Source organism: Camelus ferus, chromosome 1, assembly GCF_009834535.1.
Source record: "Camelus ferus isolate YT-003-E chromosome 1, BCGSAC_Cfer_1.0, whole genome shotgun sequence".
In the NCBI taxonomy this organism is placed as follows: Eukaryota; Metazoa; Chordata; class Mammalia; order Artiodactyla; family Camelidae; genus Camelus; species Camelus ferus.
In genome coordinates, this window is record NC_045696.1 from 94,155,698 (window position 1) to 94,299,876 (window position 144,179).

General features: G+C 37.1%; 1 long non-coding RNA gene across 1 annotated transcript; it reads right to left on the minus strand.

Annotated features, from left to right (window-relative positions):
- Positions 1 to 22,877: 22,877 nt before the first annotated feature.
- Positions 22,878 to 114,979, minus strand: LOC116665688. Its single transcript, XR_004322321.1, has 5 exons — positions 114,741 to 114,979; positions 95,669 to 95,724; positions 30,502 to 30,620; positions 29,539 to 29,638; positions 22,878 to 22,972 (listed from the first exon to the last, which is right to left on the minus strand). It is a non-coding gene; the product is annotated as an uncharacterized LOC116665688 (long non-coding RNA).
- Positions 114,980 to 144,179: the final 29,200 nt, after the last annotated feature.

Sequence of the window (144,179 nt, forward strand, 5' to 3'; positions counted from 1 at the left end):
GCCGTTGGGGGAACTGAGGGCCATTAATTTTGCACTTTGCTCACAGCTTTAGCAGTCAGAGAGTCAACAGAATGAACTGGATGGTGGCAGTTTCAAAGCAGAAAAGCTTTCAGGAAAGGATAGGAAAACAAACTTAATGCCTAGAATCTGCAGCAGGCGAGGAAGGAAAATTTGGGAAATCGGGTCTGGAAGATGAACAGAAGGAAGGCCTGAGGGAACTCCCCGACAACAATGTAGGATTCAGCGATTTATTGAATTAAAAGCATGAATTTTATCTATTATAAAAATGCAGTATATATTTGCGAATGCATATTGTGTCTGTTTGTGTCAGTAGCTGTTTGATCTTCTCAAAAAAACAAAACAAAACTATTGTGTGTATTATTACTCTCATTTGAGAGATGAGGAAACTTGCTGCACAGAGATGTTAAATGCTTGCCTAAGGTCACATATTTTGTAAGCAGCAGAGCCAGACTTAGCATCTAAAGCTTATTTCTTAACACTTTTCCACATGGAGAGTGAAAGGGACTGAGCTAGCCAAGTCTTGTTCTGGTGTACAAAGTGTTTACGTGGAGCCTCCAGAATGTCCTGAAATGTACTTTTTAGCATGCTGATTTTTCACTGGCACACATGTATCTTATGCTATGATACACTTAAAATCAGACGCGTCATCTATGAACTTTTCCTGAAGTTACCAAGGGCTGGGTTTCTCCCTTAGCTAACATTTCATCTGCTTCTTAATCACAAATCTTTCCAACACGAACTGGTAAGACTCCTCTAACTATCCACAGGCTTCTCCAAATTACCTGCTCAGCCTCACTTAGAGCTGGATGTGTGAGCTAGTAGTGCATGAAGAAGTTCATTAGAGGAAGGAATTGGGTTTGATTAATTTTTTTCTAAACACTGATTGACTACGACAGTCCATTTTGCTAACATTTACATTGCAGTAAAGTTTAATTACGGATTATTTGGCCATAAGGCAAACTAGACTGACATGAACCAGAGAGTGAAAATTTACAGTGCTGTATAAGTATCTGTATCTAATTTTCTGCTAATTGCTTTTCATTTTTATTTGTGACTTTAAGCACACACTTTTATAAGTACACACAATTGTGTTCTTAAAATTAAAAATTCAGAAAAATTGTCAAAGACAAAGAAATAAATCATAAGAAATACAGATCAGTATCCAAAATGACAACTTCTATATGTACATATTAATTTTTCCCTATTGGCTTGACATTCATGGTAAAATCAGTCAAAAAATAGATAAACCAATGTGCCACCTGATGTGGCTGCTTCAGAATAATGATTTTGTTCTTGCGTATCATTGGGGTGTGTGGATGGTAGAAATCGTTTCTAACTGCAGGACACTAGCCTAATACATTCTGTCACCAGAGCTTTTTTCCCCCCCAAATGCCTGTCTATTGGTTTACTTCTTAAAGTGATTAAAGGATTATAGATACTGCTTTGGAATTAGTCAGGCTCATCCAAGATATTTCTCATTAGTCAGAAGGAAAAGAAATTAGCTTGGAAAGGAGCTTAGAATAAAACAGAAAGGAGATGGTAAGAGGGGTATTTATACATTCAGGGGCAAAAGTCCAAGTTTTAATTGTGTGTCCAAGTTCATATTGGTAATTGCTCTTCATGTTGGCTTCTGACACATGAAAATTTGGATAGATGTGCCAATCAGACAAGCACCGAAAGGGAAGTGTATGGACATTAATTTCAGGTCCCAAAGCAATTCTGTTTTACTGACCTACTGAACAATACAGGATATAAAATAATGAGTAAGAACATTAAATTATAAATCTGAAGTTCTCAAGTTTAAGTCAGATCTTCTCCTCATTTGATTACCAAGACCCTCAAAAAAAACAAATGACTTTCTGGTTTGTATCAGCACAATAGGCATTTGAGGAGAGTCAACAGATTTAGTGTATCACTGTAATTAGCATTTGGGTTGAGAGCTTCAGCCATAAAAATTCTGGTTTAAAAGACAGAACAAGGAACTAAACTACTCAGTCTTGTTCAAAAGAGAAAGTGCACATCTTTCACTGTTTTCTTCTGAAGATGAATATTTGTGCCAGCTTCTTTTTTTTTAATTGGAGTTTAATTGATTTCCAGTGTTGTGTTATTTTCAGGTGTACAGCAAGGTGATTCACTTACATATATATATTCTTTTTCAGATTTTTTCCATTATAGGTTATTACAAGATATTGAATATAGTTCCCTGTGCTATACAGTAGGACCTTGTTTGTTTATTTTATATACAGTAGTGCATATATGTCAATCCCAAATTCCCCCTAATTTATCCCTTTCCCCTTTGGTAACCATAATTTGTTTTCTATGTCTGTGAGTCTCTTTCTGGTTTATAAGTTCTTTGGATCTTTTTTTTTTTAGATTCCACATACAAGTGATACCATACGAAATTTATCTTTCTTTGACTTACTTCACTTAATATGATAATCTCTAGGTCCATCTGTGTTGCTGCAAATGGTTATTACTTCGTTTTTTTATGGCTGAGTAATATTCCATTCTACATATTTTATACACACACACCCCTCATCTTCTTTATTCAGTCATCTGTGATGGACATTTAGGTTGCCTCCATGTCTTGGCTATTGTAAATTATTTTGCCACCTTATTTCCAACCCTTCACATGAACACCTGGACAACTGTACACTGATGTTTTAATCACTTTTGTTCAATTTTTTTTTATTGTCCAAAAAATATCAGTGTGCTCTAAAATAAATTAACTAAATAATTAAGATCAAAGTAAAGAAGAAAATGCCTGTAATCCTTTCTCCTGCCTTTATTATACCTAAACTACCCACTAAATATTCGAGCCTGTATCCTCCCAAATATATATATAAGTGTATAGTGTTTCCAAATATATACACACATTTCTGATGCAAAATATTCAACACCCACATTTCAGAAACAAATTCAGAAAGTTGCATCTTTTAGATCTTGAATAGAATTTCTGATTTCCTTCTCATTCTTTCCTCATCACTCATCATTTAAGCTTGCATCAGACAAATGTACAATTAAGCTAATGATTATTAACTAGCTAACTGCTAGTTAAACATCTTTTTTGGAGAGTCAGACATGTTTCAACTTCCTCCTAACTTTCCTGAGTTTAAATTAATACATTCAAGTATATTCATTGAAGTTTTATAACACATCCAGGAATAATTTAGGGGCTGGGAGCAATAACAAAGTGTAAGAAACGATCGTTCTCTTTAATTTCAATGTGCTCAGGGCTACAAAACCAATAGGTGGGAAAAGATTGGAGAGCAGTTGATGAAACACAGGAGAGAAAAGGAACCAACACAGAATTAAAGACACCTCTGAGAAGGCTTCAAGGGCTGGAAGGAGGCTGCTAGCCATGAGAGATTTCAACCTTAGGAAGGAAGGGAAAACTATTCCAGGCAGAGGAAGCAGCATGAGCCAAATCACGGAACTGATCACGAACTCAGCATGACAGGCCTTTATACAGTGGGAAAAAGTAGTAGTGAAGTTTGATATGGGAGGTTACAAAAAAAGTCATCATTATTAGTTTACAACATTTGGGTCTGAACCCATCTGAATGATGGGATTTTGATGTACTGAAAGCCTTATCAAATATCATCTTTATCATCTGTTTAGCTCTCTATGCAAATATTCAATTGCCTGCTAATGCTCCACAGATCTTTCAAATCAAGTACTTCCCACACTGCACTCCTCATATTCCTTCTATTGAATGCCCCAAATTATCACCAGGGAGTCTGCTAAAAAAGCAAAACTTAACTGGTACTTGTTGCAGCAAGAAAGAAACATGACTCTGATGGAGTCTGAGCAGTGTCTCAGAAGAGGAATATTTACAGAATTTTGGCATGTGGTCTAAGGTGGTTCCCCCAAGATAAGACTAATCAGGGCTACACGAAATCTCCTGAAGAAAGTCTTGATAAGCAAACGTGTGTTTGGTAAGTGGGCTGTTTGCTCAGGTAAAGACTCTTATCTTTAATAAATTTATCTGCAGGAATTTCCTGAAACAATTGGTGGAGTTATTTTTTGCTTTATGGTCTTATCTTTCTGTGGAAAAGTTTTCCTGGAACAGAGAACTATATCATGGTCACGGAGGTGGTCTGCAGACTTGTCTACATCACGTGGACACAGATGGTCTCAGTTCTCACCTCCCTAAACCAGGTCCTTCTAAGATTTTTCCTGCCTGAGTCACTGTAACACCCACCACCCTCTTGCTCTCTGGGGAGATAACTTGGTGGTGTTTTTACATCCTCCTCCTCTAACGCAGGCTCTCACTCTCAACCTGTACCTCCCAAATGCCCCCAAAATGCTCTTCCAGCATCTCTCCTGACTCCACTCTTTCTTTCATACAAAGGTTAAAATAATGAATGTGTAATTTCTCTCCTAAATGATGTGCAATAATTTTACATTGTATATGAAACCACCAAGTATCATGGGTACAGGCTAAATATATACAATTATCAGTCAATTATACCTCAATAAAGCTGGGAAAAAAGTTTCCCAATGCTAAGGAATAAAACCTGAACCTAACAGCACTGACTTTAAGATACTCCCTGAACTGGTCTCAACCTCTTAATTTACTTCATACTATATCTATATTTTTTAATGTGTGGATAGATTCCTTAACACAGCATAGAATTTTCAGACTTTTGTTCTACTGAATACACTCTTTGCCCCTTTCTCCACTCAAAGGCCAATATTCTGGTCCCCTTTATTCTGTGATATTATCTCTATTTACTTCCTATTTCTCTCTGCCTTCCTTCTAGTCTCCTCAATTACCAATTGATTCGATTAGTGGCCTGGGGTTATGTCCTTGGCTCACTACTGTTTGTACTGTCAGTCTTCTTTTCAAATGCTCTCAGCTATTTTAGTACATCTCTCTCCACATATTTCATGAGTCTCCAATTCACAGCACTCTTCCTTAACTCTCCCCTGAGCTCTGGAGGAGATGCAAATTCACCTGTGCTCCAGTTATCCTCTTGGGATTCCTACAGGCATCTCAGATTCAATCTGTTCAAAATCAAACCCCTTCCTCCTCCTGTCATCATTATCACAGGATCATTACCCGGGAAACAGATCTGGGTGCTCCTCCCTCCCTCCTCATATCCCATCACTTTCACTCATATTCCCATCACTTTCACTCATATCCCATCAATTTTACTTCCTTGGAATTTTTCAGATCTTTCCCATCACCTCCAACCCTCTACAGTTGCTTGAGCTCTTGCCTCATCATCTCTTGCCTGAGATTTTGTGACTACCTCCTAACTGCTCTCTCTGACACCTTGCCATTTTCAAATAAAACTTCCATTGAGCCACCTGTGTTTCTAAAATGTAAAAATGCTACCTTAAAACCTTTCAGTGACTCCTAAGAGCCTACAGAGTACAGCTCAGCATCCTTAATATGCAATATAAAACCTTCTGTAAAACCTGGTCCCTCTGAACCTATCCTACGTTACGTGCCTTGTGTTTTGCATTTCGGCAATTAACGATTTTTTATTTTTTGCCTTTGAGATTACGTTTATGATGTTTCCTTTACCTGGAGTTTATGTATTCCCCAAATCTCCTGAATAATTCTGTTATTCTTTAAGATTCCATTAAACATGTTTCTAAGGGAAATTTCTCCTGGGATAAGGCAGCTTACTCTTTGTATTCTCATGGCACCAGTGACGTATGATTGAACACACTGTAATATTATTTGTTATAGGCAGCCCCTGGTGGAATCTTTAGGACTTGGACCATGTCTTTATTTTGTCTATTTCAGTTAATCTTCACAAACATACAACAAAATAGGTATTTTAATTATCATCACTTTACACTTAGAGAATTTGACGTTTATGGAAGTTTAGTGACTTTCCCAAGGTTATATAGGTAGCAGGTGACAAAGCCTGAATTGGAGCTCAGATCTGTTTGACTTCTAACTACTATGCTATAGTGAGATGGTGTTACAGTGCAATCAGTGTCTGCACACGGTGTATACTCAATACATGTTATTTATTATTAACAAAAGACATATTATTTATTATTGTATTTCTAGTACATAACTTATCGGTGCTCAATAAATGTTTGTTTCCTTGAAATAATAGATGGTTCTTGTCTTATCCTCTGGGTTGAATTAAAATTTCTTATATGTGCTCCAAAAGCACTCTGCCTTTAGTGTGTACAGCGCTAGTCTCAGTTTCGCTTTTGTGAGTTGTTTAAATGTTTGTCCCTCATATGATCATAAACTTAAGGTCACAGTATGTATGTATTTCAGATTATTTATCCACATACCTTCCAAGTGCTCTCTGCACATAAAGGTATTTTTAAAATCTTGGTAGAATTAGATGATCAAAGTATAAATAATTTACAGAGATGTACAGATCTTAAGTGTACAGTGAATGATAACAAATGCAGGCATCTACCCCATTAAGATATAGAACATTTTCATCAACCCAAAGAGTTTTTTTTTAATGCCCCTTTCTAATCAATTAATTCCCACTCACCATGGAACACTTTTTTCCCCTTGGCTGCTTTAAGGATTTCTCTTTATTATTCAGTGCCAGCGATTTGATTTATGCTGTGCCTTGGTGTGATTTTCGTTATGTTTAATCTGCTTTTGGTTTGTGAGTTTCTAGGGTCTGTGTTTATATTTTAAATCAAATTCTGAAAATTCTTGGCCATTGTCCCTTCAAATATTTTTGGGCCCCATCCCGTCTGTCCTTTTCTGAGGCTCCAATTACTTATTTGTTAGACTGTTTGATATTGTCTCAGAGATCACTGAGGCTCTGTTCATTTTTTAAGTCTTTTTTTTTTCTTTTTGTGCTTCAGTTTGCATTGTTTCTATTGCCTGATATAGAAATTCACTATTTTTTTGCTTGTGTTGTATCTAATCTTATGTTAAGCCCATGCGGTGAATTTTCCATTTCATTATATTTTTAGCTGTAGAATTTCCTTTGGTTCTTTGTATGGTTTCCATTTATTCATTGAAAGTCCATTATACTTATGTTTTATTTTAAACCTTTGAACATGAACATAGTTATAACGTTGTTTTTCAGGGTCTTTGTTAATTGAATCACCTCTTTATTTTATGGTTCTATTTTTATTTACTGATTCTTCTCCTGATTATGGGTCATGTTCTGCTTCCTTGCAATTTACAAAGGTTTTATTAGATCCTATACATTGTCACTGCTGTGTCTGTGAAGGTCTAGATGTTCATTCCGTTCTCGGACTGTGTTGGGTTTTATGCCAGATGCTTAACGTAGCTGAAGATCAGTTTGATCCTGCTGAGGTTTTTTCAAGCTCTGTTATGACAAGTTTAAAGTCAAGTTTGCTGAACTAGCCCTACTCTTCAGCAGTTGTCTTTCTGAAGTCTCTTCTGAATACCCGAGGTATTTAAAAAGGGCTCTCCACTCCGGTGGATCAGAACTCAAATGTCTCTCAGCCCTGGTGGGGGTGATTCTGGTTCTAGCTCTAGGTTGCTGTTTACTCCCCAACAGCTCTTCTTTGTCTGGTTTTGTGTAATTTCACCCTAGACATGTGTAATTTAGTCTTCAACTGAAGATCCAAGGGGACTCAGATTGATTTCTGGAATTCTTTCTCTGCGTGGCTCTCTTTGCCCCTCAAATTCCAGGTGTCTTCACCTCTCTCACCTCTGATCTCTGTCTCCTAATCTCAGTGGGACCACTCTGCTTCATTTCTGACTTGTCCTCTTCTGTTCCAGAAGTGACTTCATGCAGCAATCTAGGTCAATTGTGGGGTTCCTCTTATTTATTTCCTTTTTTCATGGACCAAAACCCTGTAATGCCTGTTGCTTAGCATCTATAAACTTTTTTTCTTGTATATTTTAACCAGTTTTCTAGTTATTATAGCAGGAGATATCTTCCACGGTCAGTTAACTCCATCATGGCTAAAGTTGAGAGTCTTGTTAAAATTAGATTAAATCATAAAAAGTAGCTGCTAATGTTATAAATTTATGGGCTAAATAGACATTTGTGGCCAGTTAGGGAATTAAAGTAGTACATATCAAAGCATGTTTTAGGGCTTATATTGATCACTTCTTCATTCTTATTAAGGGGACAGTTTTTTTTCTGTACTCTTACTAAATACTTCAACTCGTATAATGTCTTTCTTTGCTTGTGTAAGTGAGTTGTTATTTAACAACAAAGCTGCTGAGGAATAGTGCTCATTGGTGAGTCAGTGGCTTTCCTCAGGTTTTATTTGTGCTACAGCTATTCCTCATTAATCATGAAAAAAGTAGCCTGTGCATTAAAAAAAACAACCAAAGAGAGTAGATCTGGGGGATACTGATGGACAGGCTGCATCTTGCTAAACTCATCCAGCCCACTGAGCTGTGATGAGCATCTCTCTTTATCTGGATGAGTGAGTGCATGGTGTGTCTCATTTAAAAACCAAAACAGTTCTCAGAAATTTATAGTAGCATGAAGCCATAGATCAATATGTCTTTTTGACAATAAGCATTTCTGTAAGAAAGGGCTTGAGTTGACTAAGGGAGGACCTTTGAGGAAGATTTCAAAATGTTGATGTTGCAATGACACTGGCCTCAGTGAGCAGGTTATTTTCAACTTTTCTGCCTCTCATGAAGAGCTGAGCAGAAGGCAGCTATAAAACCCAGAGAAATGAACAACCTGAAATACCTACTCTAGACTCTGACCCTTATCAAGTGTTTTAAGACTGAGGTAAAAAAAAACCCAAACTTTTTGACTCAGGGTAAAAATACAGAGTAGCAAACATTTTGGAAATATAATGTATAGGGTTGGTTTTATGGCCTGAAGTTACTTGAAGATTAGAAACCTTGCAGGAATAAACTATTAGTCTTACTCAATGGGCTTTGGAGAGTGAATGGTGGACATTATGAGAAGGCAGATGTGTGCTTTCAAAGCCTTTGCTTAGCACAACACAGAGGTGGGATATTGAAACTCAAACCACGGGTCAACTTGTACTTTTGTTCAAATGTATCTACGACCCTTTTCAAGTGCCCATTTTAACAGACTCTTGAGGAGACAGATTATTCTGAACCATTTAAACCAAAGTGAAAGTGGAATAACAGTTGAAATTTTTTGCTATATCCAGTGGTGTGCTGGGGTTGGGGAGAAGCCATTATTTGTAGTGTTTGTTGATTTCCAGGGATGCAAATATTTCCACCATGACCAAGTTCAAATTACCAAATTTTAACAACTGGCTTGTCAAATTGCTGGATATTTAACAGCTGACATAGGCCCACCCGGGCAGCTCCAGTACACCAATGGCTACATGATATTATACAGGGCAAGAAAGGGGTTTTCTGGTGATCTTCGTTTAGAATTCTGTCCTCATTTTTTGTGAATTATGACTTTGGGAGAATAACCTTTCTGTATGTCTCCAATAATTTGTGATTTATTAATACTACAAACGGTTGTTCTGAAAATTGAATGAGATAATGATTGAGTGCTTAACACAATTCCTGGAACGTAACAAGCATTCAATAAATGGTAGCTATTATTGACTATACATAGTTTTGAGATATTCCAATGCAGTTACAGGAGAGTAACTGCTTTTTTACATCTGAGGATTGAGAAAGTAAATTTAAAAACTACTATGAATTCTGTAATTTTCTTGAAAATATTTTAATTTTAATCATAGCAAGTTTATCTACATTTGAAAAATTATTTGTATGACCACTTAATTATTCTAACTACAGAAAAATGCTTGGATGCATATGGATTTTTAGATGTTTTAATAAATACGGCTTCCTTAGGGTCAAAGAATCCTAAGTTTGGAATCACTACACCGATAATTTTGCAGTAGAAAGTTGAGTGAGAGAGCTCAGTCACCACCTACAGAGGTGGGTCAATAAATGAATTGGTAAAAGTCCCTGGAGTCACTCCTGCTTTCACAAATGCAGCTATCCAATCCAAACATCTAAGCACTTTTGTGTTAACTTAATAATGGAATTTCAAGAGACCAAGAGTTTGTAAGACCAAACTTTATGCAAAATGAGTGGAACTGATTTTGTTTTTCTAAGGTTGTATTGTGTTTTCCTGGAGAATAGGGCTTTTACTTCTATTTTTCAGAACCCTATTCTTCTGAGGCGAATATCAATATATCGTAACATATGAAGAAAATATAAATGAAAAGGGCTCACACAGTCATTTTCTTAGGATGGAAATGTATTTTTGTCAGAATGTTTCTAGAGCTTTTGGGTTTTAAAATTCACTTGATTATTATCATTAGATATTCTGTTCATGTAAGATTCAAAAAGAATTCCCTGAATTTTTAACTCTTAGTTAATGTTTTGTTCTTTTAATAATGAAAACTTTATAAAAATATTTCAAAAGGTAGCATGAAAATATTTCTAGTGTTCTTTTTTTGGTAGAAATAACAAGATCCCCTTTTTATTTCAGACTTTCTGATGGGCTGTTGTGCCAAACCTATCACAATATAAATACTATAGTGTTATTCATATTTAACAAATGGCTCTGATTATATTTGAATTCAGGCCTATCAGAGGTAATAAGACTGCAGCTACAATAATTCAACATAATATAGACAGCATCTCTATATGTCTCTAGCCTTCCACTCCTGTGTAATCGTAAAGCTTCCCAATTACACTGCTGGAAAAATCACTGAAAAAATGCAAATGGATAAGAGGTTGTCAAGCAGTCGTGTGAACTGGCAAGAATAATAACGTTGGCAGTTCTGTAATCACTGAGCATACAAAAGCTGACAGGACAAATACTTTCTTTCCACCAATTGACTAAATGTATATTACTGCTGCATGCTTTAAAAATACAGGTGAAAACACACCATTCTCTAAGCTGGACTTAGAGGCATTTTCAGACTCATCATGGCTTGCTGACTTGCACAAAGAAAGAATGCTGTTTAATACTGAATTAGCTATTCCGTAATCAGCTGTGCTGAATGCATTACAAGGGCACATTTCTTTTGCAGCTAAGAAGCAAGCAATGGCCAAAATATCCTACTAAAACTGCCCTTGTGAGAGGCAGTCCAACCTTCTCCATCGATCAGACATTATCCAAGGAGCCACCAGGACCACTGTCCCATACAGAAAGCTCTGGCTGCTTGGTGAGGCACATGCAGGACCCGCAGGGCTCCACAGCTGGCTCCTTTATCAGTGAGTCTCATGTATAACGGGGCAAAAAAGAAAGAAAGATCACTGAGGGGCAGAGATGATTCTGCTGTCTGTCCACTTGCCTGGGGTCTCAGTTTATCTGCCTCTAAATTACTTTTTTTCCCTTAAAGGACATATATTAGTCTACTAGGGCTGTGGAAACAAGGTACTATAAACTAGGGGGCTTAAAACAACATAAATTTTTTTTTCCCCACAGCTCTGGAGGCCAGAATTCAAAGTGTTGGCAGCACTATGCTCCCTCCAAAGTCCTCAGTGGAGTACCCTCTCCTGCCTCTCCCAGCTTCGGGTAGCCTCAGGTGTCCCTTGGCTTGAGACAACATAGCTCTAATTTCTGCCTCTGCCCTCACATGGTCATTTTCCCTGAATGTGTGTGTGTACACACAGTGTTCTCCTCTGCGTGTGTGTGTGTGTGTGTGTGTGTGTGTGTGTGTGTGTGTGTGTGTGTCCTGTCCAACTTTCCCTCTTATAAGGACACCAGTTATGTTGGATTAGGGCCCACTCTAATGATCTCATCTTAAACTTGATTATATTTGCAAATATCCTATTTCCAAATAAGTTCACATTCACAGGTCCCAGGGCTTAGGACTTTGACATTTCTTTTTAGGGGACACAATTCAATCCATAAGACCCCAGGATTCAGATTACTTCTTCTGGTGCTTCCCAACAGGGTTAAGTCCGTTATAGCAATAGGTGATAAGTGCTCCAAGATGTCCGACACAAAAATAAACTAACAGAGTGTGATTCATTCACTCATTAATTCACTTGGCATTACAGCATACTATGAAAGTACTCGGTGCTGAGACGTGGCTAGACTTGCCTATACAGTGATGAACAGGACAATGTGGTACTTGCCTTCATGAGCTTGGAGTTTTGTAGGGGATTATGCAAATATCCAATTAATCATAGTTAAGTTAAATCTACTAAAGGAAAAGTCTGGTATATTATGACAGCATATACTGAGAGGATTTGATACAGTGTGGGGAGTCAGAGAAGGTCTTCCTAAAGCAAGATAATTATGGCAATGATAAAAGCAATGATAAAAATAATGATGCTAACATATATTGAGCATTTAATGTATTCCAGGCACTACTGTAACTGTTTTACTTGCACTCACTCTCCCTATCTTCACAGCTACCTCTACCCAACTTTACAGATAAAGAAAATGAGGCAAAGAGAGGTTAGGTCAATTGCTGAAGGTTGTAAAGGAGGTAAGATTTCTGCTGAGACCTGATTAGGAATGAGAGGTAAGGAGGTGGGGACAGAGAGCGATACATGGAAGCAGTGGCACGTGCAAAGACCCTGAGGCAGGGTGGTCTCCTCTGTGGCCAAAGCGAGGTCAGCACGGGAGAAGGTGGTATATAAAGGAAGAGAAAGGCAGTCAGGGGTTAGATCCTGACGGGCCTTGTCAGCCAGATTAAGATATTTGTCTTTACCCTGAAAGTAATGTGAAGCTATTGATGGGTTGATACAGGACAATGTCTTAAAGAAATTTGTATTGTAAAAGAAAAAAAGGTTTAGTTTCAATATGAAGAAAGGATTGGAGGGGGACAAGAGTCTCTAAAAGGTTAATAAGAAGCTTCAGGAAGAAGATAATGGTGACTTGGACTAACCTGGTGACAGTAAAGATGAACAGACATGAACACATCTGCAGTTATTAAGAGGCAGGATTAAGAAGACAGGGCTAACACCTAGAACACTGTCAGGATCAGCTGGGTGGGTGGTGGTGCCACCTACTTCAGTGAAGGGGTACTGGATGAAGAACAGGTTTTGGAGGGAAAATTGTAGCTTTGGTTTGGACATATTGAATTTGAGGGCCTATGTGGCATCCAAAAAGCTATGCCAGTACACCAAAAGGCAACAGGAAATACAGTTCCGTAGTTCACAGAGAGGTCAGGATAGAAACAGAATTTCCGAGGTCATTGATATAGCGACAGCATTTGAAACTGTGGGAGGGAGAGAGTTTGACTGGGCAGAGAGAGGAGGATGAGGAGACTACGGGCTTCAGACTGGGTTCCAAGGATCTCCAGTATTTAAAGATCAGGCAGGAAAGGAAAGCGAAGTCTGGCTGAGAGGTAGGAGGAGGTCAATCAGAAGATGGGACATGATGTGACAGAAGCCAAGGGAAGAGAGGATTTCAAGGCAGTAAGCACATCTAACACTTCTGAGTAAGATGACAAATGAGAAGTCTTAATTAGAATTAGTAGCAGAAAAGTCATCAAAGAGCTTATCAAAAATAATTTTAGTGATGTGAAGAGGGCAATGAGTTTATTGGAAGGAGTGGACGGGTGAAATAAGGAATCAGAAAAGTAAGAATTTTGTACCTTCTTAAAGAAGTTTGGCTTTAGGGGAAGACAGGGAGTGGCTGAAGGTAACGTGGGATCTTGGTGTGCACGTGTACGTGCGTGTATGTGTGATTTTAAATAGGGAATTTTAGTTTAGATCAAACATAAATATTCACGGTAAGGATTCAGGGAAGAGAGAGAGAGTTATTTAGGACACAGGATAAAGAGGGAAATCAGCAGCCTAAGACTCTCGGAAATTTAAAAGTGGTGGGATTTGTAACAGGCAGGGAGGGCGGGAGGGTGCAGGAACAGATCTGGTACCAGGAAGCTGAGGAAGTTTATATTTCATGGCTTCTGATTGTTGTGAGGGATAGGAGGTGAGGTCATGGGCCCAGGTGAGAGCAAGAGGGGCTTGGCAATTTGAGGAGGTTGAAACAATCATTGCAGAGAGGGAAGGCTGTTGGAGAAATCCAGGTGAGAAGGCATTCTGGTTCAGAGATCTCTGTCACTGTTTTCCAGACGTGTTTCAAATGTCTGGGATGAGGCTGATGCACGGTCAACACTTAGCATATTTGCTGAAAGAATATTTTATGAATTTGAGGTTGCAAGGTGATCATTGCCTAAATGCCAAAGCACAGAAACATAGTTTCCTCTCTGTTTATATGTGACCTCGAGTCCCTTCACACAATTGAAGGCAGTTCTTAGCAGGCTTAAAAGGAAATTCCAGTTTAGGGATTTGAAACTCTGTGAAGAAATGTAGCTTCTTTTGAATTACAACTTACATCCGTGAGAAAAGATTATGCATTTTCACCTTAGTCCCTTTAGAAAGTTAGTTCATTTTCTGTTAAGTCCTTGCCTCCTTTCAGACAATTTCTTCTTTCCTTTAAGGCACCTTTGCCAAGGACACATCCACACTTAGGAAGCTTTTGTCAAAGGATTACCACTTCTTTTTAAGAAATGTGTCCATGTTAGAAAGAGATTTGTCATAGAATGGGTGGCAATTACTCCATGTCCAGAATGGAAGGGATAATGGCATACTTCTTACACGCCTCCCCTGTGTCACTTCTGTCTTTACTATGCACCAAATGGCTTGAGTCAGTTTTGACGTTTGCCACTTCTTATGGAAATTTTATAAGTGATTTGACAATACCTATTTTTATCAATGTCGATTAAGTTCAGCAACCCAGCTTTCAATTCTGCAGTGAATATTCGTGTATCTCCTCACATTCTACTGGTATCATTTAGGCTTCTCTTTCACTGCTTATATTTTATTTTGGAATTGAAATTAGCATAACTTTTTAGTAATCGTCATTCTTGATAATGATTTAGTAGCTTTGGATTCACAGAGAGAAAATCTGCTTAAATTATCCCAGGAGCGTATATATGAATAGAGATGATTTCTTGATTAAATCCTGCATTCTTCCTGTTCCTTTGTCCGGCTTGATTGTGTCCCTTCTTTCTAATAGTAATTGAGAACCATCCTGTGACAATATGTTTATAAACGATAGCACTTTATTTTCTAATGATAGCATTATTAGAAAAGAATTTTTAAACCATTTCATATTTTAAAAGGTGATATTTGTTCATTCCACAGAACCAGGAAATTTTCAAAAAGATGTAACATACCATCAATGATAAAATACTCCGACGGTCACAGACATTTAATTATGCGAGTCATGTTAGCAGCCTCAGAATAGCTTTTATTTGTTAGTTTAGAAAAATGCTACTCATCATCTAGAATCATCAGCTTTCAGAAATGTTTTTCAATGCAGTTTGTTTTCCGCAAGGAATAACTTGTATATGAAATATATTCCAGAATAAAGCCTAATTCCCCCTGAATGGCTTGCGTATGAGTGACTCATTATGGGCTAAGTGACAATTAATTCATTTTCATCATTCATCGATTCATTTCAACTTTGGTTAGGCAAATTAATCACCTGAGGTGCACCCTGTTTGAATCCATGTGTTAGGTCTGCATATAAAGTAACTACAGGAGAAAACAACAACAACAAAAAAGCCTGTTTCTGCCTCCTCAGGACCAAGCAGAGTGCACTGCAAGTGGTAAACGCTTGATAAACAATTACTGAAAAAAACAAAAATTTGCTCAAATTCTCACTATTACTCATTTTAGGTGACATGCATATCTCTACTGTATATATATATATATATATATATATATATATATATATATATATATATATATATATATTTTTTTTTTTTTTTTTTTTTTAGATTTACTTCCACGCTATCAAAATAACTGCTGGCATTGCGACAACTATTACTGAAATTGTCTTCCATTAAGTGTCTACTGTGTATCTAGAGTAGGCAAAATGTTCAAGTATTTCACCTAACTGCAAGAAATGTGGAACCTTTAGCCACAGAGGAAACAGTTTTAAAATTCCAATGACCTTAGTGCATAAGGCTGGCCATGATCTGGCCTCAAACTGCTGTGTCTCCAAATGGTAGGGGCTTTGAATTGTTTTGAAAACATATGACCTTTTTGAAAAGAGCATCAGAATCGCTATTGCAGATACTCCATCGATACAGGATGGGTCACATCCAAAATCTAGTTTGATGTCAAGACTGATGATGCCACACACACACCCGCACAGTACGTGAAAAGATTTACTGCTAACCTCCCAGGCAAGTCTGAAATGACTCAGAGAGCAGGAAGGGGAGTCTTGGCGTCTTTGTGGCGGTTACAAGCTAGGATCACAAAGAAGGTTCCTGCGTGCTTTGAATCTTCTCACTGGTGCCAAAGGAAGGAGCACCTGGGCTCTCTTAGCTGGGGGCAGAAGGGATGAGGGACGGGTGAAACCTAAAAGATGCTTGTACTCAGGCATCAAAGACAGAGTCAGATTCTTTATTCCAGAAGCCATCAGGGGAAAAGTCAGAATTTCGTGGAGAGAAGTGTAAATTCTCATCTTTGTATTGTTCTCAATAATCTGTTTCATGGCAGGCAAGGAATCACTTCCTTTGGAGTGCTTAAGGCCTCAAAGGCTGTGATTGGCCCTGGGCCACAACTTAACCTTTCTAACCTTCTCTTCTACTATCTTCCTTTTTGGAACCAACTGTTAGCCACAGGGAATCATGGTCCAGCTTGACCCCCTGTCTTTGCTCATGTTCTTCTCTAGTCCTGGAAGCCTTTCCCTCCTCATTTGCAGGTGTGAGTCTTCAAGTCCAGTTTAGAGGTTTGAACCTTCTCATGGTTCTGCCTCTTAGAAGAAACTGCTGCTGCTTCTAAAGCCCCAAAGCATATTCTGTTTTTCTGACAGCACTTGCTGTTCTCCAGAGAGTCTCTGAAAGTGCCTGGAGAACAGAATCTGAGATTGATATTTATATCTTCCACACTGTCTTTCTCATAGGATATCAGCTCTAAGAGGGCAGGAACTTTTTTTTATTGAAGTATAGTTGATTTACAATGTTGTGTTAGTTTCTGGTGTACAGCAAAGTGATTCAGATATATATATATATAGATAGAGAGATATAGATACACACACACACACACACACACACACACATATATATATATATATATATATATATATATATATATTCTTTTTCATTACAGTTACTACAAGCCATTGAATATAGTTCCCAGGAACTTTGTTTTGCTCATTGTTATTCCTTTAACTCTTGGAACAGTGCCTGGCACAGGTGTTCACTGTATACTATCTTGTAAATAAATAACAAATATTTATTGAATAAATAAAAGCTAAATTCATACAGGGTCTCTGACTCAAACTTGAATTAGTCTCAATTTGCTTCTTCATGCATTGCTTAAATAAAAGGAAAATGCATACTTTATGTCAAGTTTAGCATTTCAACTGGCTGAGTTGGCAGTCGAACTAATTTAAAGGGAAAATCAATATTGAACCAGGCATCCACAACTGGGTGTCTCTGATACGGTTCTGTAACAGAGAATCTAGCATTTTCAGAAATGGAGACAGACTTTGATTGAAACAGAGTGTTAAATAACCTGTGATCATTGAGAAGGTATTTGGGAAGCACAGACATTTTGCTTTTGCCCAATTTTCAGAGACCTATGCTAAATCTGTTCCTTTTACTCACAGCTGTGGGCAAAATTAGCAGATGCTTAGAGGCTGGCTTCCTCAGGCTGTGCACAAACTTTCCTGAGCTGTACCCGTAGGCACCACATTTATTGGAGGCCAATCTAAGTCAGATTATAAGATAAGAAGAGATTTCAAATACTGGTCTTGTGAACACAGAATGATATCAGGTGGGTTGGTCTGAGTGAAAGACATCTAATGAGGAAAGAGAAATCAGGAGTGAATAATTCCAAAGAAGTTTGGCCTCAATGCTCAAGGCCTAACTCTTTTCTAGGCAAATATAAACCACAGTCTGCAGAAGGTTACAGCTTCTGCACTCAGATATGTACTCCCCAAATTAAGGGTGTCAAATTCCAACATCAAGAATTCCTAGCTAAATTGGATTTCAACTGATAGCTGTTTGTTTTAAAGAAGTTTTCTTGCCTTTCTATTTCTCTGTATCTCTTCATATTCAAGAACTTGCCTGTTTTTTATTCTTAGGTTACAGATGCCACACTGGAAAAGACAAAAGGAAAAAGAGGATATCTGATTTAAGAAGAGGATAATCATTAGGAATAGGAGGACTGGTAAGCTGATTACAAAGGAGCCTGGGGGAGGCTGTATTTTCCACTCCTTGAATCTGCACTGGTCTTATGATTTGCTTTGAGGAAACACTGTATGTAGTTCAGAGCCCAGGCTTTAAGAGGTCTTGCAACTTCTGCCCTCCTAGATGCTGCCCTGAAGGTTCCATGTAAGAAGCTAGCCTTGCTTCCTGGAAAGTGAGAGGCCACATGGAGATGCATCAAGGCACCTCAGCCAAGAGTCAACCAACCACCAGATGTTTGAGAGAGGTCACATTAGACGTTTTATTTCAGCTGAGCCCCCAACTGAATGCAGTTGTGTGAGTGAGCTCAGGTGAACCCAGCAGAGAAACCACCCAGCCAACTCACAGATTTGTGAGAAATATAAATCATCTTGTTTTTAGCCACTAAGCTTCGGGATGATTTTGTTACACGGCTAAAGGTAACTGATGCACAGCCTGATGGTGAGTTTTACCTTTAATTAGTCTACCTGGCAAGTCTTAGTCAATTCTTTCCACTTTCCAACTTCTTAGATTTTTTACAACAATAAAACTCTACATCTTTAAATATTATATATCTCTGAAGGGTCATTAATTTGTTCATTCATTCACTGATTCACTCAGTTTGGTGTTGCTCAAGTATCATAAATGTGTTAGGAAGTAGCAAAATGAGACTTTACAGGTAGGCTGACACTAGACCCCGGCTTTTCAATTCAATATGGGCTGACAGTTAAAAATGAAATAGAATAGATGTCAACATCACACATAGTAAAGCTAAGCATGGTTTCGTTTATTAAAACATATGAGTATGGTGATTCATAATATAAATGTTTCTCTTACCTTAGTAAAAACAGTTTGAAAGTCACTGGACAAGATCATGGAAAGCACCACACAGTATCCTGAAAAACCTGGATTTTCCCCTATAGTCAGAGGTGTCATTGAAGAGTTTTAGGCAGGGTTGTACATGGGTTTTAAACTGACTGACCTGGTGGCTGTGTGATAGATCTATATGAAGGAGGATGGCAGAAGTAGGGAGAGGAGTTAGAAGTCTAGGCTGAAACAGGGATAAACAGGGAGGCTTTCTTTTAACAAGGATTTACTAGGTTTGGAGAGAAAGAAGCCTACTTGAGAAGTGTTCGGCATTTAGATCAGAAAAACTCTGAGATTGGATATGGAGGTGAAGGGAAGGAAGGAATCAAGGAAATGACTGATATTAGTAGGACAGATTTTATTTGGAAAATAATGTTAGGAAAGGCATCGTGGATGATAGAGATTTCTATCTTGTATGAACAGCATGGCCACGAGCAGGGATAAATAATGTAGGTATAAGAGTAGCATTTGTATTGGGGGCTTTATTTATTTTATCTTATTTTAAATTTTTTTTATCAGGGGCTTTATTTATTAATTTAGTTTGGGGCATGGCAAATATCCATGCTGTTTGTAGGACATTCAAATAGCAGGTAGCTAGATACATGAGTTTGAAGCTGGAGAAACAGATGTGAGCATCATTAGATGGTGATTGAAACCAAGATGGTAGGTGTGTGAAGACACTCTAAAGAGAGAGAAATGGGGTCAAGAAAAGAACTTTTAAGTGTTGGGGAAGCCCTTCAGTGGTCAAAGTAAAAGGAGGCCAGAATGATGGCAGAGGAGGAAGGCCAGGACCTGCATTGCACCAGAAATCAAAGGAAAGGACATTGCCAAGGAGGCTGGGTTTAATAGTGTCAAGTGAAACAGAGAGATCTAGGGAGATGAAAACTAAAATTGGTCAGATAAGATTGGTAAAATAGGATCAGGCAATTGGGAGGTTATTTATAAGCACATCAGCGGAGTGTTGGGGGCAATAGCCAGATGGCAGTGGTTTAAATGAGTAGAAAGAGAAAGGATGTCTGGATAAGATTGAAAGGCAAGCTTCTTCCCCCACCTCCCTTGCATGAGTTCCTTCTACTTGCTGCTTCTGCGTTATCATAATTCAGGCCTCCACTGCCTCTTGCCTGGACCACTGCCTCCACACTGTTTACTGTACAGACTCTGGGATTTAAAGAATCACAAGAATTGTGACAAGTAGAAAAAAACCTGACACATGAATTGTCCTTACAGCACTAGGTGACAGGTACTCTGCCCACCTGAATACAAAGCCAACGATAACATGGCGGCAGGAGTATTTAAACTTTCCTGGGAAGTTTAGAAAATGTCCCAGAGAATATGGCATTTGAACTGAATCTTGAAAGATGAGTGGGTTTTCCCAGAGGACTAGGCCATTTGCAGTAGAGGGATGGCACGTACAAGCCAAACAACAGGACACGTGGCCAGAAGGTAGGTGGGTGTCAGTCTACTTGGCTGCCACAACAAATGCCACAGACAGGGTGCCTCAAACAAAAGAAACTTATCTCTCACGGTCCTGGAGGATGGAAGTCCAAGGTCAGGGTGCCTGCACAATCAGACCCTGGTGAGTTCTCTTTTCCTGCCTTACAGATGGCTCCCCTCTTGCTGTGTCCTTACTTGGTGGAGAGAGAGAAAGAGCCCTTCTCTTATTAGAGCACCAACCCCATCATGAGGGCACCACCCTCATGACATCATCCAAACCCAATTATCTCCCAAAGGCCCATCCCCAAATACCAAGGGTTAGGGCTTCAACACAGGAATCTTGGAAGGACACAATTTTACCTACAACACTCTGCCTATAGCCCCCTAAAATTCATGTCCTTTTTGAATACAAGGTACATTCACTCCATCTCAATAGCTCCAAAGGTCCTAACTCAATTCCCTATCAACTCTAAAGCCCAAGGTCTAAAGTCTCATTTAAATATCATCTAAAGCAAGCATGAGTGAGATTCAGGGCATGATTCAGACTGAGGCAAAATTTCTCTCCAGCTGTGAACCTTTGTAAATAGGTGTTCTGAGATCTAATTTCCAAGTGTGTGTGTGTGTGTGTGTGTGTGTGTGTGTGTGTGTGTATGGTGCGGGGGTGTGGCGGGTAGTTTAAAGGTTCAATCCTACGAGACTGCCCCCTTCAGAAGCCAATCACAAGCCCAGGTTATTACCTGTAATTTTGACTGACTGGCTACAGATTGGAGGTTCCCATGATCCCCTCCTTGGACTTCAGATGCAATTCACAAGTTCAAGTTGCTACCTGAACTTATGACTGACTGACTATAAATCAGAGGTTTCACAATCCCCTCTCCTTTGGTTTAATTCATTTGCTAGAGGGGCTCCCAAAACTCAGAAAAACATTTTACTCACTAGATTACTAGTTTATCATAAAAGGATATAATAGGAATTGCCAGATGGGAGAGGTGTTCAGGGCAAGGCACATGAAAAAGGGTGTGGAGCTGCCATGCCCTCACCAGGTGTGTCACTTTCCCCAGATCTCCATGTGTTCACCAACACAGGAGCTCTATGAACTCTGTCCTTTTAAGTTTTTATGGCTTCATAACAGAAGCATGACTGATTAAATCATTGGCCACTGGTGACTGACTTAACCTCCAGCCCTTCTTCCCTCCCTGGAAATCAGAGGGTGGGACTGAAAGTTCTAACCCTCTTTCCTAGGTTGGTTCCCCTGGCAACCAGCCTCAATCCTTAGGTATAGTCCAGAAGTCACCTGATTAACATAGCAAGAGACACCTCTATCACTCTCATCAGACAACCCCGAATGACTTCAGTAGCCCTGTGCCAGAAACAAGGATGAAGACCACATATATATATTTCTTAGGATAAATCACAATCATCACACTGTGGAACCAGACAAATTTTGTGTTTCCAAAGTACAATGGTGGGACAGGCATAGGATAAACATCTCCAGTCCAAAAGGTTGAAATCAAAAGGAAGAAAGGGGTAACAAGTCCCAGGCAAATTCAGTACCCAGCAAGGTAAACTCCATCAGATCCCCAGAATCAAGATTAACCCTTTTGGTTCAATGACCCACCTTCCAGATCCACTTGGGCAACAGCCCCTTTCCCATGACTCTGCTGGCCAAGGGTTTGTCCCCAAGGTTCTGCTGGGCATGGACATTATCCCGAAGGCTCCAGGGAGCTCTCCCCCCAGGGCTCTGGGTGACCCCACCCTTGCGGTATTGATTAGAAGGCCCTGTCTATCCCCTTCAGTCCAATCTGGCAAGGTCCCTGCTCATACAATCCCATCATCTCTTTATTGAGTGATAATCCAACCCCTGGTGTTCCCTTTTGAACATGCTTTCTCACTTTTCTGCAATATAGACAGGATGAGAAGTATCTAAATCTTCACGTTTTGGATCCTTTTTGCTGAACAATTCCTTCTTTATTTCATCTCTCTCTTCCTGCATTTTACTACAAGCAGTCAGGAGGAACCGATTTTAATACGTTGCTTAGAAATCTCCTCCACTAAATATCCAATTTTATCACTTGCAAGTTCTACCTTCCACACAGCACTGGAACATGAACACAATTCAGCCCAAGTTCCTTGCTACTTCATAACAAGAATAGCCCTTCCTCCAATTTCCAGCAACATGTTTCCACCTGAGACGTCACCAGAAATGGCCCCCCATTTCTATGTTTCTATAATATTCTGTTAATGATTATTTGTGTATTTTCTAAGATGGAAAGTTTCCCTCTCTTCTTCTGAGCTCTCTAAAGAATTACCTTTAAAATTTCCTTCATGGCAATGTTGGCTTCTTCTAGCATGCACTTCAAAACTCTTCCAGACTCTCCTCATGACCCAGTTCCAAAGCCACTGCCACATTTGTAGGCATTTCTTATAGCAGCACCCACTTCTCAGTACCAAAATCTGTCTTAGTCTGGGAACCAATAATATAAGAAGTGATTTACTATAAGGAAATTGACTTACGGAGTTACTGAGGCTGAGAAGTCCCAGGATCTGCAGTCAGCAAGCTGAAGACCAAGGAGCATCTGTGGTATGGTTCCAGTCCGAGTCCAAAGGCCTGGGAACCAAGAGAGCCAATGATTTAATTCCAGTCCAAGTCCAAAGCCACAGGCAGGAGAACACCAAAAGTGCCAACTCAAGGACACTGAGAAAGAGCAAATTCTCTCTTATTCTGCCTTCTCCTATTCAGGCCTTCAGTGGACTGGCCGCAGCTCACCCACACTGAGAAGAGCCATCTGCTTCATTCAGTCTTCTGGTTCAGATGTTAATCTCATCCAGAACCATCCTCACAGACACACTCAGAATACTGTTTAACCAAGTATCTGGGTATCCCATGACCCAGTCAAACTGACCCATAACATTAACCAGCACAGTGTGTACAGAGGGGCTTGCAGGGACTGAGGTTATACGGGCAGGGCTGGAGCCATTTAAGAGCACACGCGTCAGCCTTCTAAGGCTTTTTGTTCGCTCTTAGCTAATAAGGAAGCATTTAAATGTCCTAGCAGCAAGGACACAGGATCAGAATTGTGCTTTAGTTTCTTATTAACATTAACGGTGGTGATTGAAATTTCTTCAGAAATTCACCCCAAAGACCCCAGAACAATATTTAGAGGCACTCCCATCTAGATTCACAGCCTGGCTTCAGCACTTACTATTTATGTGAATTTGGCAAGTTACTTAACCTCTTTCTGAGTCTCAAGTTTTTCCATCGGCAATACAGAAATTTCAGAAGGTCACATGGATTAAATGCCATCATGTTGGAAATAAATGGAAAAAAGGATCTTTCCCTGAATGGTAGCTCTCCTGCCCTCTCTGTGGACAGTCAGCCTAGATATGCAGCCTACATCAGCATATTTTCACCAGTATAGGGACCAAGTGATAAGAAATCACATTTCTGTATGAGAAATTTCATTTTACTATTTGTAAAAAAGGGAGCTGATTGATAGAAGTGGACTGATTTTTACGCTCTATTATGAAAAATTTCAAACATGCACAAGAGAGAATATAGTTAATGAACTTTCATATACACATCACCCATTATCAAGATTTTGCACATGTGCTTTATCGATGCCTTTCTGTGAGGTATTTTAAAGCACCCAATATCACAGACAACCCAGAGTACCCTAAAAATGTAGGTATGTGGCTGCATACCTAAAATGCATTGTCACACCTAACAACACGAAGTAAATATTCAAGTGTTCTCAACAATGATAGGTCTCTGCATTTTTAGAACTATTCACATCATAGGGACTTCGTTAGTAAGTGCATAGAAATTAGTGGATAAAAACAGTTAATTTTTTACTTCCAAACATATGTGTAATTTTAACAGTCCAAAAAAAGTGTTCACTAGTTAGGTTGACTTATGATTTGAAATACAGAATTTATTTACTTTTGTTGGTTTTGGGGGGGAGTAATTAGGTTTATTTATGTATTATTTGGACAGGGGTACTGGGGGTTGAACCTAGGACCTCATGCATGCTAGGTGCACACTCTACCACTGAGCTATGCCTTCCCCCGCCGTGAAATACAGAATATAGTGAGTTAATTATATTCATACAAAGGCTTGTGCCATTGATGATGATGATAGTTTAAACCTGGCAAATCAATACTAATGCAAAAATAGAAGCCACAAGGGAAGGCTTCAGGACATTATCAACAGGCTAGCTTTGCTTGTATTCTCTGTAAAAACTTGTGTTTTATCAGAATTAAAAAGCCATTGTGATGGGATTCAACTCAGTGATGGATGTGTGTGTGTGTGTGTGTGTGTCTGAGAGAGAGAGAGCGAGAGAGACAGACAGAAAGAGGAGAGAGAAAATTTATATACCATCTTTTTAAGTAAAATTATTGGAGAGCAATGACTTTCTTCATAAATTAGACACAATAACAAAGCCTTATTGTTGAAATTGCTTTTATGCAAGTGTAACCAAGTACTCAAATCAAAAACGTCTTTATCCTTGAAACTGACCTTATCCTAGTCATGGATTGCTGGCATTTAATATTCAAGCTTCCTAACTCATTTTTGAAAGGCTGTCGCAGGAGAATTGCATGTAGAATATAAAATGATTTATTTAGTCCCACAGTCCCTTATACGTGGGAACCAAAGAAAAGAGAAAGAAGACAAGCTGACTCTCTCATATTAATGGAAATTATCGCCTACAAATTAATTTAAGCAATTGATAGTACAAAATTAAAAATAGTAATATAAGAATCTGGTTTTTAAAAGTGCTTCTGCTATTCATGCCATCCATTCATATTTGAAACATCTGTACTGTAAGTGTGTCAAGGTAAGATATTTTAGCCTTGTGCTGTTTCCATGAAATCAGATCCCCCCAATTGGAGTGCTAAACTAATTAGAGTTCATTCATCTCCACAGTGCATTTCCATGAGTTTATCTCGGGAAACAAACATTCACAAACCCAGACGACTGTTGTGAAATAAAAGGATGATGATGGCACAAGGCTTGTTGATCATTTTCTCCCGTGTTAAGTCTAATAAAACAAAACCAAAAAATAAGCTGCATCAGCACATTTAAATGTTTGGAAAAAAAATCTGCCAGACAACTGGTTATCTTTAACAAGAAAGGAAAAAAGAAAGATTTAATTCAAGTAGGTTATTAGCTAAATTCTACTTCATTTTCCCCAGTGTTTGTGGTTAAAGAGGTCACGTACAGGATGTGCCCTCTGGTATGGGTAGTATAAACAAGCTGATGGAAGAAGGTCAGCCACATGCCCTTGTTTCTGAACACAGACTTCGTGCCTTGGAAGTCCTTTCTGAACTTCCAGGGGTTACATGTAAGCCAGTTAACTTTGCAGCGGTGTCCATTGGAAGATGCAGTTGCAAAGAGCCAGGCCTATCTTTAATACGGTGTGAGAAGACTGTGGCTTCAAAAAGATAAGAAGCCACTTGACAATTCCATTGGGATGTCTAATAGTTGTCTCAGACTCAACCAGCTCCAAACTCATCTCCTGTCATGGCTTCCCCTACCTCCACTGCTCAGGCTGAGTCATCCTTGACTCCTCTCTCTCTCACAGCCCATTTCCAGGGTTCAGGGAATCCTGCAGGCTCTGCCTTTAAACTGTATTCAGAACCCAACCACTTCATCATCACCACTGGAGTCTAAGCCACTCCATGTCTTGCCTGGATAATTGTAGTAGCTGCCTAACTAGTGTCCATGTTCCCTCTGGTGTCTCTACAGTCTTGTCGCAACACAGCAGCCAAGAGAATCTCTTTTAACTTTCAGATTCCCTACCTGAACGTCTCTGAAGACTTTTATCGCTGAGTAAAATCCGAAGTCTGCCTTATGACCTATCAGGTTCTACTTGACCTGATTTACAGGTTACTCTGCTCCCCTTTGTTCATTTCTCCTCCAACACACCAGACACACCCATGCCCCAGGGCTTTTGCACTTGTTTGTTTCTCATCTGAGAACACTACCACCCCCTCACCCCAAATATCCACACAACTAGCTCTCTTACCTCCTTCCAACCTTTACTTAAATATCACCTTTCCTGGCCTCTTCATCTAAAGGCACAATCACTCTGAATGTTCATTATTCTTTTCTCTAGTTTTCTTTGCCTCTGTAGCATTTATCACCACCTAAGTCATGCCTTATTTTATTTATTTATTTACTTTTTATCATCTGCCTCCTCAACTAGAATATAAGCTCTCTGAGGACAGAGTTTTTTAGATTACTAAACCCCTTGTGCTTAGAAGAGTATCTGACACTTAGTAGGTGATAAATATGTGTTGAATAAATAAAGGTACCCATGCAACTACATTTAGTAGTATTTTGTGTTAGGTGTTTTTAAAACATGCTATCATATTGTGTATATAACTCTTTCCATACCCAACAATTTGGCATAGAACTCTTTACACATTAAAACGTTGCTCAACCTCATTTGATGGAATTGTGGTATGTCTAGTATGGCTATAGCTCAGGTCTTAAGGGGTTTCCAATTTTTAATACAGACAATGTAACATGCATGTTTTATGCCTGCCTCCTGGGGCATATGAGAGTGTATTTCTGTAGGCTGAGCAGATCTGTGTTTTTTCACCTTTGCAAAACTGGAACTATGTTTCTGGGAATTCTCTCTTACATAGTCCCTACACAGTGTGGGCTCTAAGGAGGATTTTTCATGGGCTTTGGAAGGTGGAAGTTAGCAGGCGCCATATTGTTTTTATCCTGGAAGGTCGGTGATGCCTCAGCTCATGTACCCTATGGCTTTCTACTGGCTCCTGTCACTGCACCGGGGTAGAAGCTGGGTCACGCTAGGCCAGCCCAGTGGGGTCTCCTGCTTCAGCTTCTCTGTCTCCTGGGATAGGTGCGTGTTTAGTCCATGGGGGCATGGGTAGGCTCCTCCTGTAGGATGCCCTGATCAACCAAGTGAGAAGTTCGGTGGTGCTGAGAGTCTAACGCAGATTCTCATCCTTCCTGGTGGCTTCAGCCTCAGTCTCCAAGATTCCAGTTCGTTCTTCCTTCCCCCACATTACTTCCATTTTCCCTTCCTGACCGCCGGCCCTGTGGATTTCAAGCTCCTGCACCAGACACAGAAACAACGGCCACATATTGACTATGCAGCCAGCTCCCACAAAAGCATAAGGTCCAACCCCAAATATATGTATTTATATCCTGGCGGTCTGCTTCTCTGACAACATGCTGACTGGTGCAGGTAGATATCAAGAAACAAATTTGCGGGGCCATAGGATTTGTACATTTTTTCATCTTAATAGATTACAAGTTTGATCTCTCGTCTATGAAACACTGGAAGCATTTCCCTGCCAGGGATCTATGAATTATGAATCAGTTTCATTTGTTTGCACCTTAGCAACCTGAGTAGACAGTGTGTTTTCATGTTGCAGGGGTGCCTATGGAGGAAACCAGGGAAGGGAAACAAGACCAAATAAGAGACCAAATGATGTCTAGTCCTCCTCTGCACAGCTGGCCTCAGTTAACAGGACCACTGTGAATCAATTTACATTTTAAATGCTCCTTTTGTAATGCCAGAAATCAAAAACATAATTTCAATAAAATAAAAGCTTAGATTTTTTTTTTTGTCGACTGTCACTGAAGGTTTGCTATTCGTGAGCGAAAGCAATTTTCCTCAGTGTGTGAATTCTTACTCTTGGCAGATGTTGGACAGATGTTTTTACTATAGACATGTGGGGACTTTCAGGAAAAACACCCTTCTAATTACTCAAGGCAGCCAAAAACTGTTTTATAACTTAGTGATGGAATTACAAACATGTCTCACGGCTTAGAACATTCATATTAAGATGCCATAATAGTTTGTTGTTCCTTTGATCACGTCTGTGTTCTAAGAGTAAGTTCCTTAGACCTCTGTCCTCTGGGAGGCCTGGGGAGATGTTTTAATCTCCTGCCCCTTTGTTATTACTGACTGAAATGAGTTTTGGAAGACAGAGTCCTCATTAGATTGCCTAGTACCCCTCTAATCTAAAGAGTTTCTATTAAGCAGTCGTCCCTACAGGTGTCAATAACAAAAGGCCATTTAAAAAACAGGAAGTAGCTTTCCTCTTTGTAAGAATGTGTGGGTGGAGCGGGGCCTGCCTGCCTCTGACGCTGAGCATCACAGGCTGCCAAGGGCAGATCAAGCTTCACGATACAAAGTGACTGCGGCTGACCCACAGAGTCCCAGAAGTGGGTTCCCATGTGCCTTTGACAGAATCAACATTCCTAGATGGCATTAGGCTCACCAACTGGCAAAAGCAAATTCGTGCGTGATTTATATTTTGTTTTGCAAAAACTAGTCAAGCTCAGACACTAATCCGAAGATTAACAGTTACCTCTTTCTTAAAAGCTGAGCTTTCTTCAGCAAAGACCTGCAATGACCCTGTGGGTCTCTGGGAAGCTCTGCCTCTTACCCCTGCTGGCAGCCGAGGGCCTGGCACAGCTGGGAAAGAGAGCAGTTGCAGCTGCTCCGCAGTGGGATGCTCCACTGAACAGTCCTGCTCGTATTCCAGAGGCGTCTATTAAGTACTCCCAAGTCACTCTCCAGGGAGTCTTCAAACACGGGCCAGCCTCCTCAGGTGAAGGCTGGGATGCATTCAAGCTTTGCAACCGCTTTACTGATAAGGTATAAAATCCGAACAGAGTGGTGGAAGAAGAGGAAGAGAGACTGCCCTGCTCTGATCTCTAATAAGCAAGTTCCTGGGAATAGGTGTTTTCACTTCTTGAGAATTCTTTTTTATTTTTAAAACGCCACTAAGGTTCACTACAGTTGAGAAGTGCCCCTTTTCAGAGCACTTCTGGCCTAGGGTTCTGCTTGGTCCTCTCGTCATACAGATTTTCTGGGAGTGGGGCACATTCAGCAGGGTCATTCCTGGTTGGCCTAGAGCGCTCTGTGCCTTTGCAGACCTTATGGTTTAGTTTTCCGACTCGTGAGGAGAAAACAATGCACTTCCTAGTCCTGACTCTGATGTCCTTTCCTTTCCTCTTCATAGCACAGAGGGTCACCCTCCTGGGAAGTGGCATTTAGGCATCTGGGAGGAGTTCTATGGGAAGGTCTGGCGTATGTCTTTCATAAGTAACTATGGGTCCAGGGTAGGCACTTGGCACAACCGTAACCTCAAATGCCATCTGACAGCAAACAGCTCATGCTCACTCACCTCCTCTGTCTACGGGAGAGTACCTCCAACCTGGCAGGCATTCCCTGATGCGCAGAGTTCCACACCCACCTTCCCCAGCCTAGCTTCTCCTCTTGGTGTCCTGCATAGGAAGATAAAGCACAAAATGAGTCCATCTTGCTGACTCTCAGTGCAAAGGGTTCCTTGGGTCTTGAAATCTTTGATGGTCCCAATGGTGTGTCCCCTAATGCATATCAATGCTTGTAACATAACATCGAAGGCTTTCTTCACGAAACGGCAACAACCACACAGAAGTAAGAGTAGCTACTTACCACGGACTGGACCTTGAGATAGGTATATAAACCTACAGTCTGTCTCTTTGCAAACTGAATCTTACCTTTTAGAAACATGTTGGTAAATACCAGACAAAACCGCTGAAAGAGTAGAAGTGATGTCCTCTGGGAAGGGGAGATGGGGGAAGAATGGGTGGGCGGGGACTGCCGCTGTTTGTAGATGTTCACTTCGTGGAATGATTTGACTTTTACCTATTTCTCCTGGTATTTATCATCATTATCAACAAAAATGCTTATATTTCCATTTCTTGATTTTTTTTCAGTTTTATGTAATATTTTATGGTTTCCTATTATTGGGAGGTGAGGATTTAGCTCCCTTATAGCCCTCCTCCCATCATCTCAATATATTTTGTTCTCTCAATACTGTATTTAGACTGTATACCGACTGTAAATATTATTCATAGCTGAGCCACGTGGTCTACTTTTCTTTTGTTGTACAAGGTTGAGTATCCTGGAGTTAATAGCTACTATTTCTATGTCTCAATCACTTATTCATGCCCTCTTGATATCTTCAAACACACTGGGTAATTGATCAGATTTGGTTTTGTTAGTGGTACCTTTCCTTCAGCCCTCCATCTTCCTGCTCTAACCCAGTAATTAGTAGTTAGTAATTAGTAGTTAGTAGTTTGTAGTTAGTAGTAGTTCTCCTCACCATGACCAGAAGACAAGGGGTGTGATTTCTTCTACTCCTCTCCTGTGTTGCATCTCTAGTTTCTTGAATCTCATGTCTTCCTTTTATTGGTTGAGTGAAGCACATCTTCCACCAGTCCCCTGAGAAAGGGCACAGAGGAGATAAATTTGTTGAGGCTTTCCACATGTGCATATCTATGATCACTTACACTTACAACCACCTGCAAGGTAGTAATTATACTTACTTATTGATAAATGTTTCAGAGGCTTAAAAAATCTGCCCAAGCTCACATACCTATAATGAAGTAGAACTGAGAAAGAAATTGATAGAGTTGTATATACACACACAGACACACACACACAAACACACGATACAGAACTGGCTAGTACCACTTATCATTAATTCATTTTACTTTCACAGAAACAAATTTTAGAGAATTAATTTGAAGAGTATAAATTTTTCTCTCCATTTAATTTTTTTCCCTTTCTAGTTCTGCCTAGACCATTAATCCCTTACTCTTTTTGAATGATATTCCTAGATAAACATTTCATTTTCTGTAATTAGAATGTCAGCTTGAATACTAAAAGAAAATAATCAATGGAGAAATTTTGCAGATACAGCAAATTGAATTTGACTGTACTATATCCTATAAATGTTAGCTTGGATACTTAATATTTTTTTCATGGGATAATATAAATAGCAATAGGACTACAAGGATTTATAATTAGTGAATAATTAGACAACTTATCTTAGAAATACCAACTACAGTTTTTATTAGAGAAAAAATCCTTCACGCCTCATTCTTTATTGAATTATTTGACTACAGAACTTGAAGTTTAGGCAATGACCTAGATGAACTTTAGTTCTTTCCTTTAGTTCTATGTTAAAACCACTTCACATAAAAACAAGGAACTAGTATAAAAAATGATACCAATATTTAATTTCTCCACAGCTGTTATGAACTGAATGTTTGTGTCCCCTCAAAATTCATATGTTGAAGCCCTAACCCACAATGTGATGGAATTTGGATAACCGGGTTTAGATGAGGTAACGGGGGTGGGGTCCCTGAGGTGGATGAGTGTCCTTTTACGAAGAGGAAGAGAGACTGGAGTTCACTCTGTCTCTCCACCAGGTAAGGACACTGAGAGAAGGCTGCTATTTACAAGCCAAGAATAGGGCTCTCACCAGGAACCCAATGGGCCAGCACATTGACTTTCCAGCCTCCAAAACTATGAGAAATAAATGTTTGCTGTTAAAACCACCCCGTCTATAGTATTTTGTTATAGCAGCCAAAGCATACTAATACAACAGTCCATTTATTAAAATTTGGGATATTTCAAGACCTAGGATATTATAATATGAGAAGGAACACTTTATATTTTAAAAGAACATTTTAAATCTTAGTCTAAGATACATGTAATTTGGAGGGCTGTATAGTGAGTGTTTTTGCAAAATCAGAGCTCTGCAGTGGGAAACACTGCCACCACTGGCTGTGTGAATCTGAGCAAGTTTCTGCATCTATGACATAGTATTAAATAAGGCACACTCTGCAGGGTACTGTGAGAGTGAAGAGACTAGTGTCCATCAGGGGCTTAGCATCATGCCCTGTATGTAATAAGAATTCAATATAGGTTAGATTGCTTTTTTAAATGACTTACATTTATTCTCTCTCTCTTTATCTCTATGTGTTGCCCAAACAAAGGACCAAATCAAGAGTAGTTTCTGACTAAGATGTCTGTATCAGTCAGGGTCAAGTCATGAGACAAAAAACCATAAAGTGTTTAGAAAAAGTAAAGTTTAATATAAAGAATTATTAACAGTAGAATAAAGTAACAGAATTAACTTGTGAGAAGTAAAGAGAACTGTAGAGGATACAAGGGTAGCAGATATAAGGAGCAGCCACCACCTCTGGGGTGAAATATCATCTCCAAGGAAGGAAGCTTCCCCACCCAGGTTGATTCAGGCTTCCCTGGAGGGGGCTGGCATGGTTCACTAGATGGCAGGAAGTCACGGAGGAAGTGTACTGGTAGAACTTGCCAGAGATCTTCCCTCTGGGTGTTAGAGAAGGCTGTCCATAGGGAATTACCAAGCCTCAGAAACTTGTGAGGTGCTGGGGATACCTGGTGACCACTGGGAGGCAGAGGAGACTGCCCTCTGCAGGTGCTGCAGGTGTCTAGTCCACTTCTGTGTGTAGTTTGGACCAGGGCATTTCCAGGTCATTTGCAAGAAATTAAGGTCAGCTGCCGGGCTGCTAGGTGACCAGACTTGCAGGATCCTGGGCATATGTATACACGAGGCTGGGCACAGTGATCTAGGCTGGGGCACCAGCTTGCACTGTCTGTAGCCCCTGGCTATGCCATTGATGCTTGAGTTGAAAGCTAGAAAGAGCGTGCTGCAGCCAGATATTGGAGAAAGGCACATGCTTCTGGAACTCAGCATAGGAGGGCAAGCAATGGAGAAGAAGCACTCTGTGCTGGAGCCTGGAAAGAGATCCACCCGGGAACCAAGAGGAGGAAACTCTTCTCCCCCTAAGACTCTCTATAAACAAGGCTTAATATCTTGCTAGGTGGCAAAGGGGAAATATTTGCAAAGCCCAATTCTGTTATCACAGAGCGTGCAAAAAGGGTGAATGTGCAGCTGAGCTGTAATAACTTCAATAACCTGTACCAAGTCACAATCAGAAACACATATACAAGAAATTATCAAATCAGGACAACGTTTACAGTATGCCTGGCACTGTGTGGTTTAGAGAGATCAAGAACATTAATCCTTAATAGGGTGATAAATGTGGCACGTACCATTCTAGGTGTATGACATCCAACAAAGAAATTTAAAATCTTGTCTTCTCAGAGAACTTAAAGAAGAAGCAAGAATATAATGCAAGAAACAATTAGAAACAAATAATAGACTGCCCAATGTTAAGTAGGGTTATACAAACTTTGCCAAGCAATTATAGAGGTGACAGATTTTATTTTACTGTTGTTTTTGTGTAGCTATGTCTTTTTAATCTTCCACAGACATATTCAAACTGCTTTCTATTTAAGTATTTATTAAATTCCATAATAAATTCTGTTTCTCTACAAGTTTTACTGATCACAAATAAGCACTGTTTTAAAATCATACAAAATCATATCACAATGTTCAAAATGCGCCAATTCTGAATTTCCCAAAAGCTAAAAAAAAAAAGCATTACTTTGTAGGTCAGCTAGAACTTTTTTTTTGGTTAAATAAATATTCTTGTCTTAACATTGTGACTTCTTATTTGTTGCCAATTTGTCACACTTGTTTTTCTTAATATTGCTTCTCTTAGGAAATGCATCTTGGGAGTTAAAAGAAAATGTTGGAATCCAACAGAACTGGCTTAAATCCCAGATCTTTCACTTTTTTTTTTTAACTTAAGATAGTCAGTTACAATGTGTCAATTTCTGGTGTACAGCACAATGTCCCAGTCTTGCATATATACACATATATTCATTTTCATATTTTTTTCACTAAAGGTTATTACAAGATATTGAATATAGTTCCCTGTGCTACACAGGAGAAATTTGTTTTTTTATCTATTTTTATATATAGTGGTTAACATTTGCAAATCTCAAACTCCCAAATTTATCCGTTTCCATCCCCCTTCTCCCAGTAACCATAAGATTGTTTACTATGTCTGCAGGTCTATTTCTGTTTTGTAGATGAGTTCATTAGTGTCCTCTTTTTTCTTTTTTTTAGGTTCCTCATATGGTAATTTTCTTCCTTTTTCTGGCTTATTTCACTTAAAATGATGATCTCCAGGGCCATCCATGTTGCTGCAAATGGCATTATTCTATTCCTTTTTATGGCTGTGTAGTATTTCATTGTATAAACATACCACAACTTTCATCCAGTCGTCTGTTGATGGACATTTAGGTTGCTTCCATGCCTTGGCTACTGTATATAGTGCTGCTATGAACATTGGGGTGCATGGATCTTTTCAAATTAGAGTTCCCTCTGGATATATGCCAAGAAGTGGGACTGTTGGATCATATGGTAAGTCTATCTTAGTTTTTTGAGGAGTCTCCATACTGTTTTCCACCAGTTCTTTCACTTTTTAGCTCTGTGGGCTTGATAACTTAACTATCACTATCCCAGGTATTTCAGTTTCTTCACCTTTTCAAAGGGAAATATATGTAAAAATCAAATTCATGTAAGGATTAAACAGTTGTATCACTTACATACAGACACACTTATGCATCTATGATATTTAGCAGACTGCTGATACACTATAAATATTTGTTACCTTTTAGGGTTTAATTCGCATAAGAAAGGGGAGAACAAAAACGAATCAGTCTATTTTCTGCTTGATAATATCTGTGATAGTGGAAGTAAAGGGAGGAAATTTTGAAACGCATGGATAAACACAGTTTGGCCATCATCCATCAGTGGATATCAGTTTGATGCACAGTCTCTCTACTGACAGAGGCACAAAATTGGCCCTACCAACCAAAAAGTCTTAACAAATCAAGTTGTGAGTTTGCGGTGATGACAAGTCCATTTATTCATCTCTTTCTTTCTCCTAGGAATATGAATCCTTTGGTACCCTCAGGAAATGATATAATGTTAGAGTTAGATTAGATATTCTCTGTAGACTTGCTTCCTGGACATTAACATCCTGAGAGCACGCAGAGTATTTATACGTTCTGGCTTCTTCATTAAAGAGCCAAGACCAAATGGGACAGTCTATGTTGCTGAGATGGTATCATGATAAGCTCACAGCCACCAGATGTTCTGTTTTCTGCTCTCTCCCACATGGAAGTAAGTGAAATCGTCTGCCAGCCCCTTGGAACCAATCTTCATCTTCTGTCCCATCCAAAATGCCAGCTTCATAAATTATCTGCTCCACCCTTTCTCTGCCTTACAATCCCGTGACAACATCACATACCTCACACTCCACAAGATACCAGGAAACAAATGTTAACAAATTTCCAAGGGAAAGCAGAATTCCTTGAAGGAAACAAAACTCACTTGTTCTGCTTTCATTTTCCTTATTAATTAACTTTAAAACTGTACCTCATATAAAAACCAGAACCCACAGGAAGATATTGAGGCCCAAGATATATGAGGAGCTAGAAACTGAGCAAATATCTGTGTAGAACAACTTCAGATCTCAGCCACAAGCCCATTTTTTTTTCCCAGTGGAAAGCTGGAAGAAGTTAATAGAGGATCACAAAATTATTTTGAAAAATTATGGGAAATGGTGATTGAAGACCCAGTTTTTGAAACAATGAAGAAGCTGGGTTCCACAAATTTGGAACAGAAGCTTCACCATGATCATGAGAAAGATGCTGCAACGGATTATTAAATGGTAGTTTGTGAGCTCTTAGAAAGGAGGCAGAGCTCTCTAGAGACCAGTATTGTTTTTCCATGATCGAATCATGTCAGATTAATCACATTTCCTTTATTGACAAGGCTTTTGAACTGGATAGGGCCACAAAATGCTTTAGAAATAGTATATGTTAATTTCAGAAAGGCATTCACCAAAATATCTCTTCATGTGCTTTGGGCAATTTGTTACTATATTTAAGACATGTTTATTAAACCCATATTATATGCCATAGATTATACTAGCACTAGGCAAGACAGAAGAATATAGCCTGGATGATGGTAAAATTGGGTAGACTGAAAGCTTTCTAAACTCTGTACCCCCAAAGTATGCATTATCATGTAAAAGAAGGCTGACTGCCTTAGTCAGCAAGACTATAATAAGAGTCCTAGCTGCCCTACATTTTTGTGAAGATTGCTAACTAACCAGAATTGCTTGAGGTTAAGTGACATATTTGAAAACAGAATCAAGGCTGAGAGAGATCTTGACAGGCTGAAGTAATGGGCCAAAACAGACAAGGCAAAATTAATTGGAAATGACACAATATTTTGTACTTGGTTTCAAGAAATCAACTGCACAGGTAAAAGAGAGTCTTCATTAAAACAGATGCTCATAAGAAAACATCTCAGCCACTGCATTTCACTGGAGGGTCACTCTTACTTATTAAGTATGACCTCTCATACTTAATGACCAAAAAGTTAATAGAATTTGAGCTACCTGTCACAGGCTTAGAGTCAGAATAAGAGTCCATCATAAGGTACTAACCCATACTTGTTAGACTATTTCTACCACGTTAGGTTCATTCTTAGGTACTGAATTTTAAGAGGGACAGTCCATGTCTACCAGCATGCTAAGCTGAAGGCAAAAAGAATAGTGTATATTTTTGCAATCTTGTCATGGAAAGTCAACTGAACTAATTGAAGGATGTCTGCACAAAGAAAACTCTCAAGGGAGATACAGTAATTAGCTCCAAATGTTGAAGAGCTATAATGTGGAAGACAGATTTAACTAAGTTTATGAGTTTATGATCTTCAGAGCCTTTGGATACACAAGGGACTGATAGGTCTTATTTGCTGGGTGGGGTATTGGGGATTTGAAATGAATGGAGAAGAGGTAGTAGAAGGGGTTTGCTTGAAGGAAAACCAATATAATAAAGAGGAGGAGTAAAGACTGTCTCGGGAGTAGACCAAAGCCTTTGAGATCAGATACATCTGGATTCAAATCCTGGCTTTGACCTGTGTAATCTTGGGAAAGTTGTCTAACCTCTCTAAATTCAGCTTTATCATCTGTGAATTTGAAATAATGATAATCTAATTCAGAGGACTGATAGGAGAGTGAAAATATATGATGTATATACGGAGAGATGCTCATGGCATGTGATCGATTACTATTAGCTTGTTTTTCTTCTTTTTCTGTAATGTAGTGGAGGAAAGCTATGATTAGTATTTGAAGATTTAAATTGAGTCAGTTTTTGGCTTTCTAATATGAGAAACTTCTGACCTGTTGGAACTTCCCAATAATACTTTTTGAGTGATAATGAGCTCTCCCTCACCGGAATGTCCAGACAGGTCTGGGGAGGAGTTTTATACCATAGAAGACATTGTTCTAGAATGACCCCATTAGTTCCTAGCTTTTATAAGTCTAAGGATATATATTTAGTGTCAAATATTTCTCATAATTTTCCATATGATAGTATTTGTATTTTTATTATTCAATTGAAATAAGCATAACAAAAACTCCCGTGGAAAATATGAGTGACAGCTACAGCATATTGAGTTCTTATTGTGTGGTAGGCATTTGACAATAACTCTACAATAAACTCTTTGCAATAAACTCTGTGAGGCAAATGAGCAAACTGAGTCTTCTAAGACTTAAAAACATTGGACTAAGGTTACAGAATTTAAGAAGGATACTATAAGCTTTAAAATATTTTTAAAATCCCTAATTCTCATACAAGTAAATAGTAAACATTTGCCAAACTGGTATTTAACTTACTAATGATGAAATTAAAAAGATGACAAAATTGGTTCAATGGAAGATATTGGAAACTAATCATATTATATAAAGTCCATGAAAGAAAGAACACTGGGATGAAACTGCTAAATCAGATATAAAACTGGTTAATTCCATGAAGGCAATAAAAACATAATCTTTGGAGCTAACATCTCTCCTGGACAGGAATCTCTTTTGTCATCATTGGACAAAGTCATTGTTGGGCTGTTCAAGGAACAGCCTCTAGTACTAAAATTGATGTGTAGAATATCTATTGGAAAATGCTTTGAGGACCAACACCTAAGGAAGAGAGGATAAGAAAACACGACTGGGCAGAAAGAGAAGTTGAGTTGTTATCCTCTCCCAGAGAGGACTCAGCTGATCCAGCTCTGTGTTCTTGAGCTGGGAGGAGGAAATTAGACTTTTATGTCCCTTTCTTTACATGACTTGACCATTCATGAGAAGTTGATTACTCTTAGGAGGAGGCATGACCTTGGGCAAGCCAGTTTTTTTCAATAAGGCAGTTCCTAAAGAAGATTGATAAATGAGGGCTATCTTTTCAAAGTATTTCCAGCAGCTGGGGGAAATAAGACCTTCATTTCTGGAGGGAGATCTGGGGAATACCTATGGGGTCTACCACAAATAAAAATAATTTATATCTTACACATTGAAATCTAACTTTAAAGTATTATTAAATGACTGGGCCATAATGAGTAGTAAATAGTACGCCCAACAAACTTACACTTCCCCAGGTCCTAGAGAGTCATAATGGGTTTGCTAGATATTATGCTAGTCATCAGCATAATAACCAAGGATGTGCAGTCACCTCATGCATCATTTAAAATTTTTCTTAGCTAGTAGGGGAAGATGACTCTAAAGAAAGCTCTCATCCATTAAGACAGTATCATGAAGTAGCTAAGAACTTAACATCTTTAAATGAACTCATAATTTGTAAAATATTAGCACAAATGAGCTTAAAATGCATTATTGCTCCAAACTATAGACATTTCTTGGTAAAATATGAATGTGAGACGCTCTTCCAAAGGATTTGCAACCCACAAGTTGCAAATACAAGCATTAGATAATTTTAGGGTGATATCTACCTCACATTTTCTGAAGTGCTCATCTTCCTCAGATGCATGTTTACTTTTAAAGAACATCAGGCAAAATCTCTTTCCTAAATTTGCTTTTTCTCCTTCCTCACTAGTGACTGAAATTCTTTTAACAGGAACAAAATCTTGCATTTCATCACTAGTATTAATGCCTAAATTTAAATGACTTTATGAGCAGTAACATTATGCAGTGGACATTATTATTGCTGACCACGATTTTTAGAAATGCTTTCCCTGCAGGCATGCTTTGAAGTAAGATGTGACTTGTGACTTGATTTAGTCAATGAAGTTTGAGTGCAATTATCATTTCCAGGCAGAAGCATTTATGAACTGGTGCACGATTCTCTCTGGTCTCTTTCTCTGTTGCAGCAATTGTAGAAGCATTCATTGATGTGGCAGTGCCAACAGTTCTAAGAGCTCTGGAATGCAGAGTCACCACATGGAGGCTGGTTGCCCTGGAGCGCTGCCCAAACCCTGCAGCAGACTTTGTGGGACTGAGAAAGAAACTGTGTCAAGTCACTGAGATTTTGCCTTTTAACCTAGCATGACTGAGCTTAACTTACAAACAGATATGAAGACTTATGATATGCTAAGATATGACAGACTCAGACCATCTCCTTTCCTTTTCATAGGTTTTGGCAGAAAGGAATGGCAAAGAGAAGCCACGAAGACACTTATGAAGACACACAGTCAAGGGAAAGGAAACTAGCAGGTAGGACAAGGAAATCTTTAAAACTTTTATAAGTTTTTCCTGTGACAAACTTTTATTGATGCAGTTTGTTATAAGTATTTTTGTAGTTTATTGAAAGTATTAAAAATACTTTTGTAAAACTATTTTTGTAATATTAAAAGTTTCTTCCTCTCTCTCTCTCCCTGTCCCTTCTTTCAGATTTGATACCAGAGAAAGTGGAGCAGGGAAACCTTGAAGATTTAGCTGGAAGTCTTAAAAAATTATATAAAGACTTTCTTACAGTTTACAGAATATTATGGGATTTCTAATAGAAATATCATTGTTTGACTTACAACTATTGAAAAGTGGTTCACGATTCAGAAATCCTTCCAATAACAAACAGCACATACCTAGGCCACTTGAAGGTTTATTAGTTACCAACTCCACTACTGGGAGAGCACTTTTAAAATGTAAGTTGAAATCTATATAGTTTCTAAAAATGTAATCTTCATTTTTATTAGAGAGCTACAGGCTTATAACAACAAGAACAAAACCACAGTCCTATATTTACTCTGCCCTTCCCATCTCTAATTTCTACTTTCCAGAGTCAAACACGTTTAACTCTCTTAATAGTTCTTTAGAACATTTGCCTTAGGACTACATGTTCTCCTTATATATTATATATTGACTTACTGCTAAGAATAATAAAGATTTAGCTCCATTAACTTGGTAACTGCCCCAATTACTAGCCCCTGCTACATACCACTCTCCTCTAATTTTAAATCTTATAATATGGGTGAAATCAATAATCATTGACAATACTGTGATTATACATATTTATAACTTATCCATTTAGTATATTATGAGATATTTCATTTTGTATATAAATTTTATTTTCTCTGGATGTTATAATTATCTATCATTATTTAAATTAGATTTGTTTTCTAGTTACTTAGCTCTAAGTCAATTCTCCAACAGAATTATAAAACTACAAAACTCCCAGTGATACATGCAAACATATTTGCTGGTTTCATTTTTTTTTTTATTCTTGACACATTGCTCCTGGAGTCCTCTAACCTCTTGAAATTATTAGGATCATTCACTCTCTAGGCCTGCTGCCTCGGTGTCAAAATGCAATCTCCCTTTACTATGACTGTGTACTCTGTGTAATCATGAATATGCTTAAAATGAGTGGAAATTGGAAAGCCTCAGCAAAGAAATGGAAACTCTCAACAAAGAAATAGAAGATATAAAGAAGAAGCCAATGGAAATTTTAGAGTGGAAAAATGCAGTAACCAAAATAAAAAGTTCAGTGGAGGGACTGAAGAGCAGAATGGAGGGGACAGAGGAAAGAATCAGTGAACTAGAAGACAGAACAATAGAAATTACCTAATTTGAGAAACAGAGAAAAATATGACTGAAAAAATTATGAACAGAGCCTCCTTGGAGACCTGTGGGATGGTAATAAAAGTCCTAACATTAATAGCATCAGATTCTCGGAAGAAGAGAAAAAACAAGGGTGCCCTGAAGGAGTACTCAGAGAAATAATGTCTGAAAACTTCCTAAATCTGGGAAGAGACAAAAACCTACAGATTTAAGAAACATAGTGAGTCTCAAACAGGGTAAATCCAAACAAATCTATGCCAAGACACATCATAATTAAACATCTGAAGATTAAAGACAAATAAAAAATTAGCAGAGAGAAAAAAATGACACCTTACCTAAAAGGGAAAAGCAATTCCAATGACCGTGGATTTCTCATCAGAAATCATGGAGGCCAGAGGAATTGGCAAAATATTTTTCCAATGCTGAAGGAAATAACTATCAACCTGAATCCCCTGCTCAGTGAAAATATTCACCAGTAATGGAGAAAAAATAGAGACATTCTCAGATGAAAGAAAACTAAGGAACCTGTTATTAGCAGACCTAATGTAAAAGAATGGCTAAAGAAAATTCTTTAAACAGAAGTCAACAAAGTTGAAAAAAGAAAAACAATAAACAAAATAGATGAGACAAAGAGCTGGTCCTTTGAAAAGATCTAAGTGGACAAACCTGTAGGAAGACTGACAAAGAAAAGAAGTTGAGAACACAAATGACCAGTATTAGGAATGAAACAGTACAGTACAGAGATGCTGCAGATGTCAAAAGGAAAATAAAGGAATGCTTTCAAACAACTTTATACACATGAATTGTACAATTTAGACAAAAAGGGCCAACTCCTTGAGAAACCCAAAGTACCACAACTCACTCAATAGGATATAGACAATTTGAATAGCCCTCTAAATATTAAGGAAATCGAATTTGTAAGTTAAACACTTCTCACAGAAATCTCCAAACCTACATGGTTACACTAAAGAATTTTATCAAATATTTAAAAAAGAACTGACAACAATTCTATAGAATTTCTTTCAGAAAATAAAAGATGATGGAACATATCCTAATATGTTTTGTGATGCTTACTATACAGCTACAGTAACCAAAACTGTGTAATGCTGGCATTGGGATAACCATATAGATCAATGGAACAGAACAAAGAACCCAGAAATAGAATTAACATGCCCAACTGATTTTTGACAAAGGTGCAAAAGCAATTAAATGGAGGAAAGAACCATTTCAATAAATGGTCTTGATCCAATTATGCAGAGCGGAAAAAAATCAGAAACAGAAATTCAACCTAATTCTCACAACTTATACAAAAATTAACTGGAAATGGGTCACAGACTTAATTGCAAAATGTAAACTATAAAAATTTAAGAAAAAACATAAAGTAAAATCTTTCAGATCTAGGGCTAAGTGAAATGTTCTTAGACTTAACACCAAAAGAATAATCCATGAAAAGAAAAGCTGATAAATAAGATTTCATTAAAAGAAATTGCTCTTTGAAAGAAGTTAGTGACTGGAAGAAAATATTTACAAACTGTCTCTCTGAGAAAGAACTGGCATCTCCACTATATAAAGAAGTCTCAAAACTTAGTAAAAATACAAACAATCCAATAGAAAATGAGCAAAGGCATGAACAGACATCTGACTGCAGAGAACATACATATGGCAAATAAGCCATAAAAAGATGTTAAACATCATTAGCCAATTAGACAGCACCACACATTTAACAGAGTGGTTAAAATGAAAAGTTTTTTTTTTAAATAAAAAGTGCTGGTGAGGATATGGGAAAACTGGATCACTCATATATTGCTGGTGGGAATGTAAAATGTTAAGTCATTCTGGCAATATTTTAGCAGGTTCTTAAAAACTAAACCTGCAATTTTTGATCCAGCAATTGCTCTCATGGGTATTCTTATCATAAAGAAATTAAGATTTATGTTCACATAAAACCTAAACATAAATATTTATAATCTCTCAAAAACAACTCTGATGTCTTTCAATGGATGATTAAACTGCCATACATCCATGCTATTGAATATTACTCAACAATAAAAAGGAATAAATTACTGATATATGCAATAACCTAGATAAATCTCTAGAAAATTATAGTGAATTAGAAAGCCAATCCCAAAAGTTTACCTGGTATATAATTCCATTTATATAAGATTCTTGAAATAACAAGAGTATAGAAATGGAGAACAGATTAGTGCTTGCCAGAGATTAAGTAGAGACTGTGGGTGGGAAGAAACTATGTTTGGTTATAGAAGTGCAATATGAAGGATCTTCTGGGGATAGAAATGTCCTTATCTGGATTGCATCAATGTCAGTATTCCAGTTATGGTATTGTACTATAGTTCTGCAAGATGTTTCCACTGAGTAAAACTGGGTAAAGGGTACAGAGATTGCTCTCTATTATTTTTTTTTAACAACTGCATGTGAATCTACAATGATCTCAAAATACATTTTATTTTAAAATATTGTGACATAATATGAGAAAACAGAATTTTGAAACACTTGAAAATTGACAGATAAGCCAATACATTTACATTATACTTGTGTATGTAAGTAGTATACAAATTTATACATATTTCAATGTACATATATTTGTGTGTATATGAATAAACCTATATTTACTATTTGGCTGTTTACAAAAAGCATTTGTCAATCCATCATACACACACACACACACACACACACAGAATTGATATTTGAAGATTCAACATTCAAAGTTTAGGATTTAAGAATTCCAGGGCATATAAGAATTTATAATTTTGCCAATTCATGGATTTTATTGGCATATTGCAATTCTTGTGTGTCTGTTAGCAAGCTGTTTAGCCAGCCAGTCAGCAATCAGAATACAATTTTATGCTTTACTTGTCATTCCCTATTCTTTACATTACCCTACATGATACAGACTTTTTTCCCCTGAAAAACAGCCACTAAATAAGGGAAAGATGATAGTAAATATGTAGTTAATTTTTATTGTTTGATATGCAGGGGAAAGACAAAGTGCTAATAAAGGAGCAAGTCAGTTATAATATACTTTTGTGTTCTTAAAATTTGAGGGATTTATCGAAGTACTGACATAACATCCCTTGAGAATGTCAATGGCTCAGAAATACATATAAAAGATCATGTTATTGAAGAAATTTAAGTAGAAAGTAAAATAACTTTAATAGCAGAACACAGTATATAAGGATTTTTGGTAAATTCAGAAGGATTCTTACAACATAACTAAGGATAAGCCAATGATGTTGAAATCATATGAACACAGAGTTGATACTTCTTAAATACTACATTGCTTGGGAAGAGTGTCTGAAATATTATTTCTGTACAGATTTTTTTTTGCATTTTCTTCCTTTCTTCTAACTCCTTTGAGTAGTTTTTTTTTTTTTTTTTAGGGTTATACTTAGTACAGACCAAGTAATTTCTCTTTCAGTTGGATCCAACCATCACAATTTTAAACATGTATTCACTGTCAGAAGATTTCCCTCACCTCAATTCATAGTAAACAGTGTTCTAACCATGCGGTTGCAATTGGAGGAGGTAGTGTTGATATATTAGTAAATAACACTAGTAAAAATACTCAATATGCTTTTCTGTCCTTTAAATCCAGGCATATACAGGGTGCTTTAAACAATCATACAAATGATCAAAGAATACTACTACACATTATTATATTTTGTTTTACTTTTTAGTGTATTTAGTACTATCTCCCTCTTCAAACATCTATAGCTTCCAGTTTCACTGAATTTTGCTATTATAAACATATCATTTGGAACCATTTTTTTCAGAATGATTTTTTGCTTGCATAAAAGTTTTATATAATTTTCATGTAAAATTTAGTCTACTTTTATCAACTCACATGAAACTTACACTTCAATAATTTTGTTTCACATGCATTTTTAATAGCTTACTGTGGTGCTTGAGTGAATGCTGACATCAGCTATAAAATGACTGTGGGCGTATCAACATAGTCTCATACTCATATATAAATCATGTAAAATTTATTCTTAACCCTGACAGAACTTTGGCATAACTTTTTTATTCTCATTATCTGAGGACATATGAAATTGGGGAAAGCAAGAGAATGGTTCCTGGAACTTTCCAGTTCCTTCAGGAAATGACTGAGTGTTGATTTAATTTAGGATTCCAGAGTAAATTTCCCTGACCACCATCAACTTTTTACAATGTCTGTAAGTGGTAATTCCTTTTTCTTCAAAGTTTCTTTAACTAACTTTATACTTAATCAGGGAAGTATTACAGTTTTTGAGGAGAGTTAAGAGAGAGTAAGGGGGGAGGATTAATTATAGAGCCTACAGCATCTATTTTACATACATTGTTTAAGTCTCAGAAAACTGGGCTAAAATTTTTAATCATGTGTTTTGCAGAAACATAGAGGTCTTACAAAATCCTGTAAAGTGATAAATTTGTGTGCCTTTCTGATATCCACCATGTAGTAGAGTGGAAAACCTACAATATTTGAAGTTAAAACACACACACACACATATCCTAGATTTAAGTTGTGGTTCTAGGTAGTGTTCTTATGCTCAGACAAAAATGGAAAATCTTGTTAGTTGCAAAGCAGAAAGACATGGATATTCCCTATATAGCATGTTTATAAATATTTAATATTGGTGTTATGTCAGTAGAGCTAGGAGACAGCCTAAGTTTCATTCCTTTTTCTTTACAGATTACCAAGCTTTTTAAAGAATATTGTACAAATTTTCCCCAGTTTTATTTATTTCATCTAACTTTATCAGTTCTTGTGAAAACTATGTGATACTTTTTTCCTTTATATATTGAGTTTAAATTGTTAGTTGCATATAGGTTCACAATTATTATATCATCAAGTAATGTCCATACTTATACATAATAATGCTTTCAACTGAATTCTATTTGTTCTAATGGTACTAATTTTGCTATATTATCTTTCTCTTGGTTAGTATCACTTTCTGTTCCTCCATTTAAAAACTTCCTATGTCATTAAGTTCTAAATGTAAATTTGTAAATAGCTGAGTTTTCTTGCCTTTTATTCAAGCTGAGAATATCTGCCATTTAAATAAGTTTATTTTGCTTACATTGATAATGATTACATTTCCATCATTTTATTTCTTTATCATGTAAGTCCTTCACTTCTTTGGATTCATTCCTTCTTTGCATAACATGTTTATTTTGCCTTTTCTACTATTGGTTTCTAAGTTATATTTTCTGTTCTATTTATTTGAGCCAGTTTTCCAACAACAGTACACATGACTTTTGGGGCTGGATAATTCTTTGCTGTGAGAGCATGTGCTGCGCATTGCAAAATGCTTCTTAGCATGCCTGACCTCTATCCCCTCTTAGAGTTATGGCAACCAAAAATGTCTCCAATCATTGCCGAATGTCCCTTGGGAGAAAACTCACTCCCATTCGAGAACCGTTGTTTTAAAGGCTGTCTGTAAATTGTCATGTACACATATGTTTTAACAAAACTTAGTATTAAGATACACTGTATTTTCTGCCCAGAGAAGATAAGGACCTTAAAATACTGTGTGTGTCTGAACTCCTTCCTTGTAAATTCAATTTCCTTTCTGGTAAAGTACTTGCTTCTGAAATGGTACTTTCAGTAAGTATAAAGTCTCTTACTCAATTTGTTTATGAAAATATATTTATTTTATCCTTATTTTCAAATGATAGTTGAGATTGGGTTACAAGAATAATGTTACTCTTCCTCAGCAATTAGGAAATATTACCCCATTTGGGTTGGGCATGTATCATTACTCGTGAGAATTCTACTGATCATTACTTGGAAGTGATCTGTATTCTCTAAGTTTTATTTTTGTTGTTCTGTAGCTTCCTTATGATATGTTATTTTATATGTGGATTTGTTTTTAAATTATCATACTTAAGATTTGAGAAGTGTTTTTAAACTGATTATTCATGCTTTCTTCAACTCTAGAATATTCTCCAACATCATTTCTTCAAATATTGCTTTACCCTCATTTACCCTAGAATTAAAGTACAAATAAGTTGGAATATTTCATTCTTTGTTTGTATCTCAACTTTCACATTTCCATCCCTTTATCTGGCTGTGCTTTATTTAGTCTCAGTGATTTCTTTATATTTATCTATCATTTTATCAATTTTCTCTTTAGCACTGTCCAACATAACGGCTTAAATATTTGAGTTTTCACTATTAATATACTATATTATTTAATTCTAGAATTTATATCTGACTCCTCTCTTTTCCCCATGATGTTTGTTCCTGAATTTGTTATATTATTTTCATTTCTGAATATTTTAAACCTGTTTTATAATATCTCTTTTAGATTTGTCTAAAGGGATTGATGGAATGTGAAATTTCCCTTTTTTATAGCTGCTATTTCTAACTTTGGCAATCTACTTTCTTTGTGTATGCTGAAATTTGTACAAATGAGCTCCTTGAGAGTGGGACTTATTTTCCTTTCGGAGGACTGAGTGATGTAAGTTGTGGGGGTGTCCTTTCAGTTATTAGGGAAATGTCTTGGCTCTGTGCTTCCCTCTGTGCACTGAGTAAATACGTAAATTCTGACATCACATCCACAAGCTTGGATTACAATTCCCTTCCAGTATCTATGGTGATTAGATGCCATCTGCCATATTCCAAGGCCATTGGGTTGTCTCTTTGGTCCTTTAGAATAGGTAAGACCACTCATGCAGATTCTTCTATTTACTTAGGAAGCTCAGTAGACACCGTCTCCTAGACACCAGGCCCATGGCCACCATAAGCATCTTGGTGAAGCTGTGTTAACAATCCAGACATTTAGACAGATACTCAATCCAGATACTCTACGAGGCACTTTAGTTCTCACTCATTCCTTAAGTTTACTCTCATTTTCTGGTGTGAAGGATTTCTCATTTTTACTTTAAAGCTTGGTCTTGAATTTAAATTTTATTGGCTATATTTTATCAATATAATGTAAATATGGAATTTCTATGTTTGATGTTTTCCACTTCAGTTGAGTTTTCTGTATTGCCTAGAACTCATTTGATTTTCTAACGTATCAATATTTCCTATTACTACTTTTGCTACTGAATCTTTAATTTTAAAAAAAATAAATCATTATTTTATCCAGTTTTACTTAGATCTTAATCTGTTCTCTCCTAATAAGCCTTCTGCCTCTATTTTATAGAGATTGCTTCTTTTCATATCTGACTGAGAATGCTATACCTATTTTAAAGAACTCTGCTAGTTCATATAGTTTCATATACTTCATACACTTGTCAGATGTCTGCACTTTGTTTTTGCTTTAGAATGAAGTTCTTTCTCCCTTCATCTGCAGTTAAGTTTTTCATAAGTTCTACACTGGGGTTTTTTCCTAGTTAACCCTCTAAATCCACCCTTCACCCTTCTTCACCGTGTGGGCACTCATTGTGAAGCCAGTATGTATGGACTCCCCAGCAACAGACTGGAGAATCTTTACGCTTCCAGTTGAGTTCAACCAACGGGAGAACCTGCAGGAGACTGGAGGATGGAAAGAGAATGAGACTGGAATATTTATTTCGCTAACTTCATTCATTCCAGGTTACTGAGACTGGACACAGCACCTGGGAGGGACTCTGTCCATGTAGCTATCCTCTCTAGATTCCAAGAACTGTTCTCTGACCTTATCCCTTCAGACTTGGGGGTAGAAATGGCTCCCTGTGGTTGCTAACCCCAGGGATCTGCACCCTCCTTTCTTGTATCTCTAAGCCCTGCCCACACTATGGTAAAACACTCCCTTTATTAAATTCTTTTCTTGTATTAAGTTTTTATTTGTTTGTTTGCTCTTTTCTGAGTCCTTATTAATAAGGATTTCAGTGCAGATTTTATTTTTTGCTCTTTTTTCCTCATTCTTTATAGGGAGGTGATCTGGAGTAGCCAAAGGATATGTGGCGTTTCCTTGGCCATAGCCTTAAAATGTGTAAGTTAGTTCTGTTTTCCATATTTATAGCTTGAATTTATTGCTTTCATATTGTTTGGCTTTGTTAGAATCAAATAGGAATTTCTCCTATCCCGTTGCTTATCTCTCCAATATTCTTCTCTGCAATACTCACTGCTGGCTGTGACACACATATTTAACTGGCCAAGTTGCTTTTTGTGCAGGAAGGCAATAGAATATCATTTTCTGGTATACATAGGTTCAGAAAAGGCTCTTTGTCTCTATGTATATGTCATGAAAATGATTACTTAAAGGGGTACTTCATCTGACTGAGAGGTGAAAATAAAGAGGAAGACAATATCGAAAAAGTTGGGCTATACAGAGACTGGCAGAAGCATTCTGCTTCCCCTGGGCCAAGAGGCTCTTATCAGACTAGCCCTCCTGGAACTGATAAAAACTATCAACTCTTGAAAAACATAAATAAAACAACTACTTGATGGCACTGAAGAGTAAACAAAAACAGGTAGAAATTGGAGGAAAGATGATACTTGGAAGAAGGGAAAGGAATCTGGTGAGTTTCCTGTTTATAAAACATTTAGCCTGGGGGGCAAGCCCCGGTAGACATCTCCAGGGATAGCTAAAACTGATGGAAAACCCACAATTTTACTTGTTTGAAGAATCAGAAGACAGGGTTCAGCGAGCAACTGCAGCCACTGGAATATGATGAGGAAAAAAGAAGAAAAGGAGCAAGGTGGAGAGAGGGAGCTCCAGATTTTGTGTACAAAGCTGTCCAAATCTCTGGCAGCTCAGCTAAGGCTGAAAGAACTGAACTGAGACTTGAGATGCTGCCCACAGCAGGGAAGCAGAGTTTCATACTTTGTTGTCAACCAAACTAAGTGCTTGCTTTAAAAAAAAAAAAAACAAAGACTTGCAGGTATTTCCTTACTGAACTTATCAGTCCACAGCAAAGCTTGTCTGTATAGGGAGGGTTTCCTTCCCTTCAGTTCTGTTCCTTTTCCTTCTTTGTCTCCCTGCTCCCCACCCCGTGCCCTCTGCCAATTCCTTGAGATGTTTTCTTGAAACTCCATCCATCTTCCTACAAACCAGACAGAATCTCTTACCCCTTTTCTTACCTTGTCATTCAGTCATTACTTGCAAGGAACAAAAACACACTGAAAATAGCTCAACAACAAAAAAGAAGTTAATGTTATTTGAAGCATTGCTATCTGAGACAGGGAAAAGAGGTGGACTTCATGCAGACGAGACGAAGTGAGTCCAGTTTCCAGGAAAAATCAGAAAACAAAGCCAAGAAAGCCACTTTATGTACTGGCTTACTTTGAGTTCTAGTATGGACAACTAGCTCCATCAGCAGTGACTGGTGAGAGATATGCGTGACATGTGTGTTGAAGGGGAATGAATAGGCAGGTTACATGACCCAAAAGAAGTCCTCTGGGATGCAGAAGAGTTTCTAAGAAGAAGGCATGCAAATAGTCTTGTCAAATGTACTGCAATCTCTGAAATCAATAATTTGTGATATCTTGGTACAGCATTAATAACAATGATTATTTTCATGGTGGGGACACTGCTAGGATACTTGTTAAACCAAAAGTGTTTCTTTTGCTGTCCTCAAAAGCGCAGTTGTAAAGATCAAGGAAATGGTCATTCTGACTGTCAAGGACCTTAGGCCATACATTTCTTCATCTTTAAAATTCAAATAGCAAGATTTGATGTATTATCTAATTTTCTAACAGTGATAGCACATCAATAGTGGTAGATATTATAAGCAAAAACATTATCTCTTCATATTACTTTCCATCCAGGACCTTTAAATATTCTTTTGTTAATTATCATATATATAAGCCTTTTTCTATTAAAAGGATAGACTGTTAACACCCAGTAAAAGACTCTCAGGGAATAAAGGGAATACATCAGATGTTAACAATGGTTGTCTTTGGTAAGGAAGATTTGTGAATGATTCCCTTTCATTTAAAAATATGTTAAATATTCTATAATGAATAGTATTGCTTTAATAATAGAAAATTAACTTTATAAAAATAATGGTAAAAGAGAAGTGGGCTATTTTCTAGGTATTTGTTGATTTGTAAGCTACAGGGCCAGAGATCCAAAACCAAGCAAAAAGTAAACATCAAGCAAAGATTTCAGTAGTCTCACTTCTTTGCTGCGGAGACAAAAATTGGAGGAAAGAATATCCCAAATGTAAAAACCTTGGGAAACATCCCAAGCTCTCAGTAAGGAAACTCTGGAGAGAGGGTTGGCTGTTTTATATGCTAGGAGATAGAGTACAAACCTCATAGTTTGAAATACAGCCTCAGGTCACCGAGACTGAGACAATCTGCAAGCACTCTCGCTGGCTGCCAGAAAATGAGGTGAGGAGTCTCTCTGGAGGTGGATATCATCATCCAGAGCCTCTCAAATTTTTCATGCACAATGACTGTATTTCAAAAAAATTACTGGGCATGTCCAAGAGAAAAAGATAAACAAGAGGAACTGGCCCTATGGCTGATGCAGATTATTGCAACAGAAAACTAAGACTTTAAATTCATGGTAATTAATATGTTCAAGATAATCGAGGGTGAGACAGGCAATTTAACCAGTGATCTAAAATCCATAAAAGGAAATTGTAGAACTAAACATATAATTTAAAATAAAAATGCAGTAGATGTGTTTAACAGCAGATTGACACATCTGACAAAAGGATATATGTCTAGAAAGACAAGAAAGACTGAAGCACAGTAAGTAAAAGAACGGGAAATACAAAAAGATCACAAAAGACACATGGACACAATGATAAGTTCCTATATATGTAATTTTTAGAACAGAAGGAGAAACCGTGGATGGAGCAAAAGCAACACTGGAAGACCAAATGATTGAGAATATTTCAAAAGTGATGAGAGTAATTAGGCTAAAGATTCATGCAGAGCTTTGATCCCAAGCATGGATAAATTGGGAAAACAAACCAACAAAAAAAACCCATGTGACTGCATCATAGTAAAACTGTTTCAAACCACGTTAAGAAATAATATATAAAGTACAGACAAACTTGAGACAAAAAGATATATTAACCTTCACAAGATCAACAATAAACTAATAACTGACTTCTCAAGAGGGTCAATGCAAGTCAGACAACGGAATGGCATCTTTAAAGTGGTGAAAGAAAGAAAACAGCCAACCTGGAATTATTCTTTCCTTAGTGAAAAGTTTCTTCAATAATAGAGGTGAGCTCAAAATATTTGTAGACAATGATTATGAGAATTCTTCACTGAGAGGCCAGGACTACAAGAAATACCAAAGGGAAATGATTCCATAGAGAAGCACAGAAATGAGAAAGGAATGAAAAGCAACAAAATGGTAACTATGTGAGTAACTCTAAGCAATTATTCACCATGCCAAGCAACAACAATCCTGATTTCCCAAGAAGTTTAGTATAATTGTTAAACTTAATATTTAATAAATCCTTTTCAAGAAAGCATATCTTTTCTTTCCAACTGAAGTTCCCTTTCCTTTGAGCTATGGGAAATCTTCTTCTTCTAATAGCTGAACAATGAGATGTCATCTAGGCTTATTTTATTTTTATTTATTTATTTATTTTGTCTTATTTGATTTTTGCTAATGTGTATGATGACAGCAGCACCCCAGCCCTTTCCCTGGCCCCTGACTGCTCCCTTGGTCAGATTTAGATTTGGGAAGGGCCATTGTGTACAGCAGATCTTTTGTCTTAATTCTGGTGCCTAGATTACATTTGTATCTTGCCTGACTGTTTTTGTTTTTGTTTTTTGTGATTTTATTTTTGTATAATTGCTCCAACCATATACTGTCTCTGTAAAGGAAAGCTCCCAGGGCTCTTTTTTTTTTTTTTCTGCCTTTGCATATCCACTCTTTTTCTTTTTTGGAAATGACTCCATACCCCAAGATAATATTTGCTCACACCTTTATCACTGATGTATCCAGGTGCTTACAGCTTTGAAGGACACGTTTACAAAATACTTCCCATGTAGGAAAGAGGATTTTTTTTTTTTTTTTTTTTGGATTTTGTGACAAGAACCACTGCAGGATTACTGAATTAGGGACAGACACTGAAAAAGAAAAGACAGGGTCTTGGGGTTTTATTTTTAAATATATATACCCTATTTACAGCCATAGCTGCTGTCCTAGTTCAGAGGTTTGGACATGCATGGTCAAGGATTACACAGAGTCTGCCTGGAAGAGGGGGCTTCATTGCACAGGCTAATGATTTACTGCCATTTCAAATGGATATTCTTCAAATGTTTGTTTAATATTTATGTAGTGGGAACAGGAAGGGGGGCCTAACCTTTAAATTAATAAACTGCCTACCTATTTATTTATGTTTAAACTGTGTAATTTATTTTATACTGAACATTACATAGTGTTTTATTTTACTCTATATTATCCTTTACCTTACAATCTTTCTATTACTCATAGTTTAGATGGTGTTAGTCATTCAATCAGTAAGCTTCGAGGTAATCACAAGGTTACAGTCTTATTCAAAATATATTTAAAAGTCCTTTTTGCATGTGTTCATGGTGGGAAAAAAAATGTTCCCTACTTCTCTAGTCATCGATTTCTCTATTTTCTTGTTTTTCTTTTTATTGAGATACAATGACATACAGCATTGTGTCAGTTTAAGGTATACAACATGTTGATTTATATATTGCAGCACGATTACTATAATATTAGCTAGCAGGTCACGTAGTTATCATTTCTTTTTTGTGGTAAGAACGATTAAAATCTGGTCTCTTAGCAACTTGGAAGTTCATAATACAGTATTGTTGACTATGATCACCATGCTGTGTGCAGAGATCTCCAGAATGTATTTATCTGCCAGTTGCAAGTTTGTACCCTTAAACAACATCTCCCCGATATTCTTGTGAAAGTCCCTCAATCCATTGCTTTTCTAGAAGGCACATGGATGTTTAAAACTGGGCTGATAAAGCCTACTGCTGGTCATTAGACTGTGCATGCGTGATTCTGGCTGGAAGCTCCCGCTGACACTGATAGTGTCAGCTGGCTCTCAGCTGGCTGGTCTCTGAGCTGGGGGTGGGCTCGCCAGCAGCTGTGACTTGACTACAGCAAACTGGCTGCAGAACCACACAAGCGAGATAGAGGGGTGCTAGTGAGGCATGTCTGAAACCAGTGTCCACTTGAGGGCACTGTCTACTCCAGTGGAACTGTAACTAAATGACGCTCTGGCAGTTAAATCAGAAATTCTGCCGGGAAAGCCCAGTAAATTGGCAGCAATGCCTAATTTCCTGCAATGGAACTGCAGCACTCTTAATTGGTGTGGCCTCAGGCAGCTTCTTGGCCTGTGGCTCAGTTGTGTTTCTCAGGCTAACCCTATTGATACCTCATCTAGTGGAATTCCCACCCCTCCTTCTCAACACTGTCTTCTGTAAGTTTTATTTGTTGTAATCTTGGTGTTTCTTTTGTTGTTCTTTTGTTTTTTGTTTTTTGCCATTTAGCATATCTTTAATGAATGCTTTAGATCAGATTAGGAGAGTGTTTCAGACCATATCGTCACATAAAATGGGTCTAACTGGGATTGTTGTTCCAACACTTACTGGTGCTTCTGCTCTTATTTTCAATCTAGTACCATTCCTTCAGGAGAAGCAAAATGAACCGTACCTTAGGGTTAAATTTCCTAATCCATATTCCCAATGCAAGTTGAAAAGGTTATACTTGAACAACATTTTACAGTTTTATAAGAGTTTTCCATTGTGGAAAGAATCTGGCCCCATGTATGGTGACAGCAAGGAAAGAAAGACTGGAGGACTCTGAATTAGGACATTGGTTGGCTTTCTTCTCAGCCTCTAGAATCTACTTTGACAAACAAGGATGGATTTATATATTTTCTTGTCTAGTTTATATGAGAAATTTGTTTTCTTCCTAGGGATGGATGGCTCTGATTGTGTGTGTATGTGTGTGTGAGTCGTGCTAAATAAATTACCTGAGCTTTAAGAATCCACTTTGTGGCCATCATTAATAAGTCCACAAATGAAAAATGCTGGAGAGGGTGTGGAGAAAAGAGAATCTTCCTACACTGCTAGTGGGAATGTAGCTTGGTGCAGCCATTATGGAAAACAGTATGGAGGTTCCTCAAAAAACTAAAACTAGACTTAACATATGTTCCAGCAATCCCACTCCTGGGCGTATTTTCAGAGGGAACTCTAATTTGAAAAGATACATGCACCCCAATGTTCACAGCAGCACTATTTACAATGGCCAAGTCATGGGAACAACCCAAATCTCCATCAACAGACGACTGGATGGAAGTTGTGGTATATTTATACAATGGAATAGTACTCAGCCATAAGAAAGAATAAAATAATGCCATTCGCCGCAACATGCATGGACCTAGAGTTCGTCATTCTAAGTGAAGTAAGCCAGAAAGAGAATGAAAAATACCAAATGATATCACTCATATGTGGAATCCATCCCCCAAAAAAAAGAAAAAGAAAAAAGAGGACAATAATGAATTCATCTACAAAACAGAAACAGACTCACAGATATAGTAAACAATCTTATGGTTACCAGGGGAAACGGGGTGGGAAGGGATAAACTGGGAGTTTGAGATTTGCAAATAGATAAAAAACAAATGTCTTCTGTATAGTACAGGGAGGTATATTCAGTATCTTCTAATAACCTTTAATGAAAAAGGATATGAAAATAAATATATGTATATATACACATGACTGGGACATTGTGCTGTACACCAGAAATTGACACACTGTAACTGACTATATTTCAATTAAAAAAAACAAAGATTAAAAAAAAAAAGAATCCATTTTGTTCTCTTTCCATTTTTCATCACATTTTAGTATTTTCTGGCATCCACTGAACATATGGCACCCTGTCAATAATCACTTCTTTCTAAGTTCCAAGTTATTCTCTTGACCACATGGATGGTGGCAGGATAAGATAAGGAGGAATAAGTTTCAGTTTGCCTTTGATACGTTTAACATATTTAAAAATATTTATAGTAGATGTTTAACAAATTTAGAGCATTTTTATGAGGATGGGATTATTTTATATTGTTGTTTATTTCTTTTCCCATTACATCTGTTTTGAACACTTAAAAGACTAATTTGAAATATTTCATTTTTGAAAAGTTAGAAATATTTCAGGTTCATAGCATGTCACATGAGATTAAAATGTTTCAATATATTTATTCCATGGAGAAACACTGGGTTAAGATATACAACACAGTTCATAGGATAATCCCTAAGTGAACTGTATCAAGACCTATAGTTGATTGTATTTAATAGCTTAGTATTATTGGGAGGATTTGATTGTTAACCTTCTCTTTTTAACTGAAGGAAGAAGGCTTTTTCTTCTGACTAACTAGGTGGTAATATACTAAAAAAGGAATAAAATGTTACATAAAACCTTAAAATATTTCTATCTTTCCTAAAGTGTTGCAAATCTACTATTTATTAAATATACAGAATTAAAATAAAAACATTCTAAGAACTAGGTAATGAAAATACTAAAATTTGCTCATAATGTAAAAAGTAAAAGTAAACCATTCAAATATACACACACACACTGAAAGGGAGTTTGAATATTTGGAAAACTTTTAGGCAAAGGGGGCTTTAGGTAAAGTGGCTTTAGGAAATACAATCTATTTTTGTGACTATTCTTAAAGTTTCTAAATCTATCATAAAATTTATTCACATTTATGTAAACGTTGCACATAACTATTCAGAAACACATATTTACCCTCCAACACATTCCAAAGTATTTATACTATAATGTATGCATGTTTATATATGTGCATATATTATGTCTATATACTTATGTATCAATTATCTATTATCATAATAATATTGCATAACAAACAAACATGACACCTTAAAGGAATAAAATAATACACATCTGTTTATCTCACACTGACAGGATCAGGTGCTCTTGGCTGGCTGGTGTACCTGCAGTCAGGTTGGGTGACAAGACAGCTCTGTTGATCATGGATCTGGGTCTCTCACACATTAGAAATGGACTGGTTTTGGCTGATGCAGAATGGCCTTGGCTGAAATGACTAGGTGTTGTGGTCCTGCTCCACGTTTCTTTCAAACACCAGCAGACTAGCCTGGCCATGTTCATAGGTGTATAAGTGCAGGAGCAATGGCAGATACAAGTGCTGTTTTTTTTTTTTTTCAAGGCCTGAATGCACCATCACTGCTAGCCTCTCACTGAGGAAAGCAGACTCACACAGATGAATTCAAAATCAAAAGGGAAATATATTCCATCCTTGTTTGAGGGAAGACATGCAAAGTCATAAAGCAAAGAATGTGAATGAAGGGAGAGGTGAAAAACTGGAGGATTAATGCCATCAACCTATTGAAACTTTTATATTAAGGTTTTAAAATAAGACTCACCTTAATAGAATTAGGAGTTTTTGGACAAGGACTATCCATAATGCATAAGCCTTGAAATTTTCTCTAATATTAAGTGAAGACAACAGTTTTGCTTTGACACATATTTTAATATTAATTTTTTCTTTTAATTATAAATAAGATTCCACTAGTGAAGGTGGAAGTGAGTACTCCATGAAAGAATTTGAAGGAACATGGTAAACAGTGGAGAGGAAAATACTGGGCATGATGCGTGTAACGACGTTTCGGATTTCTGTGACATTACTGTTCCCTCTCTGCTTGTAATGTGTCTCGCACTTCTCTTCTTCCCTCATGTTCAGACATCATAGAAACACTTAATGGCACTTAAGCTGCATCAGCCCAAAGAAAACAAATGAACAAGCTAAAATAAATGGATTTCACTTCCAAATTCAAAGCATGAGACCGGGAGAAAAAAAAATTCAAGGATTTGGAAAATAGTTCTGGCAGTCAGCCACTTAGAGGGTGTTTGCCTGGGGATTTTATGCCCATATAAGATGCAGCAGAGTGGGAGGGAAAGAAAAGTAGAGATCAAAGCTGTATAATCTACATCACGAAATTGCGGAGATGCAAAAGAATAAAGTGAGGCTAGGATCATGTGAGAGATACAGATTTAGTTTCTCAGAACAAAGGAGCTTGAGTCTCATCCTTCTACTGCTTATTTCTAAATATTTGTAGGTTTGACAAGCAATGCTCCAATTATCCCCTCCTAGCTATTAAATCCACTCTGCATTAGTAATACTTTTGGAAACCTTACGTGCTAAGTTGCTTCCTCCTGGAAAAGCAAGCCTTTTTCCTTTATGCGTGCTTAACAAAGACTAAGGATAATTAGGGGGGAAAAAGGACTGAAAGATGAAGTATTCAAAATTTCTCTGGACTATGACTTCATTTTAAAGACCAGTGTTTTAGGAGAGAAGAGAAAAATAAACTACTATTAAAAACAAGAAGAAACCTCCTATAACCTCTTACAAATTGTAAACATGTAAAATATTTGAAAAGCTCTATCTTGACTGCTAGAATATTTTGTACTCAAACTGTAACCTTGAGAAACAGTTTCTAATGAATTGGTTTGAATCATGTATGCTTGGGGTTGTTCTTAGGACCATTCAGTTACTTTAGGAAAGAGAAGAAAGTCAAGGGACCAACAGACAACGGAGATAACATAAATCTGATTTTGCTAGCACATGCTTTTAAAATCCTTAGCTCCTATTATTTAAAAACTACATCCAACAACTACTTAGGTAATTCACTCCACTATCAGCAGTCCTTAACGGTTTTGAGATAAAGATCCCTTGAGAGATTAATCTGAACTCTGCTTCCATGGAACATTGAGAAACCAAAATTTTAGATCTACTTTGTAGAAAGGAACTAGTGATTTTTAGTTCTACTGAAAAACAGTATAACCCTGTTGAGTTTAAAAATATAAAATTCATGAAATAATGTTGTTAATTATATTGAGATGACCAAATGGAGAATTTTTACCACCCAATAATAATAACAATTATGTTATTGATAAATTGGTATATAATTAAAGCATTTTACGGGCATTATGTGAGTTCATCCTCAAAACAATTCTATTATTTTTAATATCATTATCAATATAATGATCATTATTATTACTTTATGATTAAAGCTACTGAAACCTTAGTTTAAATAATTTCTTCAAAATTGTTTTCTTATACACTATTTACACTTTATACACATTTTTCTGTGCAGTGTAGTTCATTTTCCTTATCTGTAAGTGCTCAGTAATAGTCCCTACCTCACAATAGAGAATTAATTGAGAAAATACACATAAACACTTAGAATAATGCATGGCATATACCAAATGCTTAATAAATGTAATTATCATGATAATGAATATATTTAATCAGAATTCAAATAACAATGGTGAAAAAGAAACGATACATTTAAAAAAGTGTTGAGAGTAAATTAATTTTAAAAAAACAAGAAAACTCCTAGATAGTTTAGGATAAGCAAATATTTAATCTCATGACATCTACATAATATATCTTTACAGACCACTGAAAATTGATGTTTAAAATCATGTGGATTTAATAGAAGATTCAACCGTTATTTAACCATGTTAAATGTGTATTATGAAACCAGTAGTCTACTTCAACTTTGGATACCTAGTAAAACAGGAAATTTTTTTCTCTTAAGCCCTGGAGACAATAGGATAGTATGTTCACAACTAAGCAAGTTGTGTTCTAGAAAACTCCTTTATATGGGAGGTACCTCTCCCCTCTGTACACCAATCCCCAGGCTCGATTTCTGAGAACGAGTACAGGGCACATATCAACAAATACACAGGTTTATTTTTGGTAAGCGCTTCCAACCTGAGCCCTGCGGGCCTTCTTTCCTTTCCTGATGGTCTAAACAGAATATGACCTCTTTATAACTCAACCTATCTCACTGCTTCTCCATCTCTGACATACAGGAGTTTCCAAAGATGGAAGACACCTTTCTACTTAACACAGAAAGAGAGCAAGCAAATGTAACAACCCTGTCAGGATGGATAACTTTCCACATTTTGTCTGTAACTCTGATCTCTGTAACTGTTTAGTCTTAGTCCTAGAGTTAATTAAAGGGAATTAATACTCACCACCAGTATTGTTTGCCACTGTGTCTCCATTTATTTCTTGGGTGGCTGAAATTCACTCCATGTTTCTTCAAAAGAATTCATAGGCACTACACATCCTGAATTCTTGCAGGTTTAGTTTGCTGCTTTTATTCTTACATGGGAATTTGGGTGGATATGAAACTGAGTTACAATCTCATTCTTTAAATAAACACCGTAGGCGTTAACTCCATTGTCTTCTAACTGTTCCTGCGGAAATTTTGGAAACGAGCTGGGTGTTCTACCATTTATCTGTAGATATTCTGATCTTTGTACATAAACATTTGAAAGGCTCTTTTATCACTTTCGAAGTCAAGAGGTTTTATTATTCCAAAATAAATCGGATATTCTATATTCATTTTTTCCCCTGGGACATGCTGTTCTTTTTCTGTCTCTGGATTCATTATTTTTTTCTAATTTCTGAAAATGTTTTTGCATTATATTTTCAAATATTTTTATGTCATTATTTTCTCACCTTTAGGGGAACCATTTATGTATATGTTTCATTCCATAGTAATTATTTTTTTCTGTAGTCCTCTTTAGCTCTTTTTTTCCCAAGTTTTATTGAAAAATAATTGACATATACCTATGTGTTTTACGTTGTGTATAGCTTGATGGTTTGATTTACATATATTATGAAATGATCACCAGAGTAAGATTAATTAGCATCTATCATATCATATAGATACAATAAAAAGAAAAGAAAAAAAGCAATGTTTAAATTTATAAACATAAAAAGAGATGAAGATTTAATACCTCCATCTCTCCTCCTTTATCATCTCCTCAAAATTTTATCACTTTTAATTATATCAATAATTAGTATTTCCATCATTATAACAATGTAAATATTGTTCACTGTAAAACCTATTAGAATACTGTGATTACATGTCCTTTCTTTCTTTTTTTAATTGACATATAATTGACCTACAACACTATGTTAGTTCCAGCTTCACAACACAGTAATTTAATATTTCTGTACATTACAAAATGATCACAATGAGTCTACTTACCATTTGTCTCCATACAAAGAGTACAATATCATTGACTATATTCATTTTATTTTGTACCTAGAAATTTGTACCTCTTAATCTCCCTCACTGATTTCTCTCCTTCCTCTACTCCCTTCCTCTCTGGCAATCATCTATTTGTTCTCTGCATCTATGAGTCTGTTTCTGTTCTGTTATGTTTATTCATTTATTTTGTTTTTTAGATTCCATAGATACGAGAAATCATATGGCATTTGTCTTTCTCTGTCTGATTCATCTGACTTAGCATAATACACTCTAGGTCCATCCATGTTGTTGCAAATGGCAAGACTTCATTATCTTTTATGTCTGAGTAATATACCATGGTCATATACCATTGTATATATATGTATATATACACACACACATATATATACATACTACATATATACATATATATACACACACACATATACACGCTACAACTTCTTCATCCATTCGTCTATTGATGGATATTTTGGTTGCTTCCATAGCTTAGCTATGGTAAATAATGACGCTATGGACACTAGGGTTCATGAATCTTTTCAAATTAGTGTCTTCATCCTTTTCAGTTACATACCCGGGAGTGGGGATCTGAGGGTGGTGCCAAACTGCTGGTGGGAAGGGCCAGGTCCCTGAGCAGCTGGCTGCAAGGCCCAGGGGTGCTGGGACTGACCCACTGGTGGGCAGGTAAGCACCCAGCACTAAACGGGTAAAAGGCAGGCTCTGAAATGGTACTCGCCAGCACCAGTGTCTTTGTGGTAGAACGAGCTCCCTAAACGGCTGCCACCAGCATCTATGTCCCCAAAGGGAGTCTCAGCTGCCTCTTGTCTCTCCAGGAGCTTCTCCAAGATCAGCAAATGGTTTGGACCCAAAGTCCTTTCAAATTACTGGCCCTGTGCTGAGACTCAGAGCATGTGAGATTTTGCAGGCTCCCTTTAAGGGCAGAGTCTCTGTTTCATACAGCCTTCCAGCTCTCCAGTAAGAAAGCCTGTTGGCCTTCAAAGCCAGATATTATGGGGGCTCATCTTCTCGGTGCAGAACCCCCAGGATGAGTAGCCTAAAGTGGCACTGAGACCCCTGCCTCTTGGGGACCATCTCCGCATTGGTGATTATCCTCCCGTTTCCGGGTTGCCTAACTGGGGATATGGGCATTGACTAGATCATGTTTCTGCCCCTTCTGCACATCTCGTTGTGGTTCCTTCTTTATACCTTTAGCTGTGGAAAATCATTTCTGCTAGTCTTCAGGTCATTCTCATTGACAGTTGCTCTATAAATAGTTGTAATTTTGGTGTGCCCATGGGAGGAGGTGAGCTCAGGGTCTTCCTACTCTGCCATCGTGGTCCAAGCAACTCCTCTTTACCTATTTCCATTTCATTTTGCTTGCTCGTCTTAATGTTGTACATCATGCTCCTTGAGTATTTTGTCTTATGTAATTCTGCCAACATAGCCTTTATTTCTGTGACCGTTTTACTTTCTATTCCACTACTTTCCTAAGCTCTTTCAGTTCACATTTCACTCCTTTGTTATACAGTCTCATGTTCTGTGATCTTCTGTACCTTTTATTTGGGTAGCTGCTTTAAAAAACTAACCACTTCTTTCGAGTGTTTTTAACTTATGACAATATTTTGGAGCTTCAGCTCTGTAACAAGTTTATTTTGGTGAGTGTTCTTTGTAACTTGCTTTTCCTATTTCTTTCTTCTCTCATGTGATGTTATGTTTGATAAGAAGAAATGCTGATTAGTTTTTGATGATGTGTTATCTCTGAGGGTGGCTCTCACCCTGCACCAGTAACTTGCAGGAGGTTCATTACAGGACTGGACAGTTTGTAGTGTCGTTGAGTAGTTCTTTTCTCCAGACAATATAAATGAGCAGTTGGGGGGCTGCTTCCATTTACATCACTATCTTTGGCTCTGTCCCACTGACTGAAAGCTTCCTGAAAATGAGGCATGTCAGTGGGATTCTTCATTCAGCTTTACTTACCCTGATTTTTTGTTGCCATATTAGTTCATGGAAGCTCCCAACATGAGCCCACATGTTCTGATGTCTCAGTTGAGTTGATGTTGACTTGTGTTACTCACTTTGGAAATTCTGCCAAGTTAGTCTGAGATCTGCAGTCACAGGCATCCAGCTTCCCCTGTTTACCTCCCACTATTTTACCTTCTCTAAATCTGGAAGTCCTCACTCATATTACTGTTATTCTGATTCACAGATGCATCTCCTATGTCTATTAAAAATAAATTTTTAATGTTTCTTGTTCTTTTTATTAACTAGGATAATATCATCTTTTAAACTAGAGGCATAAAAATATGATTTTTTAAAAACAATGTTTAAGGATTACTCAAAAGCACTGGAAAACCTTTATAAATTTGAATTAATTTTTCAGTGTAAATATCATTATCACTCTTCTTGAAAACATAAGACTTCTGCCATATGAAATGTCACAAAGTATACTTATCAAATATAAGCTCCCACAGAATAACCCAAATCCATTTATTTATTTAATAAAGAAGAATTGCACTTAGAAAACTTTGAAGTGATTATGAAATTGAAACTAATTAAGAATCTAATGTAATGTTGACTAACATGGCTAACAATGGAAGCATCTTCTCAGTAATTAACCATGCTGGACTTAGACTTCCACAGCGCTTATACAGATGCTTAGTTACAAAGGGCTTTATTTGGACGTTGTAAAGATTCCCCACAAATCTTTTATAATGGATTGCTAATACTCAATTTTTGCAGAAAAGGAAACAAAGTGGATTTTTTCCCAACCATCAGGGACATGTTGATACATAAAATCCTATTAAAAGAGTATTTGAAGCAGAAATATGTAAAGAGAAAAATGGAGGGGTTTTGAGAGATGAGCCTATGTTTTCAGAGGAAAAATGTGCCTGCATGACAAGCACCCTCATTATATTTTGAGGGTGAGACTATCCGGGGGTAGAGACTGTGCCTTCCAGGTTCCTGTGGTTGGGAGTTCTGGTGTGGTTCAAATTTCTGCTTCTCCTAGTAGAAGTATGGGGCTGTCTACTTACATGTTTATTGTACATTCAAAGGTCGTCATGGAGCTGAAATATATTGTGTACTGTAACATTAAAAATACCACAATTATGCTTGAAATTATTGTTTAGTTCCACTGTCCTATAATCAGGAGCTACAATTTTACCATACCAGTCTGGTGGTAACCAATATAGTTTAAAGGGACAAAAACATATTTGCTAAACTTAAAATAAATATTTGTAAAAAAAAAAATCAGACATTGTTTATAAAAGGAGATTCAATTAGATTGACAGAATGTTCAAAATAAATCTTAGTTGGCTTTTTCTCAGCATTCAGTCTCTTCATGGATATTAACAATTATTTTGTGATTTTATTTTTGTCCCTCATAATTTTTATGCTATATGAAATTTTACCACTCCGTATTTTTCAGATTTAATGTGTTACTTATGTTTTAGAAAGCCTACTAATATAACTTGTCTCCAATTGTCAGATACCTCTTCATTCTAAAAATGTATTTTTTCAGCCTATACGGTGGCTCAATAATGCATTTGATCAGAGAGCAATTAAAAGGGGCTAAAAGAGGGTCTATATTTAATAACAGCAAAAAAGCTCCCCACTATTTATATCTAAGGTCTATATGTTTCAAGAATACGTTATCTTTCCTATCTTTTGAAGTTCATGTTTCCTGACCTTACTGTGACAAGATTTTATTTTCTATTTTTACTCCTTTGTAATCTGCCCTACTTTACCATTTTTCCTGGTCTGCATGCTCCTTTAACCAGTCTCAGCTATCAACCACAAGACTAGAGGAGAAAGTGTCTGCCACTTCTTTGTACTTCTGCCCTGCTTAGTATAGTGCTAACTTAGAGAAAATGCCTCATAGACATACACGTGCTTTCCAACACTTGATCACAGCTTTTCCAGTGATGGAAAGCCATTAATGGGTTCATGCTTCTGATAAATTTTCATGTTCTATCTATCTATCTATCTATCTATCTATCTATCTATCTATCTATCTATGATTGCCTCATCTCTTTTATCTCTCTGCTTATAATTATTTTTCTATCATTCTACCCAACTTCTTCACACAATTTGACCTCAGCACAGCCTCACATAATCTTCTTCTACAAGCTCCCAAGATTACCAAAAATCTATTTTGTTAAAAAATTATTTCTAACCCTACTTCAAAAAGACACCTGCACCCCAATGTTCATAGCAGCACTATTTACAATAGCCAAAACATGGAAACAGCCTAAATATCCATCAACAGATGACTGGATAAAGAAGATGTGGTATATTTATACAATGGAAAACTATTCAGCCATAAAAATGACAACATAACCCTATTTGCAGCAACATGGTTGTCCCTGGAGAATGTCATTCTAAGTGAAGTAAGCCAGAAAGAGAAAGAAAAATACCATATGAGATCACTCATATGTGGAATCCAAAAAAAAAAAAAAAAAAGTAACAAATACAAAACAGAAACAGACTCATAGACATAGACTACAAACTTATGGATGCCAAGGGGGAGGGGGTTGGGAAGGGATAGACTGGGATTTCGAAATTTGTAGATACTGACAGGCATATGCAGAATAGATAAACAAGATTACACTGTATAGCACAGGGAAATATATACAAGATCTTGTGGCAGCTCACAGCAAAAAAATGTGTCAATGAATATATGTATGTCCATGTATAACTGAAAAGTTGTGCTTACACTGGAATTTGACACAACATTGTAAAATGACTATAACTCAATAAAAATGTGTTAAAAATTATTTCTGCATATGCTGTTGCTTCTTTTTCTGGTATTACTCACATTTTTTAACACCATTTTTGTCTTAGAGTAAAAATAAGTATTCAAACCCATAGTGTCCTAAGAACTCTAGCCCCCTTCAGACTCCTCACATGTGCTCAGTGGATTGTCTTAAATGATCCACGCCGCCTCCTTCTCCTTTCGTTCTTTTTCCTTCTACTAGTGGTGGGGATAGCTCCTCTTGTTGCTGAATCCAAAGCAGCGACTTTGCTGACCACACCTTCTAAAGATTCTGCTGCTGCTCTAGCTTACTGAAGCTCCACACCAGGAGCCTGCTGTGCGTGCTAAGTGCACTCTCGTATCCCTGGCGAGCAATTTCCTGTTGTGACTGGCTGCATCTCCCATTGCTGCAGAAACTAGAACCATTATAGTGAATGCCTTGTACTTGCAGTTGGGTTCTTACCCTTTCAGATTTTACTTTCTCTTTTATTGCAACTCCTTTAGCCTAGAAGCCACGCAACAGCCTGGTCTGGCTTAAAGGACAAACTGAGTAATAATCAGGCTATGCTCAGAACCGTACTGATAACTGCCCTATTTCCAGTCTAATTCCTTGTCAGAATGTAAATATATTGAAAAACTGTTGGTTTAAATGTTAATTCTCTCTTTAAAAAACCCTACTATTGAAGCAACGTGAAGTTATAAAAATTAGAAATGCACCATTCATTTCTGAGAACAAATGATAAAGCACTATTTTCCCCAATTATTTTTCTATATGCACTTCCTCTTTATTTAGAATGTAGGATAAGAGTCACGGCATTTACCTCCTTCGAGGCTCACCTGCACTTAACACAGAGCTCTGAAAATAGGGAACCTGTTATATACAGTGATGATAACCTTCACTCTTAGATGTAGATAGTTATTTGAAAAGTATTAATATGAATAAAGCATTTCCATATGTTTAGTCCTTTAGTCTATTAGTTTAATACAATCATGGTTACTGGATTGACATAAATGCCATCACATATATGAAAGAGAAAGTTGAGTAACTGTTCTTCACTGATTGCAAGGTAGAAGAGGGAACTCAAACACTAGCAGGAGAATGCTGACCACATGCTCCTAATACCGTAAACTGGGGAACATAAGTCAAATTCCAAAGAAAGGCATTTGATTTTCTCTCCTTTACTTTTATCTAGGAATTAGATCATCATCTGTCTCAGGTTTAAACCAACAGCCAGACCCGGATAAATCATAGTAAAGAAGAAGGATAAATTTTCAGTGTTTTTAGTGAAGCCGTCTAAGGTCACTGGCACATCCAGCGCCTAGGGAGAGAGAGGATGCTAACTCTTTGAGTAATGGCTTATGTCAACAGATGTTACGGGTAGCAATGAATCCTAAGACATATGGGATCCAGGAACAATTATGGCTATGGACATAGTCTTTCATATTTTTAACTATCTAATTACAGAATGTTGCATTTCTATGCCTTCTGAGATCTCTAGTCAAATGCTTACTAAGCGTGTGGCAATTTACTAAAGTATGTAGCATGAGGATGCTAATTCATAGGGAAATTATCAGGTATCTTCTGATCTAGAGAGCTTGGAAAATTGTGTGTTAAACAAAGTCAAGTGGATTTCCTTATTGTAGGGCTTTTCAGAGCTTTTATTATGCTAATGAATTTATAAATGACCAAGAGAAGAATATTATGATTTATGGGTTGGGTCAGCAGCACGAAACAGAAATCCAATTACACTGGCTTACCTAAAGAGAGATTTTTTTTCCTCCACATAAAAAGAAGTCCAGGGCAGGCAGTCCAGGGCTGGTTTTGTGGCTTCATTAAGTCATCTGAGCTCTTTCTATCTTTCTGCTCAGCTAGTGTTACTGGGTGATCGCCTACCTAAAGTTTTCAGGAAGAATCCTACATCTGTAGGCATTATATTACAGTTGCTTTCTTAGGTGTCTCACCCAGTAGGCTATTACTTAAATTTCATGCCAGAATTGGACCAGATGCTCTCAGGAAGTCTGATGTCTGTGGAAGTGAGATTTTAAAGCAGGAACATTCAGTCTGAACCAAATCAGGATTCTAATGTTGAGGAAATTGGGAAGAATGGACATTGGGAGGCAAATAACTGTCTGTCGCATAGCATTCTCTATGCTACTGGTGTCCCCTCATCCAATTCCTTCCTTGTTTCCTATGGACTAACAGGACATATGGAACATACTGATTCTAGTCTCTTTATATTCAAACAAACTGATACCCAAATATATAAGAAACTTGCTTAAGTTCACATGCTTCTAGCAGTTTCATTATTAGTACAATTTTGGACAATTTGAAGTCAATGTCCAAGAAAATAGCTAGTAATAAACATATTTGCATTTCTCTTGATAATTAGCAATATTGAGCATTTTTTCATGGTATCATCTCTCACCAGTCAGAATGGCCACCATTCAAAAGTCCACAAACAATAAATGCTGGAGAGGGTGCGGAGAAAAGGGAACCCTCCTATGCTGTTGGTGGGAATGTAGTTTGGTGCAGCTGCTATGGAAAACAGTATGGAGAGTCCTCAAAAGACTAAAAATAGACTTATCATATGATCAAGCAATCCCATTCCTGGGCATATATCTGGAGGGAACCACAATTCAAAAAGACACATGCACCCCAATTTCAGAGCAGCACTATTTACAATAGTCAAGACATGGAAACAGCCTAAATGTCCATCAACAGATGACTGAATAAAGAAGTAGTATATTTATACAATGGAATACTACTCAGCCAAGAAAAAGAATAAAATAATGCCATTTGTAGCAACATGGATGAACCTGGAAAATGTCACTCTAAGTGAAGTAAGCCAGAAAGAGAAAGAAAAGTGCCACATAGTATCACTTATATGTGGAATCTAAAAAAAAAAGAAAAAGAAAAGACAAACAAACTTATTTACAAAACAGAAATAGACTCATAGACAGAGTAAACAAACTTACGGTTACCAGTTGGGGAAAGAGGTGGGAAGGGATAGATTGGGAGTTTGAGATTTGCAGATACTAACTAATATATATAAAATAGATGAACAAAAAGTACATTGTATGGCACAGGGAACCACATTCAGTATCTTGTAGTAAACTACGATGAAGAAGAATATGAGGACGAAAGTATGTATGTTCCTATGTGACTGAAATATTATGCTGTACACAAGAAACTGATATAACATTGTAAACTGACTGTACTTCAATAAAGATATATTAAAAAAAAAAAAAAGGATGCCAAAGAGACTTGACAACTAAATGCAACATATGATCTTGATTGGGGCCAAGGAGGGGGGAAAGCTACAGAGGACACTTTTGACTATAAACTGTATATTAAATAATATTATTGCAGCTAAAAAAATTTATTTGCCTGGAAAAATCTGAAAGTATTTCTTTGAGCTGTTACACTGTTAGCCACTTTAGGCCTTTCTTTATCCTGTTTCACAATTCAGAATTTAAAAAATTATTTAGCATTTATTTTCATTTGCAAATTGAAAGGCTTAGTTATTGAGATCATCATAAAAAGGACCAATTTTAGAAGTTCGAGCAGACATTTTTAATGTGGGCCATTTGTCTCTGATATCAGTTTTATCTGATTACTTTATTGCATATGCATGCTACAAGTGACAGATAGCTTTAATATCAGCGTGATTAATAGAATATTTTTCTTAGGTTCTCCTGCAGAGAAGAGTATCATGATGAAATATTGATAAAGCTCTTCCAAGAACAGCAAAATTGTCATGGTACTTAACAAAGTCTTTAAAACTAGGCCTGTATTTTCTCTGACTAAACAAGTGAGATTTTTTACAGCTGAAAATACAAATTTATATTATTTTGTTATGGAAAACCATCTTATGATATCTTTGTGTTCACCAAAAGAGGGTTTTTCCAATGACCTTGGTTCTCATGGACTTAGGTTGTATTTGACTGAATAAGATTAAATTTGTCAATAACAGCAAATTTGAAAGTCAGTAAATTAGGAATATATATTCAAAATCACAATGTCTGCACTAATGAAACAAATGGTTATGAAAAGAAAATGAGTATTTCTTTAAAAATGAGAACATTCAGTAGTAACAAGTGGGGTACAGCTTACACAGAGAAGAAAAAAAACTTGGTAAAGAACATAAGATGGGACATTTACAAATGTATGTAAATAGTGAAGGAAAAGATCTTAGACGAAGGGAGAAAGGCAACAGAATGTAGAAATACAATACCTGTGTAATAGACTGTGTTACTCAGTTTCTCCCTGACCTTGCCCTGAACTCCTATAGACATTGAGTTCCCACTGGCATTGACCTTGACCATGTCACTAGTCTAGGGTGATGGAATGTGAATAGGCAGAGTATTGAACATGCTTGTGTGGCTTGGCTGTGTCCCTCAGTGAGCATCTGCTTTCTGCTATGAGAACATTATACCCCAGATTAGTGGCTGTTCTTTAGCCTGGTACTTAGGGTGGGAAGATTTGTGGAGCTAAGTCAAGATCAGCAGATCTGCAGCTGATTACAACCTTCATGTAAAGTGAGCAAGCGTTTGTTGTGAGATTTGGGGAATGTTTGCTGCAGTATCATAAGCTGACTAGTACATCTGTCAGTAATGCAGGGCTGAAATACCTTAACATGGAAATGCATTCACAACGTCAAAAACATCAGTTAATCCTCCTGTTGCTCAGTGTTACCTAGATTGCCTCTGGTACTGTTTCTTTATTTTTCTACATAAATTTGCCTTTATTCTTACAGAGAAAATATTAAGGAAAATATAGTTAGACAGTGAAAGAGCAAGTATTCCATAGAATCATACATTCATATATTAAAGTAAAAAAGTATTGACAGACACCTAGCAGATTCTGTTCCACATACCAGAGAAGTGAACAGTGAACAAAAATGGTAAATGCCTGCTTTTTGGAAGATTAAGCTCTAGTCAATGGAGATAAATAATCAGCGAGTCAATGAAGAAAAACAAGGCAGGATACAGCAACCATGAGTGACTGGAGGCAAGAAGGACTCACTGAAGATACAGTATTTGTACCAATTGTCTAACGCAATGTAAGAACCTGGGCTTTGTCGTCAGTCAGAGCTGAGGTTGACACACAGCTCCAGCACTCATCAGCTGAGTCCCTGGCCTTAGCTACGTTGCCTTACTCTTCTGATCTCAGTTGCTTTGATAGTAAAATGGGAATTGTAATATAAACGCCATAGGCATACTGGAGGATGAATAAACATTTAAAGGGATCAGCACAATATTTAGCACATAGTAGGTCCTTAATAACCGCAGTAATCTTTATAGCCATTAATAGCAAGAGACAGCTTAGGGACACGTGATCAGGTATTGCTCTTACTCTGAGGGGGAACTGGGAGTGGCTTTAGTCATACAGGTTCCACAAGAGGGATTTGCACAAGGTCTTACCAAAGAAATTTTGTGAGGTGATGGGGCCAGCAGTCAGAAAACCAAAGTCTTCATGTCATGGAATAGAGAACAGGACATGGCAGTCAAGATTTGGGACATATAAATCCAAGTACTGTAGCCTCAGGAGCCTGGGGCAGCATCAGGTACCAAGAGGAAGGAAATCCCAGTTGGGGTTTATCTGAATGAGTTGCTGCTTCCACTGACTTTAGCGGCCTTTGTTGGCCTAATCCACATGGATCACTTAATAAACATCTTCCTTCTCTAGCCTAGAACATCACTCCTCTAATTTCTCTCTTTCTTCCAAAGACATAAAATAAAAGTAAAAATGGCAACTAACTGGATTCAGAAGACCTACATTCACATCTTCACTTAACAATTATCTTAGTTTTTTTCTTATCTAAAGTTACTTCATGTAATTCTATCAAGAGTTAAGTAATAAAAAATATATATTTAAAAACTTGTAAACTGAAAAAGCCCTATTCAAACATCCTTACCACCCAAGAATAAAAGTTCATTCACTTGTTCATTCATTCACTCATGTCCTGACTCACTGAACACTGATTAACTAACTGGGCTAAAACATGACTCCTATTTTAAAAAATCTTTTAATTTGAGGGGAAGGTAGGAAACACTGCCTAACATCTTTTATTATAAAAGAAAAATAAAACATGCTATGAGTGTGGCGTGATAGAATTACGAATATTCCCTCATTTTCTCCTCAGTTCTTTCTCCCTGCCTCACCCAATGCAAAAGCAAATTTTAAACAGTAGAAGATACTTGGATGCCAACTTGAGGAACCAGTTTTTCTTCTTTCAGAGACCAAGTAGATGGAGCCTGGAGAAGTGGATAGAAAAGTAAGGGTGGTAACAGGCAAAGGAGAGGAAGAATGGCCCGGAAGGACAAGGAGAACCTCCTGCTCTGTTATCACCAAGGAAACGCCAGCATGCGGCAGTTCTAGGCACTTGTAAGACTCTGAGGGGAGGCAGGGTGTGGGGAGTGAGACTGGATACTGTGTGTGGGAACAGCGGCAGGAAAGGAGATTAAGACTCCTTGAATCAAAGTAGAACTGAATAGCTAGAGACCAAACCATCACTTTTTCATAAAATTCACTATTTTATCTTTTCTTTAACCTGAGATGTACTTGCAAAACCTTTTCTGTTATTTTTACTTGAATGTGTGTGGATGTATATATATACATTATTTTAAATGTGGATACTCTAAAAATAAGAGTAAGTTTAAAATCTGGTTTATTGTCAAGGGTCCTTTTACCAACCTGAGAGACCAAATGTCTGAGACAAATGATTACTTAAACTCTGTTTTAAGTATTTACTAAGATTATTATAATTTATATAAACATTTTTCTTTTCTAAGACACAAGTTTAGACAACAAAGTATCAGGTAAATAATGTCAGCAACTACAAAATACATTTTCTAAAAAGGAACTTGGTTAACACTCATAAACACATTTCCTCTGTGTGGACTAAACCCAAATAACTCCTCCTCCTCCAATCTATCTTCTGGACATCGCCCACACTTCCAGCTGCTTGGAAGAAATTCACATTTCGGGATCCCACTGGTAGCAAACATTTAATTTGCTTTAAGCTGAATTCATTTCTCTTCCAAAACTTGATCCTTATTCTGAGCTTTCTCAGAAACTCATGCTCAACCTTAGAATTATTTTTAATCAGTGTCTTTCTCTTTTCATCCATGACTAGCGTCCTCATCTTATTCTACTTCCAGCACCAAGTGTTATAGGGTTGGCTCTGATATCACAATGCTACGGCATCGCTCATCTCTTTTGGGGAGGATACGGTATTAGTTAAGTTGTGACTAATAACCAAGTTGCAAAAAGACTCCTGTGCCCTTTTCCCACTCACTTCCCACAAGATAAGCTCTACATACTGTAACAAGGATAGAAGACAAATTACACATATTGCAAATTCCTGTGAGAAATCTCTTTGTCTAGCCAATTATATACACTTGCTACTTGAAGTTTATTTCAGAGAATAGAAAAAAATCTTGTCTTTTGGCACACAAATGAGGTTAAGAATGTTGTGATTTGATGTCACCACTGAATCTGCCTCAAATGAAGTAAGAAGTGTAACTGGATGTCACTTGGGGTCCTTGGTTTCTGCGCCAGGGAAGGTAATAAAACAACTTAGAATATACCTCTCCATGAAAATAACTGCTTAGTAACTACACTGAAGCCTGTCTGTGGGTTGCCTTCTCTCTGTATTTTTCCAGGGGACAAGTAAGCCAGGGGAGGTCAGGTGTCCAGGCTGCTTGGCCTATGAAGAAGTATTTGCTGGAAGACTGCAAGCAGCATATGCAATATCTGGTTACTGCTTAGGATTTTCTTCATTAGATAATAAATAGGTAGTGAAACCTTTTTGAATTGTCTCTGTGTCTTAATGTCCTAAAACTTTTGTTCCATTGTAATGGAGCTAAACAAAACAAGGCCTGGTCAGAGGAATGTCAGCCTCTAGTTTTTGTAGGTCCCAAGACACTAAAAGAACTCGTCACATCCCTGTGTAAATGCACATGTGGCCATGCAGGCACTATGTGCAGAGGAAGCATCACAAGGTTGCAGTTCTGTGCCCTGGGCTGCCTACTCGATGTCTTCATGGGGAGACATCCCACTCTTAACATAGATAATATAAAGATTTTTGACTGTTATTAATTAATAATAAACATTCCTTAGTTACCTTACAGATATGATTGATGCCAAAGAGGTATATTAAAATCTCCCAGCATAAAGGTTTTTTTTCATATTCTCCTAATAGATATTTTATAGTTTTTTTTTTATAATATGAGTATAGTTGCTATGTTGTTTGATGCATGGGCTTATGACTGCTATATTTGCTTCATAATTATGCTTTCTATCATAACTTACTGTCTCTCTGTCTGAGTTAGTTACCGATCCTTATATTTCACCCTGACTAATATTATTTGTCACTCTTGATTTTTTAATTAGAATTTCTTAGCATCTTTTTGACCACCCTTACATTTTCTAACTCTAATTATCACATTAAGTTTGTTTGTTGTGGATAACAGATAACTGTTTTTTTTAAAGCCCATCTTGTCCTGTTAGAGAGACTTGAATTAATTTGTTTATAAAGTAATACACTTGATGTTACTTCTTTAATCTTAGCATACTGTTTATTTTAGTTTGGTTTTTTCCTTATACTTTTCCTATTAGGAGTGTAATCAGCTTTTCTTTTCCTCTTTTTTTTTTTTTTTTTCTTAATTATATACCACTTTTCCAACGTGTGAACCACCCACATGTAGGGTTAATCTTAATGTCTGCATTATTCCAAATTTGATATATAAGTTACAAGAGGTGTCATGGATCAAGTGTGTTGTGGTTCTCTTTTTCAAAATTAAATCCTTGATCTCTCTTTCCAGAGCTGTTTTTCTGATCTCCTCAAGCCAGAATCCTGGCAGCCAACTCTCACTCCTGTCTCTTCCTCATGGCTACTGCCAATCTTTCAACAGGTCCTGTCAATTGTGTTTCCAAAATATCTGTCTACATATTCACATATTCATGGCTACAACTCCAGTCCAAGCAACTCTCATTTTTCACCTAGATAACTGTGCTAATCTCAACTGATTTCTCTATTCCCTATAGGGAAAGAGAATGGGTAATATTTGCAAAATTCTTGAGAAACTTCTCTTGGTATTTGTCTTGTTAACCTCACCAATACATTTTCCACACAACTTAAAAAGTATATATATATATATATATAAAACCTGACCTTATTTTTTACCTCATCCAAAATTCTTCAATAGCTTCCTTCCATATGGGATGAAATTTCAAATCCTTATCATTACATAACATGAACTTACATGACCTGACCATCAGCCTTATTCTTTAACTTCATGTCATACATACATACATATTCTTTTTGCTCAAAATGCCCCAGACACAAGGGCCTTCTCTCAGCTTCTTAAATGTACTAACCTCATTCACACTGCTGGAGCCCCTCATGCCATGTTCCATCTGCCAGGAATAACCTTTCCCCCTAAAAGTGTGCATCACTCTTTACTTCTTGTTGGTCAACTCTCTTCTTAAACATCGCTGCCTCAGAGACTTTAACTTGTTACTCAGTCAACAGTAGGGTCTCATTCTCCATCATGCTTACTTATTACAAATTGCAAGTAAGTCTTTCCTTGTGTGCTTCCGTGTTTATTGCCTTGTCTATCAGCCTTTTCATGAGCCTATAGTGCCATGATCATTGTCTGGTTCACTTGATATACACAGTACCCCACCCCAGCCCTCTGCAGTTTTAGGCAGATCAGACAGTGCCAGTAAATACTTACTGAATGAATAAACAGGTGTTTATAAACACCTGACTAAAAGGTGACTAAATATATCTACAGTGTCATTAAAATCCCAGTTATGCCATAGGAAGTACATTCTTAGACCCCCAAATCAGTAAGGGCTATGCAGTACAAGATTTCTGATTAACTTATGCTTAACCCAAGCAAATGCAGCTAGGAAAGCCTTTCTTAAAACAACAAAATTATGTTTGCTAAGCATCCGTGTTTATTAGACCCAAACTCTGAAAGTTTTAGTAGGTTCTAAATTTGGAAGGATCACTTTTTCACTTCCACTTATTAATACTTATTGTATACAATAAATCACAGTTACTTAAACTGCTAAAAATATCTTATGCTTTCTATCATAGCAGTAAATTTAATGAATACATCTGGTCCTTATCCGAATATATACATTATTATACCAACAGCCTAAACTTTACTTTTTTCCTAGTACAAAATGCACTATATGTTTAAAGTTATCTTGTTTTAGTTTGCTTGCTTTTTAGAAAATGTACATATAAAGCTGGTACATTATGGATTGTCTTTAGAAACAAGACAAAACAACAAAAAAAATTCCAATTCCATATAATGATTAATGGATGAGGGTAAGAATTATATTCTTGTCAGAAAAAAAAAGAAAGAAAGAAAAGTAAAAGTCTGACAACTGAAAATTGGAGTTGTGTCCAAAATCCCATTTTAGGAGGAAACAGTAAAATATAAAGAGACACCAGAGAATGAGGGCAAAGTCAAAACAAAGCATCCTACAAGGCTTAAAAAGTAGAACTTCGAAAAGTACAATAGTCTATGTTGCAGTTTAATCTAAAGAAAAATGAAATCTCTCTACAAGACTTCAGCTTGAACTTGTCATTGTCACATTGACTGCTTCCCACTGACAGCGCTTTGCAGAGAGAGAAACACTCAGCTACCTTCATTAATGGCTTTTACCATATTGGTTCCATCATTAGAGGAGATTCTGAAGTCTTCTCCATGAATTGAGAAAGCAGATTTCTGACTGCAAAGTTTACTATTAAGAAAGGGAGTCTTAAAGGAAAAGTTCTGTTTCTCTAAAACATTTTTCACTTTTATAGAAGAAACAAGAATATTCCCTAATGATTGACAGGTCCATTGGCTTTAGAAGCAGATGGCTTCATACAATAGATGAAGAAAGAAGATGAAAAACACATAACAAGATCAGGGATGAGAGACCTTTGGTTGGCTAATTGAGTCCAACTCTCCTCTCTTGCTTGCCAAGAAAATAGAAGATGGAAAAGTTAAATACTCAATACTCTAGTAACTCATCTAACTAGAGGGTGACATGTCATACTTTCACCTAATAAAACCTAAATGAAAATCTGCTGGGGGGATTTTAGGAAAGGATATGTTTTTTTCCTAATAAAAATATCAGTCACTAGCAGCCCTTGGCAGTACCCCAACCCCTCTTTCTGCCATAAATTTAACTGTGTAGCCTGAAACTATGAAGTCATTTTGTGGTCCTGGGGAAAGGCTGAGTGCTGCCCTGACATTGTTGAACCACTAAATCAACATCAGAAGCTGTTTTTTCCCCAGACTTTTTGTTAGATGAAGATAAACCTATGTTTTAAAGCCACTGTTTTCTTTTACATGCAGCCAAAAGCATTCCTACCTTTACATGAGAATAGATCTGAAATAAGACCTTTAATAGTGGTTTTCAACATTTCCATGCAAATTCAACTGTATAATTATTGATCCCTTACCATTGAGCATATTCCAAAAGTTTTAGGGTCACTTCAAATTTTACTATTTTCACATACACATACACACACACGCACACACAAGTATGCTACAAACTAACAAATAAGAAAACTTGAAAAGGTTAATTAATTTCAGTTCATCCACACTTACTTGATTTTCTCAAATCAAATCAATCAAATTTATTCAAAATCAAATATACTTTGAACAAATATATTTTTAATTTTAATTATTTTTCAGACAATCTTTGCCACCTTAATTGGGAAGGACTAAAGCAAAAAATTAAGTCTACTGATCAAAAGTCCTGAAATAAGTAAGTATATGTGAAATTGAAATATATCTAAACTTTCAAATAATGCTTCCTGTGAGTTAGTGCCATTCAAACTTCTAAAGTTATTAAAGCTTAAAACTGCACTGTGAGTTTTAGGAGGCCTTGCATACTGGGCAGTATGGTAAGCACTGGGATAAAAAGGCAAATGAAACATGGTAAACAATTTAAGAAGCTCATAATCCATACAGGCTCTCCATCCCAGCTGCACACCAAATTACAGGAGAGACTGAAAAAAAGGAAGAATGCACAGTCCCCAGCCCAGACCCCTAGGATGCTGGTTTCACTGGTTTGTGGTGGAGCTTAGGCACTGGCAGTTTTCAGTCACCTGTGATTCTCATGTTCCACCAGAGTTGAGAACCACTCATCTAGTGTGTAGGCGTTCATATTCATTTCCAACTAAACCTAGGCAAACAAGCTTTCTCAAGGAGGGCTAGATTACGGAGTCAAGTAGTACAGAATGTGTTAGATAAACCTCAAGATTAGAGGAGGTAGTGGTCATCCTTTAGCTCAGGACTTCAAAAATGAAAATTAATTACCATGTGTGGAATTTCCATAACACTTCTGCTTGTGATTTTTCTGGATAAACAACAGGTAGCCCTTTTCTGTTTACGTTCTTGTTTATATCTTTCTGAGATGCAGAGGTCCACACACTGGTCTACCCAATGCTGTCCATAATAAGCCCTCTCTTTGATGGCTAATAACAGGCAGTCCTGAGAAATGCAGCCTTGTTACTGATTTATTTCTTACTAAGAAATATGCTCCTTGCCTTCCTAAAATGGAACACAAGAGAGTGGTTAATTAAGGATTTCTATTCATTATACTTCATTTATTTGAGGTTGTTTCCTATACTGCATTAAGTACTTGACAAAGGAATACAAAGGTACAGTCCTTCTGTATTGAGTCTTTCCTCAAGTTATTTTGAAATTAATAAGAGATGTGCAGTGGTGTTAAGAATACGTAGAGATGTTAATATTTCAGTTGTTTTATGTGCGGAGAGTTGTTCATGAAACAAATATTCATTAAGGAACTGCTTCTTGTCAAGTATCTTTCTAAATACTGGGAAGACACAGATGAACGGCACAGAAGAGGTCCTTTTGCTGGGAGCTTACAATCTAATGGGGTAATTCTATTTTGTTAGAATCTTTTCCTTAAAGTACAAAATTTCTTTCTGAAACATATTTTCACTAATTTTTTTATGAGTAGCTTTTTAAAATAACTTTTTATTTTAAAACAACACAGACCTTTTGTTTTTGAGGCAGATCTGACTATATTGTAGTCAAAAAATGAATAAAAACACAGGTAGCAAAAAGAGGACACATTTAGATTAAAAAAAAAACTCATAATCTCAGAATTAACTATAGATGATATTTTGGCACATTTTCCAGACATGTCTTCATACATGTAAACACAAGTTTTTAAAAATGAAATCATGTTTTTATAAAGTAGGTTAAGACATGAATTATTTAAAATACATGGTCAGTCATCAAATTTTGCTACTTTGCTATAAACAAAGTATATTAAGAATACTACTTTTAGAAAAAACCTGTAAGGCAATATCCTTGTCAGAAGGAACAGAAGTTGACCCAGGTTACTTTCAAAGGTAAGAATTCATTTTAAGAATTCATCTACACAATGAGGGAGCTGGAAACCCTTCCAGACAGAACAGCGAGACTTCTTGGCCATGGTGCCAGTGTTTGGGAACTGGAAGGTCTCTCAGGTTTCAGACTAATTTTCATGATGAGGTAATTCTGACTCTTCCCCAGCTTCACGTTCCCTTCTTGTCTTTCTCCCCTCCCTGCTCCACTAATGTGACCCATCTTCCCCATTGTGTGTCTTCTTACATCACTTGTCACTTCCAACTCAACTGTTCTTCCCACAACACAAATGCCTATTTAAATACCACCCATGCAGCCTGACTTGCTATAACAATACTAAAAATACTAACATCAAATTATTCCTCAAACACACAAAAGACACACACATGTGTGTGTATAAATCGTAATAAAAACATTCCAACATAAACAGCTTGAGTACATATTCATCTGAGCACATTCACATCTATTTTTCTTTCCTCACAATTGGACCACTCGTGTTTTTTCAGCCAATGAAAGCCAGTTCCACAGATGGTACTTTACACTCTGGGCCAATGAGCTTTCTTCATCATGTTCCCCTCACCGTCAGAGATGAGTGGATTCTGCAACATGTAGCTTCCAACCCTTGGTCTTTATTTCTGTCATATATTTTGTCCCTTAACGGCTGACAAGTTGTGTAAAAATGATAATGCTGGATCTGTTACAAAAACTAGAGCAAAAAAAAAAAAAAAGAGAGAGAGGAAAGAAAGTACATTGGAAGATAAAATGAAAGTCTGGAGACTGCTTGATATGCTTTCAAGAAAATGGTTAAGGAATTAGAAGGTAGAGAGAACTTGGCGATAGGAGTGGGTGGGTGGAAGTCCTTTCATTTCAGCAACTACATCTTATCACAGCAGCTCAAAGAAATTATTGCTGGAGGCAAGTCATGGTGTCAAGTGATTTTCAATGTTTTATACAAGTGACACTCCTGAAATAGACCGCACCAGTAGTCCTCAAACTGAAGAGTACTTAGACCTGGAGGATACCCAGAGACTTCCCAGGGACACAGACAGTTTTAAAGGAATTCATTTTCCAGAGGGTAAACTTCCATGGGTACATTTCCCTGAAACTGATCTGTCTGAGTAATGTCAAGATGTTCCCCTTTTTCTTTCACAAGTGTCCTTCTCCTCCTTTACTCCCAACCCACACTGAGTCTTCTTACAGGATATAAAAGCCTCCAGGTTTCAAATAACAGGGAAACTTAAAAGAATGGTGTCTTTAAGTCTTCTCTAATCAAGGCACCATAAGATAAGTGTTATCTTTTCCTGTTTTTATTTAGTCATTGTCTAGGATGGTACTCAAGATTCCCAACCCCTGAAGTGTAACACTTTGCATAATTTCTCCCCTCTAGAGTGGGTGGGCTATTATGGGATAGCTACTCCCAAGATTACATTACAGTGTATAAAACTATCTTAACACACCAGAGGGAGAGGTTCTCCTATTGGTCTTGAGGAAGTGAGCTGCCAAGCCCTGAGATGGCTTGTAAGAGCAACATGGACCAAGGAACTGTGGGGGGCACCTAGGAGCTGAGAGCCAGCAACCAAGGACTAATGCTAAGGAACTGAACTCTGTCAACGACCACCTTGGAAGAGGACCATGGGACTCAGGAAATAATGTTGCCCGGCTGACATCTAATGAGATTCCCACATCCTGGTGAGACCTTGAGCAGAAGTACCAGTTAAGTCAGCCTGACCCAAGGACCCAAGGGGTCCTGACCCAAGGAACCTGTGAGATGATAAATGCATGTTGTTCTAAGCTGCTACATTCGTAGTAATTTGTTATGCAGCAGAGAAAACCAATGCAATCATTCAAAAAAGTATTCACTGAGCATATATTTTATTTCAGACACTGAGAGATAGCCGTTAGTGACACTTTCCAAAATCTGTGCCTTCATAAGACTTATTTTTTGGTTGGTAGAATAACTATAAAGAAGTTTAAAATATAAACTATCTGGCACATGAGGGGTAGTTTTAGAGAGAAAACATTAAAGTAAGAAAATGGGAAATGACTGGTGGGAAGGATAGGGATGGAGAGAGGGATGAATGGGAAGAGGTACTGAAAGTTTAGCTTTGCACAGATGGAGTAGGGTCTTATAAAAATGAAGGTAACTGGCAATTTTGAGGGAAGAGAGAAAACTAGTGCACAGACTCTCAAAGACTGGTGGAGTCTCAAAGACTGTAGGGCGGGTGGACCAAGCAGTGCACTGGATAAGGATAGGAGATAAGGTCAGAGAAGGAAAAGGAGACCAAGGTCTTACAGAGCTTTGAAGGTCGTGGTAAGGTTTTCGGCTTTTATTCTGAGTGACTTGGGGAGCCAAGGGTGTGATACGATTTTACTTTTAATTTAACAGATTCACTGTAGCTGTTATAATATAATGTGGTATAGGTTGACAGAAGGCAAGGATGGAAGCAGGGACACCCATTAAGATCCTGCTGTAATAATCCAGGCAAGAGGGGATTAGTGGCTGGCTGGGTCAGGGTGGTGGCAGTGGAAAGGAGCTGTTAAACTTGAATTCTTTCTTTTCAAGAAAATTGAGGGCAGATACGGTTGAATGAGAATTAAAAGCTCCTTCCATTTCCTCTACTTATTTATGTGAAGAAAGTTTCTCAGAACTTACATTTCTAAAAATGAACACGTAGAACAGAACTGATGTTAAAACCTAACCCTATGCTAGCAACAAGTAGTAAGTATCCACAGCTACATGAACTAATTAAAGCCTCCCCAGCTATCTCATTATATGATATATTTTTGTGTTCAATATTTTTATCAAGACTCTTGGTATACTTTCATCATTTGCATGTTAATGATGATAGTAATAATACTCAGCTCACAAATGTGTTTTTAACATGGATGCAAAAATAAAAAATGAATTTCAATTTATATACTTCTTTGCAGAAAAGATTGATAGCCTGGTTAATAACAGGCCTTTGGGTCTAAGTCTATTTAGTAGAAATACTGCGTTATGAGAAACATCTGTGGGGAAGTGAAATGGAAATTTGAGTACAAAGAAAGGAACAATGTGAGTTTTTGACTCTTTAAGAAAAATGTGATGATTGATTTTTTAAATGGGTGGAGATGAGCATCAAATCACTATGGCAGTTAGATTCTATTCGATACATTCAGGCTGGGCTGCCCCAAATGTTAGTGGTGCCTGGACCATGAGAATGAGTGGAGGCCCACCTACTACAGTCTTACATATTTAAGAGTTTCAAGTCAAGCAAACAATCATAAAGCAAAATGTTTTATTCTACCTTGGAAAATGTACTGTCAATGTGACAGAAAAACAATTCATGTAAAATTTTGTTTTTTATAGGTCTTGTGAACAAAAAATACTGCAAACCATATCAGTAAATAAAGAATGCTGAAGCCATCAAGTCATCAGTGGCTGCCACTGCCCCCCACAGTGGAGACAAGCCTGCAGCCCAGCCTCTGCAGCCACTCACAATGGTGCACCCTGAGGGGACTCAGAATAAGAAAGGACAGGATACTGGCCCTAGATAGCTAGGTGCTTGTCAAAGGAATGAATTCAATGAGCCCAAATGTTTGCTTCCTCCCATACATAGAAAAGCACTAAATTCTTTTAACTTGAGATGCCTGTTCTTCTTTAGGTAACAAGTAATATTTTATTGTTCCAACTACCTGGTCTTTGTTGTAAAGCTCCTATATGTCCTAGCTCCTCCACTACCTCTTCAGAGCAGTCTCTCAGACTCAGATCTGAGAGGCTGTCATCCCGGCTCGAGTCCTCCTGCCAAATAAAACAGTAACTCTCAAGTTTTAGGCTGTGCATTTATTTCAGTCGACAGTTTCAAAGTTGGCAAAATATTAATGAGGACTGAATTTACTTATTATTGGGTATGTTTGGGTGTTGGTAAACCAGCTGCATTTGGAAACAAAAAAAAGATATACATGTTATATAAATTGCTAAATGTTTTTCCATAAATTTCACTTTTGGCCCTACTTCATCAATAACTTATTCTGTTGTCTTAATCAAAATTTTCATGAAATTTGCATTTTACTGACGGCAAAAACCTGAAGATTAAAAATAAAACGTAATTATATTCAAAGTGCACAAAATTGAAAAATGTTTATAAGGAATTACATAAATGTGAAAACAATATGAACTATTTTTTCATGTTTTAAAAAGTTACTTTTACTGAAATAATCAAAATTATTCATTAAAATTAAAAGGTAATGTACCAACTGTAAACAATATGCATTGAACTTTTACATCAAAATTAACTTTTTTTCTTTTTTGTGGGGGTAATCAGGTTTGTTTGTTTGTTTCTTTCTTTATTTTTAACAGGGGTACTGGGGATTAAGCCCAGACCTTGTGCATGCTAATCACACACTACCACTGAGCTATACCATTCCCCTGAAAATCAATTTTTGAACACTGAATTACATATTATTAAATACATTTATAAAAAGAAAATTATTTGTAATTCTACTGTAATTCAATTTCCAACCTAGTTGCTAGTGCAAAAAATGGTCTAGATATTCATATATGCAAATAAAAGAGTATGTTTATTATCGATAAATAATATTTAGCTACTACGTGCAACTCTTTCGAATATCACTTTAATCAGAAATCAAAGGGGCAAGAAAATGGATACTTGACCCTCTGGGAAATATTACTTTGTTCTTACAAGAATATGTTAACTTTCGTGCCATATGGTACAGGGATTTGATGAATTAATTTGTCCTTCTCTTACTTAAGCACTTTGTCTACTCAAATCTACACTGCTTCCAAAAAAGTGTCTGACTCAGGCATCAGTGACAGCACATTCTACATTTACGACACTGAGATGCAGTCTCCCTCTGTGTGGAATTCAAGGTCATGAGATGTGCGAAGGCAATTCCCTGGGGTTTGAATGGTGTTTGTATTGAACACAGATACCTAGCATTACAGGTCCTTTCTGTGTGAGCATTAAATGCCAGCTCCTGAGTAATAGAGTGTCCTAAGAGTTTTTAAAAATGAATTTAGATGTTGTGCCTTGTGGTAAGCAGGGTTCCTCTTGCTCATGTCTAAGATTCTACTTCAAAAAAGACAGACTATTTCTATTTTTAAATCTCAATATTTACAAATGTTAGAAAATGTATCCTTTGCAACTTTAAATTTATGATAAAAATAGTACAACTTAAAATGGGCAATAAGGTACAAAGTTTTGCAAAACTATTTTAGAGCTACTTGAGTAAACAAGTTTTGAAATTTTTAATAAGAAGCTGTATATGGAGCTAACTCCAAAGCCTTTCCATTTCTCAAACTAAATATGTCTGTGTCTTACATTCAAATGGGTGAAATGAAATCTGGTCAGGTCCATTTAGTTTCCCTTTTCCCTCTCTGGGCAGAGCTTTTTTGCTAGGATAGCTCATGACCTGTGATTTCACTTATTATTTGACCACCTCTGGTCTAATCAGCTGTGTCTGGGACTTGAGTCAGGGATCTCTAAAGCTATGAACTTCAAATAGGTACTATGCTCTCTCATCTTTAATTGGGCAGGGACACATCCCAGGAGGAACATAAGAAGAGGAAAGAGTGCTATACTAGAAAGAGACCAAAAAAGATGAATGCTTAATAGGTATTACTATTTGATGAGTGTGAATATCAGCTGCCAAGCAGTAAAGTAGCTGCATGAACCCTATGGCCATATTGTAAATGCTCTCAGAAATAAGAGTATTTCAACTAATTTTCAGCAGAATTCTTTCTGATGGGTGCAAAACAATGGATTGTTAAGTGTACGGTTTCTGGAGTCAGACTGCTGTGGGTTCTCCAGCTCTACCACTGACTAACTGTGTGAGACCCTGGGTAAGTTACTTGGTCTCAGACTCCACATCTATACAACAGGAATAGTAACAGTAAACTCCTGATAGGATTATGAAGATTAAATGAGAGAATCCTTGTTATACTTTGAAAAATGCCTGATACATATTAAAGACTTAAAAAACACTAGCCAGTTGTGAGTAGAAAGCTCATTGAAGTCATTTTGTACTAATGCACAGTTTTGAAAGTAGCATATGAGATAGCGTAAATCTCAATTAGTCTCATAAATGGAGGGAAGGAGTGTTAATAATATACACAACCAGAAACTGGGTAAAAGATACATTAACTCATCTTTCCATCATTTCTGGAAATGATCATCTATTTAAAAAAATAATTTTCTGTTTTGTACTGTTTTGCCTTTTTTATGAGCACTTTTATTATGAACACAGAAAAGCAATAAACATAAAAAGCAATTCACTCCTAAAATTGAAACAATTCACCCTCATTTGCCAATACTACCACTAACTCTTTCAAACTCCTATAAATCTTCTGAAATTATATGCATTTAGAAATGAACGGTGGATTCACTCCTGCTCCATGGTTGCTTAATACTCATATGGATGCCCTATCAAAGAGGAAAACAGTGAGAGATCATGTAAAATACAATCAAGCAATTCTAGCATTTAAATCCAAAGTGAAAAGACACGCATGTTGTAGCAAAGTAATACTAAAAACAACATGAGTTCATTTATTAGCAATAATTTCCAAGTGTGCTTTGGTAGAATTATTACTCAGTAATCTTGTTTTATGTTCCAAAGGGGGAAATTAAGAATATTTAGGTCCTGCTAAGTTGTTATTTTCATTTTAGAAAAACAAAATCTCTCACATTTTCAAACCACAGAAGATGTCACACAAGTGCACATGCGTGCGTGCACACACACACACACACTTTTAAAAGCCAGGCCACAAATTACTTTCAACTATAAATTTACAGGAATAATTTTTACTAAAAAAAGTTTGTAAAGTGGCATTTTATATTGTATTACTTTGTTAAAACCCAAGAAACAATCACTAGACCTTTTTTAAAAAATCCATACAAGACAGAAGAAAAATTATATTTGGATTCTGGCTACTTTAGAGGCACTCCTCATCCCTCATTAGGCACTTGATGTATAAATGTAATTACTTAGTATAGTTATAATCTCCCTATGGAAAAAATTTTAGTCAAATTACTGTGTTTCAGATAGATATCCCATTCTAATTCTCAGTCAGAAGTCCTTTTTAAGTTAGATGATTAGTAATTTCCATTTAGCAACTACTCAGAAAATCATGAGAGAGAACTGAAATGCTCTACATGATACAGCATGGTTTATGAAAATGTTATGTCAGAATTTAGGACAACTAAATATGGCCCTGAAGTTTGAACGAAAGGGGGTTTACTTCTTTCTCTGCAGCTGGTGATCTCAAGCCTCTTAAAATGTACATGATGCCAAAGCTGCAAAGCTGTGTTTCACAGCAGGTTGGAAATAGAGCCCTACAATATGTGGCAGAATCCTTACACAGAGATGGAAACCAGGCTGTCTGGGTTCAAATCCTGACTGTGCTCCACTCTAGATAAGCAAAATATTTAAACTTAATTCTAGGATCCTCATCTACAAAGTAAGGGTAACATCATATCCACCACTCAGTGTTGTGGTGAGGATTAAGAGTTAACCCTCCTACACTATTGGTGGGGATGTAACTTGGTGCAGCCACTATGGGAAACAGTATGGAGATTCCTTAAAAAAATAAAAATAAAGTTACTATATGTTCCAGCAATCTCACTCCAGGGCATATATCCAGAGAAGACTCTAATTTGAAAAGATACATGCACCCCAATATTCATAGCAGCACTATTTACAATAGTCAAGACACAGACACAACCTAAATGTCCATCAACAGATGACTGGATAAGAAGATGTGGTGTTCACACAGACACACACACACACACACACACACACAGTGGGATACTACTCAAGCCACAAAAAAGAATGAAATAATGTCATTTGTAGCAACATGGATAGACCTAGAGATTATCATATTAAGTGGAGTAAGTCAGACAGAGAAAGACAAATATCATATACCACTTATATGTAGAATCTAAAAAAAATGATACAAGTGAATTTATTTACAAAACAGAAACAGACTTAAGGACATACAAAACAAACTTATGGTTACCAAAGGGGAAGAGGGGAGGGATAAATTAGGACTGTGGGATTAGCAGATACAAACTACCATATATAAAATAAATAAACAACAAGATCCTACAGTATAGCAGAGGGAAACTACACTCAATATCTGCTAATAACTTATGATGAAAAAGAGTATAAAAAAATACATATATAACTGAATCAGTGTGCTGTACACCAGAAAATAACACAACATTGTAAATCAAATATACTTCAATGAAAAAAAAGACAACTGCAAAAAAAAAAAAAAAAGAACATATATGTTTAGAACTGAACCTGGATATATGGGAAGCATTTTAATTAATGTTACATTACTACTATTATAATTGTATTGTTGTTGCTGTTAGTCTTAATTGTATGATTAGGATTGGGCTTATGCACATATAATACGAAGAGTTGCATCTATGACGTAATATCCTGATTACTAAGATGACCCTTTTCCCTGACAATTAAACTCCTTTTCCAGATGTTTGAAATTACACATTAACAACTTGTCCCTATTAGGACTGTGGAAATGGGGCACAGTCACAGAGGGCCTTGAGTGACCAAAAATTATGCCAATTTTCCATTGTCCTTGGATCAGACAATGAAGACCATCCAGGTTGGTGGTCAATCATCCCAGTAGGTAGACAGACTATAGGTGAGGGATGTGGTCATCTGTAGATCATGGGCAGCAAGCAACTCATGCCAGGGAGGTTTGGCATCACATATCAATGGCCTAGTCACAGAGACCAAGGTCAAGAGCAGCAGTCTCACCTGTAGAGAGTCTGGGGAGGCCTGCAATGAATAACAGCACAATGGACAGGGATAGGATCTCATTGGTGGATTATGTACAAGTCAGCATCCTCGTCACCCAGAAGAAGGCAATGATCCTTCCTAGCAGAAATGACAGAAAACTGCTCCTATGGCTCTTTGCCCACTCTGTTTTACTTTGAGCTGGGCACTGGTTGTTTTGGCCACACAGCGTCTGTAAGTTATGATAATTATACCTGATTTTACTTTGGGGAAATCAGCCCTCTCCACCCAGCCCATGTGCTCTGGGTCATGCTTTTCTCAATTTCTCAGACTGGAGAAGCTGACCTAAACTAAATCAGTCAGTATATTCCATCCCCCAAACACAGTGATGGGGCGGGCACATCACTCAAACCATCTTATGAGAGCCAACGAGACTTAAACCCAGAGCTTTATGTTATCAAGAAGCCAGATTATTTCTTCTGGTTTGAAGCGTGGTGCTGATATGATCCTGAATCTTCTTGGGATCACACATGGAGCCCGAAAATGGAGTCCACTCAAGAAAGCAGAGGTAAGTCTTGGGTAGATCCCTTTTTCAAAAGTCTCCAGAACTTTTGCTTACACGAGCCAGTATGCTATCTTTTGCTTAATCCCATTTGGGGAACGTTTACTGTTTAATTGCAACAACAAAAAATCTAAAACGATACACACTTACCTTGTCAACTTACGATTTTTCAACAAATCTATCTTTCCTCTGGAACTCTGAGCTCACATGGGGAAAGACTGTTTCAGTCACCTTTCTATTAATATGTCCTGTCAAGTAACTGATGTAGAGTAGGTGCTCAATATTCATTTATTGATTGAGTAAGTGGGTAAATGAATGAATGAGCACAGCTAACTGGCTTTATCACCAAGGGTCTAGGGAAGAGGTTGGCAGACTTTGACTTATGAGTCATATCAGGCCCACAGCTTGTTTTTATAAATAAAGTTTTATTGGAACACAGCCATTTCCACTCATTGGCATGTTGTCTAGGTGGAGGGGGAGTGCATAGGTGGGGAAGTATGTGTCTTGGGGGAGGGGGTTTGGGAGGAATGTTTAAAAGAAGAAAGAGTGAAGATAAGAGAGATAAGGTTACTGGAGACCAACTTCTTCTCCTCTACAATACTGCTTCAGGCTGATCCACTCTCCTAAAAGTCAAATAGTTTGGTTTTGGAAGGCCATCAATATCTGTCCTCTTAGCACACTGCGTGCAATTTTCTATGAAGCATAGAGGACAAATAAGAAAAAATTTAGAGAACAGTATTTCTAATTCTATTAGGTCAATGGACAAATTGTACTGATAAAATGGAAGGAGTATTTTGTGCCAATTTATAAAAACAAGGATATGATAAAAATGTATTCAGAAAAAAAGGAACATACCGTTCCAAAAACAAGAGTTTCTATTAAAAATTTTTAAAACACTGTCTCTAGAATTCTAGGAATACAAGTTTATAAAAAAATCTCTTCTACCTGAATTCTGAATGTCTTCCCATCTCAACTAATAGAGATCTTATAAAATGAACACGCTTTAGTATTATCAGGATACAAGATGTGAGCAAAAAAAGGGAATAAGTAACTATTAGAAATCAACATCTACAAAAATGTAAAACTGAAGGAAAAAAGAGCTGCCATTTTTGTTCTCTTTAGATTTGTCAGAGAAACTAGGTTGAAATAGCTTGGGGGACCAGTTTCAGTCGAATAGTTTAAATTTGTTTAACCTTTTAGTCTGTTAGCAAAATATATACAGTGTGCAAAATCCACAGAGTTGCTTCTGCTACCAGAATTAGCTACAAGAGGGTTTGATTTTTCAGCACTGGTTTGTTGTTTTTGTTTTTTTACATTTTGTACGCTAATGTGCCCTTTATTTTTCCCAATTTTCACTGACAGAGGAATACATTTGTTTTAGAAGAGACTTAGCATAACTTGAAATCTCTCTGAAATAATTTTCCCAAATTAGCTAATTTAGGGAGAGATGTGAAGGGTATATTACATCTACTTCCAAGACGATTACTTTACTAAAAAGCAAATTAAAGCTGATCAAATTTAAGTTTATTGCTTAATTGTTTTTTTAGTCATGTTTGTTCCATTTTGTATATAACAAAGGATGAAAATTCTGCCTTAGGCTTTAAATCATCTCAGGTTGAATGTTTTTGCTTATAAACAGCAAAATAAATAAATAAATAAATAAACCTAATTGTAGGAATGCCTGCAGTAGCTTTTCAGACAATCCTAACCATCAGGAATACAATTGAAAACTAAAAATAATAATAAAAATTATAATAGCAAAGTGCATTACCTGCAATGTGTACAATGGGGCTAGTATCCAGAATTTTATAAAGAAATCCTACTCCATTATCACTCAGCTGGGTGACAGGCATCATCGCATTGATACTAATTCTTATCCAGTCACTAATTAAGCCCAGCATAATACACAGTGGAGATGTACTCATCGGGAAAATTTTATGTGCACAGATCTGTTCTTTCTGAGATCTTCAGACATATGAATTAGATTTCTATCATAAGGGAACAAGTTGATTGTCTTCACTGCTCTTCATTGTTAAAATGTAGCATATAATTTCATTAAGTGTGTGAATACCTTTTCTTTCCAGTACTGCTATAAACTAAAAATGAAAATAATATTGAATCACAAGTGTGTGGCGGTCCTGAAATACCTTTATGTAGATCACTTTGGAATACACTGGCCTGGGCCATGTAATGTAAGGCTGGCAGTATGGGCTCAGAGTTAATCTGAGAGGGACACTTCCTATATAATCTGCAATTTGGTGGGTGGGGCGCTTTTCTTTTTAGCCAGATATTTCTTTCTTTTAATGTGTTTGCTTGTGCTTTTGTCTATCTAAATTTTTACTCATACCCTCATGCTGGCAACGGTTTGGTGAACATTTGGGATATTCTTCATATAAGCCCAACCTTGCTCCAATATAGTGTGATGTTTGGCCAAATTTCAGAAGCTCCTTCATGACCTTGTCCCAGATCTGGCTTTCAGTCACACACTACTCTGACTCTCGGTACTAAAGCCATTCCAGTCAGACAAGACATGCTCATATCAACAGAGAAAGCCCAATAGCAAACTTATTAATTTTATTAGCAATATCTGTATTCTAAAATCAAGCTTAACTCAGTATAACTTAATGGACCTAAACAGAATAAAGACTTGTGTGTATGATTTCTCTTTATTAGACACACTTTCCTATAGAGCTATCTGGTCTCCTACACCATGCCCAACAGATAAAGAGAAAAGCAGCCCCTGACCTTCAGGATCTGACCTGGCGTGATCAGCTGGGACTTGGACCTGGTGCTCACACCCAGGTCTTGGTGTTCTTTTGCTGAACATAAGCAATGCCAGAGAACATCAACATCAGACCACGCCATTCTGTGACTATGACGGATGAAGAGAAAAAACAAGACTGCTCTCTAACCATGCCTAAATGCAGGCAAAATGGGAACACGGTCCTAACCACAAAGACAACAAACACCACTTCTTCTAGCTAACATGAGTGACTGCTGCTTCTTTATCAATCACGGCTTTAGCCTCACTTTAGTTTGCCCTCCCTGTAGGTAAGATTTATGGTAATATCTAACTGTAAAATTGTTCCCACATTTTGGAAAACCTGGTCAGGAGTGAATGCTCACTACCTTGCATTAGTTCCCAAATTACCCAACCAAAGCCAACATCATATAATAAATTCTTCCTAACGCTCTCTTCCTAAGATGCCCCATTAGTTTTCATGGTGAGCATTCTGCCTTGTTGCAACAAGTAACATACTCACTTGTTCAACTACAAGTGTCTTCCTGTGGTCTTTGACTGGAAATGACATTGACACAATGCAGTTTCTCCAGCCTGGTGATTCAGAATCTTTACTCACTATGCCTGATCTCTTTCTTGCCCTTATTATTTTATCTACACTTGATGCTAGCAGTACCTTAGGCCTACATCATCTCTTAAATCAGCCATCTGCTTTGATTTGTCTCCAGGCTGCCTCCACCTATATCCAACTCTTGCTGTCTCTTTTACTAAAACCCTAGACTACCAGAGTGACTGCCTTTTGCTTTTCTATATATGTCAGATTCCTTAGTAAAGTTGGTTAAATGCAGATTATTTCCATGAATAGTAAGATTAGACTACTAAACTCTTTCTCACCTCTCATATTGGATATGTCTCTGAGCTTCATTTAATTGTACCCACGAAGACACATACTCTCAGGGTAAAAACTAATCAAAATAAAGAAGGCCAAATGGTATTTGTGCTTTCAAGTGGTGAAGATGGAGAAATTTCATTTGGAACTTGTAGACAGCTATGTGGAAAGAGCCTGATCTTATTATTTTAGTGCAAACTCTCCACTCACAATGATTGAGATTTAATCCGTCCTATTTGGCTCATATTTATTTACAAATGTTCGTTAACTTGATACTCTTATCTTAAAATTTGATGTTCCAGTAAGAACTGCTGTAGAAGAAAGGGATGTATGTCATGCATGAATGCACTATGAAATTACTGCTCTCAGTAATATGTAAGCCCTCATTTGTAGATTGCTAAATTTTTAAAAAATGGGGGTAAAGTAGAAGGAGGACTGGAAAAGGAAAGGAAACATGTTTTCTCGTCCCAACTCTATCACTGAGTTGATTAAATGGCTCCAATCTTCAGTTTTTCTAATCTTTCAAATGAGATAATTTGTCAAGATTTCTAAAATGCTATAATTTTATTTAACAAACATTTCATAAACATAAAGTGGGCTACTCTCAGTCATGTACAAGTGTTCAAGAATCATACAACTAACTATTCAGAAGAACTAGGTTAATTAATGGCATACATTTCTCTCAATTTACTCCTCTATGACTCAATGTTTGGTAAATGTTCTTTTGGTAATTTCCAGAAAACAGGAAACTGGGACATTTTAAGGATTTGCTTAAAGTCCAAATGACAGAATAGTGTTTACAATTAGATGTCTTATTTCCCAGTCTACTTTTTTTTTTTATCAGCCATACATAGATATTCTGTCATCCTTAAAATTTGTATTTTAAGTGTGTGTGGGTTTCTTACCATTATGTGTTTCTATGGAAAACAGTATTATGCTTCTGGGAAATTTACCATAGTTAAAATACAGAATCAAATCCAGGGGAATGGTCTAGACTGCCAACATCTGTCATTAAGAGGAGAGTGGAGGAATTGCTCAGAGGACTGGGACAATCAGTTGCCTTGCAAAGCTCTTAATAAAGTTCACATAGGCTTCCCACATGATTCAGGATTAAGTTGAGGCACTAAGTATTCCCACAGAATTTTTCTCACTTCAATTAGGATATAAATGAGACAAGTTGAGTCACAGCAAAAATCTTGTCATGTATTCTGTGCCCTTTTCTCTAGGATCGCCTAAAGGCCCAGCTGAGACTGAAGAAAAATTAATTAGATACTAAAAATTTTAAAACCTAGGGCATTTTGATAAGTTTATTCTTGCTTTCAACAAGAGGAACTGCCCAATTCCTATTGTTTAAATATTTTAAAAGTAAGAATATTAAAGTAGACCCCTGGGAAATTAAGTGGATCAACTGAATGAAGTGTTGTATATCCTGTCATCCTCCTGCTTTCCTCTGAAATTAATTGTTGAATTTTCTATCACAACATCCTTGTAGAAGTGTGCACGGGAAGGAGAAACGGTAAGAGAAGCAAAAGTAAAAGGAACAGAAAGAGAGAAGATATAACTTATGAATTCAGGACTGAAATATGAAATATTAGGATAACAGAATTCTACAAGCAACACTATAAACTTGAATTTGACAACTTATGAAAATGGACCAAGGTCTCAAAGAACACAAACCACCACAACTCACTCTATAAAATCCATAATTTGTTTAACTCCATAACTAATAGGGAAATTGAGTTCATCAATTAAAAACTTCCCATAACAAAATCTACAGGCCCAGATGGTTTCTGGAGAGAATGGTATCAAATGTTTAATGAATAATTAACACCTAATTCTACACAACCTCTTCCTAAAATTACAACAAGACATAGCACTTTTCAAATCAATTTATAAAATATAGATTACCCTGTATCAAAACCAGATGAAGATGGTGCAAAAATGAAAACTATACACTGAATATTCTCATGAATCTAGATGTAAAACTCCTTAACAAAATGTTAGCAAATAGAATTCAGCAATCTATAAAAAAAATTCTGCATCACAACCAGGTGGAGCTAACTACAGGGATGCAAGGTTGTTTCTATATTTGAAAACCAAATAATGCATTCTATCACATTAACAGACTAAAGAAGAAAAAAATCACCTAATCATATCAACTGATGCAGAAAATACATATGGCAAAATTCAACATCCATTCGTGGTAAAAATAGGTAATAAGTAAGACAGAAATGCACATATAAGTTCAGAAAGGAAATGTGCAAGAATGTCCATAGCAGCATTATCTGCAATATCCCCAAAGTGGAAACTACCCAGATGCTTTTCAATAGTCGAATAAATAAATTGTGGTACATTCACTTAAAACAGGAGTTGGCCAACTTTTTCTATAAAGGGTGAGATAGTAAATATTTTAGGTTCTGTAGTCAATACAGTCTCTGTTACAACTTTTCAACAGTTGCCAGTGTAGCCTGAAAAGAGCCACGGACAATACATAAACAAATGGATGAGCAATAAAACTTTAATTGGCACTAAAACTTGAATTTCATAAAAATTTTCACATATCCTGAAATAACGTTCTTCTTTTGATTTTTTTCAATCATTTAAAAATGTAAAAACCATTTTTATCTTGTAGGTCATACAAACACAGGTGTGAGTCAGATTTGGTTCATGGCCCATATGATGGCCAACCCTTGAGGTAGAAAAATAACAGAGAAATGAGAACGAAAGAGACTACAATTACATGCAAAAACATGGAAGAGTATAAAAAACATAATGTTGAGTGAATGAAGTTGGACACAAAATAATGCATACCATATAATTCCATCTATATGATTATATTCATAGAATTCATATTCATTCATATATATAAATATAATGTATTATATATATTCAAAAGTAGGCAAAATTAATTTATGATGTCAGAAGTTGGAAAAGTGGTTACATTTGACTGAGGTGATTTAAAGCGGGCATGAGTGGGGCTTTGGGGATCCTGGTGATGAATCTTGGTATAGGTGCTGGTTATCAGGGTATGATCGCTTTGCAAAACTTTATTGCACTGTGCCTTATGATTTATGTACTATTCTGATTATTATTCTTTAATAAAAGTTCAAAACTGTTTATAATTTTAAATTTCCCAGTGTCACTTTAAATCTTTTTATCTGGAGAAAATGTTTTCCCCTTTCACTGGGTAAAAACTCTTGACAACCATGAGATTTTCTAGTCTCTCTCAGGTAATAGATGGTCTTGTGCAAATTATAGCTTTGATCTGGAAACTGTAATATATTAATCACACATCCGTCTTTGTTCAAGCTTCTCTCATCCCTGTCCTGAAGTGTACAGTCTGTAGAAAATTGCTACCTGATTTCAGGCACTAGAGCGTTTCATTTCTCCCCTTTTCCTCACTTGCCAGTAATTCTTAAAGACCACGTGGGTTGGCACAGAGAGGGAAGAGAGAATGGAACAGAAAGTTCTGATTGGATTGGTATTGTTGAAATACACTTTGGCTTTGTGGAATTGTTGGAAAAACTGACCTTTCTTTCACATGTACCTTTGATGGAGTTTTTAAATCCCTCCTACTAAGACACTCCAACTGCAACTCAGCTGATCTTGATATATTCTGTTTCTTTGGCAGATGCATTACCTTCATTCTCTGGTTCTCCCACTGTCCTTTCCATGTAGACTTTTTCTGCTGGAGTCCTACAAGACAGGTAGGTAGTCTTATTAGGAAGAAGTCAAATAGCTCCAGGCTGCCTCTCTCCCCGACCCGGCCTACACATGGTTCACAACAAACACTAGTGAATATTTTGTTCAAAGTCATACTAAAAGCACAGGCAAACCCAAATATTACCTCCCCTTCACTCTGCACTCTGCTTGGCAGTCCGTCTGTCTCACTGTCCTGTCTGGCAGAAGTCAGATGCCAGTCCACTATCTTTCTCAAATTCTAGAAGAGTTGTCAAACTCACAGAGTGGTTCTGGTACTACACAGATCTCCAGGCTTGAGGAAAGGAGAGCTATATCCATCCTAACTCATGTGTGTGAGTTTGTGTGTGTGTGGTGGTGTACGTGGGGTAAGCGGGGAACTCATATATGGCATCAGTTCTCTCCACAGAAATACCCTTACACATCTTCAGAACTCCACAATTCCTGACCCTTTCTATATCCTTTCGATGGTAAGGAATTTCTAAAATTGTGCAACCATTTCCTAAACATTCCCTTTGAAAATCTACATTTTGGGTTATTTCATAACGCATCTGGTGCCACATTTAAAACCAGCAATTTAACTTGCAATTACATTAAACTTTCTGTTATGAAAGGAAAGCGGAGCTCAGAGAGGGAATTCACTCCTAGTTTTAGAAAGGATTTAAGACAATTCAGTTCTCAAATTGATTTCTAGAAATATTACATCAAATTAAATTTTCAAGAATATTTGAGAATTCCCAACTCACTTCAAGAATATTATTACTAGGAGGGAGGGTATACCTCAGTGGTAGAGTGCGTGCTTAGCATGCATGAGGTCCTGGGTTCAATCCTCAGTACCTCCATTAAAAAAGTAAGTAAGTAAGTAAAATAAGTAAGTAAAAAAATAGATAAATAAATAAATAAATAAACCAAATTATCTCTGCCCTAAAAAAATTAGAAAAAAAAATCTAAGCAAACTATTATTTTTAACACTCTAATTTGATGGGTAAAAAAATGAATGATTATTTCAGGAAAATTACTTTATTACAACATTGTATACATTTTCTATACTGCTAATAATCTTCTCAACATCATACTCATTAAATACTCTTAAGCTCTATTACTGTTATCCACTTAACCATATCTGTTATCTTTCTCAAATGGGATCACTGTTATTGCTTCTGTCCCGACTATAACTTTCTTGACCTTTCCTACATGCTTCCAGTTAGGTTTCAGCCCAATATATTATTTTCTCCTTCTTCTAATTTATATTGTTTTTGTGGTACAGTAGTGTTTTGCCCTTAATGGACTGACTTAGCTCTGCATTATTAATCACATTCTGTTGGTGTAATGTCTCATTTAGTTTCATTGATTTAATTCCCTTTTAAATTTCTTCTGTATACAAAACAAATGTTATGAAATATTTTCTTCTTTTCCCCATATTGAACTTCTTCTCTGTCTTACATAATTGAGAGTCTTTCCCCCCTTTCTCTTCATCCAAAATTTCACCTAGTCATCGTGTTATTTCTTTTCATTCTATCATACAGGATCAATTCTATCCAAACCTTCCATTTGCCCAGGTATAAAATGGATAACTTGTTCTAGACTCTCATTTCCTTATCTGGGGTCTACTGGTATTTCTCTCAAAGCATCTAGTGTCGCATGTTCTCACATCTTGTCTGTTACATAAGAGTATGGGGGACTAGGATTCAATTAGGGATGTGGGCAACAGTTGTGGGTAGAACAGGTTTCTAATTTTTTTTCATAATTGTGTTAAAAATCTTGTAGTGGCATTCTACTATTCAAGTGCCTCTCATATTTCTGAAGGGGTACTATATCATTCAAATTTCAACCAGAGAAATATAAACACTAAGATATATATATATATATACACACACATACACATTTACACATATACACAGATATATTTTTGGGATTTCGCCTTATGTAGGTAGCTGGTTATTCTCTGCAAAGCTATTTTCTTCACATATGAAGCTGCAGCTTAGAGTCTTCAGAGCAAGCAGTTGGGAAGGGAAGATAAGTGTAAAATAGGGGGAGACCGAGAGCAAACTAGAACTCAAAAGCATAAGCTGGAACTCCACAAGAAAGGGCTGAAACCCATGCCAGTTCTTGTTGGCCCTAGTGTGGGTGACATGGGTGTCTTGCAGAAGCCAGGTCCTTCCTCACAGAACTAAACACACATATATGGCCCAGGAGTCAGAGAAACAGAAGGAGAAGGCATGGAAAGACAGAACAGTTGCAAGCTCAGCTGGGTTTCACACCAACAAGATGAGTCAACCAATCAGCAACAACATGTCTGAGCTACAAAATGGTGGCTGCTTTCTTTCTGCCTTCTAAATCTCCCAAGAATCTGTCTCATGGACAATCCTAACTGGAAACATAAAGCAGGGGATTCTGGGAAATATAGTGCAACCTAGCCAAGTGAAAAAAGGTAAAAAAGTACCCTTGGATTTTTTTATTATTATCCTCAAATAGAGCCTTGCCTTGAAACTTTTATTTTTGACAGACACAACAAGACCTGAGTCTTATTTCCTATTTCATTCATTTTCCCCCTGAGGCTAACCAAGAAAGTGACAAAAACCTAAGCAATGTTATAAATTAAAGTCATACTTACATTATCATGAGAAAATAAAAATAATAACAGTCCTTATGATTTGTTATACTATGTATTTTAATTTACTGTTCAAATTCAGGCAAATTCACTCCAATAACAATTATATTTTTCAGGGCTGTCTATGAAGCTGGCCTTACTACAACCGTATTTTCTATGTGCAAAGTGAAGCAAAAGAGGAAGGTTTTAGCCAAACTTACCTCCACTGAGCCTTTTATTCCCTCAGAAACTTATAAGCCCAAACAGCAAAGTCCTCATCAAAGAGCTTCCCTGAAATTACCTTAGCTACCAAAAGCATTTTTACTCAATGAAAGCTTTAAAATAACTCAGCTTCATTAGACAATTATTTCAAAAGCCACAATCAACATCCAACTGTGAAAAACACAATAGTGACTTAAAAAAAAAAATTCAACTGGTGATGTGAAAACGTCAGCAAAAACCTCAAAGTGAAAAAAAAAAAAAATTTACTGTCAAATGACCAAACCAAAAAGAAATCCATGTACCTAATTAAGAGTATAGCTGAAGAACACTGAAACTTCCATCAAGAGCCAAGAACTTGCTCCATGGCAAATCCCCAAATTAAAAATCTAAACATACAAACTAAGCATCTTAAATCACCCAATATTTTCACTGCTTGCCAGATTCGGTAATTATGAGTTGTTAGCTGAATATGCTCAGAAAATAAAACAATTTAAGAACCTAACTTTAGCTTCAATCTTGGTCTTGTGACGCTTGTACACATAATGTTTGCATACTTTTTAACTTAGTGCTATGAAACTATTTTCTATTCACTTAAACAGTTTGTATTCTGTTTTCCACATTTTAAAGAGAACGCCACAACAAGGTCATTTCATAATTGTCCCATACAGCATGGGACATTTCCCAAGATAAGGCCTTTAGTTCTTCGTTTTCTTATCTGTAAAATGAGGATAATAAGACCTATATTTGATCATCTCGCAAGACTTTTTTTTTTTAGTTCTCCAAAGTGATATATTCTTTTAAACTGCTCTGTAAAAATGATGAGTAAGTTGTTATGGTTAAGCCAAGACTGAGTTTTTTGAACCTTTATATAAGAGAACAACCAAACTCTTTAACTAGTAGTTATCTCTCTTATAAGTAGTAAAGATTTGAATTAACATCTTCAGAGGCTCAACTGAACTAGTAAATGAAATCCTCAGAAATAGCTGGGAACACACTGAAAATGGTAATTTCCTGGCAATCAACCCATACATTAAAAGGGAATGAGACCTTACTCTGCAAAGTCAGGTTGGTGAATTTAGGTCATTCAACTGTTTATCAGTATTGGAATTGTACATTATTTTGCCTGCTCTTAACCTGTGGTTAAGATAAACTATTACCAGTTATAAGCTTTTAGATTGTCCTCCTAAAACAGGCCACCTTGAGCTATCTCTTTGTGTTTGTTCCAGTGACAGGGAAAAATCAAGTTCTTTTACATAGTAGAATGATGGCTCAAACAATTCCTGAGAAAGGCAATTGACATTAACTATTAAGAGTATAATTTTAAAACAAATTAAAAACCATTAAAGACATAAAATGAACATGTCAAAATTTTTATTTAAATCACCAGTTGAATTTAATTCATCAATTAATGAGGGAACCAATAAAAGATTAAAACTGGTTCAACTGGTTTTCCAGGAAACAAATAAAAACCCCTGACTTGTAGTAGCTGTCAGTTTTTGTAGTCCAGGTACTCCAAGCATGGCTGATTTTAAGGTACCAACGAGAAGTCAATGAGCTTTCAAAATTCTTGAAAATTAAATAATTGGTTCTCATAAGCCAGTCTGAGACGGATCCAGCACACCAGTGTCGTAGATATATGCATGATTTAATAAAGGAATGTTAAAATAAGGTATATGGGTAATGAAATCGGTTAATGTCTCGAGAAGAAATAAACTTTGAGAGTTATTTTTCCACCAGACAGGACCTCTGCCGAACAAAATCTATAAGTTAACCTCTGCCCTAATAGAGTTGCAGAACAGCCCAGTCAAAGTCAAGCCCAGCACTTCACCGAAAGAACATCTAATAATTTTTTTCTTTCCCAAGTTATGAATAATATTTTCTCACAGAACAAACCATTAAATCAAGAATGAATTAATGTTCCCTGATTCATTTTAAAACTATTAAGTTTCCTTACTAGGCTATGAGGTACTTGAAGGTAGGAAATCTTTTTCAGTCTTTGTTCTTTGACCCTCATCAAGGACCCAGGACTCTGTAGGTGCTCAATGAAAGTTTGGTAAACTGATGAGTATAATTTTATAAGGGAAAGTAGAATCTAGTTTCTCAAAATGGACAATATCTTCATTCTTCTCCCTCTCTTTAAGATTCCTGCTAAGAAATATGACTGAGGACAGTTAAGGGCAATAAATGTTCTCTGGCCTCAAGGGAAACTTTAAAAGCAATAAAAACAAACATTTTAAAGGCAGTAAAAAACATGGGCTAAATGGTGGAAATGGGGAGGTCATAAAATGATGTAGCAATTTAAACTTATTATTGAAGCAGTTCTTCAAATTTTGACCTTAATTCTTCTTAAGAGTATAACATACAGTTACATTAAAATAAAAATTCATTTCTAATGAGGCAAGGCAATTAAACAAACAAGATAAGACCATTTCTTAGGCCAAAGTTGAAATACAGTGGCCGCTAGATTTACTATAGCTAAAAATTAAACAAACAACCAAAAAATCAAAGCATAAGTTGATCACAATGTGTTACATTAGGTGATCACTGATAAATCTAGTCTAAAGAAATAATCAAAGAGTAAAGAGATTGGCACAATAGTTTGTATTGTGGTCCATCCATTCATTCATCAAATTTTTATCTAATGCCTACTATATGTAAGGCATTGCTCTAAATGCTAGAAATATAGTAGTGAGAAAAAAGATAAGGTTCCTATCTTTGTAGAATTTACTCCCTGATGTCAATGTATGTATACTTTGTGAAATGATCACCACAGTTACCATCTGTCACCATACAAAGTTAATACAGTATTATTGAATGTATTCTCCATGCTCTACATTACATCCCCATGACTTACTTATTTTATAAACAGGAAGTTTTAACCTCTTGATCTCCTTCACTCATTTTACCACCCCACAACCTCCCTATTCTCTGACAACCCCCAGTCTGTTCTCTGTATCCTTGAGCCTGGGTTTGGTTTGGTTTAGTTTGGTTTTCATATTCCACATATAAGTGAGATTATACATTATTTGGCTTTCTCTGTCTGACTTGTATCACTGAATATAATACCCTTTAGGTCCATCTCTCCTGTCTTGAAGGGCAAGATTTCATTCTTTTTTATGGCTTAGTATTCATATATATATTATATATATATATATATGACATCTTCTTTATCCATTCATCTACTGATGGACACTTAGGTTGTTTCCATATCTTGGCTATTATAAATAGTGCTGCAGTGAACATAGTGGTGCATATATCTTTTCAAATTAGTTTTTTTATTTTCTCCAGGTAGATACCCAGAAGTGGAATCATTGGACCATTTTTTAAAATTATTTATTTTTAATTATTTATTTTTTAAATTATTTATTTTAATTTTTTTGACCCTCCATACTGCTTTCCAGAGTGATTGCACCAATTTACATTCCTACCAATGTGCACAAGGGCTTCCTTTTCTCTGTATCCTCACCAACACTTGCTATTTCTTGTTTTTCATTTGGATTTTTTTTTCCTTTTTTATTTTTATTTTTTGGTAATAGCCATTCTGACAAGTGTGAGGTAATATTTCCTGATTTTGATTTGCATTTCCCTGATGACCTGTGATGTTGAGCATCTCTTCATTTACCTGTGGACAACCTGTATGTCTTCTTTAGAAAAAAGTCTATCCCAGGTCCTCTGCTCACTGTTCAATCAGACTGGTTTTTAGTTGTTGTTGTTGTTGTTGTTGTTGTTGTTGTTGTTGTTGTTGTTGTTGTTGTTATTGAGTTATACAAGTTCTTTATATATTTTGGATATTAAGCCCTTATTGGATATATGATCTGCAAATATCTTCTTCCATTCAGTAGGTTGCCTTCTCATTTTGTTCATGGTTTCCTTTGCTGTACAGAAGCTTTTTAATTCAATACACTTTCATTTGTTCACTTTTTTCTTTTGTTGCCTTTGCCTTTGGAGTCATTTCTAAAAAGCATTACTAAGAGCAATGTCAAGGAGCTTACTGCCTATGTTTTTTTCTAGGATTTTTATGGTTTCAGGTCTTACATTCAAGTCTTCAATTTATTTTGAGTTAATTTTTACATACAGTGTTAAGACAGTGGTCAGTTTTATTCTTTTGCATGTAGTTGTCCAGTTTTCCCAACACCTTTTATTAAGAGACTGTCCTTTCTCCAGTATATATTCTTGCCTTCTTTGTTGTAAATTAATTGACCATATAAGTCTTGGTTTATTTCTCTCTATTCTCTCTATTCTGTTTCATTGACCTATGTGTTTGTTTTAGATCAATACCACACTGTTTTGATTACTGTAGCTTTACAGTATAGTTTGATACCAGAGAGTGTGATACCCCCAGCTCTGTTGTTTCTCAAGGTCATCTTTGGCTATGCAGGGTCCTCTGTAGTTCCATATATATTTTAGACTTCTTTGTTTTAGTTTTGTGAAAAATCTCACTGGTATTTTGATAGGAATCATTGAATCTATAGATGGCTTTGGGTAGTATGGACATTTTAACACTATGAATTCTTACAATCCACAAACACAGAATATCTCTCCATTTATTTGTGTCTTCAATTTCCTTTATCATTGTCTTGTAGTTTTCTGTGTACAAATCTTTCATCTCTTTGGTTAAATTTATTCCTAGGTATTTTATTCTTTTTGACGCAATTATAAATAGGAGTGTTTCCTTGGCTCCTCTTTCTGAAAATTGTTATTAGTGTATAGACATGCAACAGATTTTTGTATATTAATTTTGCAGCCTGCAACCTTACTGAATTCATTTATTAGTTCTAACATTTTTTTGCTGAAGTCTTTAGGGTTTTCTGTGTATAGAATCATGCTATCCACACATAATGATAGTTCTACTTTTTCCTTTCCTGTTTTTTCTATTTTAAGAATGTCTAGGTATTTTTTATTTCATATTTATGTATTTAAGTACTTTGACCATTTTTCACTAATAAAGAATGTCCAATTCTTTACTATTCTGACTGTTCATTGATAACTCCACAAACATTTAAGCATATATATTCATGTCAGCTTTTCTAGTTATCAACAGAAGGACTGGTCCTAATCCACCAATATCAAAATTACAGAGATATATGTATAAATATAGGAGTATTTATTTATTTCTGCCATATGGGTATATGACAAAATTTCAATGCTCAGAACACTTCAGACATCATTAATGAAAACTGTACTTTTAAAAAAATCTCAAGTTATTGGTTTTGACACATAGGAACTTAAGGTCTCACATTTTCTTTTTTCTTGCATTAGCTCTATGCTATTTCCCTGTCCATAAAAAAGCTTTTTTTTTTTAGGAAAAAAAATTGATTTCAGCACAGGATTTAGTGCTGATAATATCTGTTAGGAAATGAAGAAAGGGAAAGATAAACACAATTTCTGAATATACATACATCTTTCAATTTAATGTCAGGGTATTGGGTGCTTCCTGTCTTGATTTAGCAAATTGTGATGAGAGCAAAAAAGGCTCTTTCATAAACTTAGCTATGAATTGTTAATCCCTCAAAGGTTTTGTTCTCTGTAAAACAAACACAGGCATACATATATATTCCAGAAAAAAATCTAACTTCCGTGTTACACTATATGATTTCTATTTCAGCCCTCCCATGCCTGTTCCCCTCATTCTGCCCAATGCATCCTGTAAGCCCCAGTGTTTACCTAACTGCCTGACCCATGTCTATTCACCTCCACCCCTTTCCCTACCACCACACTAGTACTAAAGTACACCTGTCATGATAAGAACATCCTGGCAATACCTGCACTTTATGGCAGATACAAGTCTCAACCTTTGACTTTGACTCTTACTCTGGCCACAGCTATATGTGTAGCAACAAAAAATATACATAAAAGAAGAGGAACCCACCTGCCTCTGTAACTCTTCTCTCTTTAAAAATTTCCTACCTCCTACTTATTGAATTAGTTAATCACACTATAGACTACAGTAAAATTCTACCTAAAACATGAACAAAGAGGCTCTGAGTATGTCCCAGATTAGATCCTCCTTAAATAAATTAGTATGTTTTGTATTATATAGTTTAGCTGGTCAGGCACCTTTTTGTTTTTTGGACTCTGGATGTTTGATGTTACTAAGTAGTCGGTTCCTAGATAAGTGGAATAATAACGTATTAGAATCCGAACACTGATCTCTTAGGGCTCTGGAAACAATCTGATTTGTAAGCCCAGTAACCAAAACAGGGATGAACAGACATTCCTAGCTGTGAATATGTTTTAAGGAGAAATAGTTTAGACTCAAAATATGTTTAAAAAATAAATTTCTTGACAGTTCTCTGTATCAGTGTTTTGAAGTGATCTATACACTCTTATAAAGCCTGCTCCTAACAATCATTTCAAGACACAACTTAATGTTTAAAGAATTACTGGAAGTAGGGGTGCAGGTATAGCTCAGGGGCAGAGTGTCAGCATGCATGGGGCCCTGGGTTCAATCCCCAGTACGTCCATCAGAAATAAATAAAGAAACTTAATTACCTCCCCCCTTAAAAAAATTGATAAAAAAATGAAAAAGAAAACAAAAGAAAGAATTACTGGAAGCAAGTAGAGTATAATAGTTCAGACATAAACCTGTCAAAATTAAAACAATAAATATTTTCTTTTATTAGAGGAAAAGTTCTGAGTTTCTCTAAATTTAACACATCTCAAACAATGGTCATAGTTAGCATGCCACTGAATTTTTATTTCCTGTATTTTAGCTAGATTATCCCGTAGATTCCAAAGGATGTGTTTAAAGGGAAATACATTTCCAAATGAAGGAACCTGAAAATGACTAGACTCAGGGTTTTCAAATGTAGGTCTTGGTAAGAATATTATGCACCAAAATATGTATTGGCTTATGTTAAAGAAGTCTCTAAATTTTTACTAATGACCTTGTATGATGCAAGGACCATCTACTTCACATCATCTTTTGACTGAAGCTCAGTTTCTTACACGTGATGTTACTTGTTTCTAGAATCATGACAGATTAGTATTCTCCTTTCCAAGTCTGAAAAGAGATCAGTTATTATGATGCTATTACGGCTGAGATCTGGTAGTTGTTTTAGTTCAGGAAGGAGCTAGTGCATGGAAAAGAAAATACCAGTGCCTATCTCCTTTGAAGCTGCATAAATCTAAGTCTGTTGTGACATGAAGGAAGGCCATTTCAGTTGCCAGAAAGAGTCTCATATTCAGACAACCCCAGTTTAGAATCACAATTTTACTGCTTACTAGCTTTGTTGCTTTAGGATGTTTACTTGATCTCTACAAGTCCTGGTTTTCTACACTGTACTGTGGGTTATTACGGCCTGTGTCAGAGGAAAACCATGCAGCGTATGGCACTGTAACGTGCCTTAAATAAGGAAGGAGCAAGGACGTGCCATTCAGAAGTGAATTTAGTAGCTATGTTTAAGAATGGCTTGTGTTGCTGGTAGCAACTCCAAAGAATCCATGTTTTTTTTTACGGGGCTCTTAAAAGCTGGCTAGGTAGACACAGGTTCAGTAGTTGCTGTTTGCGGAAACGACAATCAACTTCATCAAGCATTTCATTTGCTTCCACATTTCCTCACATCCTTACAGTTACGTGGAGTTTTATGACTAGCTCTGACCAGTGAAATTTTAGTCCGGTGACCTGTGTGACTTCAAGTGCTGAAGCAGTGAAAAACCTGTAAAAGATTCAAGCCATTCCACAGAAGCAAGATTCCTTCATTTTCGATGCAGCTACACAATGCCGGAGCCTCCACCAATCTGGGTCCCTGCCTGACAATGTGGAGCACAGCTCCCCTCCCCACCCCAACAAACTGTCATGAACATGTAGTATGAGCAAGAAATAAACCTTCATTTTGACAATGCATCAGGATTTAGGGCTTAATTAATTACCATGGTATAAAGTAGCCTATTGTGAGCAATACCCTGGTTTAGGGTAGCCACACTTTCACATATATTTTCCCTTATGAATTGTTAAATTTAATTAATGGCTTTTATTAAGAATTAGAATTAAATACCCTGAGATTTCCAGATCAACACAATTATGTTGTAGTTATTGAGGATTATGCTATATATAGCTTTCACCTAATATTAACATGCTCAAGGTCAGTGAAAATGAGAGATAAGATCAGGAAAAATCTATGAGTATAGCAATGAAACACTAGCACGGCTGAAATAGGCTGATTGCTAAAATTGATAATAATTATATTTTGAGCTCGTAAAGCATTTTGTAAAGTACTCAATTTGCTATTTATCTTCAGATAAAATTCTGGATCCAAATGATACTGAGCTCAGTGGGTGACATATCCAAGAATAGCATATTGAACTGTAAGGGGACTTGAACTTCAATTGTAAGTAGTTAAAATTCTCTTCATGGAAGCAAAAAGGACCCTCAAACTATCCATCCTATTCGAAGGATAAAATTTCCATTAATACCTAAAGAAGGATTCAAAGCAGCCCAGAAACATTACTGGAGCATCAGAACATGGCTCAGAAGTAGGCAAGAACTATTTGCCCTCGTTTTTCAGGCCAAGAAGAGGCAGTGAGTAATAACTAGTTAACTAGTTCATCTAGACATAATTAATTTAGTAGTAAAATCTAGAAACTAGTCCTAGCAGGGTCTTATAGCTATGACCACAAATACAGCACAGAAGATATGAGTGCTGACTGCATCAGAGGAATTTGATCTCAAACCCAAGCTCTGCCCTTATTTTTTGTTTGTTTGGTTTTTTAGGGGGTAGGTAAATAAGTTTATTTATGTATTTAGTTTAAGTTCTTTAATGGAGGCACTGGGGATTGAACCCAGGACCTTGTGCACGTACTCTACCACTGAGCTATACCTGTCCCCTGCCCAACTTATTTTTAATGTGGTCTCAGACAAGTTTATTTCAGTATAGATGGGAATAATCATGTCTCAAAATGTAATAGAAGATTTAAATGGCAATGTAGGCAAAGGGTTTAACACAGTGAATGACCCACTGTAGGCATTTCATAAATGGAATTTTTCATCCTTTATTTACTTATTATTTATTCTATTAAGAGAACTAATGAGTTCACTTCTGAGGAGGTAAAAAACAAAAACAAAAAAATCAATGTCAGTATAACCATTTTATAACCCTCAATTGACACTATTCTGAACGTACATGTGAACTATTCAACAAACTGCACTCTTTCAGGGTCCACCAGGTTTTATCACTCTTCTAAGTTAGGGTCTCTGAACCAAAAGGAATCATTTTCAGTCTACAGACTCCTGATTTAAAAGCGACAGTGCATCTGCACAGATGCTTTAAAAATTGGCACCACAAATGTCTTTGTACAATTTTCCCTTTCTTTAAAAATACTACATTGTAAACTCAGGATTCCTCTCCTCCCCCCATAAAGAATCTTCAGAAGTCCAATTTCTTATTCAGGTACATTGCTATTGTAGAGATACAAGCTAGATAATTCCCATTCATGAAGTTACATTTTCAGGACTGCTTAGTTTAGGCACAGTGCTGGGATGTGGAAGTAAAAAAACTTTTGACCTAGGTATCCACTTTAAGTAACTACATACTACGTAAAATAATTTAGTGGCATTTTGTTCCCAGCTCTAGGAATGTTTGAATGCTATGTATATTGCAAATGCTATGTATTGTAGTTTTTATTTGAAGGAAAATTATTTCTTGTTTGTCTGGGATTCTTCCTGCCTCTTTCTTTTGTCTGTTGTCCCTATGCCTATTCTTGTGAAAATTTGTTTTGGCTTTATTTCTCAGAGTTTCCATGACAGAGGCCAGATTTAAAAGCTCTTTAACATAAAATCCCACATTACACAGAAAGATCACAGGGTTATGTCAATTTATAAAGAAGAGTTATAATTTACGTCTCTTGTTTCCTTTGTGGCCTCCTGTCTAATCACACCCCCTCTTTGGCTGACCTCAAACTCTTCTTTCTTTCAAATACACTGTAATTCTCTACCATAGCTCTTTACTTTCTTTATAAATAGAAAGCAAACCTCTTGCCAAACAATACAGACTATGCTGTGGTTATAAAATCTGTGGAAGTCATTTATGCAGACACTTATTTTGCACATAATGAAATTAAGACACTGATCATAATCATATCCAAAGACCAGCAGCCAGTGAGATGCAAAGCTGAAAGATGAACTATTTTCACTTTTGGAGAAAGAACCAAAAAAGCATTTACCTACAACTGTATTCTTATTCATAAGATTATATATTGTTGGAAAGATATAGTTGGTCAGAGTGATATCAGCAAAAGGCATGGAAATTTCCACCCCTTGTTCCCCAACCCCCTGCAAACATCAGTTTGAACGACTGTCTGCAGAAAAAACCTTCACAAGAGCAATGGACTCCAGGTGAGGGATTACAGCACCTGTGTGAAGCACAGAAATAAGAAAAGACATGTTGAAAGGGTAGAAAAGATAGAGTCACACTGCCTCCATTTCCTCTCCCTCATGCTCAGACAGTCCAGCTTAGAGAGAGACAACTTTCCCATGGAAGAACAGTAACGTGAGCACTGGACTTCACCACGGACCCCAGGTCCACCCTGCCAACTACTGCAAGTGATTCCCTGTGGGCTTGCTCCCAGTGGAACCCCAGGGCCCAGATCCTGGCTCACTCCAAGGCCTGCCTACTTCGGCAGCCCAAGCAGCTTCCAAACAGCTTTCACCCTTCAATCCATTCCAGCACCTGCCAGCACCTGCAGCCCCAGGCAGATCCAGCGGCCCCAAGCACCCAACCCCCACCCTTGAAAGCCAACTCCATGGCTCCAGGAAACCCAAGTTCCTGGCTCCCCCCAGCACTGGTCCTCTATTGTGGCCCTGAGCAGTGAGTGTGACCTCAGGAACCCAATCAAGCCCATTGGCACAAGCTCCAGGGGAGAACCTGTGAATCTGGGGTCCTGACAGGGCCCAGTGCCAGGCTGACTACTACCATTCCAGGCTTCTGACCTAACCCAGCACCAGGTCACCCAAGGACTCCAGCAGCAAGCCCACCTGTGGACACCATCAGACAGCCCTCCCAGAATCTCTGGATGGGCTGACTGGTAAAGGACTTTGCCTGCTAAAGCCACTCTGTAAAGACTAGAAGAGGAAGCTACGTCCTCAAATGTGCACACACCGATGTCAGGCCACAAGGAGCACGAATAACTGAGGAAACAAAACAGCACCAAAGGAAACTAGTAACACTCTAATGATTAACCCCAAAGAAATGGAGATCTATGAACTGTCTGGAAAAGAACTCAGAATAATCCTCTAAAAGAAATGCAGTAAGCTACAAGAAAACACAAATAACTATGTGAAATTAGGAAAACAACGCATGATAAAATGAGAAATTTAACAAAAAAGGAACTATTTAAAAAATCAAGCAGAAATCCTAGAATTCAAGACTACAATGACTGAGCTGAAGAATTCAATAGAGAGCTTCAACAGACTCCACGAAGCAGAAGAAAATTAGGAACTGAAAGACAGGTCATTTGAAATCATAGAGTCAGAGGAGCAAAAAAAAAAAAAAAAAAAGAAAGTGAGTTATGGCATACCATTGAAATAAACAATCTATGCATTATTGGAGACCCAGAGGGAGAAGGGAGGGAGAAAGGAACAGAAAGCTTATTTAAAAAATAATGGCTGATAACTACCCAAGTCTGGGGAGAGATTTAGATATCTAAGTTCATGGAGCTAATATGTCATCCCAAAGTTTCAACCTGAAGCAATCTTGTCCAAGATACATTATAATAAAACTGTCTAAAGACAAAGAGAAAAATTTAAAAACATCAAGAGAAAAATAATTTCTCACATATAAGGGAATTTCTATAAGGCTATTAGTACATTGCTTAGCAGAAATCTTGCAAATCAAGAAAGAATAGGATGATTTATTGACAGTGCTGAAAGAAACAAAAAATGCTATTCAAGAATCTTTACCTGGCAAAGCTGTCATTCAACAATGGAGAGATAAAGACTTTCCTCAAAAAACAAAAGCTGAGGGTTTTCATCATCGTAAGACCTCTTTATAAGAAATGCTGAAAGTTCTTCAAGAAAACATATGAAAATATAAAACATGTTGGTAAAAGAAAGTATGCAGTCAAATTCAGAATATTCTAGTACTGTAATATGGTGATATATTAATCACTTTACTATAAAAGTTTAAAGGATAAAAATAATTTTAAAAACTATAGCTACAATTATTTGTTAATGAATACGCAATATAAAAACAGGTAAATTATGACATGAAAAACGTAAGTTATGGTGGGGAAATAGAAGGGTAAAGTTTTGTATGCAAAGTTATTAGTATAAAATAGACTTATATCTATGAGGTTTTATGTAAGTAAAAACTCTTTAACAAAATACTAGTAAACCAAATTCAACAGTACATTAAAAGAATCACACACCATAATCAAGTGGATTCATTCCTGGGACATGAGAATGGTTCAACATATGCAAACTGATAAATGTGATACACTAGATTAATAGAATAAAAAATTAAAATCCTATGATCATCTTAACAGCTGCAGAAAATGCACTTGACTAAATTCAACATCTATTTAAGATAAAAACTCTTAACAAGTTGCGTGCAGAAGGAAAGTACCTTAACATAATAAAGGTTATATATGAGAAACCCACAACAAACAACATACTCAATAGTGAAAGGTTGAAAGCTTTCCCATTAAGATCAGGAAAAAGACAAGGGTGCCTACTCTCATTAGGCCTATTTAACATAATACTGGAAGTCTTAGAGCAATCAGGCAAAAAAAAGAAATAAAAGGCAACCAATCATAAAGAAGTAAAACCGTCTGTGTTTGCAGGATGATATCATCTTATATAGAGAGAACCCTAAAAACTCCACCAAAAAAGCTGTTAGAACTAATTAACAAAGTTCAGAAAAAGCAGGATACAAAATTAACATACAAACATCACTCTATATGCTAACAAAGACCTATCTGAAAAAGAAATAAACATTCTATTTACAATAGCATCGAAGATATAAAATACTTGGGAATAAATTTAACCCAGGAGGTGAAAAGTCTGTATACTAAAAATCAAGACATTTATGAAAGAAATTGAAGAAGATAGAAATAAATGGAAAGATATCTCATGTTCATGGATCAGAAGAATATATATTGCTAAAATGCCCATACTACCCAAAGCAATCTACAGATTCAATGCAAGCTCTATAAAAATTCCAATGACATCTTTCACAGAAATAGAAAAAGCATGTAGCCAAAGCGATCCTGAAAAGAAGTACATGTGTCCCTTGAATAAAGCAGAGTGTTAATCTGACTATAACTTATCACTGGCCCTCCTTAGATGAGGTTCCTCTGCATCTGTAGATTCAAGCAAACATGGACCATGTAGTACTGCAGCATTTACTACTGAAAAATATCTGCATATAAGTGGACCTGCATAATTCAAAGCAAGTTGTTCAAGGGTCAACTGTACAAAGCTGGAAGCATCACAATTTCTGATTTTAAATGTTTTTACAAAGCTATGGTAATCAAATCAATATGGTACTGGCATGAAAATAGACCTATAGACCCATGGAACTAAATGGAGATCCCAGAAATAAACTACATATATGGTCAACTGACATTTGACAAGGGAGCCAAGCACACTCAGTGGGGAAAGGACAGTCTCTCCAATCAGCGGTGGTAGGAAAACTGGACAACCACATGCAGTAGAATGAAACTGGATCCCCATCTAACCCCACTCACAAAAATTAACTTGAAATAAATCAAAGACTTAACTTGAAATAAATTTAAGACTGAAACTGTAAAACTCTCAAAAGAAAACGCTTGACATTGGTCTTGGCGAAACTTTTTGGTTATGACGAAACTTTTTGGTTATGACACCAAGAGTGTAAGAAACAAGAGCAAAAATAAACAAGTGGGACTATATAACATTAAAAACCTGCACAGTAAAAGAAATAAGCAGCAAAATAAAGCAACATACAGAATAGAAAAAAAATTTGCAAATTATCTGTTAAGAGGTTGATATCCAAAATACACAAATAACTCATGTAACTTAATAGCAAACAGAACAAACAATCTGATTTTAAAATGGGCAAATGACCTGAATAAAAATTTTTCCAAAGAAAACACACATATTGGCTAACAGGTATGTGAAAAGATGCTTGACATTACTAATCATCAGGGAAATGAAAATTAAAACTACAATGACATATCACCTCATACCTGTTAGAATAGTTATTATTAAAAAGGCAAGAGACAAGCATTGGCAAGTCCGTGGAAAAAAGAGAATGCTTGTGCACTGTTGATGGGAATGTAATTTTGTACCGCTACTATGGAAAACAGTACAGAGGTTTCTCAAAATACTGAAAATAAAATTACTATATGAGCTAGCAACTCCACTTCTAGGTATATACCTGAAGGAAATGAAAACACTATCACAAAGAGTTATCTGTACTCTCATGTTCATAGTAGCATTAGTCACAATAGCTAAGACATGGAAACAAGCTAAATGTCCATCAATAGGTGAAAAAAGAAAGTGTGGTACACACACACAAACACACACACACAATGGAATATTACTCAACTGTAAAAAAGGAAGGAAATCCTGCCTTTTGCAATGACACGGATGGACTTTGAGGGTACTATCCTAAGTGAAATAAATCAGACAGAGAAAGACAAATAATGTATATTTTTACTTGTATGTGGAATCTAAAACAGCTGAATTTACGGACATAGAGAGTACAATGGTGGTTGCTAGGGGCTAGGCATTGGTGCAGGGCAAGGAGGAGGAAATGAAGAGATGGTCAAAGGGTACAAACTCACAGCTATAAATGAAAATTCTGGGGCTCTAATGGTGACTATAATTAACAATACTGTATTATATACTTGAAACTTGTTAAGAGAGTAGATTTTAAAAGTTAACACCACTAAAAAAAAAAAAGGTAACTATACAATGGGATGAAGGTGTTAACTAACTTTATGGTGGTAGTCATTTTACAATATTTACATGTATCAAATCATCACATTGTACACTTAAACTTACATATATTAGAGTCAATAATATCTCAAAAAAGCTGGAGAGAAAAAAAGTGACTCAAATGTGCTGAATAGGCTGTAAATGTGATACCCAGTCTCCCTCACATTTAGTGGACTCTGCCTTATATGCAGATCTTGGATAGGAATACCAAAGGAAGGGGATGATAAATACCACATGCTCTTAGGTAATGTCATTTAACATTCAGGAAGATCCTTGATCTTGTATACCTTCAGTTGTACTTAGCAAGAAATGTATTATTGGGCAAAGTCAAGAGCAATGGTTTATATAATACAGTATGGGTCAAACTGGTAACAGAAGAGTTCTAATTTGCTTCATGTAAAATTATGTATGCAATTAACCAAGCACAGAAAAAAATGTCTTGTTTGGCCAACTGATTCCATATCCTTCTCACCTCCCAAGAAAAACTGCTTAAATATTCAAAATTGTCTCAAGACTGAATGCATCTTGCAGAGAGTTTGAGTCTAACATTTGGCAAATTTTATGAGACACTAATTTGGAGAGAAGTCTCTAATTTAGTCCTCAGATCCCAATACTGCTTGCAGTTCCAGTCTTCTGATACCCAACGCCAAACTGTCAAAGTAGAATTCTAAACATTTGGGAAATGTTCCTGATAGAAGACAATCTTCTCACTTGAAAGCAGAACTGAATCTATATTTATAACATGAAATGTGTCACTTTTATAATAGGTTGTAAAAATAAACAAACAACCCTCAGTTCATATTTTTAAATATTTGAAAAGCCTCTCTCCCTCAAATAAAATATTATCCAATGTTAAACAAAAAATCGGATATTCATTAGTGATAAAGCAAGCTGCAAAATGAATTCAATGTTGGCAGTGGAAGGCTTTATTTAAATCTGATAATGTACTGCGACTGTCTCAAACAGAAATAGCACATACAGCAAAATAAAAGATTCTTTTTCCTGCCCTGAGGATACTTTCGTAATAAAATATTTTTCTTGGCTGTCTTTTCGCTTCCATTTATCACTCTAACCAACATAATCGGGGGGGGGGAGGGGAAATTATGTAACTTTAAAACGTCAGGCAAATAGATGTAAAGTCAATTATGCCTATTAGATTATCCTCGTTTTATCAACTGCAAATCATGCTTCTAGTTCTAGTAAGCATTATCACTTCTTTGCCTTATTTGCCGTAGTTCTATGGCGCAGCTAGGAATCTGATGTTCATTGTAGTTAAGCACTTACTTCAGACGCAGCTCCAAGAAAGGTCACGTTTCTCCTTGTCTCCTCTGTGCTCCAAGATCTTTATTTCGGTCGCTTAAGGACTGCAGTCTTAACCATTTCCAGTAATAACAGATGTCTTCACTCTCGGCCCCAGTTCCAAAATCTGGGTCCCCGACTCGTTTCGCCACTCTCTCAGACCGTGCCGCCTCCCGCCATGTATCCACTTGCAACAACAGCGAAGTCCAGCTTCCCGCGCAGGAAGGGTCTGCGCACGCGCAGTTGGCCTGCGCGCCACGCTCGCTGCGTGTTTCTCCACAGGTCAGAACGGCCTCGTGACTGTGGTAACCTGCGCAAGGATTTTGGCAAGGTGAGATTTCAGGTGTGTGAACCGCTAGTTTTCAACAATGAACTCTAGGGTGGAAAGGAACTGATACATTACTCTCTTTTTACTATTTACAAGGACGATTAAGAAAAGGTAGGACTTTCAGACTTTTCTAGAAACGGCATCTCCTCGTCCTCCACGGCACCTGGCTGTGGGTGGAGAAGGATGTTGATCGTCCCCTCACTCCTTCATAGGACTTTAATTTTAGTCTGTTGATAGTTCTCTGTCACGTGTATTCATGAACTTTGCCCCTGCCCCCAGAGTTAAGAAAATATGCAGAAATTGCACTGCTCCTGTACTCTTTGAAGAAAAGGATTCTTTTTCTTATTATGAAATATTTCATATGTGATGGTCTATGGGAGCGGTATAATAAATCATAGTGAAGCAACCACCTGTCTGTACACCACACATTTTTATGATAAATATTGCATTATCTGATAATCAAATGCAGAACAAACTTACCTACACACAATTTTATAAAATGAATGTAATGAAATAACTAATATAAAGAGAAAAAGAAAGAAAAGTATAGTAAAATAAAACGTATTTCAATCTGTAGATGTTTGGGCACAGGTACGCTAGAGATCTCATGGAGCAGTTACATTTCTTCTCATATGCTTACAATGAATTTGTTTGGATATAGAATATTTAAGAGCCATTCCATATGGGAACGGAGTCAAGGATGGACACCTGAATTAAATAGATAAACCAAGCCTAAAGTTTGGGTAAGTAATTACAAACTTACTAGGATAGGAAAAGCCAAAAAAAAAAAAAAAAAAGCCAAAACCAACCAAACAAAATTACCCCAAAACCATGTAGGGATAGCAGTTCAAGTCAAATTACAGACTGCTCAAGAGAAGAAAATGAGGTCAACCCTAGTCTCTGAAGTGATCTTCAGAACTGTATTTGGAACTGTAGTGTCAAAATTATTCACTCTAGCCCAGGACGCTGCCATCAGTGCATTATATCCCGAAACCTTTTTCAGTTAAAGATGTAGCTGGAAATGCTAGAATATAATGAGTGGGTAACATGTGCAGAGTAAAACATTAAACAGTTTCAAGATGATGTCTTGATTCCATTTAAGCTTCCCTCTGGATAAGGTCTGTTACATTACTGAGCCTTTAGAGTAATTTCTTATAAAAATGTCTTAGTATTATCAGGAATTAAAATATTCCCAATTTATATTTGTAAGGGGTTTAATTCAGCAAGACATTCAGAAGTCCAATAATGCCAATACAGTGTACTCCTAACCATGAACTTCTGAAATGCCCCAGAAGAGGGTGTTACTACCCATGTTAAGAAGTCTGAATTCCCCACTCTTCCCTTCCCCATCACAGATCCCTGCATCTCTGCTAAATATTACCCTGGATTTTGTGTTTCCAGTTCCCTTGGTTTTCATTCAGTTTCAGTATGCATGCATGTATTCCTAAGAATATAATTAGTTTGGGATATTTATGAAATGTGTATACATATAATATGCAGTATGATAATATACTGTATATTATTTTCTCACATCTTGCTTTATGTAACACACTATGTTGATGAGAATCATCCATGTTGATGCATGTTGCTCTGGTTAATTCATGTTGAATGGCAATGTTCTGTGGAATGACTGCAACATGTGTATTTATTCTCTGGTCAATGAGTATTTGGGCTGTTTCCAAGTCTTTTTTTTTTTCCCTAATGTTATGAAAATAGCATTCTTTTACATGTCTTCTCATTTTTGTACATGAGAATGTCTCTGGGGTTTTAACTGGGGATAATATGCATGGAATTTAGAGTAAGCTCACGTCTAACTCTAGTAGGTAATGCCAAATGATTTTTTTCAAAGTAATTATACTAATTTACAGTCTCACCAGATGTTTATATGTGTTCCTATTGCTATACATCTTCACCAGCACTTGGTATTAAAAGAGTTTTGTTTTTGATAATATATAGATATGAAGTAGTATCTTGTAATTTAAGTATTCATTTCCCCAAGTACTAATGGTATTGTCTTTTAAAATGAATATGAGCTATTTGAGTTTTGCCCATTTGTGAAAGGCTTGTTTATGTCTTTTTTTTGTTTTAATTGTAGTATAGTCAGTTTACAATGTGTCAATTTCTGGTGTACAGCATGTTTCAGTCATACATATGCATACATATATTCGTTTTGACATTCTTTTTCACTACAGTTTACTACGAAATATTAAATATAGTTCCCTGTGCTATACAGAAGAAACTTGTTGTTTATCTATTCTATATATAGTTAGTATTTGGAAATCTCGAACTCCTAATTTATCCCTTTGAACCCTGTTTCCTCCCTGGTAACCACAGTCTGTTTTATGTCTATGAGTCTGCTTCTGTTTTATAAATAAGTTCACTTGTGTCTTTTTTTTTTTTTTTTAGATTCCACATATAAGTGATATCATATGGTATTTTTCTGTCTCTTTCTGGCTTACTTCACTTAGAATGACAATCTCCAGTTTCATCCATTTTGCAAATGGCATTATTTTGTTCTTTTCTATGGCTGAGTAGTATTCCATTGCATAAATATACTACAACTTCTTTATCCAGTCATCTGTCAGTGGACATTTAGGTTGTTTCCATGTCTTGGCTATTGTAAATAGTGCTACTATGAACATTAGGGTGCATGTATCTTTTTGAATGAAGGTTCCTTCTGGATATATGCCCAGGAGTGGGATTGCTGGATTATATAGCAAGTCTATTTTCAGTCTTTTGAGGAATCTCCATACTGTTTTCCACAGCAGCTGCACCAAACTACATTCCCACCAGCAGTGTAGGAGGGTTCCCTTTTATCCACAGCCTCTCCAGCATTTACTGTTACGGACTTTCGAATCCTAGCCATTTTGACTAGTGTGAGGTGATACCTCATTGTAGTTTTGATTTGTATTTCTCTTATAATTAGCGATATTGAACATTTTTTCATATGATTCTTTTTCTTGTCTTTTGTTCTTTTTCTACTGGATTTCTTACTGCTTTTGAGTTCTTTGTATGTTCTGAATATGCATCCTTTGTTGTTTATGTGTTGCAAAAAGCTTCTCCCAGCGTTTGGCTTGTCTTTACATTTACTTGATGATGTCTTTTGATGGACAGAAATTTCAATTTTATCTAATGAAATTGATCAGACTTTAAAAAAATGATCACACTGTTTGTGTCTTGTTTAGGAAATCATTCCCTTCTGCAAGGTGATAAATTCTTCTTTCAATTTTTATGATAGTTTAAAATTTTTTGGCTTTCCTATTTAAACTGTTAATCCATCAAGAATTGGTTTTTTGTGCAGGTATAATCAGTTGTCCCCTCATCATTTACTGAATATCATTCTTTTGCCTCTGATATGAAATTCATCACTGTCATATTAAGATGTTACCTATGAGTGGACCTGTGTTTCTGCTTTCTATTCAACTGCATTAGTCTAACTTTGTAACAGTGACACACATTTTAAATACTAGACCTTTGTAATATGTCTTGTATTGCTACGTCCCTCAAATATTCTACTTGAGAAGTATGTTAGCAAATTTTGGACCATTGTTCTTTGCGTGTTAGAATCCAGTTATCAAATTCCAGGCTAGTATTTTTATTTATAGAAGTTTCTATTTGGCTCTTTTTCAGATACATCCAGTCATATTTGATGGTCTCTTTTTCCTAATTCAAGCTTAGAATTATTTCTTCTATATCTTTAAAAATTACACATACTTCTTTTTTCTTTTTTTGTTGATGTCAATATCTAATGTCTCTGTGGATCTGATTCTTTGTTTCCACACACTTATCCTGTTCATTGCCCCTTTTTTCCTTACTGTGATTTGCATTGTTGCAAGATGGGCCACAGCCTGGTCCCAGGATAAAGTTGGGGAAACAAGACATACTGATTCTCTGCAGCTTCTCAGCTTGTAGGCTAGGATTTCAATGTGTGTTTTCTAGGTTTTGCTTCTGGATATTTGGTAATTGTTTGTTCAAATTTCTATGTGCCAATATAGTTTCAAAACTATACACCACTATATGTTCTGTTTTTCTTTCTCTTCTGTACTGTGTGATAGTGCAGAGTAATGGTTAAAACTATGGGCTCTATTATCATACTGTCTGAATTTAAATCTGCACTTCACCACTTACTAAGCTATCCATGACAAAATGTACCTTTATGAACCTAGGTTTCTCATATTATGTTAGGATAAACTTGGCTCACTGGTATATTGGGCTCTTGGTAGTAATGAATGAATGAATGCACATAAAGTATCGTGACTGCATGTAAAGAATGCATAGTGCCTCGTCCATAGTGACAGCTCAATAAATAGTCATTATCATTAGTTCTTTTGTTCCTCCTCTAAGCATCAGCACAGAATCTCTCATATACTTGATATCAGTAAGGATGTGGATTGATTGACAGGTGCCGAATGTCTGACTGTTCGACAACTAGGACCTGTAAGTCCAGTTCGGAAAGTAAAACTGAAGTGCTAATGGGAGGGAAAGGGAAGTTCAGTAGACACAGTACAGACACAAGAGGGCTACCCGTGGGCAGCACAGACACGCACTTGAGTGTGATGGCTGTCTCAGGGAGGTCCTGCCTGTGTGATGATGCTCTGCTCCTGCATCCCCAGTTCCCAGGAGGTCTGAGGTGTCAGGGCAGTGTGGAATGCAGAAGGGAGAAAGAGAAGCATTCGGTCCTCTGGAAAAGTACACATGTTGTTACAGTAATTTCTCCTGGGTTTGACTCTTATAGTCAGTCTCAGAAGCACAGATGAATCATCTCAGTCATCTTTTCCTCCCTTCATGTCCACAGAGATAAATTTACTCAAAACATTTCCAGTGATAGATCCCAAAAGAAGTTTTTTGAAAATGGGAGCCACAAAGATAAACAAACCCTAGACTTAAGTTACATTGTTTAGAAGAATGAGAGATTTAAATGAGTGTGAGTGATTTAAATGCAATGAAGAAATGACCATTTCCCCCTTAGCTTCAATTTAAACATTTTAGATGAAGTTAAACTTGAAAATGTAATTTTAAGAAATCCTTTTTGTTGTGTCTCAGAGTATGTTTCCCTTGATACTTCCTTTCTTTTGATTCTCCAGGAGCTACTTGCCTTGTCGCTACTCATTTCCTCCGCTCTTTTGAAACTACAGGTTCTCCCTAAAGCTAAAAGGGATTTTTCAGCTCCCATTTTCTTTCTGCACTCAGCTCAACTGGTAATTTTCCTGAGGTTTATCATATATGACTGCTGTTAAAATATTCATTAACACATTGAATCAGATGTCTCAGTGTAGAATTATCCTAAGTCTGCTAATTAGTCCAGGTGAGACATTTAGCACATTAAGTTACTTTTACTTAGTTTTACTACTATTAATGACTCAGCTTATTATAACTGAACAGTTTTTAAATCCTTTAAAACAAAAATCTCTGAAGTTCTTGAAGAATCTACTTTAATTTCCAATGTTTAAGCTTACTGTTCTGGTTGGTACTTAACTTAATACATGTTGCATGCATTGCAAAGAGACTTGCAAAATAACACTTTTCTAGAGATGTTTTGTTTGTGAAAACAGCATTAGGGAACGGTGATTTTAGAGTAATATAAGGCCAAATAGTGCGTGCCAGGGTTAATGCCTGGATTTCTGCCCAGTTAATTTGGCTGGTTTGATTGTGTTGCTGTATCTCTATCCTCCCAGGTAGCAAGAAAAGTCTTTCTTGCTCTTCTCCCAAGACGAAGACTGGATTTCAGATTTATACCTGAATCTGGGCTTAGAGCCAAGAAGGCTAGAACCTAGCAATGAAGAGATGACATCCTGGAACTCACTTCTCCTTTAAAAACTATTCTTAGATGTGCAGGAAGAAAGACGTGACTTTTAAAGGAGTGATAGCTTTTGACTGAATTCTTAAAACTACATTGATTTGCAATCTCAGGAGAATTTACCATTCATTTAAATGCATAAGTTTTTTTAAAGATGACTAAATGTATTGTTCTTATTCAAATAAATATTTGCAGTATGCGTTAACCTTGAGAGTGAGAAAAGAGTTCCCTGAGAAAACAAGCTGGCAATAGGACACAGAAATTTATGAGTGATCTCATGATGTGTATTGATCACAATGTTTCAGTGACCTTTCCGAGGTGTTGCCTTGCAGTTTTCTTTCCATACCTAGATAGAAATTTTACTAAGCTTGGTCATGTTTTTTCCATTGTCAACTCACGACCCTCACTCATCTCTCCTGCAGTCTACCTCAGGGCTTACCTGTACAAACAGGATGCCAGTGTAATGATTTTCCCCAGGTACCCTCGTGTGGTAAAACAGTATATTTAAACACTGACTACAATCTGCAGTAAGAAATACAGTTTATTTCACAATAGTGTATACACATATACGTGCATTCACCTACTGAAACCGAGTAAGAATGTCGAGAAACAGTGGACACTTTTACTATTTAATAATTTCTAGATATTTCTATAGCATTTCATTAAAAATGCTAGTTGGGACACACTACATTAATTTAATGATCTGTAGTTTGAAAAATGCTATTCTAAGAGATGTCTACATAAGAAAAATATATATGTAGGTAGTATTTTTCCCTTTTCTTAATTAAAACTTACACTGTTACCAATCTGAGCGTTGTATAATCAGTTTTGCCACACAAGGGTGATAAATCTCATCCCCAAACAAAGAAAGCTCCCATTTTCATTTCTGTTATGCTCTATCAAGTAAGAAAATCATCCTACTGACCCAGTACTTTCTCTCCAGAACTCAGGTTTGAACTATCTTCCTGTAGGTTGTGGGTGAAGTATCTCATGGGTCTTTTTATAGTTGGAAAAAATACACTTACCCAACATCTATAGTTTACTTATTGCTCTGTAGGCCTTGTGTGAAAAGTTTCTGACTTTCAGCTACAAGGCTCACATGGAGAAAGAGAAGCCTGCAGGAGAAAAGTCATAAAGAAAAAACCCTTACATTTATATAGTGTGTATCACATTTATATAGTGTATATCAGCTTTCTTGGCTGTAATGAAAAAGAAAAAAATAAATCCATCTCCTGTGTGTTTCAGAGAGCTAAACTACTGATGATTTGATGATGCTGCAGGAGCTATTACCAGCCAGTTAGACTCAGGTATTGACTGTTTCATTCAAGTTTTGCTATTAGATGAGATGAAACTGACCCCGAGGATAGGAAGTGCTTCTCACAGTTGGGTGACTGGATTGGTGAAAAGAGCAAGAGGCTATCATATAACTTCTCATCTCATGGCTCATTCAAGTGTGCTTAGAATTTAAGGCAGGAGTTCTCTCTCACTTTTCTCCTTTTTGTTTTCTTAAATTTCTCAGCAAAAAAAAGAAAAAGTAGGTTTTAATACCTAAGAGACAAAAAGCTTAAAACCAAAGTTATATTAGGTAAGTTCATATAACATCAGGGCTTCTGTACTATTTTGGATAAAAATCAAAGCGAAAGATTTAGAAATTTACCTTTGATCAGAAGTGAGAAGGGAAAGAAGTGATGCCACATGGAGTCTTTAATATTCAAGACCCTGATAACAACCAACATCAACTCTTCCATAGTTATACCTAGGATCAATTTGTCTGAAGACATTCAATTTTGAGAGTGTGGAAATAGAGAAAATAAGAAAAATATTTAAACTTTATTGAAATAGCTTATAAATGATGAGCAGTATTTGATTAGGAACCAGAATACCCAGGAATTTTGCAGGATATTTACACAAATGGGTTTTCTTTTTTTGGACCTTCTTGCAAAAGTACCATTTTAAGGTGTACATAATTTATATCAACTTTGTCATTCTATTCAGCTTGGGACTATGGAATAACTATGTCATGCAGTTATTTGAAATACAGACAATTTTCTGTTCACTACAATAGAAGTTTTCAAAGTTTCAGAATTGACTCGAAATCTATATACTTTCAAGAAAGTAGGAGCATTCAATGTTTCAATTTGATAAAGCTTGTCATAAAATGCAATGTTCTTTCCTGTGAATGAGAAAACAATGTAAACATGAAAAAAGTACACCAATCCCTTCTGAGGCATTGCACGTATATCTTACTGATTCAAATAAATAGCAGAAAACCAGTCGCTTCACCTGGGAGCTTTCATCACAGACTCTCCATGCTGAGTCTCCTAGCACTCTGCTCTGTGATGGGGCTCAGCCTTGACATCAGTCTCCCAAGGGCTACCTGAAACATGGCCCAGAGACTGTGGAGAGGGTGGGGTGACTGCTCTAAATGCCATTGGTGGAAAGTGCATAGAGTAAAAGGAATTCTGCTGCCAACCCCAAAGTCCCTTGGTTCCCAAGACTACAGGTACAACCATAAGCAGAACATAAATGAGTCCGAGGTTTGAGCTTGTGTCGATGGGAGAAAACCATCCCCATCAGTAGGTCAGAGGCTTGAACTTGTCCTGTGTCTGATGTGAATATCACCAAAAATCACCATATCAGTTCCATTCTGGCAGTCCATTCTCCCATATTCCTACTAAAAAAAAAAAAAAAAATACTACGCCAACCAGCAAGAGCAATCTGCTCACCTGGCCATCCTCCTGGAACTGTGACTAATGTCAGAGTCTGTAGCAGTTCTAGACATATGAGTTCCAAAACTCTTTGGGACATTTGGTGGACCCCATGCAAGGAGCAGAGGATCGGAAAGTGTCCTGAAGGGAAGAAGCAGGGCCCAGCATCCACATCCTCTCAGGTGGCACTGCCATCCTGTCCCAGGCATCCAAGGGGACTTACACAATTTTGAGGAGAATACTTCTGTTGACCAGGACTAGTGTAGAACTTGGTCCAGACCTGTGATTCCTTGATGATGGCACTGCTTTCTCTGATCAATTCCAAATGTTAAAGGAAGACTTGGAAAATTTGAGAACATGCCAAGTTTGGGATCTGTAGATGCTCAGAGTGGTACTTCCTGTTTGCCCAGGTCTAAAAATAGTACTTCCTCCAATACCCCTTCCTCCTTTCAAAATTAATTGTGTCTGTTACCATGTTCACCACTGCCCTGTAAGTATCAGGTGGTGAAGTATCCTTTTTTCCCCTGAAGGTCCACTGTCCATCTGTTTTCTAGGTCATTTTCTCTCATTTCCTTGGAAACCTCATTCTATCAATTTTCTCCTGTCTGCTCTACTATCAACTTCCCCCTTTCTCCTTATATGTTGTCTTTCCTTCTCAGTCTCTTGTTGATTTATCTCCTTTTCTATTTCTCTTTCTCTTTGTTTCAAATACTCTTCATGAAAAAAAGAAGTCTATATTCATTTTTCCCTCATATTTCTATTTTTTTCCTCAAGTTGTTGAATTTTAGGCTTCCTCTATCCTGGCTGGCATGGCAAGTTATTAGTGACCAACATACCATCTAACTCAATTATTTTATTTCTTTAGGCACTATACTTGTGGTCTTCTCTGTTGCAATTCAGACTGTTGGAAGCATTCACCTTGAAACTCAGTTTTTCTCTAAGCCTGGTCCTACTGCTCTGAGTGTTTTTTTTTTTTTTTTTTTTTGGTTTCTTCATGGGCTACTCTTTCAGTAATCCTTTGAGCCTCTGCATTTGCTGCGTTTGCTACTTGTATTCGTTTTCTACTCGTACCTAATAAATGACCACAGATGTAGTTTAAAGCAACTCCCATTTATTAGCTCACAGTTTTGTAGGTCTCAAGTCCAGGCCTGGGTTAGCTGTATCTTACAGATTCTCATAGGCTGAAATCAAAGAGTTGACAGGGCTGTGTTCCTTTGGGGAGGCTCTGGGGGAAGAATCTGTATCCAAGCTCATTCAGGTTGGAGCAGAATTCAGTTCCTGTGGTTGTAGGCTGGAGGCCCCCGTTTCCTTGCTGGCTCTCAGCTGGGGCCACTCTCAGCTCCCAGAGGTCACCTGCGTTTCTTGTCGTGTGGCTTCTTCTATCACAAAGCCGGAGAATCCCCTATTCATTAAGCCCTCCTTAAACTTTAGATATTTTTCACCAAGAGTATGAATAAGAGTAAGGTTATGCTTTACTTGGATAATCTCCCTATTTTAGAATCAATTGACTTGGGATCTTAATTGCATCTGTAATATCCCTTTGCTGTGTATAACAATCACTAGAATGACATCTCATCATATTCATAGGTCTGGCTGCACTCAGCGGGAGAGGATTATATGAGGGAGTCTTAGGTCTTAGAATTCCGCCTACCACATGGCTCTTCCAAATCCACGTGTTCTTCTTGAGATGGTTTCAGTTACCACCTATAAACAGGTGAATCTCAAATCCGTATCTTCGGCCCCCCAAACACCAGCAGACCTTCAGATGCTGGCTGTTTCTACTTGCAAATCTCATAGCCATTTCAAATATACCATGCTCTAAAATGGATGAAATAAATTGCATAGTTCCATAAATGGAGTGCTGAACATCAGTGAAAGTGCAAACAATACAGGTAAATATGAGAAACACAGTGCTTGGTGAAAGGAAACATACAAAAGAATACATACTGCATGATTTCTCTCATAGTAAGTTAAAAAACAGGCAGAGGTAATCAGTGGTGTTTGAGAAGCAGGAGAGGTGGGGCTTAGGAGGGGGCACAAGACAGGTTTTGGATGGTGGGGCGGCACTGGTAACGTTATGTTCTTTAATCCGGAGGTGGTTGTATTATTCACATTGCAATAATTCACTGAACTGTTCCCATACGATTTATGCAGTTTTCTGGAGCTATTCCATTCTTCAAAAAAAATTGAAAAAGAATAATTGGTTATGTCATGGCTTATTCCTCCCCTTTACCACCTTGGTCACCAAGACCTCTCACAGTGTGGCTCCTACTTTTCAACACTTCTCTCCTTGTCCTCTATGTTCCAGCCACCTTGGGCAACTTCTCTTCCTTGAACCTGTTGCAGAATTTTTTCACTTCCCTGCCTTTGCTCACTGTTCCCCCTTTCCTTCAAACACCCTCCAAACTGCCTCCAACCATTTTTTAAGTCTCATTCCAAATGCTGCTTCTTATTCAGAATTTTCTTGATCCTTCCATTTCAGCATAATCTTTTCTTTCTCTGAAATTCCATGCTATTTTCTACTTCTTTTTTGACCATTTTTTACTTTTAATAGTAGTAATTTTAGTTCTTGTTCTGTCCTATCTCCCATCTGGATCCCAATGAAGGGGGAAATATGGAAAACTAATGTATGTAATAAAAAAAAAGTATGGGGTTGGGATTTAGACTAATTTTTAATGGAAATTTATTGTAGAATATTTCAAACATAGAATGAAGTATTGAGAATAGTATGATAAACTCCTATGAACTCATCACCCAGCTTCACCAATGATCATAATTCTGGCTCAATTCAGTTTTTTTTATTGACAAATAATATTTTATTGTAAGGTTATACCAAAGTTTATCCATCCATCAGCAGTGGTGGGATGCCAGCAGCAGTTGTGGGATGAACATTGGGTTGTTTCCTCTTCTTGGCTATTATGAATAATACTGCTATGAACATTCATGTCAATTAGATTTTTCACATTGTTTTAAAAGTTAGTCATTGTAATTGTTTGTATTAAAAGCAATAATTTAACTGTATACATCAAAAATCTACCATATTTTAAAAAATTCAGTTTTGGTATTTCATTTTTTTTCAGTTCAATTTTGAATCCCTTATTAACTGAATGATGATGGGGAAACTGAGATGGAAAATAAGCTACTGACTATAGGATAGATATAAAAGGCATAGAAACAAGTATAATTTGGACCTGGGTATGGTTATATGTTCAGTATCATCCCCTTATTTGCAGTCATGGATTTCCATTTGACATGTATTAACTTTAATATTATTGTATTAACAGTTTGGTTTTAAAGTTTCTCATCTTCATTATATGTGAGCATCCAAATGGTTTAACTAAGTTTCATAATAGGATGAACCAATGATTTTGGTCTCTATTTCAGAATACTGTAATCTTCATCCTCCCTCTCCTTGCCTCTTTCTCTTGTCACACCTTCACTCCTTCTTTCCTTCTGACATGTTTTCAGCTCTGAAAAACAGAACACCTAGGGGTTTCTGGGATGTTAAAGGTAATGAGACTTCAGAACAATAAAGTGGCTTTCCCACTTGAATTCCTTTATTTGTGTGTGTGTGGGTTGGGGGGGAGCTTTATATAATAAACAGCAAGTGCAAAATATATTCTAAAACTGAAAGAAAGACATGGGTTATGCACTAAAAAAACCCTAATTTTTAAATGTCTATAAAAAAGATGATTTTTCTTCAGTAGCACCTGGAAGACTACTTCTAGTGAAGACAGACAAATTAAAATCCACATTATTTTAAAACTGAGGAATTTGTATATGTGCTGCCGAAGTGAGCACTAAAACTGAGGAATTTGGAATGGACAGAGAACACTGAGTCTTTGTGTGGTTCTTTAAATGAGTTATTCATGTGTTTTAGGAAGAAGGCATTATGGGAAATACAAGTAAAGCTTGATAAATTAAAGATGTACGGTCTTAGTTTTCCTATCTAGAAAATAAAAAGGATATTTTTTTCTCCTTAAAGTATAAAAAACATGAAAAATAAACACAAATCTAATAGACATCAGTCATCCTTAATTATATCTATTACTGAATAAGTGCATAAAGACACATTCTTCTCACTTTTCTTACAGTAAGAGCTTTTCCATTAAATGATAACCACACCTCCACACAAACATGAGCTATGTGAAGACTATATGTCAGCAGCAGTTGTGGGTAATAAATAGGTTTAATTTTAAGCGATTAGTTTTTGTAGAATACTTGAATATTAGATTGACTATTTGGGGATTTTGAGGGTAGAGGGTGAAGGGAGCAGCAAAGTGATGAATAAATAGTTCTTTCCATGGATCTGTACAATGCCCAGCAGAATGATGGTCTTTGAAAGTGTTAAATTACAATCCATGCAAATTGGTTGGGATGCTGGGTGAGCACAGAAATACAGATGGGTAACAATGTTTCCTGTTAGCATTCTTGAGATGCTTCATTGGTTCATTAAGTTCACATAGAAAAGCTTGTCTTTTGAAAGGTTTTTCAGCACAACATAATTCTTTTTCCTTCAAATTATTTTCATTTTCTGCCAAGCCTTGCTAAGGAAGTTGGCATTTTGTGCCAACCAGTCAGTGACTCACTCACACATTTTGTTTTGTCCACACTGGTTCAGTGACTCTTGCCATCCTTACTAACACAGTAATTATTCTGGCTTGCACTTACATTGAACAATTGATTAATGCCTGCCCCCTTCCATCTGCAGTAAAGCAAAAGCATTTGCACAATCATTTTAACAATCACATTAAAGATCATAGAGATAGACTACTTATTAAGCAATATTTGTACCACAGCAGCAAAGGATTTTAATGTTATATTGTTGCCAGGCAAAGGAGAGATAGGGAGGCAACTGGAGGTGAGAACTAGATGTTTAGTGAAGACTTTTTAAAGAGCATCTTTGAAAACACTAGATAATAATCATAGCACGTGTAAAATGTTGCAGCTTACAGGGTGTTATGTCCTGTTCCAATTATATTTACTGGGTTGAAGGTTAATTAAATGAAAAAGTAATTCTTTGCAATCTTTAGTGAAAAATTAAACTATTGTTTTAAATGACATCAAAGCAAGGGAAAAAGCCCTATACTTTAATTTCACATTACAAGGCATATACATGCTTTACCTATAGATTTATATTCAATGTATAGTTTCTTCTCAATCATTTTTTTTTATAAAGATAGGTTTACTCCATTGTTTTCTCCAGACTCCTTAACCGTGCAATTGTAATTTAAATGAACTTTGAACTTCTATAATCAGGAACCCATGATTGTATTTAATTCTTGGCCTCCCTTGTCTAATAAAGCAAGGATGCTATCTTTGCCTTCATTCTCAGTCTAACTTTTCACTTCTTCTCTTCCTCATCATTAGCAAGCTCTTAAAACACATTGTGTTAGTAGTAGCTTACTAGATAAACCATCCATTATGACCGCTTTAATCCATGTCTGCTTTACTTTATGGCTTTACTGAATGCTACCGGTAGAGTCAATCTACAGCATGTTCATTTTATTGTAATAATACCCATTATTTAGTACATGTGTACCACATTTCCTCTCAGGTATTTGTAGCACTTTAACCAAACATTGTCATTAGGAGGTCCTTAAATAAATAATAATGGCAATACTTTGCATAAGATTATAGAAAACATTTTTTTTTCAGGGCTTATTTATTTCCACAGAATAGCAAAATGCAGTCATTTCCAAAATGAGAAAATTCAACCATCCTCCACATCTTTTCTGAAATATTTGATATTTTTAGCAACTTAATTTCTCTCCAGGTAAAATAAGTTAACATAATATTATTCTTAACTAGTACTTGTTATTCATGTGTGCAGTCAGGTAACATATTATTGATAAGACTATAATTGACAGCACGGATTCACTTTATATTTTCACCACTCCTTGCCTTTTCTAAACAGAGGGAAAGAAAACTTTCAGCTGAAAGAAGTTCCTTGAGTTCACAACTCAAGATTAAATTTCCCATTCACATTAAGCTGAACAACTATGGTGCGAAAGGTAGAATGAGAAGGTTCAATAACATAGGAAACAGCCCCAGGTTATCCATCATACAAGAGTATGAGAATAAAAATTAGGCCATTGAAAAAGTAATAAAATTAACTTGGAAGGATTCCAGCCTGTCTGTAAAAAGCAAACAATGATAAGGGACAGATAAAAATGGATGGAAAATTGCCCAGTGAAAAACGAATATGCAATTGGGACTTGATTTGTATTTTTAAACAGATTAGTATTAGGCTAGGTCGGCATTCTCCAGTTAGCCTTTATCGCATGTCATCGCTTCTTCATTCTGCATAATCAGTTTATATAGTTTTCAATATATTGGTTTATGTTCTAATCCAAATAAAAAGTGCTGTTCATTACTGCAACCATCCCAAGAGTTTATTATCCAATTAACCAGCTATCCACATATTTCAGATATGCTTGGGAAGTCCTGCTTCTGGCTTTATAGGAGTCTTCTGTTGAAGTGAAAGGTGAACCACAAGTTCAGCCCCAGATAGGGACCTGTTCTGAATGTTTTATACCATATTCTTGCAGTAGTATTTCATCATTCATGAGGCAAGAACTAAACCTGCAGCTATTAGTGGAATGTTTTTGCCGGTGCATCTGCTTTGCAAGGCTAGCAACTGAGAAGAGGAAGTGAGTGGAAACTACCACTTTCAGAAGACAGTGAAAGTTAATGGAAATTGTCTGTGAGTGGGCAAGGGCACTCTAAACTGCTAAAACTGTATTTGCAAATATTGCATATTAGATTTCCCTCTTGAAGATACCCAGTATGCCTGAGAACATTAAAGGTGCTGACAGTAAACTTTGTTTAGCCTAGAACGTCCCAAATTTATTTGGCCACATACGCTTGCTTTCACCATGGACTTACTAGTATATCTAGGACCTTTTGTTTGTTCCACACACACTTTAGGAAAGAGTATATTCTCACTTCTGGGAAACAGTAACAGAGGATAGCTAGAATGGAAGTAGACGAAGGTAGCTGGCTGGCTGGTAGGCTACAGTCACGTACAGTGGCGTGGAGCACAGCTCCTGAGGCTGTGATTCAGTGATTGAATAGGGAGCTCTGTTCCAGGCAGATTGGGAACTAGCTAGCTGTTCAAGATACATTATTTGACTTTTGCTTATGCCCTGGGTGGAGACATGCAATACCTGTAGAGGAAAGGTGTGGGGACAAAGACATGGGAGTCTGCTGCAGAAATTTGTCTCTAATCAGAATTTGAGGGCGCCTTTATTTCTCATATAATTGTCCCAACTTTGACCCTTCTTTATTAAAAAAAAAAAAAGTACTAGAATGTGTCATCCAAACCATCTCCAAGATAAATAAGCATCTTGGAGAATTCATTCACACTGTTGTGGGCTCTCCCACTGGGAGAAAAAACATTTGGGAAGAACAAGAGCTTCAGGATCAGGCTGAGTCCAGTTCAAATTCTGGATCACAACTTAATTAAATGCATGATCTTGGGCAAGGTATTTCATTTCTTTAATTCGTTTCCTCAAGTGTGGGTCATACTGTATACCTCACTGCACTGTCTTTTGCTAATATGTTCTTGATGCTCCCAGCCAAAGCAATAGAATGTTTCGTACAGGCATTATGTTGAATGTTTTGCATGTGTTATACTGTTTATTTCCTGTAATAACCCTATGATAAGTGGTACTATTATTATCTCCGTTTTACAGGGAGGAAACTGATACACAGAAAAATGTCACAAGGTTACCTAGATAGTAAGTGGTAGAGTTTGGATTTTAGTCTGATTCTGACTCTTAAGACTATGTTATTCCACCTAGATACGCAGTTGCAGGAGGGAAATGATAAAACGTAAATTACCTCTGTGTTCCCAGGTGTCTAATATTAACATATTAACAATTAAACTAGGATTCTGATAGCTCTAAATCTCCAGCTACTTACTCTGGAACTGCAGTGTCTACCGAAGACCTCTCTTTGTAAAAGTATTCTTAGCCTCTTCCAGATAATCACTGTGATAATCAAATCTTTTTGTAGTACCTCTCTCAAAGGCAAAGACAATAGATTGTTCCTGAGTTACACAGTGGCACCTGCAGCATATTTGATCCTGAGTTTAATGATGCACACCATTTAGCTTACTGATACATCCTTTTCTTTCCCCTGGCACAAATTAGCTGTATCTAAGTAACTTTCCGTAATCTTCTATCATTCTGAACTTGACTAACAATATCCACTCCTCTCTGATACCTAGGGTTTATTGCTGAATTCAGCATATCATAGAAACCTTTCCTTTTGATGGTTTCTCTCTTAATGTCACTAAAATCTTATTTCTTTTACCCTTTTCCCTCTGAGTTTCACAGACATATCTGTACATTTCTGAACCCCAATTGCAGATAAAACATAGTACAAAAATATCCCTACCTGGGGAAAGCTCCTCAAGTCCACTGTAAGTCAAAATTGTGAAATCAATATCTGTAGGGAGATATGTCAGGTAATATGCCAGAGGTAACTAAATCTCAGTTTTTACCAATCCAGGACTCTGATTCACAAACAAATGAATAATTTCACAGAGCTGGAAATGGCTCATATTGGCTGTCGGCAGCCTTAAGTGAGTGGGCCATGGGGCCCAGGCCAAAGTTCACAATAGCTGGCACCTGGTAAGAGGTAAATGTACGCACGCACCAGCAGCGTGAGTCAGCATTATGAACACTATGTATGCGCCACTAGCTTTATAAGAGGACAAGTGCATACACCTGAGCACCGCCCGCCATGTGCACCACCTGCTTGTACTGCAATAAAGTGCTGTTTTGCTCCACGTTGGCTCCTCGTACCTTCTTCCCATTGGGCAGCTCCCCTCCTCGAATCCCTCTTCAGCCTTGCTCAGCTGACATTGGCTCAGAAGATTGTTAAATTTTTCAAAAATTTACAAGCCAGTAGTAGCTCATGGTGAAAAAGAATATGAAAATGAATATATGTGTATTCATGTATGACTAAAAAATTGCACCGTGTACCAGAAATTGACACAACACTGTAAACTGACTATAACTCAATAAAAAAATTAAGAGAACTATAAAAAAAAATTGCAAGCCATTTGATAGCTTGAAATCGTCCACCATGGGAGTATATACACTATGGAAATCAACAAGTGCTACAAATCAGTGCTTCCTCCATCTTCCCTCATTCCAGCTCCAGAGAGTTCCTTGTTCACCATTTCCCAGGGCACCACTACTTCTCCATCTTCTTTTGTTGAATACTAAGAAAAGTTGGGGGCAGGGTCTTAGCGAAAAGGAATGTTGAAAGTGGGACAGATAAAGTCAACCTTTTATAAATCCAGCTGAGATATTTCTGAGGAGCTACAGTTTCCTTCTGGCAAGTCTAGCTTGTTTTTTGATACTTGTCATTACAGGATAAGAATTTAGGTGAATGTTTTCTGATTCAATTAACGTGGCAGTTGGCAAAAAAAAGAAAGTCTGAAATTAAGGATATTTTATTTTTGTTGCCATGATTTCAGTGAGCTAAACCTTTAAAAGCTTGTTTCTCAAGTAAAAATTAACATGTGATGGAGAAATTAAGAACCCAAGATGTTTTACTTTAGTTTGAATCAGTTTGAGGTTTAGAACAGTGGCTCTCAGCCCTGCCGCATATTAGAATCACCTGGGTGCTTTGAAAACCCTTTGATGCCAGAGGCCCTTCCCAGATCAATTAACTCAGATTCTGGAGGTTCTTCAGGTGATTTTAGTTTCACCGGGGATTGAAAGCTGCTGCGGAGAGTTTGGGATCTTCCCTTGTGATTGAAGGCAGTTATTTATTTAAGGCAGGACGTGCAGTGGTTTTCTGAAGAGTTGGCGTTTCTTTGGAGTCTGGGGGTGAGCACAGAACTGTAAGTGTTTTGAATTTATCTTTTGTTGTTCTTGTATGTTTTTGTAACAGTGTACTATTTACCGCCAGCACATCTTGAAGTTGTAGTACAAGCATTTACGTAAAAAACACTGGGGAGAAATTTTGGAAAATCAGTTGCAAAACAAATTTACTTTTCTTCTTGATTGTAGAAATAAATCCCAAGTGAGGAGCGGTCAGAATTTCTCTGAAAGCATGTTCTGGGTATTTCTCCATCTATCTCCATGATAGTCTTTCACTTGGAGAGGTTGTGTAGAATCTGAAGTAGTTGCCTGCCAATTTGCGTTTTCCTTGTTGCAAAGTTTTTATTTGTAACTTTTCTTCTCTTGTTGTGTTGCAAAAAAACACACAATTCTTATCTAGTAGTGTATTAAAGGAGGCCCTGACTAATCCTTTTGTGGCCCTAAGTGGTGGTGGAGGGAAAACATGGTGTTCCCACATCAAATGTGCTTAAAAAACAAACAAAAACAAACAAACAAACAAACACTAAGCTTTAAAAGAAGTATGAGAAAATCTAAAGAAGTTCCAAGTTTTTCCAAAGTATGTTGACTCCCTTTTAAAAACAAATATAAAACTCTCTCAAAAATATTTTGGGTGACTTAATCCTGTTCACAGGCTGCCCCTTAGGCTGAGTAGTCCAGCACTAGATTGAAAATGATTTCTCTGTTTTTGCTGACTTCTTTCCCCAAAATTTACCATCCATGAATTTCCAAATCTTGATGACACAATGACTGAGACTACAGTCTGAAGATGATAAATTGTCACATAAAAATGATAGATTTGAAAGAAAAAGTGAAAAGTCAGAATAATATAAATCTGGCCCAGATGACAAATGCTGAAATAAGAGGCAGATTTGCCAGGTAATTATATTTATTTGAAAAGCCATAGTTTTAAACTCATTTCTTTATGAAAGCATTCATTTCTTTGCTAGGCTTTCTCTAGAACTGACCGTTGTTTTTACTTTACCCCCGTGTATGGGAGAAAAACCACTTCGTTGGCAAAAAAGAAAGTTCTCACTATAACACCTAATTATAAAAGCACACAGATTAAACTGCAGTTATATGAAAGTTCAGTTATGTTAATTTCATACATATTAAAGGGGTTAAAGTCAATTTAGCTTTTTCACTTCTAACATTAAGTGGGTATCTATGAAGAAATTAGAGAGTCATATTTAAATCCAGTCACACTGAAAAAAGGGTCAAGAGAGTAGTTTTCAGAAAGGTCATAAAAGTCGAATGTCATTTTCAAACTTCTTCAGGAAGAATATGAAAAATGTAAGTGGAGTGTGTTGAAAATGACATAGCAGATAGCTTTAACACTGCAGATTTCTCTTGGTTTCTATTCTTGAATTCCTCTTACACTGAATAGTCATATGACTTTTATAGAGTTAAACAGTGAGGCTGACAATCATGTGACAATCATGGGTCTAAGGATTCTTTCTTCTAGAAGGACAAATCCTACACAGTCTGAGTGATGACAAGAGAACTTCACGGTATAGTTAGAAATTTATGGTTTTATTGGTTACAGGATGACAGCATGGGGGGAACACGTTTGGATGTTTGAACTGTCTAAAGATGGGCCCCAGAAATTTTTAAGTTTTAATTAAAATACAACCAATACATAAAGGGTAAACAAATCACATATGTATATAGCTTGATAATATTTTGTGAAGTGGACACACCTGTGTAGCCACCACCCCAATTAAGATATGGAACACCACTAGCACCCCAGAAGTATCACACATCACCCCTAAAGGAGGTAATTGCTATCATGACTTCTGTCACCAGAGATCTGATTTGTCTGTTTGGGACCTTCATATGAATGAAATCATACTGGATTACATTGTTTTACTTTTGCTCAACGTTTTCTGTAGATGCAACCAGGTTGAAGCATGAAATTTTTTTTCAATACTACGTGATCTTTCATTGGAAGAATATACCAAAAACTTATTTATCCCTTCTATTGATAGACTTTGGGGTTGTTGCCAGATTGTTGCTATAATGTCTAATATTGCTATAAATACCCTGTGCATGTCTTTTGGTGCACACATATACATGTATCTACTGGGTATATGTCCTGAATTGGAATCCTGAGTTGTAAGATAGTATTTTCAAAAGCTTAACATACCTGACAGTTGTTTTCCAAAGGGGTTATACTAATTGATACTCACTTCAACAATGTGTATGAATGTAAGTAATTAAGTCAGAGGGAAATTTGTGCATGGACAATCAGAATCAGCCCTTTATGTTTTACCAGAATAAATATGGAGTAATGGAGATAGTGTTAGGGCTGAAAACATGGATTTGGGAGATAGTATTAGGTCTGGAAACATGGATTTGGGACAGGCTGCTCTTATGGATGGCAGTCAGGAAAGGAAGACATGGAACTTGAAGAAATGTCTATATTTAGGGAGAAATGAGAGAGCAGCAAGAAAGACAGAAATACCAGGCTTAGAGGAAAGAAAGTTCAGTGTTTAAACTGGGGAGTAAATTAAACTGGTAAAAGGAGGAGCCAACTCTATCATGGCATATAGCAAAATGTTTGAAGTTGCTGTACTTTGAAGAGTATACTGGTATGCTTCCAAGAATACCGATAAGTTGCTGTTGGATTTGGAAATCAGAGTTGACATTAAGAGAAACATTTTTTTAAAATGAAAGGGGGTGGAAGCCTATTTGCAGTGGAATAAAGAGTGAGGAGGAGGAAAGGAATTGATGAATCTAGGTAACTTCCAAACTGTCAGTGCCAGAAAGACGGAGAGGCTACAGGGATGGGGAGAGGGCACTGGGTAGCTGAACCTGATGAAATGGAAGGTGTACAAAGAAGAGTAATAGGAGACAGACCAGCTTGAAAAACTACAATGAGCAGCTTCTGAAGAGATGTGAATGGCTCATCAATGTGTCTGGTTTTTATCCTCTGGGCCAGAGTGGTCTCTGATGGGGTGGAAGAAAAGAGAAAACATTACCCTCTGGAGGGTTTAATAATGTTCCTTTCTCTGCTGTCAGGTATTTTGATGAAATATTCCTGGAAGAAATATCTTACTTGAAATTCAGACAATGTGGACTGATTAGTAAGGAGGCAAAAAAAAGTGATTCACATCTTCCTAGGTCCTTCCTTTTTTAGAAGCCTCATTTCCTAGTGTTCTTCACATTCTGTTTAAGCCAGGGATTCTCAACAGTAGTAGTACAGTTGGCCCTCTGCATCCTTGGGTTAAACATCTGAGGATTCAACCAACTGCATATTGAAAATATTTGGGAGAGGGATTCCAGACATTTCCAAAAAGCAAAACTAGAATTTACCACACCCTAGCAATAATTTACATAGCATTTACATTGTTTACAACTATGTATATAGCATTTCCATTGTATTAGGTATTAAGTGTAATCTAGAGATGACTTAAAGTATGCGGGAGAATGTGTGTAGGTCACATGCAAACAGTAGGCCATTTTATATAAGGGATTTGACCATCCCTGTGTCTTGGTATCCATGAGGGTCCTGGAATCAAACCTTTGTGAATACCAGGAGACAGCTGTATTGACACTCTGGGCCAGAAAGTTTCTCACTGTGGAGGGACTGTCCTGTGCATTGCAGGATGTTTGGCAGCATCCCTTGGTCACTACCAGTAGCCCTTTTCTCCCCTCAGTCATAACAACCAAAGTTACTCCAGACTTTGCTAAATGTTCCCTGGGGCAAAATTGCCCCCCTCTTCCCCACATTGACACCCACTGTTTTAGATTCTACTCACTAGTGAGATGATTGTATGTTCTTAAAGTGGCATTAGGCAGAACAGGTGATCAGCCACTGACCATTGATAATCCAGTGTGTAGTAAGTACCAAAGGGAGTATTTGAAACAAAGCTGATGTTTTTGCTCATTAAATCAATTGCTTACTAAGGGAGAACTTGTAAGACAGTCTTTCTGAGCAAAACAGAGCTGAACTTATGTAGGGTTACCGAAACCATGTAGTCCCAGAGGCAGATTTCAGAAGCAGGAGATGTTGAAGGATCAGTTGCCCCTTAGTGATGGAAGTATCACTATTATCAAGGATTGCTGATTGACTTTTTTCTGAGGTGTGTTTGCTGAAGTGTATTGCACTGATAGATTGGAACTGGTTTGTAGCAGGTTCTGGTGGTTACTTATTGCTGTAGCCAGATAACAATCTGTGGTTTTAAAATAGGGCAGGAATTTTTTATTTGCAGCAGTATTACATCCTAAAGTTTACGAAGACACTTCAGAGGATGGAACAAATACTTCATCTTACAGTCTCAAGGCTTCTGAAGACTATGTATGCAGCCTGATTGCATGGTATCCTCCAAAGTTGTTTGTGCTTTATTTTAAATGATTGTAACAGTTTTACATTAATGAAATTATTAAACTATTGTATTACCCAGTATATAAAAAATAATATAGAATTCCTATTAAGGTAAATAATGTCTGACCACTTATCTGTATGCAAAACCCATTCTTAATTCTAATTCAAGTCAGGGTTATTTGAGGCAAGGCATTTGAATTAAAAGAATTTTCTTCTTCACTTTTCTTTTTGATGTTGACTATTTTATCTTATGACATGCCTAGTGTATTAAAATAATCGAATGGAAAGAATGTTTCATGTTTCCCACTCCTAGATTTATCTTTGGGCAACATTGCATTTTAACGATAAGGAATATTTTCATTTTTTTAGGGAGAGAGCTGCTAATTGTGCAGATAGCAGATAGTGGTCTGTCAAACTCTTGAGTAATCAGAGGCAATTAGACATACTTCTTTACACAGGTCTTTTTTGGTGGTGAAAGTAATCAAGAGTTCTGCCCTTAGACTAACGTTTCTCAACATGTGATCCTTGGGCCAGCTGCATTAGCATTACCTGGGAACCTATTAGAAACGTGAATTCTTGGTCTGCCCACTCCACGCCTCCTTTCCCCCATCTGAGGCAGAAATGCCACATGCAAATTTTGCTAAATGCTAAAGTCTGAGGCATGCTAAACTCTGAGGAGAGCTGCCCAGGACTGTGGGGAAACTGATGGTATCTGTCATTTCTTTCACCTCTTCTTTTCTAACTTAACCAATTGTACGGACGTTGTAAAATTAAATGAAGTAATTAGAAGGCTCTTCTCTTCCCTATAAACTTATCCTGTCTGGGCTATGATACACTGATGCACACAGATAATTTTCAATTATTAGAAGGGTGATTTATTTGGCTAGTGAATTACCCGTATGTTTGTGGTTTCCAATGGGACAGCAGCCAGCTCTTGGCTAGCAGTTATGCTGGTGGAATATTGCTAGGAACAAAATCAAGATCTGTCCCTTTACTGTTACCTTCCCTCTGCTTGCTGCTATCAACCATAGATGTAGTCAGAGTTCCAAAGAAACAGGATCAATGGGATAAGAGGAGAATTAGGGAGGAATTGGATTATACCATTGTGGAGGCCAAGAAATCCCATGATCAGCTCTCTGCAAGCTGGAGAACCAGGAAAGCTGTGGTGTAATTCAGTCTGGGTCCCCAGGCCTGAGAATTGAGAGGCCAGAGGTGTAAATCTCACTTGAGTCAGAACCTCCTTAAAAACTAGGAGCGCTGATGGCTGAGGGAAGGAGAGTATGGGTGTCTCTGCTGGGCAGAGAGTGAGAATTCACCCTCCCTCAGCCTTCTCTATCTATTCAGACCCTGAACAGATGCCCACTCTTATCAGTGAGGGTGATTGTTTTTATTTAGTTTGCTGATTCACATGCTAATATCTTCCTGAGACACCCTCACAGACACACTCAGATGTTATCAGCTATCTAAGCATTCCTTCACCCAGGCAAGTTGACACACATAATTATCACGCAAGTCCCGTATAATTTGGCCCTCTTGGCTTTATTTCCCATTATTCCCTAGCCCAGCTCATCTAGTCTTACGAGTTGGGGTGTGTATGTTTTGGAGTGGGGATGGTTAAGGTTATTTCATAACAACATCATACTCATTTCCAACTGTATATTTTCATTCCTGTCCTTCTATATTTACCGAAGTCCTTTATTGCCCTCCCCCATCACTCATCTAATTTCACCCATCATTGGTGGGAGCTCAGCATATCCACCCCAAAGAGGAAACTAAGTCTAAGGGGGGTAACTCAAGCAAAGCCCTAAGCATGAAGACTGACCACGTGGATAAATGAACACGGCCAGGCAGCAGCCTGGTGGGCACCAAGGACTGGGGCCCCTTTGGCAGATACAAGTTCTAGAAGCAGCAGAGCTCACATGGCCCCTAGTTGTCCGGTGAAGCCTAGGTATGGTCAGGAGGGACTGGAGACTGGCAGAGACCAAGCCTATAGGTTGATGACACCAGTGAATCCAGCTGACAGACTGTAAAGATCAGGTCCAGCCCCAGATCCTCCAAAACCCATTCTCTGGTCTCCCTCACTTTCACTTTTTCTTTTCCTTTTTTGACAGAAACATGTCCCACCTGACAGTTCAGGACTGACTTGGTATCCTCCTCTGTGTCTTACATTGCCATTGTATTGGTCTGCTCATGCTGCTAGAGCTAAACACCAGAGATTAGGTGGCTTAAACAGCGCAACTTTATTTCTCATAATTCAAGAGGCTGGGAAGTCCAAAATAAGGGTGTTAACCGATTTAGCCCTGGGTGAGGGCTCTCCTCCTGGTTTGCTGCCTTTTCTCTGTGTCCTCACGTGGCAGGGAGTACGTGTGAGAGAGAGAGAGCAAGTTCTCTGATGTCCCTTCTTATGGGGGCACTAGTCCCATCGTGAGGACCCCACCTTTATGAATTCATCTAAACCTAATTTTGTCTCAAAGGCCCCAACTCCAAATACCATCATGCCGGGGATTAGGGCTCCAAGAATTGACTCCATAGCAGTCATTTTGAAATTCATACTATTGTTGTATCCCCAGTGAGCTTTTGCAATGGTTGAATTTTGCTGGCTGTTTGATAGCCATATCCTATGTATAGTAGATGAGCCTAGATTTTTAAAACATTGAGTAAGTATTTTTCTGTAAATCTGGACCATTGCCTCTTAAAGTTTCTGCTGTATGATTAAGCGTTTACTTGCCTTGTGATTCATTGTGTTTCCTCTGGAGAGGTAAAAAAGGGCTGGACACAGCATCACTAAAAGCAGCCTTGTTCAAAAGGCCAGGGATTGCAGCATAGCTCCCTTTAAGATTTGCTTGCAGATCTGAAATTAAAAGCAGATAAATTGAAGGTTGCTGATTTTTTTTTAATCTAAAATAATTCTTCTTTCCTGTGCCTTGTTCACTCAGGATCTAGCCCTATTTCTAGGAAAGCCTTTCAACAGCTAACACAAACCAATTAAAGAATAGCGTTTACTGAGAAAACCCTACATGCCAGATTCACCTTGCTACATTAATAGCTAGCTGGAATTACCTCTCTTAGAAAACTCAGATAAAATCCCCATCCAATTTAGAGGCAGATAAGTGGGGGAGATATTTTGGACACACGGGCCAAACCATACCATATGGAAATTAAAAACAAAGGTCTGCAAAGAGACCTTCCTCCGTACTCAGAAGAACATATATTTCTCTTTCTACCTGCTTACATGTTTCAGTTGAAAAACAAACTCTCCTTGTGTTCCAGTGTATACACTTGGTTGGTTATGTAATGGGGTTGTGCTTTCTCTTAAATATGAACTAGAGATTCTTGAACAAAAATTGTAAAAATTTTACCAGATTAATAAAAATTTCACATTTTCCCCAAAGGGCCTTTTCCTTACTTATTTTTATCAGCTTGAAACCCTCTTGAGAATATGGTGAGCTCTATTTCCTCACTGAGATACCACAGCCTGGAGTCTGGCAGCCTTTCCACCATCTACCACCCACAGAGCTTGATTTTTTTCTTTTAAGTTGTTTTCCTCAGTGTAACGAGACCAGTGATTTCTAATAGCAGTCACGTCCAAGTTTCTTCTGGAATTGTCAGCTATGTGTCTACATGTTATTTTCCTGCTGTGTTTTTTTCTTTGTTACATTCTGAAATTTATATTTACTAGAGAGTTGCAAAAATAGATTTTCTATGTATGTTTCACTCAGCTTTCTGTAATGTCAACCATGGTACATTTATTAAAACTAAGAAATTAACACTGGTGCAATACTGTTAACTAAATTCCGTATTTTGTTTGGTTTCCTCAGTTTTTCTACTGACATCTGATCTGTCTCAGGATCAAATCAAAGATGCTGTGTTGCATTTAGACATCATGTCTCCTTAGTCTCCTTTATAACAGTTTCTCTGTCTGTCTTTGTCTCTGACCTGGACATTTTGTGCTGTTTTAAAGTTCTTTCCAAGTGCACCTTTTCACACATGCAAGATACCATTGAGAAGAATTATTTACATATACTTAAATAATTTCCACATGGTGTTTATGTTCAAAAAGCCTTGGAAGGGGCGAAGTAAAAAACCTTGAAAGGAGCAAAGTATTTGTTGAATTGAAAAAAAAAAAAAAGGAATTACCAAGGAAGACGTCAGCCCTTGGTGTAACTGCCTTTTCATTTAGCTTTCCTGCTTCTAGTATCACTGTAAGTGGGTACAGTGGCTGTGCCTCAAACATTCCTGAACATTCAGAATCATCTTAGTGTGTGAACTTATTATGCAGTAGTTGTATCGAAGATTGCAGAATCTTTTGCATAAATTGCAGACTTGTTAGCATGACCTGTTGAGGTCTCCTGATCTGGCTCGCACCCACCCCTCAAGAAGCACCTTGAGCTATTCCTGACCACCTGTGAGTCCTCTGTGGTTGGCAGCCTCAGAGAGCTCCCAGTAACTCCCATGTCCTTTTCTTTATGCCCCTGTGTAATCTACAATCCTCTCCCCTTGAGTGTGGGCTGAATGTGACTGGTTTCCTAGGAAGAGCATATGATAGAAGTAAAGGAATGCTTTTTCTGAGACTGTTACAACAACGACTGTGGCTTCTGTCTTGGGTGTTCGTTCTTTCATTTGAGGGAGGCCAGCCACCATTTGTGAGTTGCCCTAATGAGAGGCCCACTTGAGAAACTGGTGTTACTGGCCAGTAGCCAGTGAGGACCTGCGCCCTCCTGATAGCCATGCAGGTGAACCTGGAAGCAGATGTTTTCCAGCAAATCATGGAGATGGCCACAGCCCTGGCCTGCCTTTGGATTCCAGCTCTGGAAGCGACCCTGACCCATGCCTAAACTTCTAACTCACAGAAGTGGTGGGTTGTAAATGTTTGTTTAAAGTCACTGAGTTTTAGGGTAGTCTTTAATACAAAACTAAATGTTCTATGCAACTGGACTACCTAGAATATCCCACATTAGCTGTCTCTTCTCTTACCTTGGTTCCTAGATGTTCAGTTAGACAGAGATTTGGGAATTTAATCCATATTCACTAAGCCCCTACCAAAGGCCAGGCTGTGTGCTAGGTGTCTGGACCAAGGACAACAAAATACAGTTTAAAGAATCCACAATTCAGTAGGAAAGACAATGATGTTGGCTACTAGTAAGATGTGGTAAGTGCTGTAGGTGAGGAATGAATATATTTCTGTGAATTGAGAGAGAGGAGTAGTTACTTGAGAAGCAAAGGAGTACTAAGAAATTTCTGAACTGGATTTTGAAGGTTAGTGGGGTTTTATTACATAGGAAAGGCAGCAGAGGGAAGAATGTGAACAAAGGAGAGTGTGGGAGTGCATGCTGCTTTGGGGGATGGCATTTATGATGGTGTGCTGGGATGGAGGTGTGGAGGATGGGCCTCATAGTGAAAGAGAAGACTGTTTTCCACTCTCCTCCCTGACTGTTAGACTCTTGTCAACCCCTCCAGACCCAGCTCAAATTTCACTATTATTTTGAAGCCGTCTCTGACTATCCCTGCCCTTAATGATCTCACCCATTTAATTACTTATTGTCTCATATTCTTAAAGTGCTGCCCTAGCAAACTCTTTGGAATGGTGATCAGTGTCTTTTCTTCTGTGTGCGTATCAAGAACATTGCTGAGCTAGTAAAGCTAGATCGATCCTTATGGATTAATTGAAGATGTTATTTAACTTCTGTGATTCTTTTGAAGTCTAAGTTAAAATGATTATGCTGAATATACAGACACAACCAACAGCTGTAAAGCTGAGACATGTGCCTGACACGTGATGCTGAGAATGCCAACACAAGGGAAGGGTCAGTGAAATTTCAGCTGATGTTCAGACACATAGTCTTGGTGTCGGTAGGCACATGAAGACTTGGCTGTGGGAAGAGCACAAGGAAATGCGCAGATGGGACTGAGTGCTGCAGAGAGGGGAGGCCCCAGCCTAACTGGAATGGAGCTTTATTCAGGGAGCAGTGTGAGAGGTGATTGGGTGGCTCAGTTGAGCCCAACTGAGATGTAAATCCTGATGAATGAAAAGAGAAGCCATTTGGTACTGGCCTAGGTGTCCTGTCCCATGGCTCTCAGGAGGAATTTTATACAGTTGTAGCCCCGAGGGTTGTTTATCCCTCCCAACGTGCACATTCTGGAGGATACACATCACTCTTACCTGCCTGTGAACTCTTATTAACAGAGTCACAAAGCCCTGAACACCCCACAGGGTATTTCAGGGAATTGCAAGTGGTGTTCTCCCCGAACTCACAAGTGAGTCTAAGCAGTTACCACGTGGCATCCATGTTTGCTCTGTTTCTCTTTTCCCAGACCTTCCACCCTCTCCCTCCCATCCCGTCCCTACTGCAAGGACCACCACTCGCTCCTTCTGGCTCCTCCCTGGCCTGCTGTGTTCCCCCCTC